Source organism: Lycorma delicatula, chromosome 2 (genome assembly GCF_047948215.1).
Source record: "Lycorma delicatula isolate Av1 chromosome 2, ASM4794821v1, whole genome shotgun sequence".
NCBI classification, from domain to species: domain Eukaryota; kingdom Metazoa; phylum Arthropoda; class Insecta; order Hemiptera; family Fulgoridae; genus Lycorma; species Lycorma delicatula.
Window position 1 is genome coordinate 8,016,094 of NC_134456.1, and position 144,179 is coordinate 8,160,272.

At 30.4% G+C, this 144,179-nt stretch overlaps 2 protein-coding genes across 2 annotated transcripts; one reads left to right on the plus strand and one right to left on the minus strand.

Annotated features, from left to right (window-relative positions):
* Positions 1-6,400: 6,400 nt before the first annotated feature.
* On the plus strand, positions 6,401-42,848 carry LOC142319827 (polyglutamylase complex subunit TTLL1-like). Its single transcript, XM_075357500.1, has 10 exons — positions 6,401-6,567; positions 10,741-10,806; positions 18,411-18,586; positions 19,612-19,786; positions 26,140-26,341; positions 29,959-30,189; positions 35,020-35,129; positions 39,118-39,474; positions 41,435-41,505; positions 42,331-42,848. The coding sequence occupies exons 1-10, from the start codon at positions 6,401-6,403 to the stop codon at positions 42,555-42,557; spliced, it is 1,782 nt and encodes a 593-aa protein (XP_075213615.1). The 3' UTR covers positions 42,558-42,848.
* Positions 42,849-48,707: 5,859 nt separating this feature from the next.
* On the minus strand, positions 48,708-94,056 carry LOC142320107 (uncharacterized). The gene is made up of 3 exons (XM_075357786.1): positions 93,990-94,056; positions 62,298-62,429; positions 48,708-49,171 (listed from the first exon to the last, which is right to left on the minus strand). The coding sequence occupies exons 1-3, from the start codon at positions 94,035-94,037 to the stop codon at positions 49,049-49,051; spliced, it is 303 nt and encodes a 100-aa protein (XP_075213901.1). The 5' UTR covers positions 94,038-94,056; the 3' UTR covers positions 48,708-49,048.
* Positions 94,057-144,179: the final 50,123 nt, after the last annotated feature.

A 144,179-nucleotide genomic window follows, 5' to 3' on the forward strand; every position in this document is an offset into this window, starting at 1 on the left:
ATCACTTTAGAAGGTGTCAGGTAGACTACACTTATGACAAATTAAATAAAATATTGATAACCTCTTGTAATATAATTTTGAAACTTTGCACAGTAAATTGGATATAAAAAATTTTAACTGTTGAAAAGGATTTTAATAAAAAAAAAAAACAATGGGGACAGGACTAATTTGTGTCACAGTAACAATTTGTCATAAAAATTTGAAATTTTAGGTTATTAGAAAAACTAGTAATCTGACAAAAGGTAGCCTCATGCTTTGGGAGAGTAAAGTTATACAATATTTGCATAACTTATATTTAGGACCAATTGTTTAACTTAGTGCTTAGCGAAAACCTTCTTCACACGGAGATTTGAATTTCATCAGTTTTCCTTTTAACTACTATTGTGATAAGGTAACTTACAAAGGGAAAGTTATGCAACTCTGTTCTAGCTTATTTAATGAACTATTTGAAGGAATATCCCATAATCTAAATACTGATGATGGCTTAATCAAAGAAGAAATCCCTCAAATCTTTACCACTTTTCTCAGGCATATTTGCTTATTATTTATCAAGTATTGGTATTAACATGTGGTAGCTGTGATGCATTTCAGTTTGTGTAATCATGTTATCCTGACCTGATATATTTTATATTTAAAATCATAATTTTTTGAAAATTAAAGAATAGGTATTATTTTTTATAATCTATGTTGATAACCATTTCAGCTGAACTAGCCTGTAAATCAAATACATACAGACAATGAAAGTTGTTAATCTCTATGTCGGGCATAATATGTATGCTTTGATTTAATAGAATTAAATTCTTTCATAGTATTACAAAGATACAAAAATAATTTATTTTTCATTAAAAAAATGTATATTTAAAAATACATTTTTTACAGATTTTTTTGAAAATTTAAAATTATTATGTTTTTAAAAATTGTTCTTATTTTCCCACACCAGTATAGTAATTTTTTGAAAAGAAAAAAAAATATTTACAAAAGCTTTTCAAATCTTATGTTTTTTTGTCTTGAAAAAAAATCATATGTTAATAGAAATTTTTTTTTAAGGTTATAATAAAGTCTAGACTTGCCATAAATTTAAGCTCTCTTTTGTGAATCATTAATAATTATAAATATTTCATTTTTATTTTTTGTTTATAACTACTTTTATTATCCACTTTACATAAAATGATTATTTAAGTGTTAGTGCCTTTTTATAAAAACAAAATTAATTTTTCTATAATAAAAAAGAAGAAGACTCATGAATAATTCAAAATGTATACAATACTTTCCTGAAATAGCTTTTGCAAATGCCGATTTGGTTATTATATCTTATTATACTCACGTTGACTGCTATATTTTTTTCACTTGTTATAGGTATTATCTGTAGAAAGTGTTTTCACAATTAAAAAAAAAAAAAAATTAACACCAGTTTATTTGGAAATTTAATCCAAACAGATATATTGTTTGTTTGTTAGTTATTTTTGACTTAATGTGATTTAATTTTTGTAAAATAACCTTTTTCTAAAAAAAGTGAGTATTGTTTTTATTTTGTTTTTTTGTCAGTGTTATGTATGATAAATTGTGATAGGTACTATGTATCATGATCATATTGTGAAAGACAAACCAATTATTATCACTTGATTAGTTTTACTCATCACTAGACCTAACTTATTTCTTTTTGAAAATTCTTTCATTCTTTACCTTAACTTTTCTCATCTTACTTTGATCCATTGTCCATGTTTCTTTTCCATTTCTGTGGAAATTTAGATTCATCTATGTAGGTTTAAGCTGTATAAATCAGTAAGAACAAATAATGAAAAAATTTAATGAAAAAGGAATAAATAGAAGCTGAAAAGGAATAAAGCTAAAAAAAGCTAAAAAAAAGCTGAAAAGGAAGCTAAAAAGGAATAAAAAGTAGCTGAAAAATAAAAGAAATTATAAAATCAAAAGTCAATATAATTGAATAGAAAAAATATTGATTTATTTTAGGTGTAAGCTTGGAAATAAGCTCATAGTTTTAAGTAAATATTCTATTTTATTTTAATTTTATCTATTAAATTTGTATAATAATAATAAGGGTGGAGAAGTACAAAAAAGCATTTGCTTTTATAAAATTATAATTTATATACACGTAATTTACTCCAAATAAATAAATAATAAATCTATTGGTATTTCAAAAGGCAGTCTGTTAAAAAAATAATGATTTCTTTGGAATGTTCAATTTTTTAATACTTAATATTTAATATTTTTTATTACACAAAAAAAATTTCATTAAAAATATTTAGACTTAAAATTTATCTGTGGGTACACAGATGCAAAGAATTATTATAATAATCTACAATTGTTTTAAATTTTAAATGTATTAATTCATGAAAATCTATTACAGTTGTTTTAATACTTTTCTTTTTTTTATCAAAATTTATTTTAAAATTTTGATTGTTTTTGTTTTGAATGTGTTAGACTGATTTTTTTTATGTATAATGAGGAATTAAATATTAAGATAATATAAATGAACATAGATTTTTTTTATATCAAGGGAGAGTAAAATTAGAAAGGAAAGAAAAGTTAATGTAGAGATTAAAAGTATACTGGTATAAAAAAGTGGAGCTTCTATTCAAAAAATCTGATGTGGACACTGCATGATTTTACATCTATTAAATTACATTCACTCATTTTAAAAAAATGAAAATTACATAAAATTGTATTTCATTAATAACTTATGGTATTTTTAATAGTTTTTTTTATTTTATTGTTATTATTGAATTAAATTAAAAAAGAAAGGAGATGAAGTCAAACTGATGTGTCTAAAATCCAAATTTCTTTGGATTTTGGGCTTTCATGGACACTTTTGGTTTAGTTTATTTCAATCAAAATGGGAGCCACACAACTAGATGTTAAAACAGTCCTAAATCCAAAATTTCAACATCCTATGGCTAGTTGAAATGGCTAGTTGATTTCAATCCTAAACTAGTCAAAATGGATTCAGGGATGGTCAAAATGGATATTTCTATTGAAATCTGAAAACTGACATTTTTCGCGATCACAATACTTTCTTTACTTTGTTCAAGGAAGTAAAACAATGTTTGGTGGTATTTAATATAGATCTAAAAATTAGAATGATTTTCTTGAAATATTTGGATGGAGTATAACACTTATATGATGGCAGAACGTGGTTAATTGGGAAAGTCAAAAGAAAATGAATATAAATGTTCTGTAATGTGGTGTTACTAGAAGGTATTAAAATTAGTTGGGTAGTAAAATAGGAGAGTAATTGTGGCAGAACTTTTAATTCTAGGTAGGACACTACCTATTTTATTTATATTTATATTTTTATATTAAGAGATTCAGGTTTAATTAATTTGGTGAAAAAGCAATATGAAAGTGTAAAAACTATAGAAGACAAAAACACTGGAATTTATGAAACATGTAGATGAAATCATTGGCTGTAGTAACTATTTTGAGGTTAACAGATTGGGGAAAAATAGTTATATGATGAAAAATAGCATAAAACAGCCAAATGACTTTTGTACAATTTTCTTTTTAATAATATGTAATATTTCCGCTAGAATTATCATAATTGATTTGAGTGTTATTTTCTGCTCTTCCTAGCATTGTCACTCATTGACATTTTTAGTTGATGCATTTCAGAGTATCTTCATCCTCAAAACTACTTTTAGCACTGAATCTTCCTGTGTTGGAATCATCATTCAGAAGGATTAGTTTCAAGAAATTTTACAACCGTAAAAGTGGAGGGGCAAAGCAGAAGAGGCCATGACATTAGAGATCAGGAGTATGTGAAGAGCTTAAAAATCGCTATTTATTCAACAATTCCAACACAGGAAGACTTAGTGCTAAAAGTAGTTTTGAGAATGGAGGTACTCTGAAAGTCATCAACTATGGTTATTAGAGTGGTAATGCTAGAAGGGCAGAAAATAACCCTCAAATCAATTTACACTTTTGCTTCTTTAAATTTATTCATTTTAAGTTGTAAATTTATAGGAAAATGTTTTTTTTTCAATTTTTTTTTGATTTTATAAATATCATATCTTTTAAAATGTTTTTTTTTTTTAAGTTTTTAAATATGTCAGTTGTCTTTAATATACTAAATCTACACTTAAAGGAGATAACTAAAATTGAACTGATTTTCAATTAAAATAACCAGGATATTCTATACAAATAAAGCTTAATTAATTGAAACATTTCTTAGGCTCATACTTTGATGAAAAATGTGTTCTGGTTTACGCTTATTTTCCATTTTACCAAAATTACAATTAAAAATTTGAAAATGTAAACTTCATAAAATTTGTAACAATTAATTTTGAAAACGTTTTTGAAATTAAAACATAAGGCTGCTGAGATGATTATTTCTAAATAAACAGTTCTTTTGTATATTATTCAAAATACATAAATTTTGTATCAGTTTTTTAACAAAAATTGATGGTATCAAAAGTTGCCATAAATTATGTTCATGTTGGATGACATAACGCAGTTGTTACATGTAATGCAACATATATGATTAAAAGCACATTTGTTTAAGGTGTAATGAGGAAATAATAGATTCATTGAGGATAAAGAAAGCATTTGCTTTTTACAAAAGTAGAGATAGAACGGCTGGGTTAAATCTCCTCAACACAATTCCTGGATAGAAGAAAAGTAGGGAAAACACAAAAACAAGGTAACCAAGTAGTAGGTGGTTTCAATTAACCACACATCTTAAGAATGATTAACCTGAAGCTGTACAAGACTTCACTTCATTTACATTCATACATATCATCCTCATTCATCCTCTGAAGTAATACTTAACGGTGGTTCTGGAAGCTAAACAGAAAAAGAAAGCAGGTGGAAAGAAGATATTTTGAAAAATCTATGTATATTAGTAGGTTTCAGTTGTAGTAATACAAAATAATACAGATACAAAATGTATATAATGCAATACAAAATAGAGGCCAAGATCCACCCTGGACTGTAGACCTAAAAAACAACAATGAAGAATAAATGAAGAACTTTTATCAAAGGTACACATAAATTTTACATTATTAAAGCATAGAATTAATCTGAAATTACAAGTAATAGATTTTTAATACTTGTTTGCATTCCTGATTAACTCAATTCACATTTTTTAGGATACATTGATTATGCTTCTTAATAAAAACATACAGTACTTATATGTACCATAATGGATGTAAATATATCACAAATTTATAACAATGTGGAAATTAAACACTAAGATCTAATTTAGACAAATATTGTTCCTACAAGATTAGATTCCTTGGTGCATATAAGTGTGTATGAATACAAAATAAACAGAGATAGAAATTTGATTATTAAAACAATCTCTTATTAATTTACAATATGAATAAGTTATTTTTACTAATAATATTTTATGTTTTCAGTAATAAACTACTAACAGAAATGTTTTCACTTCAGAAAAAATTGAAATTTGACTCATATGAGAATATTAAAGAAAAAATTAAATATTTCAATCATCCACCTGATAAAAGGTGAATTACTGGTAGTGTATTTTTAAAACTTTTCTTACATATCATTTAATAATTTTATAAATTAATAATAATAATAATTTGTTTCCAGCTGTTATTTACAAGACCTTTTCTTCTAATTACAGACTTAATCATTTGCTATCTAAAACTACAATGTTTTATTACAAAAGGAACAGCTTGTTTTTAAATGGTTAAATTACAAACTACTTGATGAAAGTAATTAAGCTTTATATCATATTAAAATTTGTTCTTTTTTGTATTATAGTTATCAGTTGTAATTTAATTAAGTAAGCTAGTAAAAATTATGGAAAATTTTACATAAAACATTTTCTACTCATTAATTTTTCTGGTAGTTGGGGAGAATATAAAGAAATGTGTTATAGAAATATTTAAAATTTTTATCTGTTATTAAAATAATTTTAAAAATATTTCTATATATATATATATATATAGAAAATGAAAATAAATAGAAATGAAAATTATGGCCACTAAAAAACTTCTATTTTAATTTTTAATAAAAACAAGACAGTTTTTTTCTGGTTGATGAATGTGTTTTAACATTTCTACATAAGTTGAGATCACACCCAAGGTAACATAAGATGTCAAGTGTTCCTTGCATACAATTATAAACTATAATATAATAAGCAAAAATAAGCTAATATTTCATGGTAAATAGTTATGATTTGTTTTGGTGTCCTTGCAAACTTTCAGCCAGATCATTTGTTAGATAAATTAGCTACAGCCGATTGAAAATAGAAACCTCTTTATACAACTGTTATGAATGAATTAACAGTTTGATGAACAGTAAATCCAGGCTAAATACTATAGGGTTCCTCTTCATTAAATTAGATGTAAAGGAATGAGTCTCAGCCCAAAAATTTCAGCTTAAAAGGCGTTAGGTGTTTACTTTTTCAGTAATGATGTATCGTCAGACTAACAATAATCCTTGCAAGAATTCAATTAAATGTGCTTTTGGGATGTTCGCTGTCTCATCAGTTTGCTTATTGGTGATAAGTCCTGGTGATAATGGTTTGTCAGAATTTGATTGTTATAATGTAAAGATAACTATCCTCAAATGTGATATCAAGTTGATTTGATAATATTATACATAACAAGAAATAATTAAACAGACAAACCTATTGAAAATAAAAAGATCAGATAACTTCACAAAAAATACAAAAGAGTCAACTTTCGTTACCTCATCTCCCTACACAGGTAGCAGAGATATTTAATAAATTTTTTCTGGCATTTCAGACAGTAATATTGATTCATTTCAAAAAAAGAATTAACCTTGAGCAATTTTTTCAATGAATCGTTTTAAATATAAAAAGTAAATACTCTTTGAACATTGTTGATATTCCTGCAACTATTTTAAAATATTTGGTTTCTATTGTTATTCCCCTTACAAGTTTAATTAATGAATTTTTTAGTAATTAGAGTAATTTGTAATAAGTAAATAGAATATTTCCTAGCTGTCTAAACACTTGTTTTAAAGGTGGTGACAATAATCCTACTGTGAGTTTGTCGTACAGGACGCTTCTCCCAGTGCTTGATAAGGTGTTTGAGATGGTGCTGTATTTGTGGATTAATGAAAGGTTAGCCTCATGAAATCTCTTGATGGAGGACCAGTATGGTTTCAATTTGGGAAAGGTACAGAGGATGCAAAAAGTGATTGACATCATTACTAACTCTTGACTCTGTGTATGTCCTGGTTATACTTTTGGATATATCCAGGGCATTTAACAACTTGTGATGGCCCTCTGCCTCGTATCAATTACAATGGCGGGAAATTACAATGTACACATGATAAGAACAATTCTTTCTGTTGTAACTCTCTTATATTCTTAAATAAATGATCAGTTGAAATTCTAGTTCTGATTTTAAACATCAGTCTGTCTTATTATTGAAACCAGAAATCTGACCACTGAACGTTGTTATTCAAATTTGTTCAAACTGATGATCATGATGCCAATTTAGGATTCTGAAAATATTGTACTACTTTTTATTTACATGTTATTTTAACAAATTTTTGTCTGTTTACTTATATGAATTACACTGCAGTACATTTCTACAACAATTTAAATAATGAATGAACCTAAATTACAGGATGAAATTAAGGTACTGTACTGATGTTGAGAAATCTGTCTTAATAGATAATTTTGAACAAAGGCGCTGGATACGAGTTACTCCTCGTGAAGAATGGAATTTTTATTGGTAAATTAAAATTTTCGTACATCATATTTTTAAAAAAAATTGAATCACAAGTTGGATTTAATTAAGTTTACATACTATGGATTATGATCTCTATGATTAATTTTATAAAAAATAAATAAATATTACTATTGATTAATTATTAATCACAAATCAGATCAAACTGAAAGATAACAAATTTATACATACTTGCCTCCATGATTTTATTTTGTATTTAGCATATGGTTTTTGTATTTATCCTATCATGCTAGTCTAGGGGTTAACTCATCATCACAAATAAACAGCTGATTTTTTAAGTCGAAGGTTCTACAGTTCAAATCCTTGTAAAAATTAGTTGCTTTTATATGAATTTATTAGAAAAAGGTTACCAGTGTATTTTGGTGGTTAAGGTTCAATTAAACCATACATTTCAGGAATGGTCAGCCTGATTCTGTACAAGACTACATCTCATATATACGCCATTCATATCATCCCCATTTCATTGGAAGATGGGGGACTGCTTATTGTTCACTAGTTTTAACAGATTGTTATATTTACATTAGAAAAAAAGGTTATTTGTAACTCAATCTCTCCAAAAAAAAAAAAAAAGACAAAACTAAAATATTTAATTTATTATTTTTCAGTATATTACATAACCTGCCTAACAATAAATAAAATGAATTTTAATCATAATTAAAAAAGAACAAAAAAAATTCATGATCTCTCAACCTAACTGCTTACAAGCAAATATGACATGAGAGGAAGATACTAGGTTAAAACCATTCAGGTACTCTAATTCATAAAATATAGGCTTAAAAAGAATAGTCATCTGATATTTATAAATTTGGAAATTGCATTTGATGTTGAAGAGTAAAAATAAATTTTTAAATTAAAAAATAAATTGAATTAAATATAAGGAAAACATATCAGTTATACATATATCAGTTATTTAAATATAAGAATATTTATTTAAATTTAAGAATGAAGTAGCAGGGATAAGTGTATAAAACATTGATTCAGAAAGGAGTGACAAAAGAAGCTGTATTATTTATCCCTCAATTGGTTTTCAATATTTTGAAGAAGCGATACAAAATTTGAAGAAAAATTTATGAGTAGCATAATCATTAAAGAAGTTAAAGAAATATTCTACAGTTCATTTGGCATAACGAAAAATGAGTTTTATGCAAAAAGAGATCTCATAGAATCAAATATAGAGAAAAAAATTTCAAACAAATTCTTGAAATATTTGTGATTATAGAACTTAATGGTAATAAAACAGGTACCACATCAAAAACATAAAGGAAAAGAATCAGAGGCCTTGGAAATATAGGACAATAGAAAGATACATTATTAAAGATTAGAAAGGTTGATAAAGTTTAAGATGAAGATTTCTTAAAATAAATAGAAGAGAAGAGACTTTTGTGACAGAATCTTATAAAGAAATGAACTTGGCTAGGTTGTGGGCCACATATTAGAACATCCACATTTATTTGACTGGATAATTAACCAAAATTGTAGTGGCCACAAACTATAAAGGAAAATAAAATGATGATTGCAAGATGCAGTATTTAATAATTACATAGAGATTAAAAGATTAGCACCGAACAGAAAGCATTATCGAATCAAATAATAAATATCTGCAAAGATAAAACCTAATTTCATCATCCATCCATGGAATAATTTGGAAAAATCAATTACAACTTAATATTTTGTAATTGTTTAAATATGAGTTTATATGTGTATAAATTTTTAGTGAAGGCAGAACGAATGTTGAAGATGAAGACCGCAGTGGACGACCATCAACCTCACGGACAGATGTTAACTTGACCAGGGTGCGTGAAATCGTACGATCTGATCGAAGATTATCCGTGAAAATGATTGCAGAAGAAATCAACATCGATCGAGAAACGGTTCGTCTAATATTAACTGAAGATCTTGGTACGAGAAAGATTTGTGCAAAAATGGTCCCCAAAAATCACACACAACAACAGCGAGAAACACGGAAAAATATGGCAGCCGATATGTTAGAGCAAACTGAAATCAATCCAGATTTGTTGAGCCGTGGTGATGAAGGTTGGTTTTTTTTCAATACGATCCAGAGACAAAACGCCAAAGTTCGCAATGGTGCTCAAAGGGATCACCCAGACCAAAAAAAGCTCGCATGTCAAAGTCAAAAGTGAAATGCACGCTTGTGTGCTTCTTCGATTCCACTGGAATTGAACAGTTAACAAATATTTCTACGAATAAATTTTAGAACGACTTCGTAAATGAGTAATTCGTGTCCGTGCCAACATTGCTGATAATTGGATTCTGCATCACGATAATGCGCCATCCCATACTGCTCTGTCAATACAGCAATTTTAACCTCAAAACAAATTTCAGTACTACCACAGCCACCTTATTCACCAGATATCGCTCCGTGCGACTTTCTAGAAAAGTCAAAATGGCGGTCAAGGGACACCATTTTCAAACAACACAAGATGTCCAAAAAGCTGTGACGAGGGTCTTTTAGGATATTACAGAAGATGAGTTCTAGAAATGTTACCATCAATGGCAGAAGCGCTGGAATAAGTGTGTGCAATCAGAGGCGAACTACTTTGAAGGAGAACACCAAACATGACTAAAACGGTAAGCAACATTTTTTTTCACATTAGTATCATTACTTTATTGCCGCACCTCGTACATTAATTTTGTACCATTAATTTAATTGATTTACCATTAACTAATCTTAATATTGGTTGATTTTAGTTCAACCGTTTGAAACATTTATTGTTTCAAAACAATTGAAATTATGTGGTATATACATTGTCATATTTTATTTTAGGTTAAAATAATACTCGCACCGCTTTTTGATTGGATTCCCTCCAGATAGATTTTTTCCCTCTAGAATTGGGTATTTTAATAAAAAAATAAGTTATAGGCTACATAATTTATAGTTATTTCATCCAAATAAGATCTGATGTTGAGAAATAACTGGCACTATAAAACTTTTCTTAATATTTCTATATTAATGACTACAGTAAATTGTTAGTTTTTAATGTTAATTTTAAAAATAAGTTCTTTGTTGTAGGGCATCAGTTCAGACATGCCATATACTTTTCAGTGCTGGAAGTCGTTATCGTCTCAGTGACTGTCAGTAAGTTTGCTAATTTATTTGATTTCATATTTTTTCTTATGTTATGGGCATCAATTTCAATTCAATTATTACATTTTTTTATAACCAATTTCTTCATAAATACTTTATACTCTGATCCGTTTTCAATGATAAAAAAGTGGGCTGCTGTATCTAAACATGATCGTACATTCTCATTCAAGATTATCAATGCTCGGAATCCTCAAAAACTTGTGTGACTGATGAAATCATCTTAAAATTCACAGTGTCGTATTAAATGATCATCTACTGAAGGGATGTGAGCTTGCAGACATAACAAACATCTTGACAGACTATGCCCATTACATTTTTCACTGTATTTTATATATGAAAAAACTTTCTGCTTGATTGGTGGTGAGTTTATTAGCTCAGTACAGGTGTTAATCACCTGTATTTCAGTGGCCTATGCAACTGTATATTTGGGTAAATAAAGAAAACAACATAAAACCGTTTTTACTTTCCCTGACATGCTTGACGTGGGATACTTATAGTTTTTGAAGATGCCAATGTTGTTTTGGGACACAAGTACAACCGTTATGGTTATGGTGCTTAATATTCATATAATAAATTTATTTATCTGTAGGTAATGAAGTATATTGTAAATGATGAGACTGATAAGCCAAAATTGATAGTCAAACCCCAGGACATTTGGTACATCCATTGATTGACATATCAACTAAGCTAATAAGATGTTAAAAAAGATTTTTTAAGCCAAAATATTTTTGAATTGTTAGTAGATGTGCGAATCTCTTAATAAAATTAAACTCAACACTAGACGATTATTTTTTCACATTTAAATTACATCTATAAGCATCACATGTACCACTTCATTTTATGAGCTTTTTGTTTAAATCTATTTGGAATTAGCCATTTTTGTAATGATAACATTGAATATAATTGATCGTTTTTGTTTTCTTAGAGCAGTATATTTACTATTGTTTATTTTTAACTGACTTTAAAAAGAGGAGGTCAACATGAATTTTTTTGCGTGTTTTAGGATTAAGTGTTCAATAAATGTTGAAAAATTGTATTGTCTACACAGATGATCTGATCTGAAGACATTTCCAATTTTTTTGTCTTTGTCATTAAATATTGTTGAATTGTTACAGTGAACTATGTGCTATATAGCTTAATGCCATTCTGATATTCTAACTATTTTCACGCAAAAATTAAAAAAAGATAAAAAAATAAAAATAATCAGAAAACGTAGGATAAAAAATACATGTTTGTTCAGTCCAGAGAATATTTTTAATAACTTAAATAATTTTTTCCTCATTTTTATTAAGTCACTTGTTTGTTTCTTTTACATTTCTTACCAAATACTTCTCTTTTCATATGGTATTATTATTTTCTAGGCTTATCCACATTTTAAATAAAATTAAAATATGTGAAAAACATTTGCATATTATATATACATGCAATTTGTTCTGGAATGTATATTACATATATTTATTAGTATGCAATGAAGTGTGTCTAAAAAAAATAAATAAGGCTGACTGACAAAAGAAACCACACCAACAAATAAAACATATAGTACCTTTTTAAATTATGTGATCTTAGAGCTAAATTAAAGGTTGCTAGTAAAAATTTGATCTAGTGTAAATTTTATCTCAACTTCAAAAGGTTAAATTGTAACACAATATTTTTTTTTCAGTTTTTAAATGTATTTTTTAATTGTTTAAATTGTATTTATATTTCATATCAAGGTCAGTTTAACTTGTATTTTTTTCATTTCATATTTGTAAAATAAATAGTGGAATTACAAGTCATGTGATTGTACAATTTTGCACAATAAAAGATTAACATTTTTCAAGTCTGTATGGTGTGATGCTTGTAGAAATTATGACATTACAAAAGAGAGAACAAAGGTTAAACCTGTTTTTAAACTGTCAGTATGTGGTGTAAAATTGATCAGTATGGTCTATAGGTCATGTAATAATTAATCTTTGAAAGAAAGAAAGAAAGAAAGAAAGAGTTTTTTATTACATAAAAATAATTAATATTTTAACAAATTTATTAATGTTGTATATCTGATGAAAATTTTATACGTTCATTAATATATTTCAATTCTGAATATGGTAATGTGTATTTTAATTAATGATCGTATGTAATAATCATCATTTAAATCTCTGCATGTTTACATTCTGGTCTCAAAATTTTTGTATATGTAGGATATTCAATAAATATATATTTTAGTAAATATGTTTTTATGAGAATTTAAACCTGAAATTTTCTAAGCTTCAAATTTCTAAAGATAATATTATTTTGTTTCTTAAGGCCATAAAAATGTATTTTCTTTGCAGTAATTTTTACTTTATCAACTTGTGATCTTTTTATTTTCCTGGCTACGTACAGAGTAGCGCACGAAATGACCCAAAATTTGGTTTTATTAAAAAATATTTATTTGAATCACAATACAGAAAAGTAAAATATAAGATGTTTACTACATACCTGGAGACTATGTTCTGCTTATCACATGTTCAATATGAGCATCATCACGTCTAGCAACTTCTTCAACATGAACTCCTATGTTGTTAATAACTAGACAACACATTTCCTCGGTTATCTCATTACACACCTCAATGATCAGCAGTTCCATCATTGTACAAGGATGTTTAGGGAAAATCTTTTCCTTTAGAAATCCTCAAAGAAAATAATTACATAAATTCAAATTAGGATGTTTGGGAGCCAGTCTGTCCACATGCAAAACGATTAGGAAATCGGTTTGAAATGACATTTGAGTTTAAAGTTTCATGCAGACAGTCTAAAACAACATTGTGTGCGGTCTGGCTTCATCCTGCTTGAACCACTTGTTTTCTAATTAATACCCTTTTACAAAAAGCTAAGAAACAAAATTATTAAGCAGCATGTTTAGATAATGTTCACTGTTCAAAAAAGAATGGCCCTATTACCCCGTGACTTGAGATAGCGTAATTATTGAAGCATGATGCATCTTTTTATAAAGTATGTGTGGATTTTCAGAAGCCCAAAAACGCATCTTTTGTTTATCAACAACCCTGTCTAGTTGAAAACATGTGCCTAATCTGAAAATCAAACATTGTTCAACATACTTCTTGGTTCACAGCCCGTTCGGGGAATGCCATATTTTGATGGTTGTTGTCAACTGTTAATTTAGGCAACAGTTATTTTGTACAAATACAAATACAAATTAGTTTTTAAAATTTCTGCACATATCACCTAGAAATCCCAACTTGTGCTGTTGCTTTTCTTGTTGATTTGCCTGGGCTCTTCAGTAATGTGCTCTGACAGCTTCGACATTCTGTGGACCATGAAAATTGGTAGGCTGTTCGCACTTACTCTCAAATACTGAACCATCACTATTAAATTTTTAAAGTCTTTAGAAGTAAAGTCTGCATATTGTTTTAAATGAGGGCGACCACCAAGTTTGAAAATTTGTGTTTGAAACTACCACACTTTTTGTTTCATTAAAAAATAACACAGTCTATACGCACTGTTCAACAGTCAGCCTTCCTTTGTTAGCCATTTTGGAACGATACACAAACAGCGCACTCAGAAAGAGAAGAAACTAATATTCATGAACTACATCTTACCCCGTCGGGTAAGACACCCACCATGTGACAGTTGTGGTTGCCATGCCACCCCTTTTGTACCTAGCCCTTATGGGGTTTGCTGGAGATCATCTTCAAAACTTCGGCAAAAGGCATCTTTTAGCCTCATTCATGCCTCAGTCAGGATGCCACTGATGCAAATGCCACATGTGACATTCCCATTGATGTACTACTACCCCTTAAAAACAACAAAACACTGCTGTCACTTTTACAGACATAAAACACATTATAATTATTAACCTAAACAATTTTTGCCAAAAAATATTGGATCAGTTCATGCGTTACTTTGTAGTTGTACTATATAAAAATATATGTTAATAAGATCAAATTTTCGGTTTTTGCATGACTCCTAATCAAAAAACACAATTTTAGCACTTAAAAATTTCAGAAGGATGTTTGTACCTACGTCAGCCTGCTTTTTTGCTTGATATTCCCAGGCTGGATAGACCAATTTGGATGAAATTTGACATGATGGTTTTTGATAAGGGGAATTGATGAAATTTAATTTCAACCACAATTGTACAAAGGAGCAGGTAGATTCAAAGGTATGGATGTTGTGTGTTACATATTTTGAATTTATACTCAAAAAGTTAGATAAGTATTTTCACACAAATTAAATACCACTTAGGTATGTAAGATACTTTCTGATAGCGTTTGGTCTTATTCAAACCCTCATAAAGGATTGGGCGAGAAACAATTTTTATTTTTTGTTGTTTCTAGACTCAAAGTTACATTTTTGTACTAATTGGATGATTTCATTAAATTAGAATGTCACTTTGGTTGTGTTTTGGGTAATTTCATTCAAGGGTGGGAAATAATAAACCTAATTTTTGTTTTGCTTGATATCTTCAGTCTAGACAAATCAGTTTTTCTGAAATTTTCTACAATGACCTCCGATTATGGGTCATTAATGCAATGCTATTTTTTTTAAATTGGTCAAGGAGGTGGGGGTGGTATGATCACCATGGGTTGTGTATCTCAAAATTTTACTCAAAGAATAGATTAATATCTTTACATAACTCTTTACTTGCTTAGTTATACATGTTTACTTATCTAACTCTGTCAGCTTTTACTGAAGTGTGTGAGTAACACTGGCTACATACTCATTAGAGGAAAATATAAATATTGGATGAAAAACAAAAGCTGGCGGATATCAAGCCAAAAAGCAGGCTGAGACATAGGTAAAACATTCTTCTGAAATTTTTAAGTGCTAAAATTGTGTTTTCTGGTTAGGAATCATGCAAAAACCCAAAATGAAGATAAGAAACCAACAGTGAAAATTAATTGTCTTTTTTTGTCTACTTTATACTTCATTATATACATCTTACTCTTTCTATGTAGATCTGTTTCAAAGATCATGATAGCAGTTGGAATTCCAGGCCCTCGTTTTCTACTTAAAGCAAGAATTCCAGAAACCAGAAAACAATGAAAAATGTTTAGACAAAAAGTTATGCAATTTTTTACAAGAATAGATTTTGTTTTTACTAAAACAATACTCAAGTGAAGAAATTTCATAAAGTAATTTTTAAGAAGATTGTGTCTCCTGAGATATCTTGAAATCATATATAGCCCTCATATAAATACGATAAGGGAAAATGAACTTTCACATTTCATCATAAATAGATAAGTTGTTCTGAAATGACAAAGAGAAAGACAGACAGTTTATATGTGTGGAGTATACTACAGAATGTGTTGATGATTAACAAACCTTTTGAAAAAATTAATTTATCATTTTTAGACCAAACCTCTTTATAGGAGATCATTCTTCAAGCTACCCCTCTACAACTTTCCATACACATTGAATTATTACATTATAATTTTTTCTTATTATGATAATTTCCAACAACTTTAGTGTTCTTTAAGTATGTGTATTTTCTATTTTAGAAAGTATAATACACACCCCAGTCATTGCCATATCTTGCAAAATTGTTAAACTCTTGGGTGTCGACCAATAAGAAAACTATGTGTAGTCAGATTTAATCATCATCTGATAAAAACAATGTTTTTGCTCAAATTTAACATGTTGCCTCAATTGGTGCTCATATTCCACAACATTTTTAATTTATTCATTATCAACATCTTAATTTTCATTAAAAAATTGGCATAATTTATATAACTGACATAATACACATAATTTATATAGTAATTCTAAACAAAATGTTACCCAATTGATACTGGGTTGGTGTTAAATTTTAGAATAAATAAAAATATATAATTTAATGAATTTTTTATGGTTTGTAGTTTGTCCAACATTTTTTATAGTAGCCTGTTGTTTCATTACAACGTAACCACTATTCAGTGATGTAACAAAAATCATAAATTCTATGGACTTGTTATTTGAAAACTCAGTAGCTAAAATTTTATTTTAAAAGTGATGTTGCTTTTAATGTAACTCTGTCAAAATAACCATCAAAAAATCCATTTAAATTTTTCAAAGTCCACCAATGAAAACTGCAAATGATTGTGTAACTTTCCTAGCTTTGCTTTTGACAGAATTTTATTTCAAATACATACTGGGTTTTTAATTATTAGTAACCTGATTATGCAATATTTAGAGTACATCTGTGAAAAAGATCAAAATGTTCGGTAAAAAAAAATTTAGGTTCAAGAGAATGTATCAGAAATCATAAAAAATTCAAAAATTTGTTAAATTATAAAAGGTTTTTGAGATTATTAAGTCAGGTTCCATAAGACCCCCTTCCTTTAAAAAGATCCCATGTTGTCTACATTAATATTAGATACAGATAGATTTTCAATATTGAAATTAAAATTTTAAAAATTAAGTTTAGGTCTCATTTAGCTTTCTTGTATTTTTAAGCTTAAAGTTTATTTATTGGAGTAATTCTTTATTTCAATAAGTTGGCCTGATTTGATATAATGTTATTCAACAAGACCATTAAGAGAAAAATTATAGTTTACTAAAAAAAAACCATATGGGTATTGTGATATCCCTGTGATGGGGCAGGAATAGAGTTATAACTGGGAAAGTAAAAAGGGTGGTTGGATTAAGTAGGAGTTTTATATCAGTATGTATGTGCAACTCTACTTTGGAATGAAGTACAAGACAAATGACTCCAGTAGGAGGAAATCTCACGATTCCTCATGGGAACAGATACATGCCCATTTTGTCCACAATAATTGATTTAATTTATTCTATTGTTGTCAGGTTCTAATTAACACTACTAATTAACACCTAGTGCTTTGAATCTAGTATGCTGCAACATAATTAACTCTTCATACTGGATATTTAGTGATTGTTATTTGATTCGCTCATGCACTCACTTGATTATCATTAGTGTGTACTGCATAATGCATAATGTTTGTTTTATAAAGAGTATGATGGGAGCTTATTTTTTGAATCCCATTACTGAGCAATTATTGCTGTTTGCATGGGTTTTGTGTTTGTTACTCCTCTATTCAAGAGAAACAATGTGTCTATATGGTATTGTCACAACTTACTCGTTCAATTAAAAATTCATGCCTTTACAAACTATATTGCCCCCAATAATAAAAAGATTACAATATGGTCTGCTTCCCTATAATTTTTACATTTCCACAATCATTGTTTTCTTTTTTTATGCATTCACTTTTGATTGAGTAATATAAGTCAAATAAATATCATACAGTAATGAAGTTTTTCTGGAACTTACCACACCCAATGTCAGAAAAGTCACTTGGGAGTATCTCAAAACATGTTTAAAAAGAATATGTAAAAATGAGTCATGAGAGTCATTTTACTATCAGTTTCCACAAGTAAAAGGTTGGAAGGAATAAGAAAATATTTTGTACATTTTTCAGTACCTATAGCATAATAGTTTAATGAAAAGGTTCAAGTAGTATTGGAGAAGCAAGAAGAGGCAGCCATCAAATAATGTGTCTGTCTGTTATTTGTTGAAGATTATGCATTAAATTTGATAATTTATGTTATTGTAAAAGCTCTTGTATTCATAAAAATCAAATATTTTTTAATAATCTTTATTCTATATATGTGTTTTTAAGGATTATTAATCATTTTCCAAATCATTATGAGTTAACAAGAAAGGATGCATTAGCTAGGAATATACGTCGTTATCGAAAAGATTTAGAAAAGGCACAGAATATTTTTGCAGTAAAATACCAAGATGGTCGTTATGTTTATTTGGATTTTATGCCTGATACATTTATCCTTCCTGCTGGTAAGTTATAAAATCTTACTTCTATTCTCATTTTCTTCATTGATTGTCTATTCTACATTAATAAGAAACAAATATATATTTATTTATTTTATTATTCTCCTGAGAAGAGTATTTTTGGCATATTTATAACTATATATTTAGTCTATAATAAATAAATGAGTCTTACGTAAAGTGGTTTTCTAATTTATTGTTTCAACCGAATTTACTTTCCTAAATATTACTTAATTAAGGAACAGTATTCATTTAGATGTGTATTAATTGGTAGGAGATAAAATTATAATATTATTATTTTATTATGATAGTATGAAATGAAAATTTATGTTAGAAAACAAAAGTAATGAAGTTAGGAAATAATAAGCCAGTGAATGTTAACACAAAAAAGGAAACCAAAATAGAGCAATAGGTAATAAAGAAATGGCATTTTAACAGAAAGAAACTGTTATTATCAACTTGGACTTTAAGTGTTATATGAATATATCTATATATATAGAGATGTGAAGCAGAGACGTTATAAAAAGAGAAAAAGTGGAGGCATAAAGAAGATTTGAAAATATGAAAACAGGCAGAGTGAAAAATGAGGTAACATGAAGAAAGAATGATAATTGAAACTTAATCAGATCATTTCTAAATGAGAAAGTAACTTACTGGAAGAGATCATAAGGAGAAGGATTGATCAGAACAGTGCAAGAATGATCAATAAAAGTCTACAGAAAGCTAGGCAGAAACAAAAAATTAAATTCCTGATATGAAGAACTCAAAACTTTAGCTGGAAATAGAAAGGATGTGGTTGCCTGAAACAGATGTGGTTGAAGGGGCATACCTTAGGTCAGAAAACCATATGATGACAGTTTTACATGTTTCAGATGATTTGCAGTAGTACAAATTTTTATTATTTTATTCTGATATTTTTTTTACAAAGTAGTATTAAAATTTTATTTCTTATTTATTTATTTTTAAACTGAACTAAAGATTAGATGTATTGATGATTTGCTCTAACGTTACAATTTTACAATTTTTTTTGGTAGATTACACACTCTTTGTAGAAGAATTTAGGAAAAATCCAATGTGTAAATGGATTATGAAACCATGTGGTCGTTCAAGAGGTGTTGGAATATTTTTGGTAGACCGTTTATCTCAGATAAGGAATTGGAGAGATGTTCATCATCCTCTCAACAGTTTTGATTCATACGTCATATCAAAGTAATTGTCAAGTAAAATTTTTATTTTTATGATTTGAGATTAACTTTTAAATTAAAATTATGTTATTATTTCTGTTGCCCAGATGTCAAACAGGAAATGACAAAAAAACTGTTTTCTGGAGGATTATACCATACGACAGAATGTATGTTTAAGTGTTTAAAAACACAGTAAAAATTTGCTATATTTAAGGAAAAATTTTTTTATTATGCTGCAGAATGGGCCACATTAGGTTTAGTATTAGCAAGGGAGATGTAAACAAATTTACAAAATAGATTGTCTTTTTATGGGATTGAAAATGATAAAATATTTTTTTGGGCATTTATATGTTTTGCATGATGTGAAGATTTTAATTCATGATGTTATGCAATATATTTCTTATGAGAATAATATATTCTCATGTCATACGTGATTTTGTCTTATTTTTCTCTTGTTGGAATGAAAACTTTGGAATCCTATAACTAATGTTGTATTAGATGGAATTTCGCGGACTTTGTATCGTTTTATGGAGTTTTTCCTTGGCTAATCGATTTTCGATGATACTATGGATGCTAACGTTATCTGAATTGATAGTGAATATTAAGATAAGTTTTTCGTGCTTTCTTTGTCGGAGGGAAGGTTTTAGTGGTATTTACGTTTGAAAATTTTAATTGTGCTAGTGATTTGTGTTTTTATTTATTAAATGGGCAATAAAAAAAGAACTGGATGTACAGTTTTTAAAAAAAAGAGTGATTGTAGGCAAACAAAAACAAAGGTTATGCACAAATAAGCTGATAGTAGTGCAATGTAAGAATCTGGATCAAAAATAAAGCTTCAGTCTAATTTAGAGTTTTATGAGAATAAAAATGATGAAAATCAATATGAAATAGTTGATATTGGATTGCTGCAAAAAGCAATAACAGATATGGTGGTTTGTAAGTATTGTTTACACAAAACTTAAAACTAGGGAAACAAGTGATTGAAGGCCTTTCTACTTAATACCTAAAAAAAAGAAAAGGTCCAAACGAATAGAATAAAATAACTCTAAATCGAAGCACAACCACTAAATAAAGAATTTCCTAGATTTTAGGTTATTTTGTAAATATTGTGGCAATAGTAAGCAATTTTAAAATAGCCATTTAAGGTTGTAAAGCAGTATGACATTTAGTATTAGTATATGGGTTGCGTACTATAAGAAGGGGTACATTGCAGCCAGAATTCTATGTGAAATAATGAATCATATGGTACCACCATCTAAATATAAAAAGTATGAGAATATCTTATGATCTGTGTGTCACCCTTGATGGCTCATGTCAAAAAAGCGAACACACATCATAGACTTGTATCACTCACATCAGTCGCTACAGGTTCTTGATGTTTGAATCATGACCAAATTCTTTAAATGCCCTAACTAGGATAATAATAAACATTTAGAGAAGTGAGAGCCAAATTATGTAGGAAGCATATCCTGCTATTACTGAAAGCAAGCCAAATGGACAAGATGTAAAAATAAAGAAGCTTGAATGCATTGGTTACACCCAGAAAAGATTAGATACATCTCTGAGGAATTTAAAATCGAGGATAAACAGTTTCTCTCAGATGGAAAACCATCATCCGGTAACAAGAGATAAATTAAAAATTAAGAAACACCTACTCCCCAAAAAAATATTGCTGACCAACATTGCTCATGGTTCCATTGTGATTTTGTATTACACTAGCAAATACTCAGTTTGAATTTTGAAAATCTGAAGATTGGTTGCGAAGATATAACAATATTGCTGAATAACCACGATCTGATAGATTGAGAGTACCTGATGCACGCAAAAGTTAGTCTTCAACCTAACAATTACCCCGTTTTAATTTTTGAAAATTGGACGATTGTTTGCATAGATATTGTAAAAGCACCTAATTACACCTCCTAAAACAGCACCCCAGAGGCACCCTGTTTGTTACCAACTGATGATTGGTCTAGCCTTGCACACACAGACTTCACAGGAAATTCATTGTTATTCAAACAAACAGAAATTATTCAAATTTATTTAATTTTATTTTATTTAACATAAATTTAATTTTATTATTTTGTAATATTATTCATTCGATTATCAAATCATTCAGTTCAAATCCAGCTCACACAGTAATAGAGGCTCACTGTTCACAGCTCATTAATTCAATTCATTAAAATTTGCGCTTCAACCGGCAAATCTCCACTGCTATATACATATATAGTCTTATGATAGTGCCAGTAATGTAAGGATAAAAACGTATCATACATGTAAATTGGTTCAGCCATTCAGCTGCTACGATGGAACAAACGTACATACACTGTAAGTACATTACTTTTTGGGCAGTTGTGTAAAAACTGAGCACTGATGCAGCAATCCAGAAATTAACTTTTTGCGTGTTAGCTACCTGTGGAAATGCACACAGTGTTTATTCAATGAAATATTCTATAGGACTGAATTTTACCATATATTTTCATCTAATGAAGAACACAAAACTTTCATTATTTCAGACCTGCTGCTAGTAACATGTGGTGTAAATTTCATTAGAATAAATGACTGGAGAGAAATATGAACACCCACAGCATTTCTAACTGCTGAGAATTATAATGCAAAAGATAAACCCCAGTTTTGGGATGTCAACTCCTATTTTATTCTAAAAGTCTCTGAAGGGCAGAACACAAAATCCAAATGAATCATTAAATAATGCCATTTGAACTCGGCTGTCAAAGGAATCATTTGTTCAAATGGAAACTTTACAGCTTGGTGTCTATATGATAGTTGTAAGAAAAAGATAATGCTAATAATGGAAATGGGAATAAAGTCAGGAAAAATCAAGGTAGCCGCTATGAAAAATCTTGACAAAATGCAGTGTAGAATGGAAAGCATCAGAAGTTGATGAAAGTTAGAGAAAAGAGGACTTAAGCAAAAAAGGAGCCTAGAAGAATTATATGAAGGTCAAGAGGATCCAGATCAATCCTCATATAGTGGAGGTCTTTACTAATAAGGCAAGTAAATTAGGAGATAGAACACTAATTTTTAAAAAAATTAAATTTCAATCTTTTTTCTAGTGACTGATAGTCACTAGATCTGGTTTAGAGATAATAAAAAATATTTTTTTTTTACTGAATTCCTGTAAGTTCTGTTTTTGTTTGTTTTTTAATTCAGTGCAGCTTTTCTCAGAAATAACTGAAGCTAACATAACCAAATTTGAAGCGAATTTTCAGCATACTTTGGGCTAGTGACTGACGGGGTTTTTTAAAAATTTAATCTAGAAAAAATATAACTCTTTTTAATGTTTTTCCCCTCTACCAAAATGACTTTAAAATAAAAATGAAAGTAAAAATGTTATCTCTAAACCCTCATATCACTAGAAAAAAGATTGAAATTTAATTTAAAAAAAAAAAATTAGTGTTCTATCTCCTATGGTTCTTGAAAAAACTTGGAAAAACTTATCGTGATGTAATGTAGGTAGTTATGGTGCCATTTGGTAAAGCAGAATTATATGACTGTCCTTTTTTTCAAACGAGGATAAATCATTCCTCGCAACTAAACTTATTTTAATGAAAATATGTAAAAAAAAATTTGATATTTTTTTCCAAAGTTAGTAATACAAATGTATGCACCTGATGCTAATATTGATGAATATGTATTTTACTGTAGTAAAGTAAGCAGGTTTTCTCGATTGAAAGGTCAGTATATTGAAATTCTCAATACTGAAAGAACTCTCATGAGACTTTCCTCACAATCAGTGGAAAATAAATGTATAGTTTGTAGTTGGAGACTAGTCAAAAGTTGTAGCAAATCATCTGCATAATATCATTTCCAATTTGCCTCTTCAAAACCTATAATTATAACAAAAGCTAAAAACAATAATCTACTTGTTGTTATGTAAATAGTTTGCTTCAAGGACATTTTAGAGAAAGTTGTAGGGATTTATCAATCTTTATTACTTTAAATCAGTAGTAATAATGAATCAAGTAGCCCTTTAAAAGTGTTCATGAAGATATTACGGTGAAGAGGTTTACAAAATTACCTTATTTTTTAATTATTTTTTCTGACTGATGAATTAATTCCCCACAGAAGCTTACAAAGAAGCTTGTATCTGGGAATGTGAAAATGGAAATTTGTAGCATATGAAAAATTCCATGCCTGACCAGGATTCGAACCCATGACCTCCGAATAAAAGGCCAAGACACTACCACTCTGTGACTGAGATCGGAAATTATTTATTGCTGATCTTAAAAGTTTAAGCTTTTTTTATAAATAGATGTATTGAAATAAATTCTAAGTTTCTGTAATAATTTTTAATATTAAAATGACTTTTTTGATTATCTAAATTTAAAAAAAAAATCAATAAGCCTTTTCTTCCAATGGGTCAGTGCAGCTGCAAATAAGGTTAAGTACAACTGAATAGCAGTAAAAAAGCAAAAATGCTTATTATATTTCTTATTTGTACAAAAACTATTAAAGCATGTTTTTTTTTAGTATTTTTCTAAATTAGAAAATTTTATTATGTCCATTGTCGCACTTTGCTTTCACTCATTGAAGTTTCACATACACATTACTTATTCTCGATGAATTTCAGCTGCATTACACCCTTCAACCTAAAGAAATCGAATTACCGCACTCACTTTACACTTGGCGGGAGATGCTATTGTTGTAGACATGTTTACGTGGTAACTAAACGAAATGAAGCGGCGTGATTGAAGTCCATATAGAGATGTTGCGCAACACATATACGCAAAGGTTCATCCGATTTTTGCGCGGGTTTTTATTTCACAACTGATCGGACCTTGAAAAAAAAATAACCCTCGTACATATGTTTTTTAACTTTTTTTTTTTTAATTTCATCATATTGCTTTATTAATAATTAGATACTAACCTTTGATTGTAAAAAAAAAATATAACAATGAATAATATTCAATAATAACAATACAAAAAAAGATATGAAGTTAGATATCAAAAGTTATTAGTGAAATAAAATTTTATATATTTTTCATTTCAATTCAGAAATTTTTACAATCAGAAGTTAATAATTATAATAAATCAATATATTTAAACTGAAAAAAGTAAAGGTTAAATAAAAAATATGTATATAAAGTCGGATTCGGACCGATGTGTACATGATGAATGGAATTGATACGTTCTCACTTAAACCACATATCTACTTGAGCAGTGTGAAACAAAATTGAAATTTTTAGGGCATTTTTCTTGAGTATAATTGAATAAAGTGTGTTAGTATTTTGTAATGAAGACACATAAATAGTGTGTACTATTCACACACACAATGTAGTTCAAATCAGTGTTCTGAGCAGTGCCTTCCCTTGCGCTACAGTAATACAGTTCTTAGGTGTCTTACACTGATTTAACTTTTTTTTTTAGAAAAAAGGTGAGTATAGTTATTTTCTTGCAGAGTTAGATGTGATTCAGGCCTATTGAATTAAAATAATTTCTTGTTTACAAAAAGTACATTCAACAATGACAATGATTCAGTATCTTTAAAGCCTATAACCATACTATATACTGATGGGTGGAACAAACATTGCTCATTATTCTGCATTTTTACCTAAAAATTTGAATGTCATTCTTTTGAAACCAAAGTATAGACAAGATGTGAGACTTACTGAAAATTTACAAACTGTAGTAAGAAATGTTATAAATTCAGAATAAATATACAAAGACAAAAACCCCCTACACACTGTACTCATTTAAAACCCAGTAAAAATATGTTAAAAATGTTAACTAAAAATTTAGTAACCTATTCCAGTTTTGTTTTTATTTTCATTGAATTTAATGAAAAAAAAAAATTTATAATGGTGAAGTATGATATGCGTGAATAGGTAACGCTTACTTGGTTCTCCATTTCTGCTGTATAAATATATAATTTTTTTTTTATTTATGCATTTATTTCATTGTTAATAAATATCGCTACAAAATTTAGTAACCTTCTCCTGTTTTGTTTTGTTGATGGTTACATCATAATAATTAAAAAAACATAGTATATAAGACTTACATTTATTTAAAGAATAATAAAGGGACTTACTTTATCCTAATATTTCAGGTATGATTGGTTGAATTAATAATTTTATAAATATTTGATGTTAATAAAAAGCTAATAGTTTAGCAATTGTGTAACTGTCGACTTTATTAAAGAACTGGAGATCGTATCTCACTTTCAAATGAAATAAGTGTATATGTAATTTAATAGGTGTAAGATAAGTCATGTGGTGTCCTCATCAATTTTTTTTGTTTAATGTGATTGGGTATTGTGTTTTATAAGCTTTATTGTAATTACAAATAACAAATATCTTTCATTGACTTAATCATTATACAGATATAAATCTTTATTAATCAGCCTTTTTTATTTTCTCTGAGGTATATAGAAAATCCATTGTTAATCGGAGGAAAAAAATTTGATTTACGTTTATATGTATTGGTGACATCATTTGTACCATTAAAGGTTTATTTATTTAAACATGGATTCTGTCGATTTTGTACAGAAAAGTACGATACCAGTGTTCATCAGTTAGATAATATGTTTATACATTTGACAAATGTTTCTATACAAAAACAAGGAGTAAGTGATGTACAGTGCGTTCTGTTATATTCTTTGTTAGTATCACATAATAACCTTTAATTTATTTTGCTAATAAATAGATCAGTTTTATTCAGATTGATACATTGTGTAGATCATGTCACTTGAATGTCAGGAATCTATGATTCATTTATTTTATATCTAGATTTATTTGTCTTATAAAGATGATTTTGTTTCAAAAGAGATTTTTTTCCTATAGATTATCTTATTTACAATTTGATATAACTTACTAGTTATATATTTTGCTGAATGAAGCAGATTAAATATTATTGCTGCATATGCATTATAGTAATTGCTGAAATTATAATTTGTTTTTGTAAATTAGTGTTGTTGACTGCTGGCAGTGCTGAATTCTTACCGTGTTCATGCTTCATATAATTTCAGGAATTGTATATTTTTTCAATTAAGTTGTTATTTTCTGATACCACTTGTGTATGAAACCTGCTTCCTTAGAAACAATGGTTTAATGCACTCTGTTTGCAGTTTTTGCAGCTTCTTATTTATTAATTAGATCTTAAAAAGATTGGTGTTACTAATCATTAATTGCTATACTTTGTCCAATAGTAAAAGTGCTTTAATTCTGTATTTAATTTGTAATATATACTAATATGTAATATAATTTGCTTATTGCAAATATTATATTATATTTATATTTTTTAGTTGATGATAATAATAATAATAATAATGATGATGAACAAGTTTTAAATCTGTTAAAAACTAAAAAAAAGGAATGTCCGACCTGTGCAGATTATTATATGACAACATTATAATGTAGAAGTGCAGAGTCCATAAATCTCAGATCATTGCCATTAGATTCGTAAAGGCTTTAATCAATACGACTTGGTTAAAATGCCCACATACTGTAAATGTCCCATTTCCTTTATCTTGAAAATGAGATTTTTCATTTCATTTGATGTAATGATTTTGCTGTATTGTTTGTATATAGTATAATTTCTTTCTCATCCTTTTTAATCATATTTATTTTCAAGGGTATTCTCAATTAAATTATGGTATTAATACATCATTATTTTTGAGTGAATTTAAATGCAATCCCTTTTTTGTAATGTATCAGTTACCAAGAGTATTTTCAATGGTAGTGGATTTCAATGAAATTTGCCATTATCATCTCGAACAATCAACTACCCTCAATCAATGTAACCCTGTGGATGTATGAACATACAAAAAAAAAACAATACAGGATGTTCAATCAGGAAAGGACATTATTCTGGGAGATAATTCTAGAACTATAAATAAGGACAAAAAACTCATGTAAACATAGGTCTGAAAATGATTTGTTTTGAGTTACGACTGCCAAAAGATTTCATCCTGATGTTTATTTTGTTTATAATATAAAGTAGGTATAACATTTTTGGACAATAATTATGGTAAAAAAATTAGTGTATTTGTATGTTGTGTTTGACTTGGAAAATTGTTAAAAATTGGTTTCGAAAACCTGATTCTCTAATATGTTTTTAGAAGGTCACATAAACCTCAAAAAAGTATTGTCAAAAAACATGATTTTTTTTTTGTTTGGTGATGTAAATAACTTTGTTAAACTGCTAATTAACAAATAAAACTTAATAACCAATTTTGCACAGAATTTATTAAATACTGATAAAATTGATATAAATAAAGTCAAATTTTAACTTTAATTAAAAGCAAAAGTCAAAATAATAGAGAAAATTCAGAATCTTGTTTAAAAGCAAAGTTAAGATAAAAGAGAAAATTCAGAATCCTGTTTAATATATTGTTTTATTTACAAATCAACTGATTATTATAAAATATTTTCAATTAACCAGCTTTGCATCCCTGACTAAAAGAACTGAAATTTAATTTGATTGTGGTCTACTGTTGTCAATAGTATTATGTACTGTTAGACAGTTGGTTACAAATTTTTATTTAATTAGCAATTTAATAGTTACTTTATGGCCAAGTGTTAAAAATTGTGATCTTTGATTTGGATTTTGTAATACGGCCTGTAAAAAAAAAAATATATATATATTAGAGATACAGTTGTGGGAACATACACATTAATTTTTTATCATAATTAGGACCAAAACTTTATAGTACTACATTACATACAGAGTAAAAATAGGGTAAAATATTTTATCAGTTTTTTAACTTAAAGAAAAGAAGCATTTCTAGATCTATGGTTAATATGATTTTTTTTTTTTAACTTGAGAATCTCCTTTCAAAATAGTATTCCTTCATGGTGAGCATTTTCCATACTAAAATCAAATATACTTTTTGATGACATTCTAAATACTTGTTTGCCTAACTCAGAAAAACTGTTTGCAAAATCAATAAACAGATTATATACAGATTATAAACAGATTGTAGAGTGTAAACAGCAATACCAGTCAGTCAAGATGATTGCAAGAGTGATTGAAAAAATTTTGAAATAAGTTATTAAAAACACTGTATTTATAAAATTTGGTTCAGAATGTTTAAAAAAATTTAAAACTCTTCCAAAAAAAATTAAGTTGAATGCATTAAGTAAATGTTTGTAGGATATAACACATACTTGTATGTAAGAATAATTAAAGTATTTCTAAGCTGTATAAAGTAATGCTAAAGTGCATCTAACAGTCGATTGATGGTAAAAAATATATATTGTTTTAGAAAAATTCATAATTTTTATTATTTTACAGCCACAAATTTAAATATAAAAATATATAGTTACATATCTAGTCCTAAGACATAAATCTTCAATGTAAAATTAAAAATTTCTCTAACTGTATAGGAGTAGTGTGCATGAATGTATGCATGCATGTTACATATGGGGATCAAGGAGGGCATCTTTGAATTTTTTGGAGTTGGAAGACATTGTGTGGCTTAAAAATATTTTTAATTTCTTGATGGAGAAAAAACTCAATATTTTAACAATTAAAAAGAAAAAAAATATATCTCACATTAGCTTTTAAAAAAGATACCATTTTATGAGAGAAGCTATGATTAAATACACTCTCCTAGACTCTTCTATATACTTATTCATTTGATAATGAAATTATAAAGTCTGATAATTACCTCCTCCTCCAGTTATATCTCTATTCCCAAACCAATGTAGCTATTTTAAACTGAGGTCCATTAAGTAGTTAATTTAAAACTAACTAACATGTCTTGCTCTACACCAAAGCCAAGACATGTTAGTTCACTGACAAAAAGTGTGTTAATGTAGAAAATATTCAATTTTATTTAGTTTAATTCCATGCATCCCACAGATTTTGTACATTTTCATTTTTCTTCCCCAGATTAATCAACAGTAAAATTCACTGTATTCAATCATAATTGAACGTGTTCGTTTGCTTTAATATTTCTTACTACAATTTCCATATATTTATTAAATAAATTAAGTGTGACAATACGTTTTCTTTTTTCAATCACTTACGTATATTAAACCTTATTGAAAAACATCTAAAAAATTTTATAAGAAATTAATGTATTTTGTTTGTATGAACATAACATTACCTGAATGTGGATAATTTAAAAAATATTTTTGAATAGATTTTCTAGAAAGATTGTTAGTAGAAACTAATCATTAAATTAGGAAAAAAATTCACCATGTATTTATGTTACACTTGATTTCTATAAATTTTCAGAGAGAATATAACAAACAGCATGGTGGAAAATGGAATACACAAAATTTACGTCTTTATTTAGAAGGAGTATTGGGTTGGTCAGAAACAAAATTGTTATTTGATAGGATTACATGGTTAATTGTACATTCTCTTAAAGCAGCTGCTCAACAAATAACAAATGATAGACATTGTTTTGAATGTTATGGCTATGATATTATTATTGATAACTCATACAAACCATGGCTTATAGAGGTAAGTTTTTATTATATACTTTTTGTATTACACGGTGAGCAGGAAGCCCCTTTACACTAGTTGTGAAATTAGTAAGATAGGTGCAGCTTACCTTCTATGGATCGACAATGTGGATTCCACCACAGTTCAAAGCACAGCTGTATGCGCCTCCATGTCCCAGTTGTTCATCTGCAACAGCACATCAGAAGTGACTGTTTCAAATGCTGATCAAACAGCATCTTGGAGCTGCTCTTTGTTGACGTATCTGCATTTTTAGATCTCTTCTTTTACAAAACCGAATAATGCATTATAAGGTGTGATGAAGTCAGGACTTCTTGCTGACCAAGGCAATGGAGCTGGTAACTCCTCTGACCCACATCTGATACAGCAATTCAGAAAAATGTCACATTTCTGCAGACATTCAAAGCAAAGTGTGGTGGAGCACCATTTTGTTGAAATGTAATGATATCAGCGATCCCTTTTGCCATTAATTCTGGAAGCAATCACTTGTCAGTCATTCTCAGATAACTGTGTTGATTAACTGTGCCATCGAAAAAATAAGAACCAAGGAGATGTTCAGCTCTCATCCCAGCCCAAATCACAACATGAGGTGGATTGTGTATGATTGTCATGAAAAAAGGATTGTCTTTTGCCATGAAAAAACATTTCGGTTACAAGAGCTTTGATAATTCGCACACTTGTCTGAGAACATGACGTTATTTTTATCGTTAGCTCTCATTGTTGATTTCGGAATGCCTAACTCTGGATAATATTTACACATTGCTTTCATCTGTGATCATTGAATCAGTACCTCCACAGTAGCACATGTCTCAGCTTGAGTGCTTGGCCTCCCACTGCACGGCAGATCAAGAATACTTCCTGTTGTAAAAACCTTCTTCTTGCATGTCAGTAACGTTTGCCGTGATGGTGACAATTTTCCAAAATATACAAAAAGGTCATACATAATGTTTTCCGATGTTTTACCAGTGTGTAGACGTTCATGGATCCACACACAAGCTAGGAAACGCTGTTTGATGGTGAATGTACTCATATCCCTCATCGTTCCACACTACTACAACTAAGCTCATCCCACCACGAATGAATGCGCTGAACGATCCCCACCATGACTTATCCTCCCAACCTTTTCCAGCAGCAGGGAACAATATTGGTGGTGGTAAAAATTGGCAGCAGTAAAGCCAGATTAAGCTGGATTTATTACAGTGTAAAGGGACACATCCTGCCATCCCATACATTTAGCAATTTAGTTGTAATGAATAACATAATTTTTAATAATGTGCATAATACACAGGCATACTTTAGAAATAATCTGTTCTATTCTAGAAATAATAATGTTCTATTCTAACAACTTTCTGAATACTTTGGGATGACAAAGGTATGTTACATGAAACAATTATAAAAGAAAGAAAGCTTAAAGACTACAGTTGTTTGTAAAACCATATAAAAATTAAAACACAGAAATTAAAGCTTATAGTTTGTTCAGAAGATCACTCTTTGCAGATATAAAAGTTTGAAAGTGATAATTTTTACATTGTTAATTAGTTTGTTGTAAATGGTATTAGTTGTATCCCACTGGTTCTTTATCTTTTGTGTTGATATACTTTGAAACTAGATTTAGATGTACTTTTTAGTAAGAGCAAGAAATCTACTTGTACTCAGTATGCATATCATACATATCAAGTAATTAGTTCTCATAATTACCAGGGCCATAATGATATCCTGTTGTAGCTGCTTTCATATATAAATAAATCTTTTATTCTGATTGGTACTTAATAATACACTTTATAGACCTCAACAGGAATGAGTTGGTATGTTAGTCTGTGAATAAAAAAGGAACTACCCTAACATTTGCCAGGATATATCAAAGAAAACTGTTATAAAACCTTGGTCAGAGAAGCATACAAAAAAACAGAATTTATTATATAATAAATAATAATGTGATTAAAATATAAACACATTAAATAATGTAAAGGTAATGCATGAATAATTAAATGTTAAAAAACTAGAAAATAAATTACAATTCAAAAGTATTAATGAAAATTCATTGAGAATAAGTTTATATACATGTTGAATGGAGATGCAGAAAATTCAGTGGTTTTTATTTATTTTTTTTTTTAAAATTATTATTATTATTTAAAAATTCTTTAAAGAGTAATATTTTTTCTGTAAAAAAAAATATTTTAGAGAAATTGATGGGAAGATTTTTTAAATGGTTTAGTATTTTATTAACAATCTCAAGCATTTTAAAATAGCAAGCATCAAAAAGAAAGCCTTTTCTCGTAAGCAAAGTATTTTGTAGAGTTATATAAAAACAGTTCTGTTGTCTAGTTAGTCTGAGTTTTTTTAAAGAAATTATGATTTATTTTTGGTAAAGATTGTATTTTTGTAAATATGAACACATGGATAAGTTAAAATGTTAATTAAACTTATGAACGATTCATACTTATGGAGGCTAAATAATGATTTAACAAACCATTTTTTTATCTTAAAAACTCATTCTAATTTTTTGAAGAAGCCCTAATAATAGATAGGTTATGCTTAAGACTTAATATGTAAGAAAAAAAGTTAAACACTAATCATCAAATGTAAAAGATCAGTGAGTGTATTATTGTAATATCTACAAAACTAATTTTTTGTAAAATGCTTCAACATACTATATGTAACACATTATGTTACCATATTGATATTCCAATTAATTGGTGAGTAGTGTACTATTATTGAATTTTTTTTAATATTCTGTATCCTTAATGGATAGAAATTTTTATTGGTTAACTTTGCAAATTAACTGATGAAATGCAGATTATGATATAAAATGGTTCTTTTCCATTAATTCAGTACCATTTTAAATATAACTATTTAATTCAATACCATTTTGTATTTAGTATAAAGCTCCTTTTTTTATGTAATTTAAAAATTGAATGTTAATTAGATGAGGTTAGTTAGCATTAGGTTATGTTGATACCATGCATAATTTAATTCAGTACACGGAATCGTTAGTTATGTTACCTTACCTAACCTTGACCTTGACCTGAACCTTATGTATTAACTAAACTTATGTATTAACCTGATAATAACCCTAGTTAATTATCACATATGTGTAGTAAAATTTTTAGGTGTTAATGAATTAATGGAAAAGAAACTATAATATTAATAACTGGAATTTCTATAGCTATATATATTTAAAATGCTTTGATATTATAAATTATTACTTTATGTAACTGGAGAGGTACACTTGGATTTTCATGAAAGCATTATTTTTACCAAAAGAAAGAAAGTTGAGTAAATAGAGTAAGAATTATTATATTGTAAGTTTTAACGTCTCTTGTCTTCAAATTATTAATTAGTATAATTATTTATATAATCTTAAAACAAGGAAGAATGTATATTATATGAAAACTAATTTGGTCTCAGAAAAGGCCACGGGTCCATGACAAAAGATTTAATCATTAAGTTAATTGTAGAAATTTGTTGAGGAAAACAAATCTACGTATATGACATATTTAGATTTTGTACAGCATTTGATTATATAAAATGCCTAAGGTTTTAAGAAAAAAAGATTTGAAGTATAAATGAAAGGTTCTTTTTTATAAATTGTTCAAAATTATTTATTTCTAAATTACTAACTACAGTTCCATTAAACCAAACAACAGAACTGTTTTCATGTTAACATAGCATAGTGTTTTTTTTTTTGGTACAAGGTAGGATCTTAATTACTCTTCAGCTTCTTTTTGTACAGGTGTTTCTACAATCAAGGATATCCCAGCTTGGGTTGTTAAAAATATATCTTAAATCTTTTATATGAAGAAATGACTTGTTAAACATTCTAACTTTGCAATCTATTATCAACTTTCTCCTTAATTGAATCCATTTAAAATTTGCATGGTCACTCTTATTTTAACTCAATTTCCCTCTTTCTTTAAACCATTTCCTTCTTTTTATTATTTAAACCATCAGTTAAGGTTTCAGTCATTACTATTAATGAATTATCGAATGATCTAAAAGATCTTCGTATCAATTTATTTAAAATTAAATTAAACAATTTACTTTTATAGAAACAATATTATTGTGTTAACTTGAATTTTCTGCACATCTGTTTAATAGATATGTCAAACATTTAAAAATGATCACCTTACAAATTGTAAATTTTTAACTGTAAATTTATTTATTAACTTCATATAATGGCATCATCACTATTATTTCATAAGGTGAGTATATTTTTTAATGTATAATTTTGTACCTCGTAAATGCTGATCTGACCAAGGCTTTTCCATGGTTTACCTTGATCCTTCCAGACAAATTCCTAGAGAGTTCCTTATTCACGATAGAAAACCCCTATCATTCAGGACATGTTCACATGTACTGTTATGATCCAAATAAGTAATTTATTTAAAATATATAACTATAATAAAGTAGAACAAGGTAAATGGTACAAAAAGTAAGACATAGTTCTAATATTTTTTTATTTGTATATGGAAGAAACAATTAGGAATCTGAAAGGAAACTTGAAGGAGGAGTAAAACAATACAGAGAAGAAAAAATTAAGATTTGCTCATATTATTTCGACTAAAACTAGAAATCAATTTGAAGAATGAATATTAAAATGTTACGTATTCATTGCTCTGTCTATCCATCCGTCCATCTGGACGTGCACATGTGTGTATGTAAGGGGGGGATAGACCTAATTTGAAAGTAAAGAATAATATTAAAAGAAATATAATTAAATAAATTGGTTGGACTGTAATGAGCTAAAATACCTCTACTAGCATAATGATAATAATAATAATAATACCTAGTGTCATTTACAACTACTATATACTATTGAAATTTTTGTAGGTTAATGCTGCACCCTCTTTAACATCAACTACTACTAATGATAGAATTTTAAAAAGGAAACTTATTAACCAAATACTGGATATTGTGTTACCACCAAGTGGAATGCCAGAGTAAGTTTTTTTTAAAATTTACCTTTTATTTAAAACTGTACCTTTCTTATGATTGGAACAAAATATACTGTTATAATAATCAGATGTCTAAATGTTTTTGATTGTAACAAGTAATCAGTTTAAGAGACAAATTATGTTTTTGTTTTAAGCATTCTGATAAAAAATGTATAAATAATTTAATGGAAATGAAGATTTCTTTAAAAAATATAGTTTCTGATCTACTGAAACCATATTCCATACTATATTAACTTGAAAGGAATCAGTGAGTGAAGGTCACATACTGTTATCCATTCTGCAGTAACATTCCCCTGAACTACTTTTAATGCAATAATTGCAGCAAGGGTTTTTAATAATACAATTAAGCTACTTTGTAATAACATATTAAGTGAATCTATATTGTTATATATAGAAGAAGAGGCTTTTGTTTGTTAGGGATAAATAAAAAACTACTCTATCAATCTCACCAAATTTTTACCCATGTTTCTTGGCAAAACTGAGAAGGGTTTTATACATATATTTCATATATATATATATATATATATATATATATATGTATATATATATATATATATGTATATATATATATATATATGTATATATAGTAGTGGGGAGATTTGCCAATTGAAATATAAACTTTAATCAGTTGAATTAATGAACTGTAAGCCTCTATCACTGTGTGAGCTGGGTTTGAACTGAATGATTTGAATCAGTTGAATGAATAATTACAAAAATAATAGAATTAACTTTATAATATTAAATAAATTAAAAAAATTTCTGTTAAATGACACATGGGCTTCCTGTGGGGGACTTCTTGTGAGGTTAGTGTGGTGAGGCATGCAAGCACCTTGTGGGAGGCTAGACCAATTATCACAATCAACTGGTAACAAACAGAGTGCCCCTGTGGCATTGTTTTGGAAGGTGCAATGGGGTGCTCTTTTAATATCTCTGCAATCAATCGTCCGATTTTAAAAATTCAAATGGGGTGTTTGTTAATAGGTTGAAGGCTAACTTTAGCATACATCAGGTCCACTCTCGATCTAACAGATAACGATTATTCGGAAATGTATATAAAGTTATTTGTTTATTGCATCACACGAGAACCAACTGACTGATTACTTTCAAATTTGCAGGATACATTCATGTTGTTCCAGGGAAGGTTTTAAGCGATCAGCCGAGGCCCTTGCTACCTTGTAGGTTAAGATCTTAAAAATATTCATTAGTTCTCTGCGCCCCAGGAGGGTGAAATTCTGAAATAAAGATAATAATTAAAGAAAAAATAGATTAATCCTTTTATTTCATTATTATATTTCTGCCACCAGAACATCAGTCACGACAAAGAAATAAGTATGAATTTTTCATCATCAATTATGTGTGTACTTCAGTTTACTATTATTCTATTTTTTTGTAATTTAGTTTCTTTTTCAGGTTTCTATAAAGCCTGAATACTATAATTATTATTTATCAGTATTATTTTCACAACCATTAGGACTATGTACAGTGAGGGGATCGATGGGGTGAAGCACTCTGGGTAGATGGGAATGGCGACTGAAGCAAGCTCTGCGACCATGCGGTAAGGCCCCTTGGCTCTGGGAGGCCTTGAGCCCCTGAGTTGGCGATGGGATTTGCCTGGGCTGACCAGGCAAATATTGCATGTAGTTTCATCCCAAATCATGAATTGCTCTATTAACAATTTTCTCTTTCGTCTTCCAGTCTTAATTTCATTTCCATTTTGCATATGGACCATAAATTCTCAACAGGATTGAGATAAGTTTCCTAGCCAGTCACAGATTGATATTTTCATTCTTGAATTTTTGCTGCTTTTGAAGAATGACATGGAGCAAGATCTTGCTTAAACTCTCAATTTTTGTTTTTCACAATAGACAGAACTTTATCTTGATAGATAAAAGAATATGTATTTTATTACTTCACAACTTTGAAAGAGGAACTTATATATTCTAGGAAATTACTAAAATACATATTTTGAAATATTTCTTTATATTAAAATCATTATATATTTTTCTGTATTCATCATTCCTTTGATAGGAACAAGACTATAAGTTCCTTTAACAGAAAAACATAGCCAATTTTTTTTATTGGATGTTTCATAGACTGAACAGTGTGTTTGGGAGAAATTGATTCTCCATCTACCCTTCAAAGAAATTGCAGTTATTTCCCTTCCACAGTAAAATGAGTTTCATATGAGAAAATCACTTTCAACAGATGTTCAAAAGCCCATTTTACATATTAGCACATAGTGGTCCCTTTTCTTCATATTTTTCTGTTACCATATGTTTTAAACATTTTATACATCATATTTTTCAACCTTGTTCAAACAATCTGTGTCATAGAGTTAAATGATGAATTTCAATACCAAAGTCAGCCATTTTTCTAGAAATCACTGCTTGAATTTTTAGGATCAATTTAAATAACCTAACCAGCAAAGCTCATTTAGTAACTTTTTTTTAAGGATATTTTCACTTTCTTCATGTCTCAATTAAATCATCTTTTTCAACTCATTTCACAATATTTGTAGCAATTAGACATAGACAGATTAAAAAATATTCATGGAAAGTTATGATTTTATTTCATTTTTTTGGTGTAAGTTCCATCTGAAAAATTAATTCAAATGATCTCAGTAAAAGATTACACAATATGTAGCAAAAATCAAATGCACCGATTACAAAACTTTAACAACTGTAATTAATAATTTTACAAAAAAAATGTATGTGTAACTTCATACTAGATTATTAAAGATAATCAACAGTTATTGTAAGACAAACAGTAGTTTGTCCAACTTAACTGAAGTTTCCTCTACAGTGCAATTTTTTTCCATTAATTCGCACACCAGTGTATGTAGTTTTATAACCAAGACTTTAGTATTTTTGGACTAAAGGAAATTCAGGACATTAAAGATAAAAAAACTCCAGGGGTCATTTGAGCAATATTTGGTCTCAATTGTGTACAATAACACCCATAAATCAAAAATTTATTCACAAGCACTAAGCAAACTGTCAAGTGCTCTTGTCTTCCTAAAAACCCAGTAAGTGCTTATTTATGTATATTAAAAACAAAGTATTTTGTAAATTCACCTTGTACACAGAGCAGAAGACCAATGACTGCCAGGCTATTATCGATTCACCATAAGTGTTCATCAAAATTACTAGCTTTAAAAATACATGTAAATAAATTCTATTCACATCATAAATTCGTTATAGAAAATTTTAATCAACAAAAGTAGATATGTATTAAATCACTAATGAATAATTAATCAAATTCTACAACTATGGAGTGGTATAAAACATTGGTCAAATAACTCGCATATAAGTTATGGTGTACAATCCCCAAAAGCATTTTAAGTATGCAAAAGTTTCATCTCGCTAAAATTTATTGTGCCATTTATATTGGAAGTTATAATTCTTTAATTAAGTATAGAAACCCTACCCCAAAATAAAATAAAGTTGCATTGTTAAGAGCTTAAGTCTCACTTTAAGGTAATTTGATTTAGTGAAATGATTGTTTTGCCTATCTATGTTGATATCTGTTGTCTATCTGAGTTGAAATTGCAACTGGTATCAGTTGGATGTAGTTTGAACTACAACATTACCCGTTTATTATTCATACATGATTAAGCTGTTTTAACAATTTTTTTTCTCTTTTATACACTAACATTTTAATGATACAATATCTAACTTTGAATGGTAAGAATATAAATAGAAACTATGTCGTGTTAAGAGTATTTTTGAATACATTTCTGATTAGTGTGAAAAATACAATTTAAAAAGCCTCTAAAGTTTCAAAAATTGTGTTAACTAGTGTAGTTACCCTAAATTTCAGTTCATTTAAATACAAAATTATTTATATAAATTATCATTTAATTTATATAAAAAATAATTATCAAATATAAAAGCACATGCAGTAACTGATGACTAAAATTTAACGATTGCTGACAACCAACAATTTTGTTCAGTTTTAATTGTTCATGTTTCAGTATAAGGTGGCCAAAACTCCCCGCCAGAAAGCTTCTAATAGATTTTGAATTATTATTGGATGATGAGATTCTTATGATGCAGACATGTGTGGCAGAAGCTAGACGTACTGTGCACAATTCTATAAGCAAATATCGTAATAAAAATAAATCACTTGTTAAAAATCAACGTTGTCATAATTGGATTTTTAACAGCAGTAACAGTACAAATCGATATACAAGACCTTTGTCATCTACATCAATACATAGCCGTAATCGTACTTCTTATCTTGTTACACAGCGTCATTGTCGTCATCAACATCGACAATCATATCGTCATCATCTTCATCATCGTCGTCATAGACATACTCATCATCATAGGTTTGTTAATTTGTTGCTTAATTTTTTAAATTAAAACAAAAGGGAGAGTGGAATGAAAACAAATTATTTTATTTTATAATCTTCTTAATACAAAAGGTACATGGTACGTGCATCATTTTTCTCTATAGATGGAAATTGTCTGTGGCATGTATTACAAGTCATAAACAAAAGTAATATAATTGTTACAATGCTTTGGAAATGTAGGAATATGTTAGAAAGAAAAGCTTTTGGCAGAGAGTACAACTACTCATACACTCCTGCCTTCACCTTTCTGTCAGAATTGTATATTTGCCACCCATTATGATCCAGAGATATGAAAATGAATTGAGGGAAGATCTGAAAAATGCAGTGGAGTCAAAGAGACTGAAAAAACAGATTTTGGATGGCTGCAGCAATTGAGCAGACAGTATTGCAACAATTGAGCAAACACAGAAGTCCAAGTTGTTGGAAATTGATCAAAGGTACAAGTGATTGGTGAAGAGATATGGATATGTTTCACTGGTGACAGGGTTCCCTCTATATATATTTAGAGCTGTAAAAGCAATTCTTTTTCATCCGAAAGGGAGAATCTGTTTAACCTTACTTGTCAGTAGTTGTGAATGGAATTTGGTGAGTAATTATGAAACCATTTCTTGTTCATTTTCTTTGCTATTAATCGATGAAAGTGAACTCAAGTTTGATCATGATTGCTAATCTTTCTTAGGAGAATTGCTTTTAAGAACTGCAAATATTTCTCTCAATCAATATCTTACACACTTACAATAATTCATTGAATTGCAGAGCACCATAATAACAGGATATTCTCCATGTCTCATATCTTCAAAGATGACTACTTCATTCATTATTATGAGCTGATATTCCTTCATCATACCTTCAAGTACTGTAATGATCTCTCATATCATTACTTGGTGTTACTGTTCTAGTCTGAGAGTATCTTTACTGAAATAAGTATTAGCAATTTCCTGGTCCATTCATACACTTACTGTAGTGACAAACATATATCACTATATTGACCTTTCATTCGTTAATGAATTTCAATTGGTTTTACCCAGTCACTACTCAAAAAACAAATGATAGAAGGCTGTTTCAGCCACTATTCAAAATATGAGTACCATTGTTGTCAACTTCTATAGCAATAGCATGATGTTTTAAATTTTAGTGCTGTTTAAAAGCTTTCATTTGACTCTCCCTCATACATTTTAGATATTACTGAACTTCTTAATTTTTAAACTGCCATTAAAGTAGATTTTTTAATTTGTAAGACTTTCACTCTGTTTCATATAATTAATATTTACATAGATCAGTGAATAAATAGAATACACAAATATGTTTTAATTATGATTCGTATTATGGATAATTAGATGAAAACTTAATTTAGTGGCAAATGATTTTAAAAAGTCTATCTTGCTTAAATATAGTCATTTCTGCAATTGATCATCATATAGTTACAATCTTCCCTTAGGCAGATCTGTTGCACAGTCAGTCTCCTTTTTCCTAATAATGATTATATATGTATTACATACCAATTACAGTGTGTAAAAGGAGAATTTTCTGTGGACAAATTAAGTAACAATTTGATGCTACTTACATCAAAATGGCACTGTCAGGTGCTATATTGAGAAGTTACAGTCTGGTCTTAGTGATTGCAGTGACCTAGTAAGTCCCACTGGAATTGGTAGAGGTTTTCTATACATAATACAATGATTGTGTGTGTGGTGTGCACGCATGCTCACTCACAATGTTCTGTTTTTCTATTTAAGTATTTTTAGGTGTAGATTTATAATTTTGTATATTTTATAATGGAGGTAATTTTTTTAGCTACCATAATTATTTATTCTCAAACCTATAACAGGCTTATGCCCAGTTACAGTACTTCATGACATATGAATTTGTAGCAAGAGAATTATCTCTTTGTTCTTTTTAAATATAATTGTAATTTTATTTATTTATTTTATTTCAGTAAGCATAGTATGGATGTGAGAGATTCTACAAGCAAAGAAGATGATCTAAAGGATTCTTCTAAACGAACAGGTATAAAATTTCAGATGTTTATTTCATTAATCAGGTATTTTGAAGTATTTAGTAACTTTTATCATTAAATTATAACACTTCTTTTCAAAGCCTCACGTGAACTACAATTGATAAGTAGATTATTGGTGATTGTTTGGTGAATAGAACTGAACTGAGAGATAATATCAAGCGGACAAAATATCATCAGCATTTAACTGGGTTTGGAATGCTGGTATGTAGTAGTACATTCAGCTCATTGATGATGTTCGGAAATATCTCGCAAGTAAGCCTAACAAGAGATGCTAATATTCTTGAGACTGATTATGTTATTTCAAGAGTGAATTGTGTCTTCTCTTTTATGTCATTTTCCACCATTTATAACACATACAGGACAGATAAATAATTGTTCAATATATTTTTAAACATTAAAAAAAAAATTAAATGTGTTCACTTGATTAACTAATTAGTTGTGTATTTTATTGGAGTTGAATGTTGGGAGAGAGGAAAAGGCTAGGCTAGCCTGAAACTACATTTCAGGCTTAAAATAATCATGATTCAAATCCCCAAAATTGCATGATAAAATACATTTTTGGTTGATAATAGGACATTTAGCATAAAATAAAATTCTATTGAGAATCCTGAAAATAGACTAAATAAAAAATGAAAAAAAAAATAATTGGGTTTATGGAAGGAAGAACAGTTCAGTCACAATATTTTTATTTTAACCATGAAGTTTTAACTAAAAAATGCTAGTGATACGGTATGTGTTTCCTCTTTTTTAAACATATTCTTTTCTGTATTTTTTTTTGTGTTTGCGTGTATTTCAGTTTTCTTTTTTTATTACAGAAGGAAATAGATCAGTTAATTTTAAAGGAGAATATAAAACAAAAGGAATAGTTCCATCCCTGAATGAATTTATGAATGAAAATGATGAACAGTCAGGTGATCGTAATGAAGTTGTATCTTCATATTCAAATGATTCATTTGAGGAGTACTTTGAGGATGTTGATAATGATTCTTGTTCTGATGTATACGTAAGCAGTAATGGTGATAATAATAATGATGATATATGAATGAGAACTATATAAGTTTACTATATATTTTATTACATATTTCATTATATATTGTGAATTTTAATAATGAATAAAATAGAAATAATTAAATCGTTGCTAATTTTATCAATATGTAATATTTTGTCAATATTATCAATTTAAAATGGAAGGAACTAAAAAAATTGATACTTACTTGTTAATTGGACCGTATTGTTTTATTGAAACTAAATATTAAAAAAAAAGATTTTTAGTAAAGAATTATGAAAAATAAATTTATGTATTATTAATTAAATAAAAAAGCTGGCAAAGGATTGCATAACTTTCTGGCTTTAACTCTGACAGATCTTAATTTAAAATGTGTCATAAGATTTAAAAATATTAATGACTTAATTATGAAATATTTAATGTAAAATATTGTGAAAAACATCTAAATATTCAGAAAAAGAATTTGGGTCCGATTTGTTCAAGTTGGTCAAATGAAGATTTTACCTAAAAGGTTTTCAGTATTAAAAGTGTAATTGAGAAAAAATAAAAGTTTTTGGCTCCGGTTGACTTCCTTATGGTATCAAATTGATGATTTAACGTCAAAATTATATTGCAATTAGAGTGTATTTCTAAAAAAATCTTAAAAAATTTGGGTCCCATTTGATATCTCCTAGTTTAAAAGCTAAAATATTTTTAACAACTTGAAGAACAGATAAAGCATCGGAAATAACAAACAAATAAAAAAAACATTTAAAATTCAGTAGTTGGATCTCCTGGAACTCTTTTTTTAAAACATTCCCACATCATCTACATTAATACTAGATACAAATAGATTTTCAATTTTGAAAATTAAAGCTTAAAAAATTTATATTTTAAGCATAGGTCTCATTCAGTCTCCTTGTTTTTTGGTACTCAACAGTATTTTTAATTGACATATTATTTATTTCAATAAGTCGACCTGATTTGGTGGAAAACTTTGAATTTTAATAACTTAGTAAGTATTTTCATCATACTATAGGTCAATTTTCTTTGATCATTATATAAAAATTTAAAGTAGCTAAAACTATCATTTCCCCATATTTTAAATTTGTCAAAACTTAATGTCATCAACGTCCCATACGTAGAAAGCTTTTGAGCAATTTTAGAAGAATTTATGTTAAGCCTGTGTGGAGATATTAATCATAATACAGGCCAACACATGTTTGTTTTTGTATGTATATATGTACATTTTCCAGAAATTTCTGTATTTTTTGTGTTTTTTGAACTATGGGAATCTTGACATGTTGACATTTGCAAAAATGCTGATGCCAAAATTTTGGCCCTTTGCTACATTTTCCCTTTACATTACTGCAGCTGCAATAGAACTTAGATGGAAGAGTAAAAATAGTAAATTAGTAATTAATTTTGAAGGATGTGGGATTTTTGGCACTATGAAGACTAGGTGATAAACATTTTTAAAAAATAAAAAGAACAAAGTGTTATTTATATTTAATTTGTTTAAAAATAATAATAAATAAATCAATTTTGATACTTTCACTTTCTATAAAAAAGGATGGTGCTTGGATTTGTTTGTTTGATGTATGTGCTCACATTTTTATTTTAGCTGCTAGTGCACAGAGTGAACCACGTGGTTTGCCAGGCAGCTGGTGAACTGCACGCAGCGCACAAATGATTCATTCCTTTGAACGATTTATTCTTCTTTATATGAAGCTGTACCCGCCACACTTTTCTGTGGCACATTGTGGTTGCATGGATGAGAAATGAGAAACAAAACCAAGCATACGTTTTATAAAAGTTTAATTTTGCAATACTTGTGGATATACAATATTTTTTGTTTTTCCACTGTCTGCGTAGATATAAAGGCTATCTGGTTTGCCGACCCGGGAACACGCACACACAGTTTTCCAAGTGAGAAGCAATCCGCATCTAAATCTAAACCACACAATTTTAAAGATTGACCTTGAGCTTTATTGATTATGATTGCAAATGCCAATCAGATTGGGAATTGCAATCTTTTAAATTGAAATGGTGTATCGGTCGGGATCATGGGTATTCGAGGAATGAGGTCATCTTCACCTTTGAAAGGGCCCGTTAAAATCGTTGCTTCCACTACGTTAGTCATCAATTTCTTAGCTGAAAGTCGCGTGCCGTTGCAGAGTTTTGGCTGATTAATATTCCGTAACAGGATAATTGGCACACCTATTTTCAATTTTAATATGTGTGGTGGCATCCCTGGCAGATCAAGTGAGTTTAAAAATTCCGTTGAATAATTAACTACTTCATCTGCTTCCACAACGGTGTCTATCGACTTATATGTAATTTCCTCACTTTGAATGCCGGATTGAATAAGATTATTAAGTTGATAGACAGACATCTTTATTTGCGGCAAGGATAGCTCGTTCACTGCCGATAGTGATTTCTATGATTAATTTGAATATCAGGAAATACTTTTTCTATCAGTTCTTCTTTCGATGTTAATAAATTACAAAAATTATCAGGAAATGATATTCATCTAGACGTCTCATCGACTGGCAGCTGTCCGTTTCCAATGTCCAGTAACTGTCGTGAGAATACCTCAACTGATGGTAATTCTGCAACTGGACACGCATATTCGTAGTCAACTGCAATGTACGTACGTGTCGCTACAGTGTTGAATATTTCAGGCAAGCATTTATTTCGTCTGCTGGTATCGATCGAGAAATTACAGGCAATGTTTGCCTAAAATCTTCTGCGAGCAATATCAAAGCATTCCTGAATGGTTGAACGTTTCTACGCAAAACTCGTAACGATCGATCAAGATCTTTAAGCGATTTTTTATGTGCCATAGTGCATTCATCCCAAACAATGAGTTTACATTTTTGTAATACTTTTCCCATACAGGATGCTTTGGAAATATTGCACGTAGGAGTCTCGATGATTTGCATGTTTAATGGCAACTTCAGAGCTGAATGCGTAGTCCTTCCACCTGGTAACAATGTTGCAACTATTCCAGACGAAGCAAGCACTAAGGCTATGTCATTTTTTGATCAAACCGTTCTATAATCAATCTAATGAGGAATGTTTTCCCAGTTCCTCCTGGCGCATCCAAGAAGAAGGTCCCTCCAACTCTGTCATTTATCATTTGTATAATGCGATCATAAATGCCTTTCTGTTCACGCGTTAATTTGGGAATGTTTGATTGGACATATGACTGAAGATCACCAATGTTGTAACTCTGTTCACGGCGTAAATCCACATCAAATCAAGCAATCTCAGCTCAGGTGAGTGCTGGCATTCCCAATTGACTAAGAACATTATTTGCATTAGCTAAGCACTTGTCTTCAATATTTATCAATGCTTTGTTGTAAATGCCTTCTGTAAATTCAGACAAAAGTGAATATTTTACGTAACAAAGGATTTTTTGGTCATTATGTGTAGGGATATTATTTTCTGTGTATTTGGTTATTTCGACTTTTTTGTTTGCATAGTCTTAAGTCTATCTGGGCTATAAGAAAGTTGAGTATTTTAATTTATTTACTGTAAGTCATCCTTCTTAGTGGTTTTTCTTTTTGTTTTGGTGTTTTTTTTTAAATAAAATATACAGATGTTTTAGCTGTTAAATATAATTCAAAGAAATTTGGTGGTTGTGTTTGACAGCAGCCATCTTGCATTGATCTGATTGGTTTTCCTTTGTTTACATTTCCAAATTAAAAATGTACAAATTAAGAATAGATAGGTAGATTTATTAAAAATAGATGAAAACTATCATTGATGCGGGTGGTTATATATCGTGCTAAAATTTGAGCTCAATCGGTGCAGAACATTTTGAGTTTTTGAAGCGTACACAAACGAACTTAACATTTTTATATATATATATATATATATTTATCTAAAATTATATTTGTGTTTTGGGGATAAAAAAGGAAAACACTGGGATTAGAGCTGTGTTAAAAAATCACAACTCAAGAAACAGCTAAAAATGTTCAATATTTTGAAGCTTTCTGTTGTAAAAGTTATTGTTGTTAGTACGCTAAATTCATGAACGTTATTTAGTTATCTCTGAAAGTTCTTCACCGATTGCTTTGAAATTTTGACACAACGTTGCATTTGAATATGCATGTGTTTTTATGTACCTACTATTATATAGATTTCACATCTGTGATGGGTAAAGATATTCCTTTTTTTGAAAAACAGTACTATCTGTTGGACATTAAAGCAATACACGCTATACTAAATATTTTACGATTCCATTTCAATGTTTCCAATACGTGTGTCTGCTATAGACTAAAAAACTACTGGACCGGTTTACATGCAAGGAAAAAGGGAGAAAGGGAAAAATCGAAGAAGGTAAAAAGGGAAAATAGAAAAACAGGAAAAATGGGGAAAAGGAAAAACAGGAAGAGGAAATAGAAAGGGAATACGAGAAAAAATAAAAGGGGGAAAGAGAGATGGGGGAATGGAAGGGAATCTGGAGAAGGGAAAGGGGATGTGATGAAATGAAGATGGGGAAATAGAGGAAAAGGAAAGATAAAAGATAAAAAGGGAAAGGTTAAATTTTGTGAAGTTCCGTAATGTTCATTTTTTTAATGTTTTATCAAACTTTCAGTTGTGTTCGTTTATATATATATATATTCAAACCTAGCAATAGCAAAGCATTGCTGGGTCTGCTAGTATTTAGAATAAAAATGAGATAAAATCGTAGATGTAATTAATAGGTTTTTGAAGAAGGGGTACATTATTAAAATCATATGTAGAAACATATTTATAGCATGGAAAGATAACATAAAATGATTTATTAATCAGTTTATCTTTCTGTCCACTGTAAAAAATGTAAACCGTATAAAATGTTTAATTTATAAATTTAATCACATAGCGAGTAAGAACACAAGTTTATTAAAAACTCTAACTTGAATTTTGAAAATTGGTCTACAGGTTTTGGGAGTTACAAGCATTTAAAAATTTTAATGAAAATTAGGGGCTATTTTACAAATTTTTATTAAATGAAAATAGCATTGATCTGTGCAATTTTTATTGAAGTTTAAATTATTAAAATCAAAATAGAAATAGTATTGTAAAAGAATAATAAAGAAGGAAGATTAGCCAAAATGAGATCCCATAAAAGGGTAAAAGTTTAAAAAAATTTGTTAAAAGATAATAATTTGGGATACCTGTAATTTATTTAAAACAATATTTATATATTTTGATTAATTTGCAATTTTAATTTGTATCTTTTTCAGAAATTTCAGTCTGGGAATCAGTTACTGATACCTGTTTTTATGATCATAATTATTCATTTAATGAAAATAAATAATAAATTCTGTTCAGTCAATAATTAATGAAATTCTAATATCTTTATTAATTCTCCCCTAAACTAGTCTCCATTAAACAACTAGTTCTAGTAGACCATTTTATATTTCTGTATATGTACATGTAGAATTGAGTATTATAAATAAATAAGTAGCTGGTTTCATGGTAACACTAGAGTTTATAACGGGCATGCAATATAATTACTTTGCATCCACTATTTTACTATGTCTGCTTACTCTGTCTACTTATTTTGTCTGCTGATTTGAAATATTTTTACATGGAAAAAGTGATTATTTAACTTAAACCGTTATAAATAGTATTTTCAATTTTTATGCTGGTATTTTTTGCTATTCTGGATGGTATGTAATATGCTAAAAAGATTTAACTGTTGAAAATGATAATTTGTGTAGTTTAATACAAATCTAAAAAAAATTTGTTTCAAATATATAAGGATTAAGGATATCAATCCAATATCCTTAAGAGTATGATCCTACCTGATAAATGCAATAGTTGTACTAGAGATTAGTGAATATTGGTATAGTGTTCATATCTAATACACTTTATATGAACACTCAACAAATGTATTTTACTATTTGGGGAAGAGCTCGATTACATGACATACTGCCAAGAGTCAATATTTTTTTACAACCAGATTTGTCTGAGAGACATCCAAATTTATTCGGTTCCCTACTGTTATTTGTAATATATCATCAATTACTTGTAAAAATATTTTGCTTTTAATTTCATTTTTATGTTGCTAATGGATAAAGGAAAATAAGTGTACTGCTGAGAGAGAAAGGAACGAACTGCTTATTTGAGCTATTAACTATTGACCTAATTTTGTTGCTAATGGTATTTAGTTTTAAACCAGACTTCAGTATAATAATTTATTTATAGATTTAAAAGAAAATTTATTATTAAGAAATATTTACATTGAACATATCATACAAGAAAAGAAAATAGATACTAGTAATATAATTAACATAAATATTAATGGTAAATTCATTTTTTGTACTTTTAACTATTACTTATAAACTAATTTTGATTCATTTTTGCACTTATTTTTCTTAAATAACTAAGCAGTTTGACTTAAATGATGAATCCTATATTGACTAATTTTATCACATACTAATTACTACATCGAATAAAATTTCACCTGAAACAGTATGATGTAATTGAATTTCTTTTCGCTTATAACATCAAGCTCAGAAAATTTTTTTTCAAAAAATGTTAGTTAATATCTAACATTCTCGAAATTTATATAACCGCCATTTAAATATACTTCTGTGCTCACATGAGAAAAATTTATGATAAAAAATTATCTTCATTTGTTCCAGAAAAATGCCAAATCTCTCTGCTGTATTCTGAAAAAAAGAAGTATTTATTAGTTTTTAACAAATATTTTATTATAATATAATCTTTTAGATTAAATGACTAGATGAAAATATAGCTAGATTTATTACTAGGAGATAAATTCAGTTTGAAAAAATTTAATTAAAGGTAATGCAGTGATGAAGGATAATGAGGAATTAAATATTTTGATAAGGCGGCGTTAATTATAATACAGAATTTTCTTATTTAGGTAATAAAACTACAAAGGAAGGTTGAAATAAGGTAACATCAAAAGCCAATCTACTTTTGTTCACTAGTCAGGCAAATAAGCTTTAATGCAAATTTTTTATTTATCAGATATAGAGCTAAGAAATAGAAAGATATATGGGCATCAGTAAATGTAATAGGAATTAGAGTTATTTGAAAAGTAATGTTTCAAGATGATGTTGAAAATAGGTACAACGATAAGTACAAAATAGAGTAGAAGAAGGGAGACATTTGTATCAGAGCCTTGTAAAGAAAAAAATTTCCAGGTTAGTTAATCTGGTATTAGAAAAAGGAATAGAAGAATGTGAAGATTGCCAAACCAAAAAATTATTTTTTTTTCTGACTAGTAGAAAGTAATACATTACATAAATTTGATACTACAGTGATAATAAAAGGAGCTGCCTTGGATGAATCAAGAGAAACCTTGATAAAACTTTGATTAGAGTAGCATCACAAAATACATGATTAAAGTCCATATTAATTAATTTTTTAAAATATAAACACAAGAAAAAACTAAATATTTAAAAGCCACCATTAATTAGAAACTAATTAATGCATTAGTTTCCTTGCTTTCTATAACAGATTTTTATTTCAAATGTGCCCTAAGGTTTCTAAATACTAATGACTTTATATGCAATTAGAATAAGATGAAAATGTTAAATAAAAAAATTTGACTCAAAAAAAAATTTACTAAAAAAATGACTTTTTATCATAGTTATAGTAAATTTAGAGTAGTGTATTGCTAAAAAAAAGGCATAGAAATGGCAAAAGAAGTTGGTAATCAGAGTTCAAAGTGAGTGGATGTATTTCGTTGTTAGTGTCTTAGCAGGAGTTTGACAGTATTTATTTCAATGAATTTGTTATCTACTTAGTGAAAATAAAATTTATTCAAATTAAATTGAAAATTTCTCTAGTACAGTATATTTTTTACAAATAAGTTTGTTTTTCACGTATAAAATGATCTATAATAATTTAATAAAAACATTTAATAAACTCATATAAAGGAAAAAATAAAAAAAAAAATATTTGAATAAATGGCCGAGTGTTTTATATGTTAAAAATTTATTTCAAGAACTAACCCAAAAATTAGCTGAAAGGAATGTAAAAAAAACTTTTTGTGTTCAAATGTCAAAGGAGGAATAAAATTTATTGCATCTTTTGGTCAGATCTGGAAATGTTCCTCCTGCTCTGAAACTAGAAGGAGAAGTTTGATAGCTGTCATCAGCTGGAGAGGGCAAGGTCGTCTCTATTTCAGATGTTATATTTTTATTTCAAAAAGCCAATAAAGAGAGGAAGAGAATGGGAACTGATGAACTGATTTAGGAGCTCAAAGAATTGGGGAACCAGCCAATTAAAGGTAACAAGACCATAATTGACGAATACTGTAAGATGTTAACTGAGTGTTTGGAAAAGGTAGCAGAGCTTAAGAATGAAAATACTAGCCTAAAAAACTAAATTAAGATTTTGGAAAATAAACTGGATATAGAAAATGTTGAATATGGAATGATATGGAACAAATTGAATATTATTGAAATGCATGGAGAACCTTATAATAAAGGTAAGGATACCATTAGGTATCTCATGTTAATGAGATCAAGAAGATGGGAGCTGCTTTGGATTTGCAATTAAGTAATGAAATGAACTAGTTTTTTATTTTTGCAGCCAAAGTGACAGCACTGTAAAATTACTAGTAAATATATGATTATATGAACAGCTGATTTATAATAAGTATTAATATTTTTAGTCTATTGTTGATGAGTCTAGTTGTTGATAGTCTATTGTACATGAGACGTAAACAAACTTTTTGTGACAAGAGTTTTTGTTGCGGGTTACAAAGATGAGTGATACTAATTATGAGCAACATTGTACTATCAATTTTTTTTGTTAAACTCTGTGAGAATGTTACTGAAACTTTTTCAGAACTGAAAAGGGCATATGGAGATGACACTCTGTCACGAGTCCAAGTTTTTAGGTGGCTCTTAACTAAACTAATGTAATTTGACAACTTCGTTTTTATTTTAACTTCTGGACCCACAGTTAGCCATTCCTGCAGAGGATGAGAAGAATGATTTGTAGCGTGTGTGAAAATGCCATGCCTGACTGGGATTCAAACCCGGGACCCCCAGATGAAAGGCCAAGATGCTACCACTCGTGCCATGGAGGCCGGCAATTTTACAACTTAAATAAAACAAATTTCACTTATGCGGTTAGCAGACAGGTGTAGCCACAAGGCGTAATGCACCAGGTACAGAGTCAACCGAGTGATTGAGTTCAAGAACTAGCCAGATGAGTTACTTTTATACACTTAAAATATATTCATTCTTTTAATTCTACCGCTCACCTGTACACAACATAGCAGACAACTACACAGCTGTAAGTCAGTGCTACACTAGTGCTTCCTTATGGCGGTAATGGGGGGGGGGGGGTACTATTGGTGTAGTATGCCCTCTTAGCCATAAGCATTTTTTGGAGTAGGGGTGCAATTTTGAAACTTTGTTTTAGAAACATTATTATTTTTTAATTATTAACAAATGCGCCTAAGAAAAATAAGGCCTTAATTAGGTGAAATCTCGAGATACTGAGAGTGACCTTACTCTACAGCAACACACCCTTGACCTTTTAAGTTGAAAATTTAATGGCATCAGTGCCCCATATATAGAAGTAATCTGATCAAGTTTGGTCAAAATTGGTCCAATAGTTCTGCAGATAAAAGGTGATTTAGATACCAAACACACATATATATACAAACATCCGGTAAATTTCCATCCGGTTTTTTGGGTTCCTTAGGTATGAAAACATCGAGATTCACCGAAAACTGCATGCGCCCACATTGGACCAATTACAGTACTTTCCCTTCTAGTTATATAGCGCTATCTAGATTGGAAAGTAAAAATTAGAGGATTTACATGATAAATATGACTTGGGGCAGATTTTTCAGCCAACTAGTGCAGCTTTTTCTTTTGGCAAATTTAAGATAGAGCTCTTATTTTTAATAGATAAGCTGGATATGAAGAACAAATAGCTAGGAAAATACCATTAAAAAACCGCGGATTGACTTGCAGATTTAGAAAAGAATAAAAAGGGATTACTATTTAAGAAATTAAAAAACCTTGTAATGGGAAATTAGAGAGGTATTATATAAATCATGTAGAAATCATTTATCCAATGATATTAACAATGTTAAGCAAACTTACTACTTAATAAACATAGAAGTAATATTGCAGTGCACTGAGTTATAGTGATTAGGATATTAGATAATAGAAAAAATGAAAATTCCATTGAAATATGTCTCTAGAGATAATACTGGATTAATGTTGTCAGAACCTATAAATATAGCAAATGAAATCGGTGACTTTTTGTTAATGTTGTTCATGAAATTAGTACAAATAATGCTGAATTTAATATTAGTATTTAAGGATATGATAGGTTTTCCAAACAGTTTTAAACAAAATTCATTATATTTTACTTTAGGTAATTCAAAGATCCTAAAGAATGTTTAACAGTTTATTAAACCACTTATATTATAAATAAGAGTCTAGAAATTAGTAATTTCCCAGATGTTGGCAATTGTAGTTCCAAATTATAAAAAAGGGGAGAAGACTGACGTCAGTAATTGTTGACCTACCTCACTGCTGGCAGTTTACTCTAAAGTTATTGAAAATTGTGTCAAAATGAGATTATCTTTTTTCAATTAGTATAGGAAATTTTTTTAAACAAACAGAATGGATTCAGAGATTGTAGGAGTACTGAAGATGCTCTTCTTTATTTTATTATAAGTGTGTGTAAAACTTTGTATGAAAACAAAATAACAAATGCAGTATTTATTAATATTAAAGAGGTGTTCGATAAAGTCAGTCATAAAATTTTAAGTATATACAGACATAAGTTATTTAACGGGGAGAGGCCAAAAAGTTTGGGTGGGTTCAGCCATCAGCAGATTGGAATTTTGTGACTAGTGCTGTTTTGCAAGGGTCTGTGTTGCGGCAGTCTTATTTCTAGTAAATAATTTATGTATGGAGAAGTTTGAGAATTCTCTGATAGCCTTTGTAGATGAGATTGCTTATGGTTGTGAGGCAGCTACTGTAAGAGTGCTTAGAATTAAGATGCTGAGAAACCTAGATAATGTAAGATATCAGGTATAATTATGATCTGCATTACATTGTCTTTTACATAAACCTAAAAGTGAAATGTTTAAAAGAACTTATTCATCCTTTGTGCTTAAGTTATATAGCAAACTATACCAGTTTAAAAGAAAATAGAAAGTTATTTTGTATGTAGTCTTAAGGACTGGATTTTTTAATTTTCTGATGTTGACATTTTTTAATACAGTAGATAGAATATGGAGTTGAATTTGCCTTATTGAAAACTATGCTAGAATTGGATTAAATGAATTTTCCTGTCCGAAGGGAAGCTCCCAGTTAATATCATATGGACTATGTATATAGTGTCTTGTATGGGAGTGAAGCGTGGTCGATAAGGAAGAGGGAGAGAAACTGGATTGAGGCTTTTGTGATGCGATTATTAAGAAGGATGGACCGATAAAGTGAGGCATGAGGAAGTAACTTGAGACATAAGGAAAAGATTAAAGAAGAAAGAGCACTTATTTGCGAAGAACACAAAAGAAAAGGAAAAAGGTTGGGACATGTGATTAAAGGAAATTAAATGTTGACATCTACATCGAAAGGTTCATAGAAGGAGACAGGAAACAAGAAAGAAGACTACGTTAATAAATATGGTGATATTGGAAAATACAAAGGGACAAAGGAGAGGGCTTAGGAAAAAACTGGCCCCGGTGGGGAGTCTTATTCTTTAAGATTTTGGCGTTTGGCGTCCCCACGGGCCTAGCCTCTGCAGCTTTCCTTCCCGATACACACAGTGCTGCTGAATAGCTTACTCTGCACATTCACTGCACCAAGAACACTACACAATTTACAACACATACCCTTATACAACTACAGAACAACATCCTACACTATCTCTTCTTGCACTTATACCCAGTGGTGTTGCGAATCCTTACGAAACTCGACGTAGTGAGTCTCTAACGATGTTCTCTTGAACACCTGATTGAACCGAGTTGTATTTAGCTCTAGCTAAAGATTTAGATTTATACCAGGGCGCCCTAGCGTTTTTGCCGCCGTTTGCAAACCCAAAAAATTCCGCCCCCTAGCTTAAAAAAAAAAACAGAATATGAAAGAACCATGTTAACCAGAAAAGACATAATTGAATTAAGACGATAATACTGATACAGATTTACGGAAAATTGTTTTATTAAAAAACAAAATTTACATTTTTAACGAGCTAACGACAACGAACTTACAATCTAAAACTAATACCTACTATTTTGAGAGATAATTTAAATATACTTTTTAAAATGAACAAAACTAGTACTGTAATAATATTATTGTACGAATAAACAGTAAATAATATTATTTTCTAGATTCAAGTATATTTTTGTAGGCTGTGTTTATTTTTTTTCTCTAGCTCAGGCGGTTTTGTCGCCATAGGCAGTTGCCGTCCACAGATTTCTGCTCTGAAAACAAAATTATGCTACATTAAAACTACGTATTACAAATTATTGAGTAAATGTAGTAGTTTTACATGAAATGTGAATGTTACCTTACATTTTTTTTTTTGTCAAGTCATTTGACTGGTTTGTTTGATGCAGCTCTCCAAGACCCTATCTAGTGCTAGTCGTTTCATTTCATACCCTCTACATCCTACATCCCTAACAATTTGTTTTACATATTCCAAACGTGGCCTGCCTGCACAATTTTTCCCTTCTACCTGTCCTTGCAATATTAAAGCGACTATTCCAGGATGCCTTAGTATGTGGCCTATAAGTCTGTCTCTTCTTTTAACTAAATTTTTTCAAATGCTTCTTTCTTCATCTATTTGTCGCAATACCTCTTCATTTGTCGCTTTATCCACCCGTCTGATTTTTAACATTCTCCTATAGCACCGCATTTCAAAAGCTTCTAATCTTTTCTTCTCAGATACTCCGATCGTCCAAGTTTCACTTCCATATAAAGCGACGCTCCAAACATACACTTTCAAAAATCTTTTCCTGATATTTAAATTAATTTTTGATGTAAACAAATTATATTTCTTACTGAAGGCTCGTTTAGCTTGTGCTATTCGGCATTTTATATCGCTCCTACTTCGTCCGTCTTTAGTAATTCTACTTCCCAAATAACAAAATTCTTCTACCTCCATAATCTTTTCTCCTCCTATTTTCACATTCAGCGGTCCATCTTTGTTATTTCTACTACATTTCATTACTTTTGTTTTGTTCTTGTTTATTTCCATGCGATAGTTCTTGCGTAGGACTTCATCTATGCCGTTCATTGTTTCTTCTAAATCCTTTTTACTCTCGGCTAGAATTTCTATATCATCAGCAAATCGTAGCATCTTTATCTTTTTCTTTTCACCTTGTACTGTTACTCCGAATCTAAATTGTTCTTTAACATCATTAACTGCTAGATCCATGTAAAGATTAAAAAGTAACGGAGATAGGGAACATCCTTGTCGGACTCTCTTTCTTATTACGGCTCCATGTAAAGATTAAAAAGTAACGGAGATAGGGAACATCCTTGTCGGACTCTCTTTCTTATTACGGCTTCTTTCTTATGTTCTTCGATTATTACTGTTGCTGTTTGGTTCCTGTACATGTTAGCAATTGTTCTTCTATCTCTGTATTTGAACTCTATTTTTTTTAAAATGATGAACATTTTATTCCAGTCTACGTTATCGAATGCCTTTTCTAGAACTATAAACGCCAAGTATGTTGTTACCTTACATAAAAAGTTGAAAAAAGGAGTTCCAGAACTCTATTTTAGGGTGAAAAGTATTTAGTGAATAGCAAGTACGGGCGAAAAGGAACTTTATCTATATTATTTTTTTCTTCAAATTAGTTCTTAGTCGAAAAGCACGCATTTTTAGATTTGGCATAATTTTACTATGTTAAATTGACAATAATCGAACAAAAGTTCTAAAATAAAAAAATTTGTTGGAATTTTAATTCTGAAAAAATTGATATAAGTAAAATCAATAAAAACCGAATAACATCTTTAGAAATCCATCTTTATTGAAACAACAAAAAATGTTGAAAATGTTACGCTACAAATGATGAATTAAAAGGTAGGCCTCTGATTAGTTTTCTTTCAAAAATTTTCGAAAAATACAGTAAATAAATACTTAATTGCCATTGTTATTTCATTTATGTATTCAGACGAAGGACTATCCAGCAGTATATAATATTGTTTAGTAGAAAACGCTCTTCAGCGTCTAGTTTTTTCTGATCGGAGGTGATTTTATTTTCTAAAATTATAATTCTTTCATAAAGAAGTTTTGTTATGAAAAAACGGTCATTAACCACGGTGAAAATTGGTCCGTATGATTAAGATACCGTGCCTGACCGGAATTCGAAACTCGGGACCTTTGCGCTAAATGCCGATAAGCTACCTACTCAGCCTCGGAGGTCGGAAATAAATAAAGAATTTGTCAGTAATTTTTAAAAACCTATTAAAAGTAATAATTTTTTTCATAAATGCAGTAAACCTTTTGTTTGTCAATATTGTTATAAAAATAAAGTTAGCCGACATATTCTAAAAAATGGAAGAGATTTAAAAAATTCCAGTACCTTAATTTTAAGATTACTCAAGAAAAAATAAGTGAAGTTCCCCGATTGAAATCTTTTGTAGTCCCTAAAGTTCCTGAGCTCCTATTGACGGCACACTCAGAATGATCACTATGTAGACTTTCCTGAGAGGTGTTGACCAGACTTAGAGACTGATTACATCAAAATAAATAAATTCATGTGGATCAAATAGGCTATCTCGTTTAATTTTTCCCCTTCATTTTATGTATTTTCAATAAAAATTTAGATCGTAAGAACGGATTTTGGTTTGGTTTAGATTTTTCAGTTCTAAAAAATTCTAAAATAGCAGCCATTTAATTTTTTTATTATTAATAGAACAGTAAAATATTAATTTTATCGAATTATGTTTAATTGGTAAAATATTAAGCCTTTTATGGTACTTCATTTTTTTTTTCAAATCGACTGAAAAATAGCTTAGTTATGACTGAAATTGTTAAAATAGATCGCAAAATTATAGACTGACAATTTTATGCCTTTTTTCACTTCCTTCACTAATTTAGTTAAACATAATTTCTGTTAATAGTAATAATTACAGGCATTTGACCACATGAACGTTTTTGTTTTCTTTTATGCCCTGAATCAGTCTTTGGACAGCACCTCGCGGGAGACATATATACGTATCCTAATGAGTCATTTTTGACACATTTTAATAATTTCCTTCTATTACATTTTTTCGTATTCTGAGGAAAACAAAAATTACGTGTATAATTTATAAACATAATCTATAGTTATAGATTATATATACTACTATATTTTCAGACTATAATTATAACCTGATTTTCAAATTTACATTTACATTTATACTTTAACTAGCCAGAATCCGGGAGCCAAATCGGGGGCATCCCGGGGTCAATGAACCTATCCCATGGTCGCAGAGCTCGCTTCGCTCGCCTTTCCTATCTGCCCAGAGGACTCCACTCCTTGGAACCCCCCCCCCCCGCACTGTACGTTATCCTTATCGTTGTGAGAATAACTGATAAATAATAATTGTTATTCAGGCTTTATAGAAACCTGAAAAAGAAAGTAAATTATAAAAGATAGATAACAGTAACTATGGTAACTAAAATGCACACACCTTTGACGACGAAAAATTCATAACTTATTTCTTTGCCATGAAGGCAGAAATATTACATAAAAAGGATTAATCTATTTTTACCTTAACGAATGAATATTTTTAATTTACAACTTCACCCTCCTTGTGGGTGAGGAAATAATGAATACTTTTAATATCTTAACCTTAAAGGGAGTTAGAGCCACGGTCGATGGCTTAAAACCTTTCCTGGGATAACACGAATGTTAAGTAATCGGTCGATTGGTTCTCGCGTGATGCAATAACAAACCAACAGACAAACTTTATACGTATAATAGTATAGATGGTTTAAGAAAAGATTTATTGAAAGAATTACTATATGTATTTCAAACGTTGGTTTTTTCCTTGTAATTTATTTAATTAAATGTGTAAAAACTCAAAAGTTTTATATGAAATAATAAGAAGGAATAGATAGAAAATGATTATGATTATGATTATGATAATTATGATTATGATTCTTCCTTTGCATCAGTTTAACCCAAGCTTTGTTCTATTGTAACGCATTTTCTTAAATACTCGTATAAGTATACATGTTAATCGATTTAAAATTTAGTGATTTTACTGGTGCGATCTAAAATTATAGTTTCGTAACGTGCTTTCTAATAATGTACGTGGGATTTTCAATTCGTTTCACTTGAGTAGGTTTTCCCCACACAGATTCTCCTAATATATTGTATATTATTATTGTGCAAGTATCATATTTAATTTTATTAGGTTACAACATTTTATCAATTTAGATAGCTAAAAGGTCACCCACTTTCTATATTGTTGTCGCCTTTTGTTCGACAATATAGTTTTTTCATTACACACACGCAAAAGCGCAAGCGCGCGCACATATAAATAGTATTTGGGTGTACATGAAGCAAAAAACCCCAACCATATTTAAATATATTTTCAATTTTGTTTTTTGTTTTTGAGTCATCAGTTGAGATTACTTTTAACCAATTATTCATTACTACTTGTTCTGAGCTAATCTTTTAAACGCATTTATAATATCCTTAATAATCATCTTTCTAATTTACTCCAATTTTCTTCTTCATCAACCAGTTTTGCCCCTGTACCCCTCCCACTATTGCCAAATTAACTAGATGTGGATGTCTGTTTTTTTTTTTATTTTGTCTTCAGTCATTTGACTGGTTTGATGCAGCTCTCCAAAATTCCCTATCTAGTGCTAGTCGTTTCATTTCGGTATACCCTCTACATCCTACATCCCTAACAATTTGTTTTACATATTCCAAACGTGGCCTGCCTACACAATTCTTTCCTTCTACCTGTCCTTGCAATATTAAAGCGACTATTCCAGGATGCCTTAGTATGTGGCCTATAAGTCTGTCTCTTCTTTTAACTACATTTTTCCAAACGCTTCTTTCTTCATCTATTTGTCGCAATACCTCTTCATTTGTCGCTTTATCCACCCGTCTGATTTTTAACATTCTCCTATAGCACCGCATTTTAAAAGCTTCTAATCTTTTCTTCTCAGATACTCCGATCGTCCAAGTTTCACTTCCATATAAAGCGACACTCTAAACATACACTTTCAAAAATCTTTTCCTGACATTTAAATTAATTTTTGATGTAAACAAATTATTTTATTACTGAAGGCTCGTTTAGCTTGTGCTATTCGGCATTTTATATCGCTCCTGCTTCGTCCATCTTTAGTAATTCTACTTCCCAAATTAACAAAAATCTTCTACCTCCGTAATCTTTTCTCCTCCTATTTTCACATTCAGCGGTCCATCTTTGTTATTTCTACTACATTTCATTACTTTTGTTTTGTTCTTGTTTATTTTCATGCGATAGTTTTTGCGTAGGACTTCATCTATGCCGTTCATTGTTTCTTCTAAATCCTTTTTACTCTCGGCTAGAATTACTATATCATCAGCAAATCGTAGCATCTTTATCTTTTCACCTTGTACTGTTACTCCGAATCTAAATTGTTCTTTAACATCATTAACTGCTAGATGCATGTAAAGATTAAAAAATAACGGTGATAGGGAACATCCTTAACAGTCTAAACGTATGACTGTCCAAACTAATGTTCATTGTCAGCTATAAATTTCCCTTCCCCCCTGTTCATCTGACAACCTCTTAATATTTAATTTTATCAACTCGCCTTATTTTAAAAATAATAAAGAAAAGAAAATATTTATCAAAATCGTAAAGGGAAATAAATAGAAGTCGGATTTAAATAGTTTACGAAAAGAGCAGTTTTATAGAATTCTAAAAATGCTTTAGTGGACGATAAATAAACCGTGGAATTTTTAGCAATAAACGGAAACTGGAATTAAACAAAAATTATTACGATTACGCAAAAAATTTGTATGAATTTAATCACGGAAGGTAAAAAAGATGTGGCTTTGAAAGAATGTTTTCTTAGAAAAGTAAAAAGATTATTCAATAATTAAAGTCGCATATAGCTGTGGAGGGAAAACATTTGGTAAAAAAGATATAATTTTAAAACAAGTTCGTAATCCTGTGATGACTTTTGATCAACTGTTTAAATAAAATTGTTTTGTTTATTACTTCAAAATCTCATTTTACAATAATGAGTCCTCTTGATGCTAGAGAACTAGTTGAACAGCCTACAGTGATCCGTTGTTTTGCTTTCAAAAGCTGAAAAACCGGTTTAAATTTTTACTTGTGTAACCAAAAAATACGTACAAAGTTGTATAAAACGCAGAAATATATACAAGCGGATAGAAAAGTTTAAAGATAGTCGAACTTCGGTGACTAACCATCGATAAATTGTATGCGGACTACTATCTTACCCCCACCCCATTCATTTCTGATTTGGCTCCATCGGATTTTCTCTTATTTGGTTCGCTGGAGAAGGTTAATTGCAATGACACGGTCAAAGAAAATTTTCTAAATTGGCTCCGAAATAAAAACAAAGATTTGTTTGCAGTAGGCACAAATAACTAGTAAAGGCATTTATTTTTTTACGGATTTGAATACTAGATCGTGAGTACCGGTGTTCTTTGGTGTTTGGGTTTCAATTAACGGCACATCTCAGGAACGATCGACCTGAGACTGCGCAAGACTACATTTATATTCATACATACCATCTTCATTTATCTTCTGAAGTAATACCTTACGGTGGTTCGGGAGGCTAACAGAAAAAAGTAAAAGTAGGCATAAATAAGCTGATTCAGAGATCGGACAAGTGTTGTAATGTTGCTGGACATTGTGTTGGAAAGTAAAAAAAGTCAAATCGATTAAATAAATAGTTTTAGTTCCAGAGAAATATGTGTCTATACTTATTAAATGACCCTCATAGGTTCTTTTGAAACATCGAAACGTATTGTAGATGGCCCAATCTGGAGACATCATGTGACAGGATAAAAATTAAATAAAGAAAATATTAGAAAGATGAATTTAGCTAATATTAATATCCTACTGTATGTGAAATACCTCTCGTTAAAGCCCATCAGGGCTGTGACCGGAGGGTGGTGTGGAGCGACAGGAAGCGTTACAAGACTTCCCCTACGGGGTTGGGATGTGACGTGAAATAAAGAACAAACATTTAATTTTTTAACGGTCGACATTGATATAACAAACTGTATTTGTTGAAGCTGTAAACGACGGGCTCAACTTGGCCACCGATCACAAAAATTTTTCATACGCTATTTGGTGTTTGTGTTGAAGAAATTAGCAAAAATTGTTGAAGAACTTTAACAACATTTTTTTTTTTAATTTTTTAAATATTTACTGGTAATATTCAAGTAAAGTTTACATGATTTTTTTTACATACGCTTCCACTAACCGGTAGAGATGTTCCGATACTTTTTATTTTCGAAATTATTCCGAATCAGGATCACTTTACCTTGTTTAATCAAATTCGGTAGATTCCTCTACATGATTATAACAATGATAAGTATTTATTAACTATTATAATAAAATTACAATTATTTCAAACATGAATATTAAATACTATAAATAAATTGATAACTACATAATTATGACATTAGTATTCTACATCAACATGCCTTTCTACATTCTTTAAACCTGAGTCGAGTTTTTTTTACGCTGTACGTTTAAAAATGATTACCTTTTTTCAGACTAGATTATAACCATTAAGTGAACCACTAATGTAGACACACACAAAGAGAGAGAGAGAGTTCTAAAAAAAAATATTTTAACTCACCTGTATAACATTGCCTACAGTTAGTGATACAGCTTCAACTAGCCGAAGTATTGGATCATTCCATGAACTTGGAACATTAAGAGTAATTTTATTAGGATCTATTTCACGTGTTACACTGAAATCTTGGCTTTTCTAAAAGAAAAAAAAAATTAGTGAAGAACGGATTATATTTAACATAAAAGCTGGAAATATGTATGCAAATATGCGTGAGAATTACTTAAAATATGCATGAAAGGTGTTAAAATATGCAACTTCAAATAAATAAAAAAATAGTAATTCTTAGTTTTTTATTTCAAAATCAGCGTACAGTTAGTAAGTAGTTGAATAACATATGGATAAATTCCATAATTAACAATTATTTAACAATTTGTTACTTTTGAAAACGTAAGCAATCAGGTACTGTTCCAAATGTTCGGTAGTAAGATTGTGTCTTTGATCACTAAAAAAAGTTTTTTATTTGAAAAGTATCGTCCCACGTCCACCGAGGTAACCGGGCAGTATTTGGATTTGGATGCTGTGTTAGCACTTTGTGGCAAAAGTTCACCCGTCCCATTAATAAAACTATCGATTTGACGCAAGTAGATTCAAAGCCTGGGTTATTGTTCAAATTTTTCTTAAGTTTACACGGGAATACCTCTGATAATTCAGAGTTCATTTGGCGGACTTTACGCCAAACCTTGAGTTTCAAGCTTTTTAATACTCGCAGGTATGCGGGTCGTTTACTACAACTTTGATGGCCTTCAAATATTCATTGTAAAACAGTACAGTTTCAACCCACGTTCCCCGTCGAGTTACCACTGGTTCGGGAGGTAAAGGCACATTTGACGGTTTATCTTTATAGGGCTTATTGCGAGCAGGTGCCTTGAGAAACACTTTCTTTGTTATGAAAACGGTTTATTTACATTCCCAAATGTGGTTGCGCACGTTTGATTTCCCGCGTGAAACGTGGAAGAAGCACTTCTTCAGCGAGTCGATTTACTCCGTGAGCAAACCACGTCGCATGAATCAAATTGGAATGGAATGGAATGCAAAGTTGGCAGGAGTTTATTACTCCCTACTCCATCGCAGAACCTGGACAGAGTCCCTTGCTGCTGGATCATTCTAATCGGGCTTGTTTTTTTTTTTTAAAGGGTTAATTTTAAATAGCGGGTCTAATTTTTACAAGTTTTGTTTATTATTATTTAGTGTTTTAAGGACGGATTTAATTGCATTCCAATTCCGTTGTTAAACCAGCGTTATCGAACCCATTTTACGGGCCGACCGCGGAAGGCTAGGCTTATAAAGCCTGTCCTCCCGACGTAATTCCCCTTCAGACCGTCCACTGAAGACCTTTCGGTGCTAACTCTTTAATAGGCTAGCAGGAATACGCCACAACGGGGCACTACCTATAAGGAGGGAGCAATGCGTCCCCTTTTCCGGAGGAGTCGCAATTGCTGGGTTATTTTATCTTATTGTAAGTTTTGAAAAGGAGAGGTTGTTTAGAAGCTCTTCATCCGCTTCTGGTATGGCTGCCCTTCAGGACGCATCTCTGCTGGGCTCTGTTCCGGACTCCAGTCCGTGATGTTGAGACTAGTGGCTGGTCTTCCTTCTTCTTCTCCCTCTTCTTCTTCCGAAGACCTCTTCGTTCTTCTTTGGCCTGCACTTTCCAAGAATTGGTAGTAACCGAAGTTACATACCATTAACCTTGAAATTCCCGAGGCCCCGAAGGGCTGAACAGGGGAAAGTGCAGGTTTCTTCGTTCTTCTGTGCTGTCAGTGGCTGCTGGGCAGGTGACTGCTGGGCTGATGGCTGCTGGGCTGATAGCTGCTGGGCTCGTTCCCTCTTTCTTCTTTCTTGAAAGGAAAGGAAGGTAATAGGGAACTTACAAATGGTGATACCTATTCGCGATCGCGGTTTTGGGGCGGCGATTTTTGTGGAAAGAAGTAAACAGTAATTATTCACTCCACGTAATTATTAACCTTCAGACACACGTGTGTCTGAGAAGGGGTTGGGGGGACCGCGTGGCCGCAGTGAAGAAACCATTTGTTTTTGTGGTGGCTGTTGGTATCTGCAACAAAAGAAGCAGAACACACACACGAGAAAAAAAAAATGAATCAAATTGGGATAAAATGCTTGTAGGGCTTTGACTGCCTTGAACATGTAGGAAGCAGCATCTGACAGAAATATAAACATTCTTTCATCTGTAGAAGATTCAGGAAACATTTTTTAATACCCTCATTCACAAATTTGGCGATCGTAGAATAATTTGTGTTTTCAAGGTCTTTGGAGGCCACCAAATAGGATGAGAAGGCTCTAGTTTTAATGCACCGACAATTAAATTCACAATGTAACGGCCACAACTATCGGTAGTTTCGTCAAATGAAATCCAAATAATGCTATCCTTGAGGTCATTGCGTATTTCTTCCAGACATGCAGATAAATTATTGATGCATAAGCGGTATCCAGGAGAGGGGGTTTAGTCGGTAGTATGCAGGAACACATACGCACCCAATAATATCTTGCGGAACCTGGTAGCGAGCCCGACACTGCCTAGGCGTCCGTAAATGGGGTTCCTCCACTTCTACAACAAAAAAAAAGGTAAATTGTTGATATGTAGTTTTTTACGCCATGTTGATTCATCTGGTATATTTTTATTCGAGTAATATTTTTGCTGAAAATCTTTGAATGTAGGATTTGTAAGTTTGTGAAGAGAAATATTACTTGTAAGCAGCAATGCTTCACATAGTGGATTTTTGTTTACCTTTGGAAATGAAATCACTGCTACTTGCCGCTGTTATAAGTTGTTGTAGGCCTTTTTATGCGATCCTACGATATGAAGACTTGTCTTGACATGCTGATGTATTTGAAATTTTTTTGTGAACGAATATTTTTCTCGCAAACTCTACAATATAAACCATTTTTGCCGTATGTAAATGTTCCAAGATAGTCAGCTATCCACGAAAAGACACTTTTTTCGGGAGGCTTGGTACACATTAAACTTTGCACAAATAAATAAAAAACTAAACTGATGCAATGAACACGTCAACAATAACATGCGTAATTTAACCGCCTAGTGGGAGGAGTGCTAAAGTAGGCGTCCGCGACGTAGAACGGTATCGTCCGTCCTTGTCTCGCGTTAGTCTGTGTTTTACTTGGCCTAATAATAATATTATCCTACCAAAATAATTTACACACGGCTGCTAAATGGGCTCTAAGAGGCGTTCACTAATAGTTTGGCTGGCTGCAACGTAAGATTTCATTTCTTAACTAGGTATCGTTTTTTTTCCTACATTTGTGATACGGGGCATTGTCATGATGAAGCATCCACTTGTCTGCAATGTCTGATCTCACGCGAATCACTCTTTTGACAGTAAAACACTTCGTTTGACAGTTTGTACTGGAGGAACAAATTCTTTATGCACGTTACCCCTACTGTCAAAAAAGCAAATCGGCATGATTTTCATCTTTGATTTGTTCATTCGACATTTTTTCGGTCGAGGAGATGACGGAGTGTGCCACTCTTCGCTTTGCCGCTTTCTTTTAGGATCGTACTCAAATATCCAGGATTCATCACCTGTGATCACACGACTGAAGACGTCTTGGTCATTGTTAATCTTCTCAAGAAGATCAACGCACACGTTTCATCGATTGTCCTTCTGTTTCGTTATGAGGTTTTTCGGCACCAATTTCGCACAAACCTTTCGCATATCCAAATCGTCTGTCAAAATTTGATGTACGGTGAAAGCGTTTAAATTTAACTGTTCACTCATCATCCTTATTGTCAAACGACAATTTGATCTCACAAGAACCCTCACGGGCTTAACGTTTTCGTCAGATTTTGAAGTTGAAGGTTTCCCTGAGCGAAGTTGATCTTCAACGTGTTCTCGGCCTTGATTTAATATATATTCGCGTGCTAACAAAACAATTCATTGTTTTAGAATCCAGTACAACGATTATTTTTACGTTTATGAATTCGGAAAGATTTGATCCACACTCTTTTCAATATCTGAACTTAGGTGAAATCCACAATGTTTCCACAGATCGGTTGTGTACATCTTCGAAAATTTTCGAATGACTCGCTGTTCGATATTTGAAGTGCCTGTTAGGTGTAAATGTTAACGGTATTAGGAATTCAGTTAAACGATGATCACAGATCTGATATTATAGCTGTTATTGGCAAAATGGATTCCTTTATAACACTCATAAACGGTTTAGTAGATCTCTCTGGCACGGCAAAGAGGAGACATTCTTTTGTTTTGCGTTACGTTCCTTAACAGATACAAATGCTCGATACTGCAATTTTTATTGATAAAGCAAGAATCGCCTAGTTTATAGATTGTATCCGGTATTCCGATGAAAAATGGGTTTTCTGTTAATAAATCCGTTGATAAAAATTTTATTATTGTATCGGTGAGTATATGTAATTCTTTAAAACAAAATCTCATACTGGTGGATTCCTTACGTTAAATTTACCCGAAATAATTAATATATCTAACGCTATTTTGAATTTCTCTAAACACGTGTCTTTCTTAATTCTAATTTTGAACCGACAAGTATGTTAGTTAGATCGCCACTATCACGAAAAAACTGTCAAGATTTCAGTTACACATACGTCTCTTTCATAGAATCTTTTTTTATTTTGTAGAAACCGCCCTGCATTCTCATTCGAACTGAATGAACGTGAGCCAATACGATGTGAATTATTAACAATAAAACCAATCATTACTGACTCTGTGTTGCACACTATTTACAGTATATTATAAAAAAATTTTAGTGTAAAAAATACGACCGTCAGAAATCATAGCCGATAGAGTTTTTTCCTCTATATTTTAAATTAATTTTAAATATTTAAAAATATTTAATTTTTTATTATTAGTTTTTTTTCTTTATTCATGTTTTATTTACTTGCGGTACAGACGGGTCAACTTATTTCGGTAAAGGTCAATAACAAAGTGAGTTTTTTATACTTGCTTTTAACAACTTACCTGTTTTTGTCTGTTAATTTTCTCCTTCTTAAAATTTTACGGTAATATTAAACCGAATTATTTTGAACATTCGTTGACCTCATTTTACGTACCACATGTAATATGATTCTAAATTTTTTTAAATATTCTTAGTAGATATTATTATATTATTATTATAAGCTATATAAATATTGGTATGTTGTAATATGATTTTATTAATATAAAAACCAGTTGTGGTTTCTTTATCTTGTAAAACGTGTAGGTAAATATGTTATGATCATCATTTTAAAAATTAACCAAATAAAAAATAATATAATTTTTATTTTCCCCGATGTTATAATACACATCAAAGAGAAAGTATTGGTGTGGGTTAAAAAAAAAAGATTACTTTCGATTTTTATATCGCTTAATGTTCGGAAGAATCTTGAATAGTACAGAAAAAAATAAAAAAAATAAATCAGTCTAATAAGAAAATTATAATTAGAAAAAGACAATGTAGAAGTTGAAAGAAAAATCTGAGGGAGGTAACTATCCAAATAGAAAAAAAATTCGTTTTTGATATTTATATTTTAAACAAAAGCTAAAACTAAGTTAAAAGAAATACTGAAAATTATTGATTTATTGTTAAGAGAGAAATTCAGTTTTAAAATAAATAAGTGTAAAACAATGTTAATCAAATATTACAAAAAGGATTATAATAAAATAATAATAATTATTTTTAATATTTTTTTTTTTTGCTCTGAGGTAGATATTCCCAGCTCCGGAATATACCATCTACGCTCCACGTCCAGGGTGGCAACAGCTATGCTTAAGTACAATACATATAGCTTGCTAACAGGACTCCGAATGTTTTTCTCGGAAATATTAATTATTTTTTTTACCTAATTTTCATTTATAAGTCGCTATAAGAACTAGAGTTTTCGGCCATCTGCAGATGATCCACGATTTAAAACGATTTTGGATATAGACTTCACCATCTTTAGAGTTGACGAAATGCCAAGGGAAGATGCGGTTGCAGGTGTAATAGAGACCCTTCCGTGGTCCTCGCGATGACAAGCCTGTAGGAAGGTGGTCATGTATGTCGGTTCATGGGAGCCTTGAAAGCTTCGGTGAGTATTGGCGTGGAATCAGTGCAGAGATTGTGCATTCGCTCTCCACCAGTACATATGCCTGTTCAACCGGCGTACAGGATCTGACTTCCAGGATTGGTAGTTCTGAAGTAGGAATGTACCCCGGCAGCTGGCCTTGATACAGAAGGGATTAACTGATCTTAAAACTGAATAATATTTTGTGGCAGCGGTTCACGTAAACATCCTTGATTACAACTAGCCGTATCGCCGGATTTGCCTATGCTATTAGATTACTTGCGTTTCCCGTTTCGATTACGGATGTTTACCCGGTAGGGTTCGCTTCACTCGCCCTTCCAGTCTAGCCAGGGGGCTTTACCCCAGGGCAGGCGAAGTGCAGGATACGAAGAATCCTGTATTCGCCTGCAGTTGTACGAATTTCTTTGTATTCGCCTGGGTACGAAGTACCCTGTACTTCATACGGGTAAAAATGTATTTTGCCCGGTTCTTGTCGTTACTCGACAAACAAATAGGAAGTGACCGTACTTCGTTTCTAATTTTTTTATAATTAATTTTATTTTAATTTTTTAGTCGAGTAACCGGAGGCAGATTCAGCCGATCGCGTCGAATATACAGTAACATATGTTGTGTTGGTTGAGCCGCTCCGCCGTACATCGTCGCACCCCTTAAAAAAATCGAAATTATAAAAAAAAACCCGAAAAGAGTTTTTTGATATTTATCTGAAGGGTATTTGCAAGCTCCAACGTAGTGAATATCTCGTTTAGTACTGTCAGAAATGGGGAAAATTTGCAATGATTTTTCAAATTTTTTTACCTTCCTTCACACCTTTCAAGGTTGAATTTCGAAAAATCTAGTCGCTGGTTTTTAGATATTTACATGAAAATTACACTTACACCAAAAATCAAGTTGATATCTTAATTTTTTACTGAGAAATTAAAAAATAGTATATTTTATTGTTACTCCATTTTAACCCTTTAAACTCAGAATTTCAAAATATCCTTTCTTAGTGTACACTTACACCGTCGGTAGAACATTAGTACAAATTTTCATCAATTTATCATCAGCAGTTTTTGCTGGGCTTTCATGAAGGAATCAGTCAGTCAGATCATTTTCTTTTACGCATTCTCGTACACAGTATACCGTGCGTCCAGCGAAGAAGTATACGCTTTTTATTGAGTATCACTCGCCGATTCCCCCAACGATTCTATTGAAACTTTACAGAACTTTTAACAAAGGTTCTAAAAATGCTCTGTAAAAATGTCAACCTTCTAGGATTTATAAAAAATTCTGGTTTAAATGAATAAAAACTGATGATAATAAAAACTAGTATAATTAAAAACAGTTAGATAATTTTCAAGGTTATGACTAATAATTAACCAGTTTTATTCAATTTTAACAGTTGTTTAACAAAACATCATCTGTTTTTTAATCATTCTTTCCTGCTATTATGTAACGAATAAAAAATGTGGTTTATCTGAAATTGATGTTTTTATTTGAAAGCCGCCATTTTGTTTCTATAAATCCTAGAAGATTAAAATTTTTAGGGAACGCTTTTAGAACCTTCGTTAAAAGATGTGTAAAGTTTCAATAAAATCGGTGGGGGAATGGACAAGTGATACTAATTTAAAAGCGTATACCTCCTCGTGGGACACACTATAAAATATATTCTGTTTCTCTTGTTTCAGAAACGGGAGAAACGTGGATGTGGAACGACTCGACGTGCCGTCTCATCCTGCCAGCCGAAAAAAAAGTAATAATTAAATATATATATATTTTTTTTTCTTTCGTGTGTGTGTTCTGCTTCTTTTGTTGCAGATACCAACAGCCACCACACAAACAAATGGTTTCTTCACTGCGGCCACGCGGTCCCCCCAACCCTTCTCAGACACACGTGTGTCTGAAGGTTAATAATTACGTGGAGTGAATAATTACTGTTTACTTCTTCCACAAAAATCGCCGCCCCAAAACCGCGATCGCGAATAGGTATCACCATTTGTAAGTTCCCTATTACCTTCCTTTCCTTTCAAGAAAGAAGAAAGAGGGAACGAGCCCAGCAGCCATCAGCCCAGCAGTCACAAGCCCAGCAGCCGCCTGCCCAGCAGCCACTGACCAGCACAGAAGAACGAAGAAACCTGCACTTTCCCCCGTTCAGCCCTTCGGGGCTTCGGGAATTACAAGGTTAATGGTATGTAACTTCGGTTACTACCAATTCTTGGAAAGTGCAGGCCAAAGAAGAACGAAGAGGTCTTCGGAAGAAGAAGAAGGAAGACCAACCACTCGCCTCAACATCACGGACTGGAGTCCGGAACAGAGCCCAGCAGAGATGCGTCCTGAAGGCCAGCCATACCAGAAGCGGATGAAGAGCTTCTACACAACCTCTCCTATTTCAAAACTTACAATAAGACAAAATAACCCAGCAATTGCCACTCCTCCGGAAAAGGGGACGCATTGCTCCCTCCTTATAGCTAGTGCCCCGTTGTGGCGTATTCCTGCTAGCCTATTAAAGAGTTAGCACCGAAAGGACTTCAGTGGACGGTCTGAAGGGGAATTACGTCGGAAGGACAGGCTTTATAAGCCTAGCCTTCCGCGGTCGGCCCATGAAATGGGTTCGATAACGCTGGTTTAACAACGGATTGGAATGCAATTAAATCCGTCTTAAATTCACTAAAATAATAATAGACAAAACTTGAAAAATTAGATCCGAGATTAAAAAATAACCTTTTAAAAAAAAAAACAAGCCCGATTAGAATGATCCAGCAGCAAGGGACTCTGTCCAGGTTCTGCGATAAAGTAGGGAGTAATAGACTCCTGCCAACTTTGCATTCCATTCCATTCCATAAAATATATATATATATATATATATATCTAAAACTAAACGTATTCACGTGTCTAATATTTTGAGATAATTAATTAGTTTTTTAAATTAGTATTTCATTGAAAAAAAAATTTATATATATATATATATAAAATTTTATCTAATATATATATATATATATATAAAAATTTTCTAGAAGTTACATTTTTTATTTTTTGTTTTTAATAAATTTAATATAAATAGATATTTTTTAAAAATACTTTCATGTACAAAAAATTTAAAATTACCCATATATTATATTATTGTTATATTTGTAAACGTGTCACAAATAACTTGTAAAAAAATAATACCCGTTCTCACGAATAACAAGCATTCTTTATCAGGATTACTAAGTAACTTAATTTCCCGTTGCATTCTTCATCGAGTTGAATATTTGTTCTTATAGATGCATGGAAATCGTACTGAAATGCAAATATTATTCAACCGTACAAATGAGACCTTCGCTCTCTTCAAATATATTGCAGTATCATTTTTTTGTATAAATTTGGGTTTGACTTTTTTTTAAATAATGGTTATTTATTGTCTTTATCACTCAAAAATTCCAAATTTTTTATTTAGCTTAGGGAGTTTGAATATAAATTAATTTTAATATCCTACAGCTCGATTGGATATTAAAATAATACGACAACTTCGAACTTTGAACGATTGGAAATGTGTTGACAAAGAATTGTTGAAGTGGCACAGCACGCTATTAGCATTGATATGTGAATGCTACAGGTAATGTAAATAAATATTGGTGGTTGTTGTTGTTCAGACCTGTTTGTTATTGCATCAAAGTCATTTATTATTATTTATTTTTAATTTATTATAGTTTTATTTCGTAAATATACCGGTAAAGAAAGATTTAACATAAGGATTTGTTTTAGAGAAGAGTTAATAAAAAACTGCTCTTTGTATTTCGTAATGACTTACTGTTTCTGTTGAAATGCCTGTAAACAATTTTAAATTTAAAAATAAATAAGAAGTTAATTAATTTTTTAAAAACGTTTTATAGCTGTAAAGCTTATTTTATTTCTTAGCGATAATAGTAAAATAATACCGAAATTTCACATAAAGTATCGTATGGTAACGATGATTTTTTTTGATAAAATTTAACTCTGTTTCAAGTAATAAAATTGAAAAATGTTATTTTCCTTATTTGTTTAATTAACTTTTTAAATAAAAAAAAAATTATTTAACTTTTAGTTTCCTGCCGTTATAGCTCTAAAGCTTCGTTATCAAAGCGAGCGATAATACCCTCTTGTGGGCGCTGGAAGCCTTCAGGGGGAGCGGTAGAAGGCCCACAGAAAATTTGGGGAAAAAAATCGGATTCATCCTTCACATTAATGTAAGTGTAATTTATCGATTGAAAGTTTTCTTTTAATTATTGTAGTGTTATATTTAATATGTTATCGCTATTGTTGTTATATAACTGTAAAGATACAATTATAATTTTTTTTTAAACAATTTTAATAAAAGTACGTCCAAATATGATTAAATATGCGTTTTAATTGTTCACATTAAATGCAAGTTTCGACTCAAAAATAGGATATACCACGTTTAAAAACAATAATTGCAATTGCTGTTTTTAAGAGCGCATCTTAAAGAGAGCAATTGTAATCATTATTTTTAACAGATGGTAGGTTTAAAAATTTTGTGGGCGCTAGAAAAGTTTTGATTCTCAATGTGGGCGGTGGGTAAAAAGGTTTGAGAAACAATGCTGTATAGCTATGCAAGGAGGAAAGTATGGTAACCGGTCAAAAAAATGAGGTACGGTTTTTTTTTTTATTCTCGACGTTTCATGACTCAGAAACAAAAAAAAAAAAAAAAAAAGGGAAGTTATGTTCGTACGTAGGTATGTGTATACCAGTAAAATACGCTGATGATTTGGAACAACAAGAGAGTTTTAAGTGAAAAGTATTCTCATTTAAATTTTTCTTAAAATAATTTAACACTTTGAATTTCCTATAAATTAATTTCTCCTTGACTTTCTTTAAAAAAAATTTTGACTTTTACCTTAAAATAATTTTGATTTCGTTTTCAATAACCGCAGTTCATTAAATCCATATCTTTTTCCTTAAACATAGCTTAAAAAATTCAGTCCACCGATCAACATCCAAAACAATTCGATCGCTGCCGATCCGTAAAACAATTTTTATATTGTTTGTAATTCCACGAACTTCCCTGGAAAAGTTATTGGAACATTAATATTTTAATACCAAATCCGTGTCTCTTACTATACAAAAGAAAATTTTTGGAACAGGATCGATGAGAACAGTTTTTGAACCTAGTACCGATGCATCAATTCAACTACTCTTTGGCAGAGATACCAGTCATTACGACCACACTTTGCGTCTATAGCTGTGTATCTTTAATTAAAATAGGAAATATTTTCTTCATATTATACCTGTCAAAAATTCTACGGTTGAAATTCTAGTAAAGGCGGTTACTTTTATTCGGATTTGAATACTAGATCGTGGATACCGGTGTTTTTTGGTAGTTCGGTTTCAGTTAACCACACATTTCAGGAACGGTCATACGTGTCTTTGATTGTTTAAAGCTTAATAACTTTTAACTGGATAAACTGATTCTATGAAAAAAATACAGACTCATGAATATGAGTAAATTGTTAGTAAAATTTTAAATCCATATCTCTAGTGGTTGAGAAGGGTAGGGAATCAATTTTCTAAACATGTTGAAAACATACCCCCCCCCCTCTTTATATTTAGCTCGGTATGCATGAATACTTATCTTAACATTTTTAAAAACAATTTTCTCCGAAAATCTAAACAGCTATCTTTTTATTTATTGCATATTTTTTAACTGAATGTTTTTTTTTTGTTTTCTTAGACATAGTAGTAGTGCAAGTGACCTAAAAGAAATTCTTTGGGGATAAATTGGGGTTGGAAGGTCCCGATAAAAGTTTAAAAATATCGATTTTAAAACTTATCAAAAACTTTTTTTTGTTCATTAAAATTTTTATTAATATAAGTTACAATATAATTACATCATCACCCCTAAAGAAGATATCTTATGTAACTTTTTATTAGTTGTATATTTTTTAGAGTAATTTTTTTTAGTTTCTTCCATTTAACATAGAAAAAGTAGAAAAATCAAAAAATTCTCGTAGATGATTTTGAAGGCTGTGAAGCAGAAAAAATAAAAAAATACCAAATTTTTTAATTTATAAAAGGTTTTTTTATTTAAACATATAATGACAATTTTTACAATAAAACTTAATCATAAATTATTCTCCGAACCCAAAAAAAAAAAATACTTAGATAACCTTTTTCAAACGTAATAATTTTTCCGCTATATAATAATAAATAATCAATTCCAGGAAAGTATTAAAATTTTATTGCGAACCTTTTTTTATAATAAGCCTAACATTTCGACATGTTGTTTCCTCAGATTCCATGAGCGCCTTACAGGCGATTAGTGGCGTGTTAGTGATCCTGTTGTCTGTGTGATTCAGTGTGCTATTTCGCAAATGAATCAACGAAATACAACTGTGAGCTTCTGCTGGATCCCCAGCCATATTGGAATTTCAGGCAATGAGTGCGCTGATAGTGCGGCAAAAGAGGCTTGTTTCCAGCTTAAGTTTACCGTTCGCTTCCACGCGATTGGTAAAAGTTTACTGAAGAGGGTTGTTATGATGATTGCAAAGTGAATGGGATGCAAATATTAACAATAAACTTCTTCCAATTAAAGACACTGTGTTACCGTGGAACCTACGTATGTATCTCGCGTAACTCAAAAACGATTACCTGTAGGATGTTGAAATTTTGGATTTAGGACTATTGTAACATCTAGTTGTGCACCTAACCTTTTGATTGCAATCGGCTTGATCAAAAGTGTCCAAAACTGTCCAAAATTATAAAAAAAAAGGTTTTTTGGCTGTTTCTTAACTACAGGAAAGTCCTCATTGAGAGCCTTTTAATGATACATCATAAGTGGTACTTATTTTCATTGCTTCCAGAGTTATAGCCAAATAAAATGTTAATTAATGAAATATTTGGATCTTACAAGGGGAAGACACATCGGTTCAAATCGGACTTCATTTCCTTTTTCTTTTTTTTACCTTTTTTTAATTTAAATATATTCATTTATTAAAAATTATTAACGTCCGATTGTAAAAAAAAATTACATTAAATAGTTATTCAATAATAACAACAAAAAAAGAAAAAATATCAGAAGTTATTAATGAAATAAAATTTTATGTACATTTCATTTTAAAGAAACGCGTATATGTAATTTAATGGCGTACAAGGAAGTCATCTGCTCATATTAGATTTTTTCAAGAATGAATCGATTCAATTTTCAACCCCAAACCCCATTCGACAACTCATTTCCTATTTATTCCAAAGTCCACCACGTAAGGAGCTGCAGAATAGTTAAAAATACGTTATTATATAAATGCAAATCGCTGTAACGTACGTGTATCCATGTTAGAGTCAGATTTAAGTCTTTACGGAAATTACTGTTTAGTCTATGTATACATATATAGTCTGTACAATCTATATCTATATATTTATATATATATATATATACACACACACCAGTTTTATATATATGTACAAGGTGTCCCATGAAGAAACTGAGAAACTTTCAGGACGCGTTCTTCTGGTGAAAATAGTGAAAAAAGACCAGATGCAACAAAAGGAGAAATTACGTATTCTATTTTTGAAACGGACAAGGTAGGGAAATATTTTGTTATTAAAGTTTGTAACTTATTTAGATGTTTTCTTTTATTAACTTCAAGCATTTTTCCTTATTTCATATAAGCTGATTTTCAAAACTTTCCCTCGTTCTTGAAAAATCCCTCAACATGGCGACAATGAATACTCAGTTTATTACAAAGTGGAAAATAAATAAAGCATTGTTGTAGGTGTTCATCATTGCTCAAAATTATCGGAAAGAAGAAAGATTAAACTTAGCACTGTTGCATGTATTTACCGGTACACTGTCCCAAAATCAATTTTAACGTGTCAAGGATTTCATTGTAAGTATAAATTACGTTATATAGAGACTATTTGAACGGCATAAACTTATTTTTACATTCTAAAATTTCGCATTACACCCCACGGGACTGAGTGATACACCAGTGTGCCGCGACACACCGGTTGGAAACCACTAATTAGATAACACTAGGTTTACGTATATTGGTGTTTCGGTAATGTACTGTTTTTAATAATGAGTTCTGCGCTATTTTTATGTGCTTTAATACTGAATCAGATGCACCTCCCCGTGAAAAAATATTATATTGGACAAGGATTCGGCCGAACTGCAATAAATTTAATGCATTTTTTATTTAAAACCATTCATTAATTTATTTGAAATACATATAACATTTTTTGAATTTATCGACTAAGATGCAGCCCGTTGCCTACAATTTCATTCTTTATTCTAACGCGAGGCTTAGATATTTAATTTTTGTCATTCGATTCATTATCGTTTATGACGCATTCATTTTATGTAATGGTTCGGTAATCAGAGCACGTCAAAAGATTTTTTGCTTACTTAAAGCGAATAAGTTATTGTTAAATCAGTTGTTATAGAATTAATTATCTAAAACTTTTAAAAATAATTAATCTACGTTTAGCCAAGAACAAGTATTTTTTCTCAGATCGATTCAGAAGAAGGCAGATCGATTTAAATAAGGCAGATAAGTAATGATAAAGGTGGAGTGTCAACCTATTATTTATTTCACAAATTACGAAACGAGTACGCCTTATCCTTATAACCAAGTGATGAAATAGTAGTCTAGTACTAACAGGTTTTTGTCGTTGCATTTCCAATATTATATACAAACGAAACCGACAGTATAATGGTGATGACACCATAGTAACTAACTAATTAAAGGATATTAAAGAAGGTTAAAATTAATTTAAAAAAAAAACAAATCCGACAATCAAAAATTCTCACGATACAGTTGATCATTATTAAATTATTTCAACATATCTATAAAAACATTTAATTAATTAATTAACGAACTACAATTAAAAGAGGTGATCTTAAATTAAATACGTATTCATGTTAATGTAAATGGACTGATTTTGGTGCTTGTTGTTCTATAATGTAGAGGAAATTCCTTTTGGGATTTTTTTATAAATTTTTACTCCATATAACTTTGACGAAACATTTTTTAAACGATGGAATTTCATCGTGTATACTAACGATTTATCGATATTTTTCATTGCGATTTTTTGTCATAATTGGTCAGTATTGTATTATTATTGTAAATAAGGCTGCTGTCATTCTGATTTTCAAAATATTTTCCCATGAAAATTATTTCGGAAGCTTATAGTAAAAGAATAATAAATTTTCCCACATTCTACACACCTTAAGGTATTCTTAATAACATTTACTTTTAGTAATTTCTCTAAATTTATTTTCTTTTCTTTTTTCAAGACATTAATGTTTTGTTGCTATGTTTTTTTTTGCAGTCGGGCTGCTTTTATTCAGATAACAGCATATTTTGTACTTCTATAAAAAATTTAAGTAATAAAAATAAAAAATTACATCAACTCTGAACTATAATAGTTTTAATTTTTTAAATTTATTGTTTTTGAAATCAGCACTAAATTAAAGTTTAGTATATCGCTCATTTTTAATACATCGTTTTTAATATGAGACGTTTTAGCTTGTTATTTGTAAAACTCCAGCTTATAGAACCGATCAAATCTTCTTTTTTTCTCTTTTTTATAGTTTATTTTTATATAACAGTAGTTCAAAACTTTTTCGACTGACGACACACTTCATTGAACGCCAACGATATCGCGACACAGTTATTTGCTTTTGATTAATAATAATGATAATGATACCGTTACTAATAATACGTAGTATCCGATTCTAAGTATCTCAGGAATGGTCGACCTGAAACTGTGCAAGACTATACTTCAATTACATTCATACGTATCATCCTCTGAAGTAATACCTTACAGTGGTTCCGGAGGCTAAACAGAAACGAAGAAAGAAAAAGTATCAGACATCATTGTACTAATGTTATTATAAAGCGGGCGGATTCCTCTAAAAACAAACAGTATGTTGAGTGGCGTCAGAGAAAAATAAAGTAGTCTTATGGTTCACAGGCCAACGCGCAAATCATCTTCAAGATGTACCAGATTATTCCTATGATTATATTTCACAGTTTTCATTTTAGAAAATGCTCATTCGCATAAATATGACCTTGAAAACGGCAGCGAAATTTTTACAGCCCTCTTAACGGTTGTGAGATACTGACAACTCGCATAAATCCAAAAAGGACTGTACAAAAGCGTATAGAAATGTTGGTTTCATAGTAGATTTGCATGTTCTTAAACAATTTTATTTCCATTGACAGATAGTTTAGTGACATTTGGTATGCTGTTGTCACCAGACGTATCCAAAGGAGAAATGACCTATTCTAACATTATAGCAAATAAGGTACGGAAATATTCTGTTATTAAATTTGTAAAAAAACAACCGTTTGGGTGAAAAAAATTTGGGAGTAAAAAAACCATTTAGGTGTATTTTTATTAACTTCATGCGATCTTTTTATTTTGTGTAAGCTGAGTTTCAAAACTTTTTCTCTGTCTTGAAAGACCCCTACGCTGAAGTGTGAACCCCTTTAACGTGGCAACAATGAAAATTCGGTTTATTACCAAGTGAAAAGAGTAAACAAAGTATTGTTGCAAATGTTCACAGTCATGTAAAATTATCGAAAAGAAAAAAAATAAAATTAGCATTGTTGCTTTTATCTCAAAATAAATTTTTCCGTATCAAAAGTTTCATTATAAGTATAAATTACGTTGTATCGAGATTTTTGAGCGACATAAAAGTTTATGTTTAAATTCTAAAATTTCGCGACATATCCTACAGGACTGAGTATACCAGTGTCGCCACACACCGGTTGGAAACCGCTGTTGTATATAAAGTAAAATGAATTAGAACACGGTATGAATTCTAAAAGGTAAATTCACTAGCCGGTAAAACGTTTCAAATACAGGGTCATTCACGGGAACCGGATGTTTTTAAAATAATTATAAAAAATTGAATATTTACTTTAAAAAAGTTTTATCGGTACTGAAACACTTGTTAAATCAAAGCATTTGTTACTTACTCGTGAACGAAAAATTATGACCGGGAAGTGATATCCATTTTGGGCAATACATTGTTGTAGCCTTTCACGGTAACCGGCCTAAATTCTTTGCAGCATGTCTACATCAATCTGGGTGACGTGATGACGAATTGCGATCTTTAGGTCCTCCAATCTACGCGGTTTATTGTCGTACCCACGTGATTTCAGAAACCCCCCCAGAAAAAATTCACAACTACTCAAGTCGGGGGACCGAGGGGGCCAAGGAATGTCGCCGAATCTGGAAACGATCCGTCCCGGAAACAAGTTACGGAGAAAAGCCATCGTTGCCCTCGCTGTGTGCGCTGTAGCTCCATCCTGCTGGAATAATACATTTTCAAAATCGATTCCCCGGTTTCGTAACTCAGGGATGAAAAACGTATTCAATATCGCAATGTAATGATCAGGTATTACAGTTACGGCAGCGTCATTTTCTTCAAAAAAATATGGTCCAATAACAACGACCTTTCCTATTGCACACCAGACAGTCACCTTTGGGCTATGAAGTGGTCTCTCGTGAAGCCGATGTGGGTTTCTTTCTCCCCGATACCGGCAATTCTGTTTGTTGACGAAGCCATTCAGATGAAAATGGGCTTCGTCACTCATTAACATTAACAAATTTTCATTTTCTTCAAAAACGGGAAGCATTTGTCGACAAAATTGTAATCGCTAAGTGAAATCTTGCTCGTTTAACTGCCGCACGACGGCTATCTTGTAACGATGGAAATGCAGGTCGGTATGCAGAATTCGTCTTACCGTACTTGTGTTCATTTGAAGCGCTGCTGAATGCCCCTGAATAGAGCGGCGTGGGCTTCTGAGAACGGCTTCCCTTACTCGTTCGATGTTCTCCGGAGTGCTAGCAGTTCATCGGGGACCCGGTGGTTTTTTGTTCAATATTGAACCGCTTGTTCGAAGGTTATTTACCCGTCGCAATATTGTGTTACGAGAAGGAACACTTGCATTACGATGGATATTAAACTGACGGCGGAAATCTCGCTGAACAGCAGTTACGGATTCGTCATTTCGCACAAAACTGTCATACGTGTACAGGCGTTGGTCTAGCGTCCACGGCTCCATCTCAACGACTAAAATGTAAATGCTATGAACAAAGGAACGTCAGACACCAGCCACATGCCCCTCCCATCGCGAACGCCCTAGTACAACCCACTTCAAAAACATCCGGTTCCCGTGAATGATCCTGTATATGAATACTACATATTTTAAAGGAATTTTTTATCTTACTATAAATATTTATGTTCGGGCAACCCATCGCCTTGTAGTACGTAGGATAATTAAATCGGTTGTTAGCCCTTACATGACAAATGACAAGAATTTTGGAACCAATGACCACCGTTAGCCTCTAGTTATGGAAAATAAGGCAAAATATTTACCGTTTCAATCAATCGACTGAGGTTTGATGGTCCTTAACCGTTAAAATAGGCAGAAATTTCCATTTACATACTCGGGGCAAACTCTTTAGTCGTTACGTGTTTTAGCTATTTTGTCGCTGGTGGTTTTTATCTTGCGCCTAGTCAGGGTAGAACCGAATAGTACACAGCGTCACGTACGACTGCAGGTTGGTCCAGGCCCCAGTAACCGGTAGGACGTCTCCGGCTTGAATTAGAGTCGGAAGAACACTTTACTCGACTTCAATTCGAGGATTGCTTCGGGGAAGTAGGATTTTACCATGATAGTACTCATTGGTGAGCTCCAAACTAGGAATTGTTTACGATAATTATCCGTTGATAATTATCAACGGATAAGAGTAGGGTTGTTTGGTTTCCGCGTCTCTCGAATGGGGAACGCCGAATGCGTGTTGGCCTTTGATTGACAACTGGGAATTAAAGCGGGTAAATAGCACTAAATTTAATTCTGCAACCCCGTGATAAAATGTATACGGTAGGAGAATAACCTGGTGATTTATCATAGTGGCAGCTTTTGCTGCATTCGTCAGATTTAGGGTCAATGTTGTAATCAAGGTGAATTGTTCAGCACGTAACTTGATGAGCCCCATAAGCTAGGTGGACGTTTATTTTGTCGTTATCTGTATTTGGAAACCGTTTATCGAAAAAAAGAAGAAGAGGAAGAGGATTTTTTGTTTGTTCGGAATGAAAGAAAAACTACTACTCGATCAATCGCAATCAAATTTTTACCCGTGTTTCTTGGCATAACTGAGAAGGTTTTTAGATATATTTTTTCTCGATAATATATATATATATATATATATATAAATATTTTATCATATAAAAAATATATATATATATATGAAGTAGTGGAGATTTGCCGATTGAAGGACAAAATTTAATGAATTGAATTAATGAACTGTGAATCTCTATCAGTGTGAGCTGAGTTGAACTGAATTAATCGAATGAATAATATTAAAAAAGTAATAAAATTTACTTTACGTTAAATGAAATAATACTAAAAAAATTAAAAAAAATTCTGTTTAACAATAATGGGCCTTCCGTGGGTACTACGTATTAAGCTAGTGTGGTGAGGTATGCAAGCACCGATTGCTTTCAAATTTGCAGGATACATTCGCGTTATCCCAGGAAAGGTTTTAAGCCATAGAATAAGGTCCTAGCTTCCTTGAAAGTTAAGATATTAAAAATATTCATTATTTCTTCACCCCTCAAGGAGATTGAAATCGTGAATTAAAGACATTCATTAAGGAAAAAAAGATTAATCCTTTTACTTCATTATTACATTTCTGATAACATGGCAAAAAAATAACTTATGAATTTTTTGTCGTCAAAGCTGAATTAGAGTTACCATAGTTACCGTTATTCTGTCTTGTAATATAGTTTCTTTATTCAGGTTTCTATAAAGCCTGAATACTTAAATTGTTATTTATCAGTACTATTCTAAAAACCATGAGGATAACGAACAATGCGGGGTTTCAGGGGGCGGAGTCCTCCGGGTTGACGGGAATGTTGACGGAAGTGACCTCTGCGGCCCTGGGGTAGAGCCATGGCCCCGAGGAGCCTCTGAGTTGGCTCCAGGGTTCACCTGGGCCCCGAGGGTCCAGATTATGGCTAGACGGCTTTTATCTATTGTACATCAGGACATCAACCCCGCTGAAATACAAGTTGTATTCAGCTCTAGAAATGAAAGTTTCATTCTGTTCACCATAGGGATTAGCTACGTAAGACATAATTACTTTCAGAAAAAGTAAGTATGATTTGTGCTTTACATGCGTCACACCTACAAGAAATAATGGGATATATAGTTAAAAGCAACATACTATTTATTCATTTCTTTTGACAAATAATGCGTATCCCCTCTATAACACAATACTACCTCAACTGCACATAGGAATGTCGTTTGATACCTTTTATCAAATCAGTATATTCCTTTTCCAGTTAAATGACAAGATTTTAATTAAAACTGAATACAAGAATGAACGACCTTCTTGTTGTCAAGCAGTTTAATTACGCGCGTACACACACACCCAAACATAATATTTATATTATATATATCGGACGGTCAATGCATATTTCTTCTAACGAGAAAGGTAAGCAACCGAGCATAAAATGATAAATGAAAGGATACTAGAAATCGAACCCGATTAGCTGATTTAACAACTAGCAAAAGCAACAATTTAAAAGTATATAGTAACATTATTACTGTTTTTTTTTTTTTTGTTTTTTTACATAATAAAAAACTCATGAATACTGTAGATTACTGCATATAGATTAAAAAACTGGAAGGAGAATTTTTGACATGTTGAATAATACATTTTTCTTTTTCAATTAAATTTAAGTTTGTTTTTAAATTTCCAAATGTTTTCTATTTTTAATTCTAGTTAAATTACGTGAAGGCGAATTACGGTTTATAATTACTGACAACTATACATTATCTTATACTAAGCAAAATTCACTCTTATTCACGTTTTAATTATTGTGTTTCCTTTGAAGTATTTATATTTTAATAAAATATGCACTTGTTTTCTATTTTCAGTGGAAATATACGGTTAAAACTCGTGTTAAGGGAGCAATAAAAAATAAGAGAACTTTCTTATTGCCTAAGCCTAAGAAGTATTAAGAACTAAGCCTAAGAACTATTGCCTAAGAAGTATTTAAAAAACAAATTTACGTGTATATAGTGTCGGAGATTTTTAACAATTTATCAGATATATGAAAATTTTTTAATAATATTGCTACTATATTTATGAATTTTTTAAAGTATTGTTTATTTCAGTATGAGAGTATGAAAGGTTTGTTTTGACTCACCTTAAAATTCCTTTTAACAATGAATAGTGTTGCTTTAAGGGAAAACATTTATTTTGTTTACTTTTAAATGGAATAAAAAATATATACATTTATTGTAATATTTTTAATTAATGAATTATTTATACATAGCTGAAAAATATAATTATACAGAGTGTTTCTGAAATAATGGGCTGGCTCTACTTTTTCAGATTCTGCTTGTAAAACTAAACAAAAAATATCATGAGGAAAAATGGCAATTTCTCCTTCGTTCTCCTCCTGTCCGCCATTTTGTTATTTTCATATAATAATTCATATCTCAAGTTCGTTATGACGCGAATCACATAAATCCTTGGTAAGACTCTTGGTAATAAAGTTTTAAAATTAGCAAAAAATCAGGACTTAAATACCTTCCGAAATTACAAAATGGGGGCCGTGTTTATTTTTCAATCTGTTATATCTCCATAAATATTATTTTTATCAAAGTTTATGTTTTTTCTAAAATATTAAGCCTTTTATTTCGAAAAAAATGAAAATTTATTTTTGAAAATCGGTTAACACATACTGGAATTTTAGGAGAAAATTGATGTAATTTTGTGTCATAAATATTAGGTCTATTATTGTGAGAAAATTATTACTTAACTTGATACTAATTTACAATACTAGAATTAACAATAAATAAAAACGATTAATATTTCATGGAATTGTGTAAAGTGAAGGACATGAAAACAGACACTTTTTAGCACAACATTTTAACATGTGATAGATGAGACATAGATTTACCATTATCAACCGGAGTCACATAGTGGAAGCACACGAGTTCAGCTGTCAAGAAAACATTTCGATCAGTTTATCAGCACAAGGCTCAGATAACTAGAGAATCCATCGACCAGTGGAATCGGGAAGTACTACCTCACTTCCCTTATAGAGTTCTTACTTTTCTTTTTTTTTCCTGTTTAGCCTCCGGTAACTACCGTTTAGATAATACTTCAAAGGATGAATGAGGATGATATGTATGAGTGTGAATGAAGTGTAGTCTTGTACAATCTCAAGTTGACCATTCCTGAGATGTGTGGTTACCCAACCCCCAAAGAACACCCGATATCCACGACTTAGTATTTAAATCCGTGTAAAAATAACTGACTTTACTAGGACATGAACGGCTGGAACTCTCAACTTCCAAATCAGCTGATTTGGGAAGACGCGTTCACCACTGGACCAACCAGGTGGGTTAAATCTACCATCAACTTTTTTTTTTTTTTTTTTTTTTTTTTTTCTCTCAGCTCCCCTGAGCCGGACCGACTTGTTGGTATTACGCCGCCCAGGGGAGTGTCTTTAAACTCAAATAGGCCTCCCCACCTACCGGCCATACACCGGCAAGGCAGGTCGGCCCACCGATTAGCTCCTTTTGAGAGTTCTTCATCAATATTGCCCCTCTGGGGACCCAAAAGGGCAATACTAATACACCACATTATTACACCACGCTAGACCCAGTTCGCCGCGACGCGGTGCCGGGTCCCTTCAGTATTCAGTGTGCTGTTGCCTGACTGTTACCCGTGGAGTCCTTGGTGGCTCATCAGTGCCAACACACCGCAGCATGCTGGACCTCACCAACAAGGCTGTCCACCCAGTCCTATTCTAGCCAACACCTTGTCTTCTCTCATCGGAGTATTTCTGTAGAACAACTTGTCTAACAAAACTAGCAAAATTATTCCAGTTTGACTCGCTTCTTAGCATGTATTCTATTGTTTTCTCTGGAGTTATACCTGTGAGTGCCTTACTATGTCTAAGTGTGTCCCACCTATTGCACTCAAAAAAGGTGTGCTCAGCATCATCTATCTCGTTGCAGTAGTTGCAAATTGGCTCTTCTCTCTTGCCTATTTTGTGCAGGTAGTCATTGAAGGAACCATGTCCTGTAAAAAACTGCGTTAGGTGATGATCAACCTCACCAAATCCTCTCGACAACCATGGCTTGATGTTGGAGATGAGGGTTCTCATCCATCGACCCACAGCTTCCTGCGACCATCTTTCCTGCCAGATATTATAAACGGCATCCCTGACCTCTATCAACCTAAGTGAGGTTATTTTAACGGTCATCAAATTCAGCCCAATATAAGAAGAAAATTTTTACGAATTCATAGCAATATCTGAGGGAGAAGTAAAGTTTAGGATAATCCGGACGAAGCCGAGTATGAATTTAGTAAAAAATAATAATAAAACGGACTAAAAATAAAATTTAATTTCTATTATTTACCGATCAGGCTGATCTGGTCTGGTTAATTCGTCGTCGCAAATCATTTGTTTAACAGCTGATTTTGAAATCGACGTTTCTGAGGTTCAAATCTTAGTAAAGGTTTGTTACTTTTATACAGCTTTGAATACTAGACAACCGATACCGGTATACTTTGATAGTTGGGGTTCAGTTAACCGTACCTCTCAGGAATGGTCGGTCTGAGTCTGTAAAAGGCCTTAATTTACATGTAATACATATCATTTTCATCTCATTTTGAGCGTGGAGGGAGGTTGCGTTTAGTTCAGTAATTAAACAGATTGCAACGTACACATTAGGAAGATAGAATAAAAATTTTTATTATTTTAATATTTTTGCAATTTTATTTTCACGAAATTTTATGAAGGAAGATTTAGATGTTTCTAACATACAAAACCAAATAAAGATCAATATTGTTCTATACAGATAAATACTTACAACTAAAGATTCTTTACGTAAATAAAGATTTACTACTTTTGAACTTAATGGATCACAAACATTGTGAAATAAAAAACATTTTTTTTTTGTAATATAACAATTTAAAATAAAAAATTCGGAAATCAAATTTCTAACCTATGACTACTCAATTAATGATATAACATACATAGAATTAATTAAATCTATATTAATAAATTTTATTTACTGGTAATATATCACCTAATTTAAAATTTCTTCTGCTTTGTTCCTAAACATTTTATTTATTTCTCTCTAAGCGGTTAGAGAAAATAGAAAGCTGAAATTTAAAGATTACATTTATAGAAAACACATATAATTATGTAATATTATTCCGTTAATCGATAAATTAAAAACAAGTTTTTTAAAATTTGCCTTAATACAAATTTTTAATTAGCCCACATTACAAACAGAAATAGAATAAAGTTACATCCACATAAATTGTTTTACGACAAAAATAATTGGGAATAGACAAAATTTAATTAAAAAAAAAAAAAAAACTTGTTATTTTGTTTTGAATTAATTTACTATGAATTAATCAAAGCCATGCGAGACCTCTTCTTAATATGACAATTTAGTGTGAGAAATTGATCGATATTCTAATAATATAAAATTAGTTCAACTAAATTACTACACATATATCAATTTAATTATGTAATGTAAAAATTATAGATCTAATTGGTTTTAATCTTTTACCTTAGAATATTCTTTTACATCATGCTATATATAAAGCTGACCATTTTATAAACATCTCTAGTTTTCAACCGAAAGTTTCCGGATTCTAATTTCGTTCAAGTTTTCTAATCTTTTACACTCAACTACATTTCTAAATAATATTCTCACGTAAAAATGTTATGTAATTAATCTCGTTTACTTATTTGATTGATTTAATTTTTGCTAATATTTTAACCTTAATATAATTATATCTTCTACAGCACCCGTTTACCATCAAATGAACTAAACTTGGATTTTTTAATAAATGATCCATTGTCCTGTTTCAACCCTTTACAAGATTCTGCTGTAAATTTTTCTTCTATTCTCTTAAAATCCCTTTATTTTGAATTGTATGAACCCACCTAACTTTCGATCTCTTTCTGTAACATATTTCAAAGACCACGATACCTTTTCTCTTCCACTTCACCTATTATCCATGTTTTCCTATCTCAAAGCTTAGATATTTTTTTAAGTATTCCTTAGAACTATATTGGATATAAATCAGCTGATTTCGAAGTCGAGAGTTATAAGGTTCAAATCCTAGTAAAGGCAGTTACTTTTATACAGATTTAAGTACTAGATCGTGGATACCGTTGTTATTTGGGGGTTGGGTTTCAAATAACCAAACATCTCAGGAATGGTCAAGCTGAGACTGTACAAGACTACACTTCATTTACATTTATACATTTCATCCTCTGAAGTATTCCAGCGTGGACAGTGGGTGGTGAATGTAGGTGAGTTATCGGTAAACAGTAATGAAAGTGACAGTATTCTAAAGTGTAGGGTAGTTTAACTGCATCCAGTAAAAGTAAAATAATATTTGCAGAAAGGGATTTTTATCAACTTTAGACTGGTCTATTGTTATCTGTTTGTTAATTAAATATTAATTTCTATTAGTCATTATAGCATTTTAAAAAAATTAGGGTTCAAATACAGAGATAGAAGAACAATTGCTAACATGTACAGGAACCAAACAGCAACAATAACAATTGAAGAACATAAGAAAGAAGCCCTAATAAGAAAGGGAGTCCGACAAGGATGTTCCCTATCTCCGTTACTTTTTAATCTTTACATGCATCTAGCAGTTAATGATGTTAAAGAACAATTTAGATTCGGAGTAACAGTACAAGGTGAAAAGATAAAGATGCTACGATTTGCTGATGATATAGTAATTCTAGCCGAGAGTAAAAAGGATTTAGAAGAAACAATGAACGGCATAGATGAAGTCCTACGCAAGAACTATCGCGTGAAAATAAACAAGAATAAAACAAAAGTAATGAAATGTAGTAGAAATAACAAAGATGGACCGCTGAATGTGAAAATAGGAGGAGAAAAGATTATGGAGGTAGAAGAATTTTGTTATTTGGGAAGTAAAATTACTAAAGATGGACGAAGCAGGAGCGATATAAAATGCCGAATAGCACAAGCTAAACGAGCCTTCAGTAAGAAATATAATTTGTTTACATCAAAAATTAATTTAAATATCAGGAAAAGATTTTTGAAAGTGTATGTTTGGAGTGTCGCTTTATATGGAAGTGAAACTTGGACGATCGGAGTATCTGAGAAGAAAAGATTAGAAGCTTTTGAAATGTGGTGCTACAGGAGAATGTTAAAAATCAGATGGGTGGATAAACTGACAAATGAAGAGGTATTGCGGCAAATAGATGAAGAAAGAAGCATTTGGAAAAATATAGTTAAAAGAAGAGACAGACTTATAGGCCACATACTAAGGCATCCTGGAATAGTCGCTTTAATATTGGAAGGACAGGTAGAAGGGAAAAATTGTGTAGGCAGGCCACGTTTGGAGTATGTAAAACAAATTGTTGGGGATGTAGGATGTAGAGGGTATACTGAAATGAAGCGACTAGCACTAGATAGGGAATCTTGGAGAGCTGCATCAAACCAGTCAAATGACTGAAGACAAAAAAAAAGAAGAAATTAGTCATTATAACGTTTTTAGTTAATTGGCCTGTACTCTGGTTTCTATAATTTAATTTTCATTTGAAAAATCTTGTCCTTTTTATTTCGATTACTATTTTGTTTGTTATATATACGTATTTTCATTATTTTTATTATTTATTTTGTTAATGTGTCTTTAGGGTAATAAATTGTATTTATAAGAAATTTTTAGTCTTTTAGTCTCTCAATATCCTGGTTGAACCGCGAACACGCGACACTGAATCAGAAGTGGGATACAAGAGTGCTAGGGTTAGTCAACCCCAGTCTTAGGTTTATATTTGTTATTTTCTATATATATATATATATATATATAAATTGGCTTTTTATTTTATGTTTGTGATATATATTACCAAAGCATTCCAAATTGCGTTCCCTTACACTGTTAATTTTTATCATAAAAAGAAAAAAATTATATTTATCAATACATTATTTCATATGGAATTTTTTTTTTGCCTTTTCATAGAAAAATATTTAAATTAAATAAATTTAAACAAAAACTATAAAAAACGTTTTCAAGTCTTTTTAAAATTGTTAACTTTTTGAAGCAGCTAAGAAAATAAAATAAAAAAATCTAAACTTTTAGTATTCGATTACATTTTAAGAATGTGGCCAAGTTAAAAAAAATATGAAATTTTTATTTATCTTTACTTTCCTAATATGTACGTTGCAATTTGTTCATCTAGTGAACAATATGCAATCCCCTCGCAGCCCCATGATATGTATGGCATGTAAATGAATTCTAGTCATGGACAGACTGAGCCAGACCATTCCTGAACGTATGATTAATTGAATCCCAACTGCCAAAGTACACCGGTATCCACTGTTTATGAAACTTGACGTAAAAAAGAAAAATAATAAATAAAATTAGTCTTCAAAATTCCGAATGCCTAGGTAAAATAATTTATTTTTTCGATACAGTTCACACATTACAAGACTAAATCTTGATGTATGCTTTTATTAAAAAAAAATCCTTTCTCGCATTTTAGTATAATTTCGAAAATGTAATTTATTTTTTAATTACGAGGCTCGGCTGATAAATTTTGCATATATATGCGTAGCGTGGAAATGAAAAGAGATACCGGAATGAAATAAAAAATGAATAAAAATTCAATAACTTAGCTACAGAATGCAGTATTTATTTTTCAATATAATCCCCGTTTACACTGATACACTTCCAAACGTGTGACAAGGTTTTGAATTCGGTCACTCAAAAATTGCGGCGGTCTTTCTCAGATCCAAGTGGCTACAGCTTCCTTCACCTTATCGTCGATGGTGTAATGATTACTTTTGGAATCCTTCTTGAGATGAGGGAAGAAGTGGAATTCGCACGGAGCCAAATCTGGCGAGAATGGCGGATGCAGAATAGGCTCAAACTTTAGCTTGGAAGAGCCATCAGAGAGTTTGCGCGGTACACATCGTGCACAGATTGTACGGTAACACAATTGTTGGATAATATGATCTACTCATTCTTTAGATATGCCTAACTGAATAGCGACGCGTTGCTGAGTGATTTTCCGATCAATTTAAAGCAAATCGTCCACCTTCTTTCGATGTTTCTCGTCAGTCAAAGAAACTGGTCGTCCGCGGCAATGTGCGACCTCAATTGTCACTTTACCAGCTTCAAATTCGCGAAATTTCAACGTCCACCTATCACACTACTCCTGTCAAAAGTTTCACTACCGTAAACCGCTTTTAAACGATGCAAATTATTCGTAGGATTCACATTTTCTGATCATAAAAATTCGATCACTGCGCGCTGTTTTAGTCGTGTTGACATATTGGCCGTACTTGACTCCATTGTAACTGATACTGAAAACAAACCGGTAAACGGACTTAAACGCATTATCGCAGATTTGTAGAAAGGGATTTTAGCTATCATGTGCTGCCACGCCCAACTCGATTGTACCTTTAGTCTTCATGTAGCACGCTAGTGTTACATGAAGACAAAAGGTACTATCAAAAATATACAAAAAGTCGTGAGTATGTAAAGAAGATTTTTTTCACTTTTATTTGATTATTTATTTAAAACCAATCTAATTTAAATAATACAGTAATGAATCAAACTTCAAATTATGAAACGGTTACCGATTCATAAAAGTTAGAAATAAGTAGAAAAAATGGAAAAACACATTTTGTTAATAATTTAACCACTTTATCGTTTGAGAAACATCAGAAAAAATATAAACACCTTTGGTGATGTTAGTCTAAACCGCCTCCAATGAAATGTAATTTTCATATTAAATAATGATTAATAGTAATCATTACAGTACGGATTTTTATAAATTTCCGGCTGCCCAATGGCTTCCCATTTAGTAGACTATTACTTAAAAGGAAAATTAACTAGTACCTTAAAGTACGTTAAGCATGCACGTAGAGAATTATATAAATAAATGATTCTAATCTAAGTAAAATTTTGAGATACTGTACCCAGAGTTACTGCATCTCCCTCCCCTTTTAACTAATTGTAACCAAAATTAAATGGCATCAACGATACGTATTCCCATCAATGATTACGTATCATTGATGCGTAATCATGCGGATCAATGATACGTAATCACTGTAAAATAATAGTTTATACAATCTAAAAATATCAACAAAAAAATACGAAGCACAGTTGTAGGACTTTCCCATCCCGCGGCTAAAGCCGCGTTCTGTGAAAATTCTACAACTGTCGGTTGTTTCTGATGCACGGCTTACACATAACTTAATTTAAAATATTTATCATCTTATTTAAATATAATATTTTTTCGTTTATTTAATTCAGTGATTCTATTTAAAGCGCGCGCGAATAACATATTTAATTCGCGCGGATGTGAGGGTATTAGCGGCAACAGTCGGTACTAACTAAACTAAAGTAATTTTACAACTTACATAAAACAAATTTCTTTTATACGGTCGTCAGACTGGTGTAGCCACGGGGCTTAACGCATCAGGACTGAGTCAACGGGGCGATAGAGTTCGAGTCCCAGCCAGACCGAATTACTATTTTACACTTTAAATATTATTGATTTATTTAATTCTACTGCTCACTCTTGATGTCAAAACATAACATACGACTACAATAGAATGTTTTAGGATGAAGGTGCGATTTTACAAAACCTTTCTAATTGTTAACAAATTATTATTTTTAATTGTTAACGCCACTATGCCGATCTCCGTAGCGGACTGGTAGCGTCTCGGCCTTTCATCCGAAGGACCTGGGTTCGAATCCCGATTAGGCGTAGAAGTTTTCATACGCTACAAAATTCTACTTCCATATCCTTTGCACAAACTTCAAGCTTTGTTGTGGTATCATCAAACCCTAAAAAAAGTGTCTAAGAAAGATATGATCTTAATTAGGCAAAATCTCAAAATGCTGGGGGTGACCTTGCTCTATAGCCTCACCCCCTTGGCCTTTTAACTTGAAAATTTAATGGCATCAATGCCCTATACATAGAAACAATCTGATCGGGTGTGTTCAAAATCGGTCCTGTAGTTCTGGAGATATAAGGTGATTTAGAGGCCAACACTGAACACACGCACATACGAACATTAACATCCGCAAAATATCCATCCGGTTCTTTTATATTTTGGGTTCCTTAGGTGTGAAAACTTCCGATAAAAACCGCGTATGCCAAAATTGGATCGATTACAATACTTTCCCTTGTAGAGCGGTAGCGCTACAAGGGAAAGTAAAAATAAAGCTAAAAAGTAATCAGCCTTATCATTCCCATATTCTTAAATGAAATTGCTTAATACATAATCGAAACGTGTACATTAATGCAATGGAGTGAATGCATTAATGCAACGTCTAATTATTGCAAGAATTTGACTTGAGTCCAAAAACGACAAAAAAATGTTTTTTTTCTTATCTTAGGTGCATTACTTATTTGAACAAATTTGAAAGAAATATTTTAATATAAGAGACCCGTAAGGGTCTCTTGATCGATTATTACCAGAATTAAATTAAATAAAATTAACCACAATCTAAATTTAGAAAGAAAAGAATTTTCTTTCTAGGACATATTTTCAGAATGGAAGAGACCAGAGTTATCAGACGGATAATCGAACTTTTCTGGAACAAGAAAAGCAGACCGAACTGGTTATACGAAGTACAGAAAGACTTGGAGGAATTAAACATAACCTGTGAAAACCTAAAAACGAAAACCGGAAACTATGAGAAATTAAAAAATAAAGAAACAAGATTCCTATCAAAATCCAAGAAAACAATAAGCCGGGTGTACTCTGAACAAAAAGGGGCAAGAAGATCTGAAACCCTTAGAAATTACTGGCAAAAAAGAAAAGCTGAAAAACAACAAATCGGCAAGAAAAGAAAGAACTTGCCAAAAAAAAAAATGAACTAAAGTGATCCATTATGGTCTTAAAAGTAATAAAAAAAATTAACCACATATAGAAATTATCGTACCAAATCTTATTTAATTCGATCCATCCAGTCCGAAGATATCAAGTAATAACCATTCATACATACATCTTCCCGAATTTTTCAATGCCAACATTTTTTTTTTTGTTTCTTTTTTTGTTAGATGGGTCATGAAACGATAAGATCTGCAAAACTCTCCCCTATGCAAAGTTTAAACTGATTACTATACCTTCCCTTACATATAAAAAATATACTGCGTACTTGTACATTATAATTAATTATATCGCCAGAAGAAATACATTTGCTTTATTTTATTATTTTATTTCTTTAAGCAACTACATACAAATTGTTTAATTACACAGTTATTCGTAATAGATGCTAAGACTTCCCGGGTCTCGAACCAAAAACCTTTCAGATGAAAGACATATAGAGTACCACTCCTCCACGGTGGTCTGTATTGTTATACTATAATATTATGATAAAATAATAGTAATAAATTTTTTCGTACATCAAATTATCGTGCTGTGTTTGGTAAAAACATACGTTTTTTTTAAGTTAATTTCACTAATTTCGTAAAGTGGTTTTAGTTCTATTTGACAACAATATATTTGCTCAAATTAAAATGTAAATTTGTAAATAAATAAATAACAAAATATACTTTCTATTTATATATTAATATATTACATATATTAAAAATAATTAAATAGTAATGGTTTAAAATTACTTACTACTGCATCAATTAATATTAGTTGTGATATAAGTAAAAGCAACTTCATAACAACTGCTGTTGAACACGGTCAGTCGCATACTAAATTAAAACCATCCTGTACGAACGGTTTCATCAATGCTAACTTGTACAATAAAGGTGTGTATTTCTTATTACGGGAAGTTGTATATATGTAATGCACGGCTAATAAATGCGTTTTACACACTCATTCATAAATTATTGTTATCATTTTTCATTATTATTATTATTATTATGTTAAATTTTACTTTACTTTTTAAATAACGTGATTTTAATTATTAAATCTACATATATATATCAATTTTTTATGCATGAATGAATTTAACCTATACGTTTAATATCAAGGTACACAGACACGCTATTTAATTCTTTTTGCTTTTGTAAATCTGAGTTTTTATATAATAAAAAGAAAAGTTCACTAGATAAACAACTTTTAAATAGATAAATAAACGTAATTCTGCTAATTCCATAATACTAGTTAATCCGTTTATCATTTTTTTTTTTTTGTTTTTTTGTCTTTGTTTATTTGTGTTTCTTTCTTTTTCCAATTATAAATGACTATTTTAAAATGTTTTCTAGTGATTTATAGACCATTATACGTACCAATATTTTGCCTATATAAATTGTTTGTTTTTTTTTTTTCAAAGAAGATTAACATTCTGTATCTTTTTATTAAGATTCTGCTTATTTTTCTTTCGTAATACCACGTGTATAAAATTTTCCGATTGAATAGAAATAGTAACAGAATTTGTACAACTTTCTCTAAGGGTAATGACGTCTTTTCGCAGTTAGTCCCTGTTATGAAGTGATAAAGGTATTATTAGAAGGGATAAATCTTTCCAACATTCCAAAGGTGTTATTTTATTCACATGCCGTAGAAAATCGCAAAAGACAATGGGGAAGTTACATCATTCTTCAAATTTTCTAATAAATCTGGTATGAAATTCTGATTAATCTTGAGGATCATGGCTAGGTAATATTATGGAACTATATGTTTCTATCAGGTCACTCGCAACTGCTGTGATGTGTGTGTGCGCACGCGCGTCTGTGTGACATTTAAAAATTTTTTTTCGTTAATTACCCATAGACAAATGAGATTTAATAAATGTTCTTACATTGAAATGATCTTTTTTCGTAGTAATACCCCAAGCGGGCGGGGCAACTCAAAAGTTCTTAAGGATACATTTATTACATCATTTTAAAGGGCATTAAAAAAAATTGGCATAAAACCACTGGTCTATGGACAACTATAACCAAAATTAAGATCGTAAAACTTTTTTTTCATAGCTAGTTTTAAAAGTGACCTAAGTCTTATATCGAATAAAGAAATCATTCCAAGATAGAAGAATTTGCTTATTTTTTTTTGGTAATATTTTATTGTTGATTTAAAAGATATTGTAGACCAAGTTTAAAAGTAGTGATTTATGAAAAAAATTAAATGGCCGCCAATTTGGTTGTTAGAATTATAGTAGCTCGATTTTTTTTTTACACCAAAATAGATGTTTTTGGTGTAATGCGTTATGCCAGGCATGGCCAACATACGACCCGCGTAATAAATTTATATGGCCCGCGAAAAATTTTTCAATATTATTTTTTTTATAAGCAATTGAATAATGAAAAATACGGAAATTTAAAAATGCTTCGTTTGCGAGTTACGACTAGTGAAAAATTTCCCTTGTTTTTCGACAGCACCGGTGAAATGAGGTCGTACTGAAATTTTTAGGACGGTAGTTAAGTTTAGTGATTTCTTACGGTTTTTGGCCTGAAAAATTGAATAAAATAGGGAGTTTTTGAGAAATATGCGGTTAAAACCAGTAAATTAAACCATAAAAAAACCCCGGTTTTTTTATGTTTGACGTACAATAACTTTGTTAAATTGGTAATAAGCACATTAAACTTTTAAACAAATCTGGTAAAGAATTTATTTAATTCTGAACAGAATTGTGTAAGATAAGTTGATTAAAACCGAGAAAGGTTAAAAAAATTCGAATTTTATTTATGAAAGTACACGAATCCGATTATCTTACGAGAAATATTTTATAACATTGTAAATAGCGTAATCCTGAATACTATAATTTATACAGCCGGCTCGATAATTTATTGGCTGTATTTTTGAGATTGGTAATAGAACACTCATGTTTGAACTACCCAACATAGATGGGAAGCTGTATGCTAGTAATAAGGCCTTAAATATTATTATCCCAATATTTCGGCACATACTTGTCTATTCAGATTTCATAAATGCCTTGTAGTCAATTAATATGTACTCCAGACATCCTGTTGTATACAAAAAAATAAACTGTTTAATATATATTATTGACTCTATTATATATATTTTTTCCTGTTTAGCCTCCGGGAATCATCGTGAAGTATTACTTCAGAGGATGATATGTACGAGTGTAAGTGAAGTGGTCTTGTACAGTCTCATGTCGACCATTTCTGAGATGTGTGATTAATTGAAACCCAACCAAAGAACACCGGTATCCACGATCTAGTATTCAAATCCATATAAAAGTAACTGTTTTTACTAGGATTTGAACGTTGGAACTGTCGACTTTCAGGTACACACCGCAAAGGAGGCTTGTTTGCAGCCTCCTTTGACTAATCGCGTTGTTTCGAACGATCTTGTCTGTTTTCTGAAGAGGGTGGTTCGTGATGAGTAGCAAAGTGGCTGGAACGTCACCATCAACAGTAAACTTCGTCCAGTTAAGAACACTGTGTCAACGTGGAGCTCTTCATGCAGGAATAACCATCGAGAGGAAGTTATTATTTGCCGTTTGTGAATAGGACACACTAGGATCACTCATGGATATCTCATGGCTCAGACCGATGCACCCGTTAGTGTTCGCTTCAACTACCAACTAATGTACACCACATCCTTATGGACAGTGTCTATTATTTGGAATTGCGATGTAAATTTAAACTAGGGGCAAACATCAGAAATATTTTAGTGACTATAAGACAGTGTTGTCGAATGTCTTGCTATTTCTTATGAACGTGCATCTGTATTCTGATATTTAATTATTATAATGCCCTTCATCTATTTATGCCATTTGACGTATGTCAGATGGTAGTTTTTTGTTTTTAGATTTTTAATATTGTATTTCATTGTACTTTTATCTCGCCTTTAGCATAGGGCATAGGCATTTAACATCTATGTTGTACTGTATGCGTTTTAATTGTTGAATTTATTTTTTATTTATTTTTATTTTAGACGTTTCGTTGTGCGCCCAGAAAAAATAGATTAAAAAAAAGAATCTACGTTACACCTTATTTTTTTACTGGGAAATTTGCTTTTTATGCGAACGGCTTTTGTCATATAATTACTAAATTCTTCTTGACCTATATTAGCTATATTTCTGTCAACATACGGCTAAAAACAGTTTTTAAATGTTTTAAAAGAATTATTTTTCATTTAAATTTTTTTTTTTTTAATTTTGCGCCAAATTAACGATCAGTAACTTTTTAAATCGATTCGCTTTCAAATTCTGTACAGGATTTCTTCTCCTTATTAAATTAGTAGAACTATATGAAGAAACGTGATAATATTCGAAAATGATTAAATATTTAACGACGTACTTTTAAATTCATAAGTTGCTAACCATGATGTATATGGACTTTTTTTTTTTTTAATTTTACACCGATCTCAAAAATTACAAATTTAAATACGAAATATAAAAAAATATTATTTATAAATTAATAAGTAATTTTTTTTATATGATTTTATTTATTTATTTTTAATTTGTGTATTTTCTTAAATAATTAGTCTCAAGGTGTTAAAATTATACCTCTACGGAGGTAATTAATGAAAAATTATATTGCTTTTAGAAATTTATATTTATGCAAATAAGCTACGAGGGCCGTGTGTATTTTTATTGATATATTAGCTTAAAATTATAAACCGTAGAGTTGACGTTCGCGTAGTTTATTTATCAATGTTTTCATTATTTTCTCATAGCTTTATCTACTTAAAGCATATACTTGTATATAATTAAAGTAATACGTATAAATATTTAAACTATTTCGTGATGCCTTTTATTTTTATGTTGTCTTTCAGTTCTATATAAAATTGAAGCAGTAGTAGAATTTGCCTCAATGGTTTTGTTTATTTTAATTTGTGCCCATTATCTTGCTTTATTTCGGTTTAATGTTTGGACTGAGTTATACGTGAACGACGTAACATGTTTTATTAATGAGATATGAAGGATGTAGCTATTTTTATTAGAATAAAAATTAATAAGATTAGGGCTCTTTACAGGTAATTCTTTACAACTTAACAAAAAATGAAGTAAAAAAAATTGCTCAAAAAATATTTTGGTCTAATGGTTAAACACGTCGTCGCAAATCACTAATTTAAAAGCTAATTTTTGAAGTCGAAGGTTCACAGGTTCAAATCTTAGTAAAAATTGGTTGATTTTTTATACGTATTTGAATGCAAGACATGAATATCGGTGTATTTGGTGGTTGGACTTCAATTAATTACACATCTTAGGAATGGTCGGCCTGAATCTGTACAAGACCACACCTCATTTACATGGCATACACATCATCCTCAAAAGAAAAAAATATCTTCCGAGCTTAAAAATATGAGAATAAAATTACTTAATCTAACGATTCTGAGATACGATGGATTTTAAATGTTGAGAAATCGGGAAAAACTGATGAATATTAACGTGGTGTGATGAAAGTCAAAGGGTAAATGTCTAATTAGAATAAGTCCAAATCTAAAATAATTGAAAAGTTTTGATAATCCAACAAAAGTATGTTCTTTATTTTTTATATCACAGAAAACTGTTTTTTGATAATTTTTTTTGCTTTTTATTTTTATTTCCATCTATTTTAAATTAGATCGATTTTTTGTAGCATTTCTGTGCTCTTTGTTTTTTATCATTTTTAGATGAGAGGCAATCTTTTTAAGAAAATAACTTTTTGTTCCATATTAATTTTCCTAACTTCTTTTTTGTGTTTTTATTATTATTTTTTAATTTACGTCGAAAAGAGTTAGAGCACAAAAACTTTACCGTGACAAATGATACATATGGCTCAGTACGGCTTAGTAAAAATATCACAATTTAATCTAAACCTAAAATTGTACCTAAATACATTCATTTGTTACCTACCTATACCTTGGCACTTCCTTTGAATATAGTAAAACCTTTGAACCTAGCTGTTTAACATTGTTATGGATAGTAGAAACTTCAGTTAAAATATTGCCGTGACAGACATACAATAAACATGCAGCCAAAATTAAATTCTTCATATCTATCGCTGAGTCACCGCTCTCTTGACGAAAAGCAGACTTTTATCAATTATTCCTTCAGAATGGACTACAAAAAAATAAGTAATTGGACAAAAATATAATTTGTTCTCCTTTTGATAAACTTTATTTAATTTACACATTTACAACGAATTTAACAAGAAAATTACAACTTAAGAAAATATAATTTTATAAAACTTTCATAGTGCCCTTTTGTAGATGTGAATATCCTCTTATGAATTTTCATATGGATAAAGGTGCATAAACAAAATTTCGGTAAAGCAATATGATGATTTGCTACTCGAATAGCAAATTTAAACGTAAAAAAAAATATATTTTGTATTACAAAACAGATTGTATATTGTTTTAAAGTTGAAGAATTTAAGGTTTGTATGAAACCAGTTTCTTACCTCCCACTCCTTCCACGATTCTCTTTGAGTTAGCAACTTACACTTGTATTATTTATATTATTTACCAAATCATTATACAAACATCTGCTACGAGCGAACGCGTTGTCCACTTATAATAAATTTCTGGTCGAACAATTGGAAAACTCTAAGAAATTACCTAATAATTAAAGACAACAAAATAAATTTGGGAGATTTGTCTATAACGTTTCGAAAAACGTTTTTTGTTTGTTTTTCACAATGTCGCAATATTTGCAAAATAAATACAAACAGAAAGACAAGTAAATGGTCACAGGAAAATAAGTCAGAACAGGACGAATCGATAAAGGTGCTGCTTACATTAATTGAACGAGTAAAAGCTTTAGACGACGAAAGAAATTGTAAATTCATAACATAAAGATAAATCACTTATGTTTATTTCATCAACATCCATGCTTCCAGACATCAGTCGTATAATACTACGTATTAACGTAAATATTTGCGGATATACTCCTGATAAAGCTTACTTCAACTTTTATACGTATTTCCCTTTAAGCTTATGTACCTTGAAAGTTAATATAATTTGTTCAAATTACTTTATACTACTTATTATTCGGTTCTTTATACTATAAATACGATTAAAAAGAAAATGTAATAAATAAAAATTTTAAATTAAAATTAATATTTAATTTTTTTATTTACATGAAACATATATTTTTTAAATTTCCTCGATATATTGCGTTCAAAAGGTGACGTAACCTTATGAAAGAATGTTTCCTTCTTTTTCTGTAGGTTTATTTGAGGAAAACGAGTTACACAAGCAGCAGAGAATATTAATTGTCACCTAATACATTAAATATGCCAGTAATGCCGAGACCCAGAATGCCTTCACATAAAAGGATAGTGTGGATGCACCAAATAAGTTTTCCATCAAGCAGGAGGCAGGGAATGTGGCAGATGCAGCCAAAAGTGGTCGTCCGAAAGTTTTAACACCAGAAAAGTTGATCGATGTGCGAGCTGCATATTCTGTTAGTTCCAAGAAGTCCGTGCGACGCCTATGTAACCGGTCTGGTCTCTCCGTTGGTAGTGCTCACACGGCTTTGCGCTAGTGTTTAAAGATGCCATCCGTACAGAATTCGTGTTGTTTACGAGTTGTTACCTGCAGATATTGGATAACGTGCAGCTTTTTTTTAGCGGTTTACGTCTTCTGTAAAGCCAAACGGGGAAGAATTCGATGACAGGTTTCGGTTTGACGAGGTATGGTTCCACCTTGATGGATACGTGAATGCACAGAATTCACGCATTTGGTGTACGGAAAATCCACATCAACTGCAAGTTGATATAACATCATTCCTCTTGTGTTTCAAAAAGCGGATGTTTGGTGTACAATGTCACGTAGGCGAATCTTCATGACTTTTTTCACGGCACAGTGAACAGTAAGCGCTACATACAGATGGTGCAACAATTTGTAAACACTATACTGCAGACCGTCTAGAATACACCTGGTTTCAGCAGGACGATGTAAGGCTAATTCATCCGACAACACTATTACTTTCTTGGATCAAGAACTCTTCTTGAGCTCTTCATTTATCTTTCATGGACAAGTGATTTCAAAGGGGCTGTGGCCCCCTCGGTCTCTTGAATTATCCCCTCCTGCCTCTTTCTTTGCGGATGCTGCTTACAGAGTTCATCCTCACAACGTTCCCGAATTACAGAGCGAAATTGCACGATGTGTTGCTACAGTTCCTCAGCAAACGTTACATGTTTTTAAGAGCAACGACGTATTCAATTATGCGAATCGAATAATGGAGGCCGCTTTCAACAACTATTGTAACTTACTTATTTTGTCATAAGGTTGCGTCACTTTCTGAACACCCTTTTTCCCTCCACTATTTTAATTAATTATAGTCTTATTTAGTATCTAGTCTAAAAATTAGCTTATTAATATGTCTAATGAAATTATTTTATTAATAATAGTTGAGGAAAACGTTTCTTCATATTTTAATGCAAAATTAAACAAGGTGTTTTTATATTTCAAATAAAGTTTATTATACCAAAAATATGTCGTTCTGATCGACCACCTTTTGGCTTAAAGAAGTACAATAATAATCCAGTCGCTGTAGAACTACAATGTTTTCTAGACCAAAAACTGTGATAGGTAAGATATCTTTCTGTGTTCAGAGACCCTTTTGAAGTCAACTTTATACCGTTAAGAGAGTTTGGTTGAAACCAAGATAAACGGTAGTCCGACAACGAAAGATCAGAACTACACGATGGATGCGTAAAAACTTTTCGTCCAAGCTCTATAATTATCGAAGGGTCACCGAAGACGTGTAGGGTCTAACGTTGTCGTGATGGAAGGTGACACCTTTCCTATCGATCAATTCTGGTCGCTTTCTCGATCGCTTGGTGTAATCTTTCCAGTTATTGAAAATAGAGCTTAGAATAAATCGTTTGACGGATTGAGGGTTTTTTGTATCTTTTTCAAGACTGTTTCGTCGTAAATGGTTAGTTCGTTACTGATATCGTGTCTGCTAATGTAGCGGCTGGCTCAATTTTGTCTATGACTTCATGGATTTTTTCAATCATTAGCTGACCAGAGTGAGATGCATCAACATCAAAATTTCCGAATTAAACGCTTGAACCTGCTTTGTGGCACACCTACTGATACAGCATCATGTCCATAAACATCTCATTTTTCTTAGCAGCCTGACCACATTCTTCGATTCTTTATAATAAAATACCGAAATGTACGGATTTTCTTCTTTATTTTCACTCATTTTAAAAACGCAGTAACTTTTAAATAATTAACCTAATATAATGTATTTTTAATTAGTTCTTTTACTTATCATCCTGTTATAATGATATGAACTCGCGGATAGCGCTCAAGGTTTTTTTTTGCTAGCTGCATCAAGTATAAATGTTGAATAAAGTTGTATATGTAATTTTCAATTGGCAATAAATAAAATAATAATAATAATAATAAATGTCCTTTTGTCTATTGTACTGTTTCTAAATAGAAAAAATAAATTTATAGATAATAATCTTTTTAAAAATACCGAGTGATATATCACCTTTCAAAAACAACTTTCAAAACACAAGCAAGTTCACACAAATTTGATTAATATTACCACTTATGGAATCCTAAACCCATCTACCGGGAGAATACAAAGAAACCTTATCCCCAACCCCAATATTTGTCAATTTTTATTCTAAAAACAACAGAATAATATATATATATATATATATATATATATATATATATACACTAGCAGACCCGCGGTTTCCCCGCGCTATATAGTTACTAGCGTTTCCCGTCGCGATCAGGGATGTTTAACCAGTCAAGGCTCGCTTCAATTGCCCTTCCCCTCTAACCAGGGAACTCTGCACCCTGAGCCCCTCTGCATTCATTAAACTCGTAAAAAAAAAAAAACATAAAAAAACTGTAACTCACAAAAAATTAAAATCATTAAAATACTTATAAATAAATAACCTACAACTTCTTTTACTAAATTTATTGTAATTGTATATATCAAGAGATATCGTCTATATCTGTTGTCATTGTCTATATCGATTGGTGTGTATGTCAATATCGACTTTCTCAGTCAGTTATTATGTGAATACATTTTTATACATATCTTAACCCCAGCGCCATCTAGCGGAGCCATTTTTTGGAGATTTCTTTCCATGTAAGTAACACATATTCTTAATAGAAGACAAATCGAACCATAAATACAATTTTTCGAAATATTCGACCCCAGCGCCACCTAGCGGGTCCATTTCTTGCAAAAATATTTATTTTCACGTAACCAGTATATATTCTGAATATGAACCAAATCGGACCATAAATAAAATTTTTCGAAATATCTCTACCCTACGGCCACCTAGCGGGTCCATGTTAATTCAGAAACTTTTGCGGGCGCGCGCACAACAACTCACCAGAGTTCAATAGCAATCAGATGAATGGTATAGAAATGCATACGGGACAAACATTCATTTTTACATATATACTTGCAGACCCGGCAATGCTTCACTATTGCTAGATTTCAGTATAATTAATGATGAAATGAACATAATTGAAAGTCTGATAAAACAATAAAAAACTGAATATTACAGAATTTACAAAATTTAACCTTTCACTTTATCCCTTTTCACACTTTCCTCCTTTCCTTTCTCTCTTTTTCCCCTTTTTGATTTTTCATTTTCCCTTTTCCCTATTTCCCTGTTTTCTTTTTTCCCTTTTTCACTCTTTCTCGCGTGTAAATCGGTTCAGTAGTTTTTTAGTCTATAGCGAACACACATACGGACATTGTCTTTTATATATGTAGAAGAAGAAAGTCTGTTTTGTATTTGTTTATTTCGTTAAGTATCTCGATACCGGCGCCACCTAGCGAGTATAGTTTTTGCAACATTTTTCTTTTCACGTAACTAATATATAAAATCTGAATATGAGTCAAATCGGTCCTAAATACAATTTTTCTGAATATCTCAACCCCAGCGCTACCTAGCGGCTCCATTTTTCGCTAAAATTTGTCTTTTCACGTAACTAATATATGTCCTTAATATGAGCCAAATCGAACCATAAATAATTTTTTTCGAAATATCTCGATCCTAGCGCCATCTAGCGGGTCCAAACTAATTCAGAAACCTTCGCGGGCGTGCGTACAACACACCAAAGTTTCATTGCAATCGGATGAATGGTATAGGAATACAAACGGGACAAACAAGTAAACATTAATTTTTATATATATACTAGCGGACCCGACAGACATTGCCCTGACGCGGCATTATTCTGTAATAAATGCACACACATAAATATAAGTAACTTAATTAAGTTAAAATTAGCAGGAATGTGTTCTAAATTTCATTAAAATGACTATTAGTATGATATTATCAGTTTGTGATTGTTGTATTATTGTAATGGGTTTATTGATTAATTATGTGTAGTATTGTTAATATTTATTTTCACTAAATATTGAGATGTCCGATGAAAATTGAATTAAAAAACCGAAACGTCGTAAAATTAATAATTAGTGTAATTAATAAATTTTGATCCACATTACTACTAATTTTCACTTAACATCATTGTAAAAAAGTACCTCCTGCATATTTTTTTTTTTTTTTTATTTAATAATTTTGATGTTTCATAACCATGTAACAGCTTTATTAATCAATTAATAAAAAAATTAAAGCGCTGTAAAAAAGCAACGTAGTTAAAATTTTAGTAGAAATTTTTATAATTTTTCTCATTCTTTATTTTAACATCTATTTTACCAAATTTTAGATAATTGTAAATTAAAAATAATTTTAGAAAACTTTTTATAAAATTAATCGGCTAACACATTATAAATTTAATTTTTTAAATATACTTTAAACTATATTTTTAGTAACTTATATTTTAATTTTATAAATGTTATAATTTATTTTACAAACTTAAATTTTTATTTTCAAAGAGCCGTTCAATACTTCATAAGTTGCATAGAATCAAATGAGAACTGACAATTTAAATTTGCAGGTTAAGTTGATTGTTATTGAATCCACGTGTATACATCATTAAAATTCATGAAAAATCATGTAAAATACTCAGTTCAATACTGCACCTTACAAATTTTCACAAGATACATTTTTTAATTAAACATTAAAACGTTATTTCAATAAATAATAATATAATATTCTCCATAAGCGCGTAATTCTAGTAGACTCGGCAATGCTTCGCTGTTGCTAGATCTGAGTATACATACAGATTAAATGACAACAATTCAAAGTTTCATAAAACCTTAAAAAACTAAACATTAGCAATTTAACAAAATTTAACCTTTCACTTTATAAAAGTCAGAATGTAAATAAATCCAAATGTCAAAACAACAGCGCTACCTATCGGATTTAATTCACACCACTCTCTAATCACAGTATTCGGTGGAAAATAATTTTTTAACGAAAAGTGTTGCGGCTGCAAAATCATTACAATTAATACTGAACATTAAGAAACTTACAAAACATTACGGAACCTTATAAAATTTCACCTTTAACTTTATAAAATTCAGAATGTAAATAAATCCAATTGTCAGAACAGCACTACCTATCGGATTTAATTAAAACTATTCTCTAAACACAGTAGTCCGTTAAAAATACGAATTTTAATGTAAGAACAACACTAAGCCACGACGCAAGTAACTGATATGTGAAAAAGCAACAAAATAAAAAAATTCCTAGAATCCGATCGCAACACCAACTACCGGGTTTGACTGATAAACCAACAATTAAAAAAAAACTTCTAAAAAGCAATCACAGCTCTGCCTACCGGACCCACACGCTGCCTACCGGACCTAATTGTGAACCTTAACCATCCCAAGGTCAACAACACATAAATAAATTAAAAAAACATTTTCACTTCAATACTGTACCTTAAAAATTTGCACAATGTATATTTTTTAATTACACTTTAAAACGTTATTTCAATAAATAATAATATAATATAATATTTCTCGATACGCGTACAATTCTGAACGCGATCGCAGTGCTGCCTACTTGTTACTTAATCAGTTGTGATTTTGTTTGCATTGTCAACGGCCATACGGGCTCTTTGTGATTGGTCGTTGTGTTTGACAGCGGCCATCTTGCATTGATCTGATTGGTTTTCCTTTGTTTACATTTCCATCTAATTTATTAGCCTCTTATTTATAAAAAAACTGTTTTCTCGCGATTTTTTGTAACAAAAAATTACGAAATATTTTTCTCAATTTGATCGCAGCACCAACTGTCGGGACAAACTAAAATTAAAATAGAATATTATTGAATATTCGATACTGCGATGGTAGCGCAGTCTGCCGGATCCAATGTAAAACATTCCAAAATCAACAACTACTGATAAATAAAAAATTAATTTAAAAACATTTTCCAGTGGACCAAATTGTGAATCTAAATCATTCTCGAATTCCGTTGAACACACAAAAAAAATTTCATAAAAATCGGACCAACCGTTTAGGAGGAGTTCAGTGACATACACACGCACACAAGAAATATATATATATATATATATACACTATATATTTTATTAATAAAAGGTAATGAGATATGGGAATGTGTGGATAAAAACGAGTATATGTTTAAAGGTAATAATAAAAGATGTATTCAAAGGACCATCACTTTGACAATGGGTCCAGCTGCCCCTCGTAAGAAGTAGTGGTCCCTCATTTCTGTATACATATATATATATATATATATATATATATATATATATATATATAAATAAAGGTGTCCCAAAAGTCTTGCACCACAGGAATTTTACTAATTTTCCTCTGTTCAGGACTGTTAGATGCAGGACTGAAAGATGTTAACCGCTGAAGAGCGGGTCGAGATTATCTTCCTTTGTGGAAGAGAAGGACTCTCTCATAGACAAGTTGCAGATGAATTTAATGTGAGGCATCCTCAACGAAAGCCAATGTCGCACGCAACGGTTGGCAGACTGTGGCAAAGTTCAATGCCACAGGTAGTGTTGCCGATGCTAAAAAGATCTGGATGTTCGAGCACTTCAGAAGAGGTAGTGGAATGGATTTTAGCGAAAGTAACACTGCAAGTACAAAAAAATCAATTCGCCGAACAAGCGGGAAGTGGGCGTCTCGGTCAACAGTATGGAGGATCTTGCAAAAAATAAGTATCATCCGTACAAGTTACAAGTGTTACATCACATCTCAGAAGACGATTCTGGTCGCCGTATGGAAATGTGAAATTGGTTTTTGACCCGCGTGGAAGAGGAGCCAAAATCTTTGTCTAAAGTTATGTTCTCTAACGAAGCCAACTTTTATGTAAACGGTGAGGTGAACCGATATAACATACAGTGTTGGTCCGACAATAACCCTCACTGGTTTATCGACAGTAAGGAGCAAGGAGCTGATCGTGTCACGGTTTGCTGTGGTTTGTGGAAAGACCGGATCATTGGCCCTTACTTCTTTGACATAACATTTAACAACGAAACTTATTTGGCAATGTTACAAAACGAATTACTGCCTGATTTGGATTTGCAGGGTTCTGGAAAATCAGAATGGTTAATGCAGGACGGTGCACCCCTGCACTATGATACACAGGTTCGTGATTGGCTAGGTGAACACTTCCCCCAGTTATCGGTCGTAGGGACGTGTGGAATGGGCTCCATGATTCCCGGATATAAACCCGATTGATAGTGTCGTATGGGGTTAATCCCAAGTTTATATGGTCAAGATCAGGGACAAAAACATCTGCCAAAACGTATCCTAACTGTGTGCCAATTTTAATGCCTGACTTTGTGATCAATACTTCGCGGAACACGGGAGATCGTTTTCAATTATGTTTCGACTTATACAGAAACCATATTGAACAGATATTGTATATATCTCTATGGTGAAGGAGTTTTGGGACACTTTATGTAAATATACATATCCCAAGGGTCATAATTATTTTATATTAAAATTACGAAAATACAAGAAGAAAATTTTTATTTGGATTTAGTAAAGACTTATGGGACAACATATACTTTATATTACTGTATATTTAGTGGTCTTAATTTGTTTTTAATTTTTCTTTTTCTTTTTATAATTATTACTTTCCCATCAACGGAATTTTATTTTCATATGTTATAAAAGAGGTGAAGAATTCACCTTATTTCAATAAAAGAGAACGTATCTTAATTAAAAACATTTTTCTAAAAGCCTGCATTTTTTTAAATGGTTACGAAAGCTCTTTGTCAAGGGAGAAGTAGTGAGCGGTTCATTCACATGTTTTAAATAACTCGGTACGGTCACCAATAGATATTGTAACGATCTTTCACAACCCTAAAACTATTGCTGAAAACCTTTAGTATAATTTGGTAGTGTTGTTATAACATTTGTCACATTTAATTATGTTAAATGAGAGATAATGAGAATAAGCTCCTTAAAGCTATTATAGATGTAAATTTTTTTTTCGATTTAATGGGAAAAAATTAAAGCAATTAAGTAAAATTTTGGTAAAATATATATTTATTCAATACTTTGCCTTTTATTAATCGGCCAAGAGAAAGTGCCGCCTTTATGCTACCGTTGCCATTTTTACTAGATTATTGAATTACTCAAAAGATTTCCTATCAATTTCTTTAAAATACAATATAAAGATTTTCTTTAAAAAAAAAAAAAAATATTCTGTCGATGAATTTTTATGTAATAATTAAGAAAATTTAAAGTACTCGATTTTTTTTTTTAATTCTTTTTAATGTGTACATAACTATGTGCTCAAATAATTTCTATTAACATTTCCTGAATTGTGATTTATTTTTTATCTTCATTTATTTACACCTTAACGTTATTTCATATACTTATATTTTAAATAATTAATGTGGATTTTAATCGGCCTATTTTTTTATTTTATAAAAACATCCATTCTGAAATACTATTCTGTTTAATAAATTGTTACTCATCGATCAAAATAAAAGATTTATCTTTTATTTTAAACTTTGATTAGAATTTGTCTTATGATTTTAGATGAATAATTTGTTTTACATATTACACAAAAAAAAGAAAGTGGTAGAAAACTTTTTTTTGGATTAATTTATTGTAGGAAGCATTATGGTGTTATATTACGTATTATTAAATTAAAAATCTGTCTTTTTACTAAAATGTATAAATTTCCATTTATATTAAGTTGAAAATGTCAAACCTGACAAATTTAGTAATATTATTTAATTTAGAAGGATATATGAAAGATTAATAGAATGTTATTCTACTGAAGAGGTAGTTAAACTAGAATTAAAACACTATTTTTCAAGAATCGTAGTTTTTGTAAAACATACTTCCTTTCTAACTTCTAGATTTTATAGGACAGTGATGGTGAAACCTTTGGAGAAGTAGGTCAGATTTTGTTCATAATTTTGTTTTTAATACTAACCCGTGGGTCACTAGATCAGTGGCGTCACTTGGAAAGGGGGGAGGTGGTTAAACGGGATACCAATAATCTGGAAACACCGAAAATTTGTTAACAGAAAAACTTGACAACTGACCCTTTTTTTTGGTTCTCGCTTTTAAAATCTTCTAAAAAGGTTTTCGTTTCCTTTTTACTTCTTGTATGAATTAAAGGAAGTATTGCGATTGCGAAAAATTTGAGTTTTCAGATTTCAACGGAAATATCCATTTTGATCATCCCTGAATCCATTTTAACTAGTTTCGGGTTGACATCTGTACGTACGGAAATATCTCGCATAACTAAAAAACGATTAGCCGTAGGATGTTGAAATTTTGGATTTAGGACTGTTGTAACATCTAGTTGTGCACCTCCTCTTTTGACTGCAATTGACTGAACAAAAAGTGTCCAAAAAGGCCTAAAATCCAAACAAAAATTGGATTTTTTAATTTTTCTTAACTGCAATAATAAGCCCTCATTGAGAGCTTTTCAACGATACATCATAAGTGGTACTTATTTTCATTGGTTTCAGAGTTATAACCAAATAAAAATTTAATTGACGAAATATTTGGAACTTAGGGGAAAGCACATAGATTCGAATCAAAAGTTATCTCATTTTTTAATCTTTTTTTCAAATTTAAATATATTGATTTATTAATAATTATTAACCTCTAATTGTAAAAAACGTTTTATGATGAATAATTATTCAATAACAAAAAAACATTTTTTAAATATCAAACGTTTTTAATGAAATAAATAGTATAAAAGTAGTATAAATCTTCGGGAAAGACCAGTTGACTATCAGTCTGCGAGGTGCAATCTATGAGGAGAGTCTAAGAGAGAGTGCTACGATGCAGTTCTAAACGAGGAGTGATTATGCGAGTTTGAAGTAAGAGGTCCGTGAAGAAGCGAATTTATAATGAATTAAGTTCGACGCGATTAAGGTAATGTCATAAGTAATTCCACTACACGAAAACAAGAAATGGTTCGGTGACTTTCTGTTAGACTACAACAGAAACAATGGAAAGAGAGAATGTTCTAAATTTCATTCATAAATTGTTAGGGTAAATTTATTTGTGAACAGCAAAGATAACAGCAGCGAAAGAATCTTATACTTGTCTTATCTGTTGTAATACTTGTCTTATCGTAGTACTCTTGTTTTTAATACAAGACTAGTTGTTAAAGGTGGTAATTTAGCGGTCATGCTAATGTCTTTTGTCAATGGGATCGATTTCTGGTTTTCATTATTTATCTCCCTGTGAATAAATCCTGAAAATTACTTTAAATTCAGTTTTGTATATAATCACTGTCTGTTATTATTATTATTACTATTCATCACGGTAATAGTTATCGGTTAATAGACCCGCCGGCCTCAAGGAGGCAAGGCAAAGGGTTAAAACTACTATAAAATCATATCATACATGTTCTGTGGCAACCGCATCTTGTCATACGCCAGGACTTCAGGTTCATCATCCACCAAGTCCGGAGGTTATATAATTCCTCATCAATGCACACGAGTCTAGAATCACTGCTTTCTGCATCGGCAGGTAGAGGCGAGGTTGAACGCCAATGGCCCTGAGTGACTTGTGAAGAGAGTGCGGAATCTGTCCAAGTGCTCCGATGACGATGGGCATTATTATAACCTCTCGCTGGGTCCAGATCTCCCTGACTTGATCCGCCAAATCCCTGTACTTCGACAGCTTGTGGATGATAGCGGCCAGTGGTTTCGTCACATCGATGATCCAGGTGATGTTTTCCTTTTTTTAATCAAAACAATATCTTGACGATTGTTGGCCACTGGCTTATCGTGAGGACCGCGCGATCGTAATAAATCATATAACAGTCATTTTCCAACACGGACAGAGAAACATACCTGTGGTAAGAGACAGACACATTAAGAAGTCCCAGATCCAGGGCTAGCCTCTGATAGAGATACACATCCCGACACAATAACGTGGCTCACATTCTTTTTGGGGCCAGAATCTGGTAGCCACTAATCATGTGCTCCACATACTTATTGTTGTTGTTGTTATTGTGATTACTATGGTTATTATTTATTTATTATTGACATTTATTATTATTATTGTTTACTGTTGTCATAATTATTCTGATTATTATTGTTAGTTGCTTATTATTGTCGTTTATTATTATTGATTTGTCTTGTTTTACCTATGTTCTTAAATTAATAAATTGTAATTATATAAGCATTTTCAATTGTCATTTTCTCAATATCCTGATCGAGCTGCGAACACGCAACAGCATATTTAATGTGAAATCTGTTGTTCAAATCTGATGTGAAATCAGATAGTTTCTTAATATTAGGTTCATATTCCGCATTCATTAGTTTAACGAATTTCGCAGTCAATTCATTTCCAAGTTTATTTCTGTCAGTAGATTTTACAAAATTCATTTTTTGTAAAATTGAAGGAAAACAATTTTTCACACGAATATGTGGATCCAAACATTGTTAAAATGAAGTGAAATGTATTTTCCAAACTTTTAAACCGATTAAATATTTTTAACACTACGAAGTAGTACATCCCCGTTCTTCGATGCAACGAATATGCGCGCCAAGTTTATGACCGACTGTCAGGAGTCATGCACAGATGCAGTGGTATAGAAAATCAATTAGCCAACGTCCACTTGGAAATATTTTTTTTATAAATTCGACATTAGAAATTTATACATTAATTTTTTTTTTATTTTCGATTGTCTTTTCTCTCTTTTATGATATAAAAAATAAGTTAATAAAAATCAACGCGTGGGTCATTTAAAAATCCTTCGTGATTTAATTTCCTTAGGGAATTTTTAATTATTTTTTTATTTTGTGAATTTTTATTTCTCTCCCTCCTACGTTTTTTGTTCCTGGTCAGTTATGGTAGTTCAATCCTTAAGAGAGAGCAACGTGTTTTTAATTATAGACAATCTCATTAAAAACTTGAACATTATAGAAAAACTTAATTGTTGCAGGGAATCTCTGAATAAGTTCAAATTTATTAAAATATTTTTAATTAATCATTAAATAAGTAAAGAAATATTAAACTGTTATCCTTAAAATTCCAACACGTATTTTATTTAACTGAAACAGATCATTAATAAATACTAATGTGAGGAAGAATTAATAAAAAAAGAAAAACATATGTCACATAAAAGTATGTTCTTGCTTACTCACCAAATAGTGAAAGTAGTATTGAAAATTACATTTAAAGCCTTCTTGTAAAGTTCAATAAACTTTAAAGATATCATTAAATCCTCAGCCGTTCTTGGATTTTAATAAATTATTGGTGAATATAAAAAAACTTCTGGATATTCTTATTTATATACAAAATTATTACTAAAAGATTCTGAATAAATTAGAAAACAAATTTTTAATTTTTATTCCAAACATATTCAAATTTTAAAAATGAAACATCTTTTAGATCTATTTACCACATTGGCTACCCAGTTGATATTTGGAGGTGATGATCAGGTTAAATATATTGGTGGCTAACGTGTTGGTTTTGGAATCGATTCTTGGTAAGAGTTTTAATCTTTTTTCACATATCATCCATCTCATCTTCTTCACTCAAATATTTATATGAGCATAATAATTAAAAATATTAAAATAAAATAAAATTAATGTAGAAATTATAAATTTAACAAAAAAAAGGAGTGTTCCAATGGTAACTTGATAAAGTTTGGTGTAAACAGAGAATTTTATAATTAAAGAAAGCAATAAAAACGAAAAAAATCAAAGGAATAAATATGAAGTGTCCCAGGGAAGTATTCTCGGTCCCTTGCTTTTCTTATTTTTATTTAAAATATTTCTTATTTTATATTATTTCTTATTTTTATAAAATCCTGTACCCATAATTATTATACTCTTCACAGATGACATAACTGTATCTTTTTTTTTCTGTTTAGCCTCCGGTAACTCTACCGTTTAGATAATTCTTCAGAGGATGAATGAGGATGATATGTATGAGTGTAAATTAAGTGTAGTCTTGTACATTCTCAGTTCGACCGTTCCTGAGATGTGTGGTTAATTGAAACCCAACCACCAAAGAACACCGGTATCCACGATCTAGTATTCAAATCCATGTAAAAATATCTAGCTTTACGAGGACTTGAACACTGTAACTCTCGACTTCCAAATCAGCCGATTTGGGAAGACGCGTTAACCACTAGACCAACCCGGTGGGTTGACATAATTGTATCTATATCGAAATTGAATTATTTAGAAGAACTTGAAAATTCTAAGTTAACAATTTTGTTGTAATAATTTTAATAGGTATAGTTGTAATAGGCAGTAATTGGGGAGTGATCAACCGGAAGGTGATCGGGGAAGGTCAGCCCTCCTGGGTGGGCAGCGGGGGTCCAACCGGATCGTCACTTCTGGCTGGCCCCGGGGGACGCTGGAGCCGGTCGTCGGACGATGGCACTGGAGTACCCGTTGCACGAACGATGATGAGGTTATGCTAACCGGCAGTTTCCGTCACCATGTTGTGGGACAGGAAGTGTGGTTGCAGATTTTCCCTCCTCCTACGCAAAACAAAAAAAAAAAAGTTTTAATAGGTATTGTAATAATTGAAAAAAAATGTATTTATTGGATGGATTTTAACCACCTTGTAACATTAAATATGGATAAAAACGTTGGATTGTAGTTCTCAGGTAGGCGTAACATTGCTAATCAGGTAGAAAAAATTCTGATGTACGGGAGAGATAGTATTTCTGTTGCCTATAAACCTAAATTTCTAGATGTTTTGTAAGATGACAAATTCTCTTGGGATGATCGTCAAATTTAATTAATTTGAAATAAATCGTTTTGTTTGAAGCATCTAATAAAACTGTAATCAACTTAGCATTATAAAATATTTATTATGCTTACGTATATTTTTGTCTGAACTATAGGCTCCCTAAAATAAAAAAAACTCTAAATCACTTTTCAAGACGCAAAAATAAGCTATCAGATCACTGATAATCGAGTGGGTTAACGGAAAAACTTTGCGACTGACAAATTTTACGAAAGCGAGGTTTTAATAGGAATACGTTCTATATGTTCTATTCTATCGTGTAGTGAACTCTAACGGTCGGAATTTTAACTACAATAGTTGTGATGTTTAGGGACATTATTTCTAGACAGCAGAAAAACGTTTCATATACTCTAAGATGGCGGATAGTATTAAATTGTCTCCTGTTTGTGTCGCATGAAAACAAGTGCATATAGGGAAAAAGAGATCAATAAACTACAATAACTGCAAAAAACATAGAAATTAAGTATTAAGAAACAGTGGAAAAACGCTTAAAGGAACTGAAATCAAAGTAAAAATGCCTCCATTCACCGTACCGGTGAATGTTAAAACGTTACATATGCATAAGTTAAACTATGCAACTGAAACCCACCGGGTTGGTCTAGTAGTGAACGCGTCTTCCCAAATCAGCTGATTTGGATGTCGACAGTTCCAGCGTTCAAGTAGTAGTAAAGTCAGTTATTTTTGTACGGATTTTAATACTGATCGTGGATACCGTTGTTCTATGTTGATTGGGTTTCAATTAACCACACGTCTCAGGAATCGTCGAACTGAGACTGTACAAGACTACACTTCATTTACACTCATACATATCATCCTCACTTATCTTCTGAAATAATACCTAAACGGGTAATTCCTGGAGACTAAACAGGAAAAAGAAAAGAAACTATACATATGTCGAATAATGAAGTTATGCTTACAGAGAACGAATTTGTTAAGTTTACACCAATAGAATATCAAATTTTTGAAAATTTTAGACTGTAAAGTTTTTGAAGCCAGCTGATACAAATAACTGCAGATAATTCAACAGTCTTACGGTTAAGAAAAACCCACAACATATTAGAAAATTGGACAGTATTTGATTTAATAAGAAGACTTAGAGGTAGAAATGCAAGGATGGAAGAATCTGTCCTATCATTAATCCCAGTTACTTAAATAAATTGTATGTTGATTACGCTCCAAAAAGGAACGACCTGCTTAAGATGGTGGAATACTTTCGTGTGGACTGCCGTGAATTTTGTAATAATTTAATATGTAAAAAACCAAAAAAATATTACAGTAACAAATTCAGAAATTTTATTATTTGTTATCATTATTATTTGTATTTTTATTCAGATATTTTCTTTTTACAATTTTACTTCCTTGTACGATGTAAAGGAAGTATTGTGACCGCGAAAAATTTCGATTTTCAGACTTCAACAGAAATATCCATTTTTATCATCCCTGAATCTATTTTTATTAGTTTCGGCGTGAAGCCTCTACGTACGTATGTATCTCGCAAAACTCAAAAACGATTAGCCTTAGGATGTTGAAATTTTGGATTTATGATTGTTGTAACATCTAGTTATGCATTTCCCCTTTTGATTGCAATCGACTAAACCAAAAAAGCCCAAAATTCAAAAAGATTTGGGTTTGGACTTTTTCTTAACTGCAGTAATAAGTTCTTATTGAGAGCTTTTCTACGATGTATCATAAGTGGTACTTAATTTCATTGGTTTCAGAGTTATAGCCAAATAAAACTTTAATTAATAAAATATGAAAGAATTAATCTTATAAGCGAAAGACACATCGGCTCGAATCAGACTTCATCTCCTTTTGTTTATTAATTTAAACATATTGATTTCTTAATAATTATTAACCTCTGATTATAAAAAAATTACAATAATGATCCAATAACAATAAAAAATTTTTTTTTAAATATCAGAAATTATTAATAAAATAAAATTTTATGTACTTTTCATTTTAAAGAAAATGTGTATATGTAATTTAATAGTCGTGCAAGGAAGTCATGTGTTGTCCACATCAGAATTTTAATATGTAAAATGGTGTACTTATTTTTTGTATCACCAGATATTTAAGAAATTCAAAAACGTTGCTAGTGCAACATTTTTTTCTGTATCAGTTCAGTGGAAAAATGTCCTACGTGTACAAATGCAACGTTTTTCCACTGCTTATTCTTTTTAAATTACAATACCTCCATGCAATGCCTTTATTTTAATGTAAAACTGAAATAGTCTTTTAGGATAGATGGATATTGAAATTCGTCTAATAAAACATGATTTTTCATACATCAGTTAAGATTAAGATGATTTTTTGTTTTCTGTAAAATTTATATTTTGTTATTTTAGTTGCAACATTTATCCGTTGACCCGTTCAGTTACGTACTTGGATACTGATATTTAAAATTTAAACATAATATAAATGTATTAATATTAAATATGATACATTAGAATTCAGTTTATCCTTGTGTTTATATTTATAAGTACGCAATCTTTGGTAAAAAAAAAAATAATCACTTGTTTTTAAAAACTAACAATATATTCTCCTTTACCAAATTAAGAAATAGAATTGTATTCATGTAAGTACCACAATACTTTGGCTCAAAAAAATGGAAGTTATTATATTTCAATTACTAATTTTTATAAATTACCGAACCATTTCAAAGGTTTTCCCTTCAATTCTATAAAATAAAGTTACAAAATGTTCTTTACTGAAACGATATTTCCCTGTCGATAAAATTTTAGATAATACTAAAAAATAAAAAACACTGAATTTTCTACATTCCTTCCCATTGCTTAAATAATTAATGCCTTCTGTGTTATGGCTTATTATGTGGTTTTTGTTTGTTTTTTATTTTATTTTTTATATTTAGTACCTTCATGTATTTATCTCATTGATTATTTATATTTTAAATAATTAATATGGACTATAGTCATTTTTTTTATTCTGTAATTAATTACGTATTTCATGATGTTACTTTGATTATGCTTTTAACACGGATTCCCTAAATCCATCCAGGAAAATGCTTCGATAGTTCCATTTTCCCTTTTATCCTTGGAGTAGCAAATATACACCCGTTCTTGGAGTGATCAATATAATCTTATGTTATAATGTACCTATTAAAAAATTAAAAGATTTACTTTGTTATATTTTGCATTTAACTTATCAAGAATAGTTAGTTTTACATAGACATAAATCTAAGGACGTGACGTAAACGCTTCAAGCGGAATGTGGTAATACTACTTCCACTTTCCAAATTCTTAATTAGCTTTAATATCTGATAATAATAATAATAATAATAATAATAATAATAATAATAATAATAATAATAATAATAAAAATAATAGTTAACTGTACATTTATTCTTACTAATACCAATTAGAATAATTAATTTAATATTTTTATAATCTTAATGCACTTACTTATTTTTATTTATTTTTACTACATTGAATAAAAAGCAGCATATCATATGATCTTGAATATTTCTATAAATCAAGTTAAATTTTTTTATGTTTGTTTCACATAAGACGTACTCTTCACAAAATGAACCAGTTTTTATCGTTTTTTATTTTAATTTTTTAGATGTTACCTTCACCTAAAGTAAAATAGTTAAAAATTAATATTTCTCATACGACCTTGTTTAATTACATGTTAATATTTTTATTTTTTGCTTCTTACTTATGGCTGTTTTTAATTTTTTCGTTTAATATCTAAATGAACCTACTTTTCATCGATATGAAGGTCCCTGGTGGTACATTTTTTTCAGATAACTTTCAGGTGAATAATTATATCTTTATAAAAAATAGATATTACAGTAACTGATATTGCATAGAAATTACTCTGGCGTAACTAGAGCACCCGAATATACTACAGCGCCATTACTTACGAGACTTTTTATAAATAAAATTATAGAATATCACTCGCATTATTTTATAATATTAAATTTGAATATTCGATTTATTTCTTATTATATAAACAAATTTTCAAAAATTTATAATTATATATAAACACAAATTTCAAACAGAGTGTATAAAAACGAATGACCCAATTTCAAAAGATATCTTATTTTTTTGTTTAGCCTCCGGAACAAACGCAAGGTATTACTTCAGAGGATGAATAAGGATGATGTGTATGAATGTAAATGAAGTATCGTCTTTACAGTGGAAGTCGAGTGTTCTAAGGTTCAAATCCTTGTAAAGGCAGTTACTTTTATACGGATTTGAATACAAAATCGTGAATATCCTGTGTTCTTTGGTGGTTGGGTTTCAATTAACTTCACATCTCAGGAATGGTCGACCTGAGACTATACAAGACTACACACTTCATTTACATTCATACTTATCATCCTCACTCATCTTCTGAAATATTACCTTACGGTGGTTCCGGAGGCTAAACAGAAAAAGAGAGTCTTGTACAGTCTCAGGTCGACCGTTCCTGAGATATGTGATTAATTGGAACCCAAAACCACCAAAGAACATCGGTATCCTAGATGTTTTTTCACACAGATATATTTCATAATAAAAATGTTACAATTAAAAGATAGATTAAAAAATAAATAAATAAATATTCGGAAATATTTACAAATTAATTATTCAAAAATGTTTAAAATTTCACTTACCAAGTTATTAATTAATTAATTCCCTCCATCTGCTGCACAGATAAATCAAGGTGATGACTGAATTCTTCAGAGATGCGTTACAGACAGTCTTCTGTTGCCATAAGTACTGCAGCTGTAATCCTGGTTTTCAGCCGATCCAAATCAGCAGGTAATGGTGGAACATAAACGATTTGTTTCACATATACCGACAAGAAAACATCACAAGGTGTAATGTAATGAATCTCGGGGGCAAAGAGTGTAGTGCCAAGTCTTGGACCACCGTACTTTCTATCCAGAGTTGAGGCTATGTTTCGTTTAGAAGCCGATGAACTCGATCGTGCCAATATGACGGGGCCCCATCTTCCTGAAATTGAATCTTTCAGAGTCTTCATGTAGTTGAGGAAAAAGAGAGTCCGACTGCACCTCAAGTAAAAGTACGCCCTGTTATTGTATTTCCCTTCAAAATAAAAAGGATCACAAATGTTTATGAACGAAACAGCATAAAAATATTAACTTTTTGTGAATATCACTCCTGCTCTACAATATCATGCGGATCCTCAGAATCCTATATGCAAATATTGTTACGTAAAAATTTACCGCTTATAAGGGATGTTGGTACGTCACTAAAAATTAACTTCTGCAAGAACCTATCGTCTTCGTTATCGACTAAGAGCACATCACAGAAATTTTTACCTTTTCTTTTGTCGCTTATACAAAGAGATTGTACCAGTTATAATCGGTATGTTTGAAATTCAAGCGTCGTCTTAACACTCATCAGTCATATGACAAACAGCCTTACAGACAAACGTAGTATTTTTTTTAGTTTTGCAACTTCGTGTAAGCTGAGATATAGGGTGACCTGCAAATATAGACTCCTCGTAAGAGAAAAGATCGTTATTTTAAATGAAAACAGGTTAGTCTTTTTGCTCATTAGTTTCCATTGATCTAATATAATTAAACAATAGAACAAGACCACTGCTAGCAAACCATCAATCATTAGAAAAAATCATCAGATTCGGAGCTTCTGATCAAAGGTTATGCCTGGACAAACGTAATAAAAAAGTGGACTAAAAGTGACGGAAATTTTATGTACTATACGTCAAAGGTATAATAAATTAAAGTATCATGTGTTTTGTTTATGATGATATTAACCTACCCACAAACGCACAAGCACATCCTTAGAACTCCATTATCAGAACTTAAAAACAAACAATTTTTTTGATTTTTGCTGACTCAAAAAACGTTCTGAACCGATTTTGATGAAATTTACATGGAGCCAGCAGAAAAGAAAAAAAGGTCAAGTATATTTAGCAGTTATGAAAAAATTATATATTAACATTGACAAAAAATATAAACATAGATACAGGTCGAATTGAGAATTTTCTCCTTTTTTAAACTAGGTTTAAAATAATAAATAATTGATAGACAATTTAATTATAATATTTATAAAAAAGCAAAAGTTTATAAAATATAATGCGAAGAACAAATCTGTAAAAAAAAATATACACAGGAATAATTAACAAAAATAAAATAAAAAATATCATTTCAGGAACATTTACAAGTCCAAATGTAATAAACAAAGATCTAATTATTTTGATAACATCAGGAATAATAAAAACCATTTTATATACCGACATTTGTGGCGGAGTGTTAGCGCCTGGCCTTTTATCCGAAGGTCCTGGGTTCGAATCCCGGTCAGACATGGTATTTTACTTACGCTACAAATTTCCATTAGGACCGAATGACTATAGCAGTCAAGACCCGTAATCCAGCCAAAAAAAAACCTTTTAAAGTACAGTTAACATCAAAATCCTAACCTACTAAAGGGCATTTGTGTGTGGTTCTGGCTGTTCGTCCACCTTAGTTTAGCACTGGAGTGTACCGATCACTAGCTGAAAATCCCGATTCGTTAGTACGTGTCTCGTGGTGGTCAGGCCTCCGTGGCGCGAATGGTAGCGGTTTCGTTCTTTCATCCGGAGGTCCTGGGTTGGAGTCCTGGTCAGGCATCGCATTTTCACGCGCTACAAAAATAGCCATTCATCTCATCCTCTGAAGTTATACCTAAAGGTGGTCCCGGAGGTTAAAAAAAAGTTGTATACTTGTTATATACCGATATATCGCACATACATATCGATATGTATGCGATTTATATATTATAACCAGAAAGAAGGCATCGGAATGAACCGATCACTAGCGGAAAATTCCAATTCGTTAGCATCAATTTCTAGAGTTAAATTTGTAACTTAACTTTGTTATATCAATTTTCATCATTCAAAAAAGAAAAGTTTACAGAAGAGGTAATCAATTTGGACACCTAATAATCCTATTCCTAGACGCCGCCCGCCAGGGCAATCCGTCCGGAGGGCCTAGCTGCGCAGGGCGTGCCATAGAAACGCCTCTGCAGCTAGTATTAGAAATAAATAACATTAATTTTGAATACCTTATTCTTGGAAAAAAATATTTATATTTTAAAAAAACACTAGTAACCAAAATATAATTAACGAACAAGTAAAGTTTTAACATTATAACGTGCTTAGGGGGAGAATAAATTTTATTTAAATTATTCATATTATAATACCGAAAATAGCAGTTTTATTATCTGCCAATGGTTATAATAGTGATATAATAGTACTGCTATTAAAATCACTGGTTGAGATGATAAACATTTATTTCTATATTTTAATATTTAGTATTTTTTAAATAAAATATTTATTTTTTACAAAGCAGAAATTTCCGCGAAAGCACTTAATAAATATAAAAGAAAAAAAAATTAAGCTTTAAGCACATGATAATTTTTATAAACTATTGTATTGTGTTGTTAGAATGCAATCTGTTTGACAATACATTGTTTAAAATTAAAAAGTACGCCCTCATTAAGATTTTTAAAACTTTAAAAAGCATTAAACGAGTAACTTGAATTACTTCTCTCTAAACATTAAATGTAAGGTACTACCGTTTTTTAAATTCACCTCTATTTTTTCAATACGGCGAAAAACTTCGCCGAATTTTTATTTTTAATAGAAATCCCAAGTTTTTTTTTTAACAGTTTTCCAAAGAAAACATTACTTTTAGACTTTTTTATTTTTCTCTAAAAAAATTTCAGGAACTACAAATTTTTGGAAAGTAATAGCGGAATGTCACAAAAGTCAATAATTAAATCGAAATATGCTGAAGATTTTCTGTGATTTTATGATCCTAATATTAATGTTGATTAATGTTCCTAATGCTATTGATAATGGTAATAAGTTAAAACAAAGATAGAAAATTGCTGCTGCAAATTAGGGAATGTTCGAGTTGGCGACAAAAAAAGAACGATGGAATGAATGTACATGAAGGTTATTTAATAATAATTATAGACTAAATTTTAAGTAAAGAAAATAGTCTTCATAGACTAACGATGGATAATTGTAACGGCATGAATATGAATTCCAGTTTGCTTGTTCACTATTTGTGTTCAAAAGAATTTCCTCAATGTAATATTAAAGAAGTAAAAAACTTATTTTTCGAGTTACAAAACTTCCTACTTTTCCTCAGACGGTAGTGATTCTATTTTTTTAAGTTATAACTGCGTAATAAAAAATTATTTGCCATTATTTAAGAAAAAAAAAATTATTCTGAGTTAAACATTTAAAATTATAAACTGAAAAAAATTACATATACTAAAATACTAGTGAAACCGACATTGCTTCGCTATTATTATTTATTATAATTATTTTTATTTTCTATTTATTTTTATTATAATTATTTGCCAGTATTTAATTTAATGAGAGCTTATTACTGAAGTTAAGAAAACTCTTTTTTTCTCTTTTGGACACTTTTGGTTCAGTCGATTGCAATCAAAAGGGGAGGTGCACAATTAAATGTTACAACAGTCTTAAATTCAAGATTTCAACGCACTCCGGCTAATCGTTTTTCAGTTATGCGAGATACGTACGTACGTACAGACGTCACCCCGAAACTAATCAAAATGGATTCAGGGATGGTCAAAATGGATATTTCTTTGAAATCTGAAAACTGAGGTTTTTCGCGATCACAATACTTCCTTTACTCCGTACAAGGAAGTAAAAATGTATAAATAAATAACCTAAAATTTCTTTAACTAAATTTAATGTCGTTGTATATATCGACATCGTCTATATCAATATCTATTTCCTCACACAGTTATTATGTGATTAAATATTACAGAACTAATAACATATATACACTTCCGGGACAAATAATAGTAAATAGTAAAATTTTCAGCGAAATCGGTTCAGTAGTTTTTGAGTTATTAGGGCACACACAAAACGAAGATACTCTTTTGTTTATACAGATATTTAATAAAAAAGAATTGAATATTACAAACAAATCATTCCAATAAAACAATATATTCGATTAGTATGTTCAACGTGTACGTGTACGTAGATTGTACTAATCAAGTGTAGCTCCTAAAGAGTTACATTTTGAAAAAAAAACCCAAGAAAATGATTTTTTTATCAAAAACTCGATAGAATAAAGTTGGACGCTATATTGAAAAAATGGAAGTGATTTGAAAACTGTTAATACCCTACATTTAATGTTCTGGAACAAAATTAAATTCTTCATTTGCATACTTAAAATAATGATCCCACTACATAATATGTATATATATATATAGTATAGTATTATGTAGTGTAGTGTAGTACAATATATATATTCTATGACATTCCCGGTAACGTAAGGATTTCAACGCGGGGTCACACACCTAAATCGGTCCAGCCGTTGAGCTGCTACGGTGGAATATACACGCATACACCCTAATTACGTTACACTCCTTTTTGGGCACTCGTGTAAAAATATCAGGCTACAACAATCCTAGCGGAGATGGCGACTGTTCAATTTTTTCAAAGCTAAATTCAAAAGTCAACTAAACTACTTCTTAAATGTTCAATAGTGAAATACGAAAAAAATTTATCAAATGCTCCTATCTCAGAAAAAATCTATTTTTTTATGTGGAACCACCATATCAACGAGCTTCCATAATGGGGCAACTTAATCAATTTTAATAGGAAAAAAGTAGATATTCTTTGCATGATGAATTAATTCACCACAGAAGCTTTGAATTTTGTACTTTAAATTATGGAAAGGAATTTTGTAGCGTATGAAAAATTTTATGACCGAGGCATTCGAACCCGGGATCCCTATATGAAATGCCGATACGCTACTATTCCGCCACGGAGTCGACAGATTATTTTTATAGAGAAAACTAGCGGACCCGACAGACGTTGTCCTGACGCGGCATTATTCTGTAATAAATGCACACACATAAATATAAGTAACTTAATTAAGTTAAAATTAGCAGGAATGTGTTATAAATTTCATTAAAATGACTATTAGTATGATATTATCAGTTTGTGATTCTTGTATTATTGTAATGGGTTTATTGATTAATTATGTGTAGTATGGTTAATATTTATTTTCACTAAATATTGGGATATCTGACAAAAATCGAAACGTCATAAAATTAATAATTTGTGTAATTAATAAATTTTCATCCACATTACTACTAAATTTCACTTAACATCATTCTAAAAAAGTACCTGCTACATATTTTTTTTTTTTTTTTATTTAATAGTTTTGATGTTTCATAACCAAGTAACAGCTTAATTAATCAATTAAAGCACTGTAAAGAAGCAACGTAGTTAAAAATTTAGTAGACATTTTTATCATTTTTCGAAATGATAAATTATAAATTTTTAAATAAATTTTTTTAAATATACTTTAAACTATGTTATAAGTAACTTATATTTTAATTTTATAAATGTTATAATTTATTTTACAAACTGAAATTTTTATTTTCAAAGAGCCGTTCAATACTTCATAAGTTGCATAGAATCAAATGAGAACTGACAATTTAAATTTGTAGGCTAAGTTGATTGTTATTGAATGCACGTGTATACATCATTAAAATTCATGAAAAATCATGTAAAATACTCACTTCAATACTGCACCTTACAAATTTGTACAATGTACATTTTTTTATTAAACTTTAAAACGTTATTTCAAAAAATAATAATATAATATAATATTCTCAATAAGCGCGCAATTCTAGCAGACTCGGCAATGCTTCGCTATTGCTAGATCTGAGTATACATAGAGATTAAATGACAACAAAAAAAACTGAACATTAGCAATTTAACAAAATTTAACCTTTCACTTTAAAAGTCAGAATGTAAATAAATCCAAATGGCAAAACAACAGCACTACGTATCGAATTTAATTCACACCACTCTCTAATCACAGTATTCGGTGGAAAATAATTTTTTAACGAAAAGTGTTGCGGCTGCAAAATCATTACAATTAATACTGAACATTAAGAAACTTACAAAACATTACGGAACCTTATAAAATTTCACCTTTAACTTTATAAAATTCAGAATGTAAATAAATCTAATTGTCAGAACAGCACTACCTATCGGATTTAATTCAAACTATTCTCTAAATACGAATTTTAATTAAGAACAACACTAAGCTACGACGCAAGTAACTGATATGCGAAAAAGCAACAAAATAAAAAAAACTTCCTAGAATTCGATCGCAGCACCAACTACCGGGTTTGACTGATAAACCAAAAATTAAAAAAAAAAACTTTTAAAACGCGATCGCAGCTCTGCCTACCGGATCCACACGCTGCCTACCGGACCTAATTGTGAACCTTAACCATCCCAAGGTCAACAACACATAAATAAATTAAAAAAACATTTTCACTTCAATACTGTACCTTACAAATTTGCACAATGTATATTTTTTAATTACACTTTAAAACGTTATTTCAATAAATAATAATATAATATAATATTTCTCAATACGCGCACAATTCTAAACGCGATCCCAGTGCTGCCTACTTGTTACTTAATCAGTTGTGATTTTGTTTACATTGGCAACGGCCATACGGGCTCTTTGTGATTGGTCGTTGTGTTTGACAGCGGCCATCATGCATTGATCTGATTGGTTTTCCTTTGTTTACATTTCCACCTGATTTATTAGCCTCTTATTTATTAAAAAACTGTTTTCTCGCGATTTTTTGTAACACAATAATAACACAAAATTACGAAATATTTTTCTCAATTTGATCGCAGCACCAACTGTCGGGACAAACTAAAATTAAAATAGAATATTATTGAATATTCGATACTACGATGGCAGTGCAGTCTGCCGGATCCAATGTAAAACATTCCAAAATCAATTACTTATAAATAAAAAATTAATTAAAAAAACATTTTCCAGTGGACCAAATTGTGAATCTAAATCATTCTCGAAACCCGTTGAACACACACAAAAATGTTCATCAAAATCAGTCCAGCCGTTTAGGAGGAGTTCACTTTCATACACACGCACACAAGAAATATATATATAAAGATATGGAGAGTTTTATTAAAAGAATAGTTGTATTGAATTATTTTGAATAGAAAAATGGGGTTTGCCATTTTTTGCGTTCCAGTGTTAATTGAATGGCAGATTTAATCTAAATTGAGTCAATATTTCAAAAGCTGAACTTGAAATTTACACACGATATTACTAATGGTATAATTTACTTAGCGTACTTGTTTGGTTAAATAAAGTTTATGAATTTCTAAAAAAAATTATGTATTAATTTTTACATAACAGAAGTAACTATTTATTTTTTTTATTCTATCAGTTTTAATTTATATTGATAGTAACTGTATATCAGTTAAATATAATGGTGGTGCACATGCACAAAGATTTTCAAGTTAATTGCTCTCCTCGTTCTTGATAAAAGTGTACCTATAGCTACAAAAATCACATTTTCGGTAAAAAAATCGTTAAAGATAACATTTATTGTAAGTCGTACTTACTAAGTACTCTAAAATTGTACTTACTAGGCTCTAAAATCCTTCAGAGCAGTAGTCACCTTTTTCTGTGTCTTGCACTTTTTCTTCTTAATAATCTTTTTACAACTCTCCTCTTTTTGTATACTTCTGTTGCAACTTTTTCAGATTTTTCAATTCTTTTTCGGTCTATAACTTTTAAATTGTCTATAAAATTTTCCGATATTAATTTGTAGTCTTTGTAAAGCAATAGCTTTACAAATTTAACCATTATTAAAAAAAATAATAGCAGCATTTTTTACACCAAATTAAAGGGTTTTTAATCCTATAAATAGTTGTTTATACCCTTTGCCATATTCAGCCGTTAAATCTTTCATTCAGGTTTTCAGTTTTGCCATGTAAGCAGCGTTTCAATAGTTCTGATTGCGTGTTAGTCTGCATATGGGTAGGCTTAATAGCTGTCAACCCACCGGGTTGGTCTAGCGGTTAACGCGTCTTCCCAAATCAGCTGATTTGGAAAGTCGAGAGTTACAGCGTTCAAGTCCTAGTAAAACCAGTTATTTTTACACGGATTTGAATACTAGATCGTGGATACCGTTGTTCTTCGGTGGTTGGGTTTCAATTAACCACACATCTCAGGAACGATCGAACTGAGAATGTACAAGACTACACTTCATTTACACTCATACATATCATCCTCTGAAGTATTATCTAAACGGTAGTTACCGGAGGCTAAACAGGAAAAGAAAAAAAAAGGTCTTAATAGCTGTCAGTACTGCTTTGTGTACGAGTGTACAGTTATTTTCCTCAGCTTTATTATAACCACACCAGGTATCCTTGGGGATACAGAAAAATTTAAAATTACAAATGAAAGAGAAAACACACACTATGAGAACGGTAAAGAAAAAAATTCATAAAAGATTTTCTACCGCTCGGAATTTAATAAATTATGTGTTATTTTAAATCTAAAATATCCAGTAATTCTTTGACTATATATTCAAAAAATCGAAAGTTTGAACGAAAAATTGGGAGAACACCCTTTTTTTTTAAAAAAAAAGTAAGATTTTTATTAGAAAAGAAATATCGGGGTATGACAACGCTAATCAGAATGATGGCAATTTAATATTCTTCACAGCTAGTTACAAAACTGGTCAAAGAACAGTCAAATAGCGGTCTTAAATCTATAAAAAAATCGTTTTTAAATGGCAGCGTTTGATACATTTTTTTCTATCATTGTGATCATTTTCTTAAGAAGTACTTCAGACCAAAGCGGTCTGTTTTTCAAAGCGAAAAACAGGCTATGAAAAACATTGAACGGCTACTATTTTAATTAAGATTATAGTAAGCAAATTTTTTTTTACGTCGAAACTTTTGTTTTTCAGTGCCCTTTAAATTTTTTTGGCACATCAAGTTCTTTTCCATTTTAAATATTTTAGTTCCTCTTAATAGTAACTTCTCGGAATGGTGGTGTAAAATCAAAAAAATAAACCATTTCGAGGTAGGAACATTTACTAAATTTCACTTTTCTTTGTTTAACTGTTGAAAAGTTTTTTAAGGATTTTCCCGTACTTTATTAACAACTTAATAACCTATATATATATATTAGCCTGTAATTTAATTAAGGCAAATGGCTTTTGTACGTAACAGTTAAGAGTAACGTCATAATTGTTGGCGGGACTTTTATTCTTCTTATAATTTTTGAAATCAAAGGTTACAGTTCTATTCTTAAATTACTGTTAACTTGTGATTTTATCTGTAACGAAATTCAAACGTCCATCGATTGATTATTATTATTATTATTATTTTTTTTTTTTATCTTATCCAACACAAAAGTAATGTAATATAGGAAGGTAGTCTAAATAAAAGATAGCGTTGGAAAATGATTAAATTGATATTATCATTTTAATAAAAATCTAGTGGTAGCGAGCGTGTAACGGTTACAACATTGCTTGGCCTATTGCTCATACCGGACTCGCCCACGGCCAAGTGACTTCAGTAACTTTTCACTGCAAGTTTATATGTTTTGTTATATGTTTTCGTTAACTGCAAACATTTTATACCAATTTTTACCCAATTTTCAGTTATAATAATATACTAAACCAGTTGTAAAATTAACCAAAACCTCAGTACTATATACAAATCTTGGTTCAAAATGGTTACAATATGTTTGGCTATTTGCACATAATTTTTTTTTTTTTTTAAGCTTCAATAAACCTTACAAACTAACTATTCCAACTCTGATATGATCTTATTTAGAAAAAAAATTTGAATTTCTTAGATTGAAGAAGTAAAACAAAGCCGGAAAAAATATTGTTTAAATTTCTTCGTTTTGTCCTTGACAGTTTTTAATTTCAGATATGACAATGGGTTTTTTAAAAATATTAATGACTCATCTATTCTTTAGAACACAATTGCGAAAAAAATCAAAATTTTTAATAAAAAATATTGGGTACCGGTTGATCCCTTTCACCAAATGACATTTTTATTACCAAAATTATACTGTAGAGTTGTATTTAGAATCAGACTTAAACTTCTTTTATTTTTTAACTTTTTTTAATTTAGATATATCAATTTGTTAACCTCTGATTGTAAAAAAAATGTTACAATTAATAAAAATTCAATAATAACAATAAAAAAAATATATGAAAAAATATCAAACGTTATTAATGAAATAAAATTTTACGTAATTTTTATTTAAAAAAAAAAAACTGTATATGTAATTTAAGAGGCGCACAAGGAAGTCATATGGTGTCCACATCATTTTTTTTTTTAATTGAGCTTGTTTTACTGCGTAATTGTTTATATGATAGGCAATCTTTTATTACCTTAAAATATTTTGATTCAAATTTAAATTCAATTTTTTTTTAAATCAATTCAATGGGTTTACATTATATTTATTTTTATTTTTATTTTATTAGCTAAAAACAAACAAAATGGTGTTTTTCTGAAATCCATCCTCCTAAATTAATTTCTTTCCTTTTTTTAAAATTTAATGGAATTTAAAAAAAATTTCCCATCCTGATCTTAATCTTGCCATGGTTTGTTTGTATTGACTTTTTTGGATATTTAGTGGCACTTGTCATTTATGTTTTTGAAAAGGAAATCTGCCAGCCTATTTTTTCAGCTACTTCTTTCTTACAGAAAGAAGCCGTAATAAGAAAGGGAGTCCGACAAGGATGTTCCCTAATCTCCGTTACTTTTTAATCTTTACATGGAACTAGCAGTTAATGATGTTAAAGAACAATTTAGATTCGGAGTAACAGTACAAGGTGAAAAGATAAAGATGCTACGATTTGCCGATGATATAGTAATTCTAGCCGAGAGTAAAAAGGATTTAGAAGAAACAATGAACGGCATAGATGAAGTCCTACGCAAGAACTATCGCATGGAGATAAACAAAATCGCATGGCAAAAAACTTCTTTCTACGGGTTAATTTGGTCGATTGCTTCTTGTTCTGTTTCTGCAAAGAGCGCTAAGTCGTCGGTAAAAGCTGGAAATTATTCTTCACTTTCTGGATGTTTGTTCCTGTTCTTTATCTTATTTTGCTTTTAATATTGCAATCTCCTGATAACGTGGTACCTTATTATCTGCGCTGTATAAAGAAGAATTGTAAAAATATAATTTTTTTAAATGTTAGTCCAGTTTTTGTCGACAGAGTTTTATTTTATTGGAATTTTTTTTTTAGGAAAAGAAAAAGAGATAAACAGAAGAAACGGTAGGAAGATGATTTGGAGAAGGTTCCAAGAATATACTGGTATAAATTGGCATTAGACAGAGAAGAATGGAATATAGGTGGAGAGAACTAGGCTCAGTAATAAGCCTAATTTCAAAAGTGAAAATTAAACAAATGATACTTGAGTTACATAAAAAACTAATTTAATAAGTTTCTCAAGTGTAACTTATATTTCTATGTACAAAAACATTTACATTTTGTATAATTTTGTTCATCAGTATCATTTATACACATCTAGAATGCAATATATAAAATTAAAAACAAATAAAAGACCTATAAATAAATAATTATTTTTTTTTTTTAGTTTATTTCGTTTTACATTTATTAATTTTCTTTTCTTTTATACGATTTTTATGTACGAATTTTAGTTGAAATATTTCTGAGAGATAAAGCAAAACAGGCTCCAAAGGATAGACAGTACACGCATATATACACGCATATATGAATATGTAATGTATAAACGTTTTTAATTAACATTTCAGTATTTTTCACACGAACTCAGAATATATAAAAATACAAATGTCCTGCGGGGAGGTCATTTTTTCTGATGGATGGAGATACTTTCACAAATGTCCTGGGGAGAGGTCATTTTTTCTGATGGATAGAGATACTTTCTCACCGTTACGTAGTTTAAACGACCGAGGAAGAAAGAAAATAAATAAGCTAAAAAAATTAAAGAATAGGTTTAAATTAAAATGTAAGTAGTACAAAAACTTAACCTTAATTTTTTTAGATTGTGCCATGCTCGGTGTATGATTTATTTATTATAAACTCGTTTTGTATAATGTAAGTTTCTATCTTAATAAAAATATGTATTTATTAGATATCACGGTTTTATGATCTCACAGTGAACGTATACGATGTACCAAGTACTTTAAGTTCACAGTGACTGCTTACAGGAATTTTGTTAAATTTCAGGAATTAAAATAAATACTCAAATACATCTTAATCAAGAAAGTTCTTGAAAATCATAATTACATATTTTAATTTTTTTAAATTAATTATCAGATTCAACGTGATCTAATAAAGCAGCTACAAGGTTCACTAATACATATTTTTAAAACAAGTTATAAAAAAAATTCTTACGCTTACAGAAAAAAATTTAGGTATTTCAGTATTAGTAGAATTAGCTAATTTGTTTAGTTTGGTGGTGTTAAATATCAGAGAATTATTTAAATATATTTATAGCCAATCGGAACAAAATATTCTATGTTTACTCTTTCATATATAAGAATTTAAAACGATCGTTATTTAGTAGTTGAAATGTGATCTGTGAATTATTTTACCAATTAAGTAACTCAATTTAAATTAACTAGATATTTCCCACGGTTTACAAAATTTTATAAATCATAATTTATTTTATTTTGGGTGTATTTGTGGCAAATGTTATTTTAAAAAAACCATACTTATTCGTGAATTTTTATTTAAAATTAATTAATTTACACGTTAAGTAATGTTAAAAGCTGCCAGGTTAAGCAAAATATTTCAATTGACCGATAAGTAAAATTTTACAAAATTATTTAACATGTACTACCAATTAATTTGACAAAAATATCTATTGATATACATATTAAAAGAACTTTTATTATATATGCATATACAATTTAAATTATTTGGCGTTCCTACACTTATCAGTTCTTCTATATAGATATATAAAACTTGTAAATAAGAAGAATATTTCAAAATAATTTTTCTAAAAAATTTATTTCGATTTTTATATAATTTAATTTCTGTTTAAATAAATATTTTTTTCTAAATTGTATCAAGCGAGTAGATAAGCAGATTATTTTATTTATCGCAAAAATTGTATTTTTTATTTTATTTTCTTAACGTGTACGTTGCAATCTTTTTCAACTAGTGAATATTAAGCAACCCTTCCCACAGTCAAATGAGATGAGGATGATATGTATGACGTGTAAATGAGGTGTAGTCTTGTACAGTCTCAAGCCAACCATTCTTGAGGCTTATGGTTAATTGAACCACAACGACAAAAGTACACCGGTATCCACTGTCTAGTATTTTAATCCGTATAAAAACAACTATCATTTACTAGGATTCAAACCTCAGAACCTTCGACTTCGTAAATCAGCTGTTAAACAAGTGTTTACTTAATGGTTAAACTTGATGGGCGTAATTTATCACAAAAATTACGCGTATGAAGTTTCTACCAAAAAAAAAAGGTAGTAATATATGATTTGTCATTTTTGAAAACTTTTGTAATTTAAATTTATATTTAATATAGAATAGAAATAAATTAAAAAAAAGTAAGCCAAGTGTCAGAAATTACAACAAATTAAAAAAAAATTGTTTATTCATAAATCGGGCCTCACTTTAAAAAAAAATTCCATGTCGTCTACGGTAATCTTAAAACTTACTGTTTAAAAAAAGTTGATCTTTTAAATACGGATCACATTCAATTTCCTTTTTTTTTAAAGTTTATTTATTGGGAAATTATTTACTTCAGAAAGTTGGCCCAATCACCGTTCAGGTGTTACTTCAGAGGATGATATGTATGAGTGTAAATGAAGTGTAGTCTTGTACTGTCTCAGTTCGATCACTCCTGAGATGTATGGTTAATTGAAACCCAATCACCAAAGGACGCCGGTATCCACGATCTGGAATTTAAATCCGTATAAAATAATTGACTTTACTAGGATCTGAACTCTGTAACTCTCGACTCCCAAAGCAGTTGATTTGGGATGACGTGTTCATCACTAGACCAACCCGGTGGGTTCCCAACCGTTAAATTGGACGACTTTAAACTTACGACCACCATACAAGAAGTCAAAAATTAAAAAAAAGAAAAGAAAACTGACTTTCCCCCTTTTTTAATTTTTCTAAAATTTGATGACATCAACGCCCAATATATAGAAATTCTGTGAGTTATTTTCGAGAAATTTATGTTGAGCCCGGGGGTGGTAATAAAAATACAGGTCAACAAAGTGTTCCGGACTCAGTGGCGCGAGCGGTAGCTTCTCGATCTTTCATTCGGAGGTCCGGGGTTCGAATCCCGATAAGGCATGGCATTTTTACACGCAAAAAAAATTGCTATCTCATCTCATCTCATCCTCTAAAGCAATACCTAATGGTGGTCCTGGAGGCTAAACAAAACACAGTATGTACGTATTTATAAAAATCCGTTGCCCAAACTTTTGTCGATCCCTATACTTTCCCTTTGCAGCTATGCTGCTGCACCAGCAATAGTTGGGAAAGTAAAAATAATAAATACATGAAATAACTGTAAACTAAATATGTTAAGGTACTAAGTAAATAAAATGGCAATAGTAGAAGCAGTACAGTTAGCTCTAGCCGAACGAAAAAAAAATTATACTTTCATAATACGAATAATATCAAGACAGAATCTGATGATTGGACTTTTCAAGCACATTATTATGTGTTAATGGTTACTGATGATAGATCATATACATCATTTTGAATCTATACATAAGATTTTATAAAATAATAATAATAATAATCGCTGTAGAACCTCTACTATCAGTCAATTGTTGGAACGACTATATGAAGGATACCAAAATAAATGAATACGTGTTGTTAAAATAATAATAATTATTATATTTTCTGCTAAGAACACTATGATTTCTATGTTCAATATTTTTACCTGTCTTAGTTTCATTCTTTTATGAAAGAATACGCCTCAGCGTATAACAAAATAATGAAACTAAGAAAGGCAAACAGTACATTACAGTAAGAAAGAGAAAGAGTAAAGTATTTTATTATTAATAACGTTTGTTGATAATACACATATTTCTTTAAAAACTGCACATATAATTTTGAGAATAATTAAATAAAGTCTATTTAAAATAATATTAAAAATCTGATGTGAATACCACATGACTTCCTTGTACGCCTATTAAATTACATATATACATTTTTTTTTTAAATCAAAAGTACATAAACTTTTATTTCATTAATAACTTCTGATATTTTTTCTTAATTTTTTTTTTTTTTAATATTATTATTGAATTAATATTTATCGTAATTTATTTTTACAATCAGAGGTTAATAAAAGAAAAAAAAATGAAATGAAGTCTGATTTGAACCGATGTGTCTTCCACTTGTAAGATCCAAATACTTCATTAATTAAAGTTTTATTTGGCTATAACTCTGGAACCGATGAAAATAAGTACCACTTATGATCGTTGAAAAGCTCTCGATGAGGGCTTATTACTGCAGTTAGAAAAAGTAAAAAAAAACCAATTTATTTTTGGATTTTGGGCTTTTTTGACACTTTTGGTTCACTCGATTGCAATCAAAAGGGAAGGTGCACAACTAGTTGTTACAGCAGAACTACATCAAAAATTTCAACTTCCTTCGGCTAATCGTTTTTCAATTATGCGAGATATATACTTACATACATACATATGTACTTACGTCAAGCCGAAACTAGTCAAAATGGATATTTCTGTTGAAATCTGAAATCCGAAATTTTTCGCGATCACAATACTTCCTTTACATTGTACAAGGAAGTAAAAATATTAAAAACAAATTAAATTAACGAAAAGTCTCTTTATTCTTGCGCAAACAGCGCAAGATTTTTATTTTATTGTATTATATTTGAGGATAGATTTTTTTTGTTAAGGAAATTCAAAGAAAAAACGGTCCTATTCTGTTTCAAATGTAATTAATTTGATCATCCCATAAGAATTCTTCGTTTAACAAACATCCAAAAAAATATGTATACACATAATTTAGTATTTTTTTTTTTTTTTAATGAAAATTAATTCACCACAGAAGCTTGTACATGGAAATATGAAAATTTGTAAGGATATTTAAAATACCTGACATGGATTCGAACCCGGGACCTTCGGATGAAAGGCCGAAACGCTACCACTCCGCCACGAAAAAAAGGAGATTATAATTGAACTAGGTAGTAACTATAAATGTTGTTATTGTTTCACCTAAGGAAATCATGGCTGTATCATCAGTTTAGCTGTCTTACAGGATTCCAAGAATGCGGGAGTGCAATAAACGACTTATCAATAATGAATTGTGGTTCTTCATTTTTTAATCCTTTCTAAACAGACGGTATAATTTGAAATAATAAACATCCTTGATGTAAAGTACGATTAGGTCACCGTAAATAATTTTTTTACTTAAGACTGAAATCGTTGTTTAATTGCAGTAATTAAAGATTTTGTATAACCGTATATTTGACCCAGTTTAAGTGCAACAGGTCGTAAAAGTTCAACAAACAATATATTACACTGATTCCCAAGTAACTGGTTCTTAAGATCGTTTGCATAGAAATCGATATAACTGCTTGAATTTATTTTTATATTATGCACGCTTAACGGCAAAATGTTAATCGTTCACTGAAGTATAATCCTAAGTAGGACATAGAATCACAATACATTATAAAAAGAAGATCTGGCACAAACCTTGTCGAAGCGTAAATACGGATATTTTGTTGCGTTTGGATACAATTGATTTTAATACAACTTTTTTATATCGATTTTAAGAATAAAAAAGAAGATTGTGTGTTGAAGAGAGGGTGAAACTAGAGTTCAGATTTTAGAATATAAAAGCATTAACGTCGTTATTGTATGATGCAGGAAATACCCATAATATGATGAAATATCGAAAGTAAATATGCGTCAGAGAACGAAAGCTAAAATTCATCCTTATTTAATTTGTATTTATCTAATTTTAAATATTTATTATAAACATTTTGCTTTACAGTTAGATATGACATCAATAATCACTTGCATAATTAATACTAGTGACACCTTTTCTGTTGTCTCTAATGTGAAATTTCTGAGTAAAAATTTTGTAAAATTATAACTTTTCAAAGGACGATTATTGATTTCTTAACATGGTTTCCGCTGATGTATTTTAAAAATAAAAAATCTGATGTGAATACCATACGTGGACACGTACATATTTTTTAAAATAAAAGTACATAAAATTTTATTTAATTAATAACCTCTGATGTTTTTTCAAAGTTAATTCGCAGCAATAAAATGAAACAAAGGTTCAAAGAGCATAAAAATTTAATTACACATATAGACATCAATGAACGCTCACTAGGAAAGAAATTGCGTAGGTTTTAACATAATTTAGTTAAAAGATCAACTGTAATCTGGGTTTTTTTTTAGTTGGGTATTTTGTAATTATTTTACATATTATTGCTTCATATGTGGGTTTTCCGTTAACTAGTTAAATTAATTACGTTACATTATTAAATTTGAAAGAGAAAGGGAGTATAACAATTAATATAACGTAAGGATTTCTTTAAGTTGTGACAGTCCTAAAAAAAAAGTGGTAAGCTAGAAAAGGTAATGAGTGTTAGAATTGTCAGTTGTGCTACAATTAAATGTCATATTTATCATTAAGTAGATTCCGTTAATAACTGTAAGATTAAAAAAATTTGAAGTATTTTATGATCTAATGATGAAAATAGTAAAAACCTGCCCTACTTTATTCTACTGTATTTCTTGTTAGTGATAACTTTACTTAAATAAATTTTATTGTTGAGTATCTCGTAAATATAATAGAATATGTTTATAAAATCCACTTCTTTTTGTTTGGAATTTTGAGCAGTTCATAGACGTAACTTTTTTCTAGTAATATTAGGGAAATATTTAATGAGAATTTTATAATATAACTTAAATATCTTACCTTCTAAATATTAAAAAGTAAGATACTTAAACATAAATATTTCTCCAACCAGTTTTCAAACTGCTGCCATGTGTGTGTACAGGCAAATGCAGTTACTGCTATCGGCTTACCAGGCCTGACGTAGCTACAATGCAAGAGAAGATGTACCGGTAAACATATGTAATCTGGAAGAGACTCAGGTCTACCACTCGTGAGACGTGTGGTTAATTGAAACCCAACCACCAAAGAACATAGTCTAGTATTCAAATCCATATAGAAGTAACTGCCTTTACAAGAACTCAAACCTTAGAAGTCTCAACCTTTCAAATATTATAGTAAAACTAGATTGTAGTTTATTAAATTAGTTAATTTATTAAAAAAATAAAAAATTAATATTACACTTAATGTACGAATGTTAAGCTTATTTTCAATATTATCTAAAAAGAGGAAAACAATAATTGTACATTTCAGATAGATAGATTGTAACACCTAACCTAAAATATTTATTAAAAGTAGATAGACGTAAAATTGCTAATTTTGTGGATAGAATTCCAGTTATTAATAAAAATATTATTTCGGTAATTCAAAAACAACGAAATTTCTTAATGTTTTATTTGATGACAAATAATTCTTGGAATGATCAAATCGTTTCGTTTACAATAAAATTAAATCGTACTGTTTTTTACTTCTTTTTACGAAATAAAGTAAGTATTGTTGATCGCAAAAAATATCGGTTTTCAGATTTCAACGGAAATATCCATTTTGACCATCCCTGAATCCTTTTTTACTAGTTTCAGCGTGACGTCTGTTCGTACGTACGTATGTATCTCGCATAACTCAAAAACGATTAGCCGTAGTATGTTGAAATTTTGGATGTAGGACTGCTATAACATCTAGTTGTGCATCTCCCCCTTTGATTCCAATCGACTGAACCAAAACTGCCCAAAAAAGCCTAAAATCCAAAAACAATTTGGATTTTGGACTTTTTCTTAACTACAGTAATATGTCCTCATGAGAGTTTTTCAACGATATATCAGAAGTGGTATTTATTTTCATTTCTTCCAGAGTTAGAGACAAATTAAATTTTAATAAATGAAATATTTGGATCTTCGAAGGGGAAGACACAGCGGTTCGAATCCTACTTCATCTACTTTTTTTTTTAATTTAAATATATTTATTTATTAATAATTCTTAACCTCTGACTGTAAACAAATTTTTACGATAAATAATAATTTAATAATAATAACAAAAAAATAATAATAATATATATATATATATATATATATATATATATATTAAAAAATATCAGAAGTTATTTATGAAATAAAATTTGATGTACTTTTCATTTTAAAAAAATGTGTATATGTAATTTAAAAGGCGTACAAGAAAGTCAAGTTTGATGTGATACCCACATCAAATTTTGTTTCTTTTTTGAAGCGCCTTATTAAAATGCTAAGTTGTTATTATAAAATACTTCACACGCACAACTTCAGATAAACTGCTAGATCATATTTAAATTTCAATGAAATTATTCTACTATAGTTTTCGAGCCATAAAATGTTACACATGGACCTATAAATATATAAGGAAATTCCAATTTAAATCAATGGTATTTTCATACTCCTCATACCTCAGAACAAAAAGAAAATTCATTTTCACCCCTCACTCCCACTTCACGACCGAAAAGTAATACCATACTTTTCTTCGAAAAGTCGGTAAAAAAAAGCTAAGCTTTTATCATTATTAAATGATTATTATGCTTATGACACTGCTATCTAAAATGTTATATAATCTCTTGGGGCTCCATTAAAAAGTCAGAAATGTTTTTCAAGATACAAAAATAGGCTATCAGATTGTTTAGCACCCATAATTATGTTTCATGTGAACCGATGTTCAGAAAATTAAAAATGTTAACACGTCCTTTAGTTTGTGTTTATGAATGTGCAATCATGGCTACAAAGAATAGTCCCTTAAAATAACAAATCAGACAACAGAATACTCAACACAATACTTTTTTAACCAATTCAATACTTCGACTTAAAAGAAAGAGCCTTATTGTACAACCATTGTCAATTTTAATTACTTACTGAACGATTTAAGAAATCTTCCCACCAATATTTATTTAAAATAAAACTAAAAGTTTTTTACAAATACAATATTACTCTGTAGATGAATTACAAGTACCAATAAAATACTAAAACAACTAAGAATTTTCTACATCCAGTTCATCATGTTAATAAATATATGTTCAAATAATTTTCATTAATATCTAATTTGTATATTATTTTGTAATTTTTTTTAAATATTTAGTTAGTATGTTCAAGTTTTCTTGATACGATATCATGTGTTTATATTTTTAATGATTAATACACGACTTGGAAAATCATTGCAAAGCCTTGATCAGAGTAGCATCACAAAATAAAAATATTATAAAATTTAAAAAAATATGTGATTGAAATCTATATTAATTACTTAAAAATACACACATCAAATAATATTAAGGTAATATTATAAATTTAAAAAATAACTACAAAATAAATCACAATTTATTTTGCCAAAAAAAGCATTAATGGAAATTATTTTGAACACATATTTATGTACACATTGAACGAGAAGCAAATAAATAATTTTTTGTTTGTTTATAAGTAGGTTTATTTAAAAATTCATCAAACAGAATAAAATTGTTTTCAAAGAAGAAAATTTTTTATTTATTTTTTAAATAAATTTGTGGGAAGATTTTTCAAACGGTTTGAGTATTTATTATTAATAACAATGTAATATAATATTTAATAAAATTAAAAATGCCAACATAAGGCATTTTCTAAAATTTTAAATATCGTGTTGGATTATACAAAAACAGTTCTGTTGTCTCTGTGGCACCAGTGATAGCACTTCAGCCTTTCATCTGGAGGTCCTAGTATTGAATTCTGATCAGGCATGGCATTTTCAAACTCTACAAAATTGGCTTTTCATCTCATCCTCTGAAGTAATAAAATCCATTGCAACATTTTGAGGGAATTTCAAGAGATGACATTATACTTTAAACAATAATATATGTTGCCACAATAATTATTTAATAATGATGACAAGATTAGCGTTTACTATTAAGGTGCTTGAGAACAGAACGTACACTTGATTTTGTTATCAGTGAAATTAATTTGAACATCCCATCCCAACTTATCATCTAATAAAACACCCAGAAATTTTGACTTGTAATCACAGAAATACTAGCCTTATCGTTAAGGAAATTCTATTCAAACGATCATATTACATTTACCTGAGAACCAACTGCAATAGTTTTATCCGTATTTATAGTTAGGTAATTATAATCCACCCAATGAATAATTTTTTGAGCTGCTATTATAGAATTTTTAACTCCTTTTAAATAATTATCTTCAGAAATAGATGTAATTGTGTTGTCTATAAAAAGATTTACAATGAGTGGTTCAAGATTTTGATGCAAGTCATTAATAAACAATAAAAAAACAAGGGACTGAGAACACTTCCCTGAGGCCCGCCGTGTTCTACATCTTGAAGTGAGAACCTAAATTTTACATCATATTCTTATTAAAAGAATTTTAACTACTTTTTTACGGTTGGCATGATTATAATAAATTCTAAGAGCTCCTTCGAACCACAGCTACTAAGTTTTTTATCAATAAAAAATATGGAATTAAATCTAATGCTTTAGTGTGATCAAAAAATATTTAAAATGGAATTTTTTGTTATCTACATAATTTAAGATAGTTTCCAAAGACTAGGGGATGACTATGTAGATAATTTTTTCCTTAAACCATGATGAAAGTTTGGCATAACTGAAATTTTTTTTAAAAATGTAGATAGTAGATTTTTAATAATTTTTTCTAGTATTTTAGAAAATACAAAACTGTCCTATAATTTTGTAAATTAAGTGCCAAACCTTTCTTAAGGAAGGGTAACATAAGTGTTACGGCAGCTAGAGAAAATTATGTTGCTGAAAGATTCATTAATTAAATTTTGTAAGGGAAATAACAATACCATCTGATTTCTTTTAATATACTAACAAGAATATCATCAATACCCATAGAATGTCTAATTTATAAATTTAAAATACAAGTTTTAATTTCCTGGGTGTCAATAGGAAATAAAATAATTGATTCATCAACAAAACTGTTTAAAGTGAAAAGCCTTTTTTTGAGATAAATGAATTAGTAGGAAGACATTTTAAATGGGTTCAGTAATTTATTAAAAATAACAACAAAAGCATAATAAAGTCTTTCTGGAAAATTGAAGTATTTGTGTTCAAGTTAAAGAAAAATGGTTCTGTTGTCTGGTTTGGTAAAGGTGCATGTCATTTTTTTTTAACTTTTTAGAAAAAATTGTACAGCCAGAAAAATAAAAATACACGGAAGAATTTACAATTTTAATTTTCTAAATATTTTTCTATTCGATTTCAAGCTTATGGCACTAAACAATGATCTGATAACCCAATTCTGAATCTTGAAAACTTTTTCTGACATCTTAAATAGCTCCAAGAGATTACATTATACCTAAGACAGTAATGTGTACATAAGCATAATAAATATTTAATAACATTTATAAGCTTAGCATTTTATAAATATGTTTCAAAGTAAAGCAGTAAATTTAATCATCCTAATAGAATTTTTCATCGAATAAAACACCCAAAACCTTTTGCTTTAAGGACAACAGAAATGATGTCATTATCATTATTGGAATTATACTGTGTGATTAGTTATGATAAAAAAAAAAAATGCACCTGAGAATGCACCTGAGAATGCACCTGTTTCATTCAAAATGGGGAAATTTCCATGTAGCCAGGATAGAAACTTAAGGCTTAGAATGTGGATGTTGTGATATGCCATGCAGGCATTAACTTTGAAATAAGAACACATGAGAAATATTAGGGCACTGAAACACGGGTACTGTTGTAGATTGTAGGAAACAGAACTGAAGGAAAGAGCAATGTATGAGGAAGTGGTATATGGAAGATGAAAAATAAATATGAGATGTTGAAAATTGTTAAGAGAAGGAAATTTAAATATGTTTGGAGAAAAGTATTTTTTCCTGAGGCTCATAACACACAGATTAGATTAGATTAAAAAGTGAGTGAACATTGCTATGATGATTTTTAATATCCAATAGGAGTTAGAACTGAAAGAAGAAAAAGAATAAAGGATGAACACTGACAAGAATTCCAGCAAGCGAAAGGAATAGTTTTCAAGTATGGGTTTTCAAGAGACGGTAAGGTAATAAGGTAAGGTAAAAAAAAGAATGGGCAACTGACATTTGAATCCATTTATAAACACTGATCAATATGTCACCAGTACAATGTGTATACAACAAAGGCTGTCTGGTAATGTTATAAATTATTTATTAAAAAACATACTTATTGTATCTGTGTGTTTACTTTAATTGAAGTGAATTTTTATCAAGTAAATTATTTACTGTGTTTACTGATAAGTAATTAAATAAATTATTAGTTTTCTTTGTAGAAGAGTTGTTAAATTATTGTTTGAGTTATAGATAACACTAACGGTTATGTAAATTCTCAGTTTGAAAATGTTAAAATAGATTTAATTTCATATACTTTTTGCTGTCAATTTATATTTTTCTGTTGACTGATTGATTGACCAATAATATATAATCATACATATAAATAATAACAATATAACATCTTTTTTTTTTCTTTGCAAAACATGTGCACAAAAATAATTCAGTCATTATTTTCATTTCTGCATCATATTTTGCCATTAAAAGACCGAATAAACATTACTATTAAAAAAAGTGTGTATTTACATAAAATCTTATTCATGTGCAGTGTTATTTAACAACTGTTTCTAAATGTCAATCATTAGCACATTTCATTAAATTATGTAATATTTATAAAAAAAAATTAAATACAAGGAAGTAAAATTAATCTGACTAATAAGGTTACTTTATATTTAAATATATTTTGTGAACAACTTCTTTTTTTTATATATATAAGTAATTAAACTGAGTAAGTTAAATAATGGCAAAGTTTGTTGTAATATGTGGCATATTGTTTTTAGCTTTTATAATTTTGTCCAGTTTCAGTATAATATATTATATTAATCTCACAAATTATTTGGTAAGATAATTATATTTTGTGTTTAACATTATTAATAGTAATCTTTGTTTAATTTTTACAAGTTACTTTGCTTCATGGTCATCATAAATGTTACAAAATAAAAACTGATATTTAACTGAATAATAAACTTTATATTGTTTTTATTATTTTAATCATTTTCATTGAATATAAAGCTTTAATTATGATTGTTTTTACACATTTTTTTAAATATATACACAACTATAATACATACCCACAAAAAATAAAAAATCTGATGTAGACACACATAACTTCCTTGAATGCTTATTAAATTACATATATATACATTTTTTAAAATGAAAAGTACATACAATTTTATTCGGATTCAAATCGATTTGCCTTCACCTTGTAAGATCAAAAATTTTATTTGGCTATAACTCTGGAAACAATGTAAATAAGTGCCACTTATAATAATTGTTGAAAAGCTCTCAATGAGGACTCATTACTGTGGTTAAGAAAAAGTCCAAGATTTGGATTTTGGCCCTTTTTGTACACTTTTGGTCCAGTCGATTGCAATCAAAAGAGGAGTGCACAACTAAATTTTAAAAGAGCAACAAGAAATGATCTACTATACCAAACTACAATTACCATCTAGTGTAACGAAAACAATAGTACTCATAATACCAACCAAAACAATACAATAAAAGTCTGAACAAAGCATAAAACAATTAAAAGTAAACGAATAAACAATAACTAACAATGCACACAAAGTCCCTAATAAAGTACACATAAATCAACAAGTAATGAAACAGAGCAAAAAGGGATAATGGTCAACTCAACAGTTAAATTTCAATAAAACAAAGAAAGTATATATATACTGTACAACAGTCTCAAGATCCAATACATGCAACCTTTTCAGTCGTCTCACATTCTCACTGTTATCCAGTATATTAACAAGCAAGATGGTTTTCATGCAAGTTAAGCTAAGTATATACCTTTAGCTTAACCAG

Coding starts and splice junctions, on each gene's coding strand:
- LOC142320107 (XM_075357786.1), bottom strand. CDS start 94,037: ATGAAGTTGCTTTTACTTATATCACAACTAATATTAATTGATGCAGTA. Junction 62,430..93,989: donor TAATATTAATTGATGCAGTA/GTAAGTAATTTT, acceptor TTTTTCTTTTAG/AAAAGCCAAGATTTCAGTGT. Junction 49,172..62,297: donor CTGTAGGCAATGTTATACAG/GTGAGTTAAAAT, acceptor TCTTTTTTTCAG/AATACAGCAGAGAGATTTGG.
- LOC142319827 (XM_075357500.1), top strand. CDS start 6,401: ATGTATCGTCAGACTAACAATAATCCTTGCAAGAATTCAATTAAATGT. Junction 6,568..10,740: donor ATCCTCAAATGTGATATCAA/GTTGATTTGATA, acceptor TCTTTGTTGTAG/GGCATCAGTTCAGACATGCC. Junction 41,506..42,330: donor GGATTCTTCTAAACGAACAG/GTATAAAATTTC, acceptor TTTTTATTACAG/AAGGAAATAGATCAGTTAAT.